The sequence below is a fragment of the Chiloscyllium punctatum genome, unplaced genomic scaffold, assembly GCF_047496795.1.
Source record: "Chiloscyllium punctatum isolate Juve2018m unplaced genomic scaffold, sChiPun1.3 scaffold_145, whole genome shotgun sequence".
Taxonomy (NCBI): domain Eukaryota; kingdom Metazoa; phylum Chordata; class Chondrichthyes; order Orectolobiformes; family Hemiscylliidae; genus Chiloscyllium; species Chiloscyllium punctatum.
Window position 1 is genome coordinate 333,516 of NW_027309879.1, and position 144,179 is coordinate 477,694.

General features: G+C 43.4%; 1 long non-coding RNA gene across 1 annotated transcript; it reads right to left on the reverse strand.

Annotated features, from left to right (window-relative positions):
* Nucleotides 1-8,467: 8,467 nt before the first annotated feature.
* Nucleotides 8,468-83,725, reverse strand: LOC140471661 (uncharacterized). The gene is made up of 5 exons (XR_011957150.1): nucleotides 83,665-83,725; nucleotides 63,655-63,791; nucleotides 59,597-59,720; nucleotides 12,447-12,558; nucleotides 8,468-8,592 (listed from the first exon to the last, which is right to left on the reverse strand). It is a non-coding gene; the product is annotated as an uncharacterized lncRNA (long non-coding RNA).
* Between the last annotated feature and the right edge of the window lie 60,454 nt (nucleotides 83,726-144,179).

Sequence of the window (144,179 nt, forward strand, 5' to 3'; positions counted from 1 at the left end):
TGACTGAAGATGTTTATAGATATAGGAAGGTTTAGGTTCTGGGGGTTATTTAGACATGGAGGCTGTGAAATCGGGATTCTTTTTTGAGAGATTGGGGTTGCAAGTTTGGTTGGAGACAGTTTCACAGATAAGGGAGCATAGCACAAACAGGACGAAGTTCCTGTGATAGGAAGGGTTCGAGTGGAGAGTGATGTTTACACAGATAGGGGTGTAAGAGGTGGAGAAGGTTATGGAGATGGGTAGGTGGATGAAGATACAGGAGGAGCTTACATTGACAGGGTGGGTGATAGTGACGGGAGGATGTTACATTGTTAATCAGTCTTGTAGGAACAGGATAGGGAGAGGCACAGGCATTGGAGTGGGATTTACAGATCGGGAGTGTTGCAGGGACCTGAGAGGATAACACAGAGAGGGATGGTGTTAGGGTCTCCACACACTGATGGTGTTTTAGGAACTGGAAGAGGTTTGGTAGATAGGGAGGGCTGTAAGAGCTGCAGGAGCTTATGGAAAGTTGAAAAGTTGGAGCAATTCACAGAGGAAGGGTTCTCTGACAGGAGTAGGTCACAGATAGTGAGGGTTGTGTGGCCGGAGAAAGTTAAAGAGATGGAGAGCTTTTGGGTCCGGAAGATATTACACTGACAGAAACAGTTGAAGAGACTGAAGCAAAAATGCATGGAGAAGGTTACACAGATAGGGAGGTGAGTAGGGACTGAAGGTGAATACACAGACATGGAGGGTTGTATTGTTAGACGGAGCTGAGAGGGATAGGGACTGGTGTAGGGATTTACACAGATAGGGAAGGTTGTGTTTTTGGAGAAGGTTACACTGATACAGACAGTGTTAGGGAGTGTTTAGTGGACTACAGAGGAGCTCAGAGAGAGTGTATTATTGGGAGTGGAGGAGATTACAGACACAGAGATGGCTGCCTGTTTGAAAAGAGCTTCTACAGATCCTCAGTGCCGTAAGGCTGGAGGGAGGTTACAATAATAACCGTTACCGACTCTTAATGACTTTTTTGATATAGAGAAAGTCTCAGAACGGGACTGTCAAAAGAAAGTATAGACAGTCCAGATGAGTTTACAGAGATATAAATGTTTTTGGGGGTTTCAGGATGGAACAGTGATTGGGAGTGATGTAACAAATGTCAACAGTTATAGGGATTGTTCTAAAAGCAGGAAGAGGTGACAGTCATAGCGATAGTGGTAAGGACTGGAGAAGCGTACATCGCCAAGGAGTGTTTTAGAGACTGTTGGAGATTACACATATCAGGAGAGTATTGGAGATGAGGCAAGGTTCAAGAGACAGGGACGGTTGACAGGACTGGACAATAACCTGAAAAGAATCTCCACAGTGTGTAACCAGGCCATTCGGCCCAACAAGTCCACAGCAACCCTCTAAAGAGCATCCTAACCAGACCCATCCCTCACCCTATCCAATAAACCCTGCATTCCTCATGGTGAACACACCTAAACCACACTTGCCTGAATACTACAGTCAATTTATGATGGCCAATCACGTATCGTGCAAATGTTGGTCTATGGCAGGAAACCAGAGCACCCAGAAGAAACCCACACAGTCAGGGGGAGAACATGCAAAGTCCACACAGACAGTCGGCAAAGCTGGAATTGAATCCAGGTTCCAGGCACAGTGAGGCTGATTATACAGAGCACTGCAGAGATTGGACTAGGTCACAAAGGTTTATTGGAGCAGGAGGAAAATATATTACGGAACAGGAGAAGTTTACATAGATGGTGTCCATGAGAAGGACTGGAGGAGGTTAACGCAATAGGGAAGGTTGTGGATTCTCTCTACAATTAAAGGTAGGGACAGTTGGGGAGACTGGATGAAGTTCGTCAGACTCAGAGTTGTACACATTGGGTGAGGTTACTGAGTTAGCAAGGATTCTACGGACTGGCTGACGTTATGAACAGATGCAGTTGAGAGTTGTTACAACAATTGAGAGGATACTTCAGGCACATGGATGGTTTTAGTGGCTGCAGGATGTTCGAGAGCTCGGAAGGCTGGTAGTGACTGGAGGTGGTCAAAGGTAAGGAATATTGTAGTGATGGGAGTTAGTCACAGAGACAGAGAAGATTAAAGAGAGAGAGAGAGGGCAAGTTTATAGATCTCGGGAGCGTTCAGGTGGCTTCAGAATGTTACACATAGGGAGGGCTGGTAGGAAACGCTGTAGGAACTGGAGGACTCTGTACAGACAGTGAGGTGAAATGGATGGTGGAAGGTGAGAGGTAATGAGGTGCTGGAGGACAGGATGGAGGAGTGCTGTGGTGACTTGAGAAGGCTACAGTGGCATCATGTGCTGGAGACGCTGGTGGAAGGTACATAGATGGGGAGGTCAGTATGGGCCGGATGTTACAGACAGAATGGGCTGTCGGTGCTAGACAAGATGACAGATATAAGGATTTTTATAGGGTTTTGGTGATATGGTCATAACACTAGGTTTGAAAGTCGTTTTGGAAAAATATAAGGATAGGGCAGAAGTGAAGAGGCCACATTTGTGGAAGCCCACTAATCGTTAGAATATCACCATCACTGGGCATTATCACGATCACGGAACAGGATCTGCCAAACACAGACTGGGAGGAACTATTTGCTGTTGGGTTCATATTCAGAAAGAGGAAGTATGTTAAAGTGATACAGGGAGAATTCAAGGCCATTGTGTTCTGCAAAGAGTGAATGACAAAGGCAGGAACTCCAGTGAATACTGGTCAAGCGATATCATAAGTTTGATAATTGAAATACAATGCGATGAAAACAGGCAAAGACCGACCAAGGAATAGAGAGTGCAAGGGGATCTTTAAAATGACGGGCAAATAATGGGCATGAAATATCCTTGGCAGATACTGTACAGGAGAGGCCACAAGGTATTTTATGAGTATAGTTGGAGCAAGAGGATTGCCAGGCAAACAGCGAGACCTGTTAGAAACCAAAGGGACACTCTGTGCATGGAGCCAGAGGAAGTAGGTGAGAACTTCAATGAATACTTCCCGTCTGTATTCACACAGGAGAAAGGCATTATAGATGGGGATTTCAGTTAAGATGGTGAGGTCATGTAAAGATCAATAAGGAGGAGGTATTAAATGTTATCACAGTCATAAAGGTGGAGAAATCCCCAGTACCCAATGAAATGTATCCCAGGCTGTTATGGGAGGTAAGGGAGGAGATTGCTGGGGCCCTGGTGGATATATTTAATACTTTGCTGGCAACAGGTGAAGCGCTGAATGACTGGAGGTTCGCTAATGTGGGTTATTTGTTCAAAAAGGGCAGCAGGGATAGGCCAGGTAATTACAGAACTGATGGTCTGACAGCAGGTGAAGGGAAATTATTGGGAACAATCGTGAGGATGAATCAACACTTCCAAAGGCAAGGATCACCTCGGCAGCGTCATCACGGATTTGGTAGAGGGAGATACTGTCTGAGGAATTCAGTTCAGTGTTTTTGAAATGGTATGTAAAAATATTGATGAGGGCAGTGCAGATGATGCGGTTTACATGGACTTGAATAAGACCTTTGACAAGGTCCCTCATGTAAGGCTGGTCCAAAAGGGAAGAGCCACTGGGATCCAAGGCATTTTGATAATTTGGATACAAAATTAGTGGATAGACTTCTTCGTGTTTGAAATGCTTTCACCATCGGGTGTACCACAGGGATCTGTGCAGCAACCATTGTTGGTTATTCTGTGGAATAATAACTCCAATGTGAAAGCTGAAGGAATCATTAGTAGGTGTGCAGATGACATGAAAGGTGAGGAGGATGGACTCAGGCTGCAGTCAGATATCAATCAGATGATAAACAGAGCACAGTAATGGCAGATGGAGTTTACTTCTGATCACTGTGAGGTAATGCACTGTGGGAAGTCTCATCAGCGAAGAATGTACATCATGAATGGTAGGTCCTCCTGGAGTACTGAGGAGCACAGCTGGGCAAGTCCCTGGATGTCTGAAGGTGTCAGCACAGGTTGACAGGGTGGGGAAGGCACCTGAACTGGGAGCAGGAGGGGGACCCACATCCTGATGGGGCGAATTGTTAGAGCTGCTTGAGAGGATATAATGTAATCTGGCAGGGTGTTGGACCTTAAACAGTGATAAGAACAGAAAGAAGATTGAGGTTGGTGCACGAATTAAAGACAGCAATTTCAGCAGAAAAGGCAGGCAAGAACATAGCAGGAAATGGGGGAGGGGGAACTGATGATTAAACTTCATTTATTTCAATACAAGGGGATTGGCAGCTAAGGAAGATGAACTCAGGGCATGGATTTGAACATGGGACTGGGATATTATAGTTATCACAGAAACACAGCTGAAGGAGGGACAGAGCTGGCAGTTCATTGTTTCAAGGTGGAGATGCTACAGGAAACATCGAAGGGGAGGCAAGAGAGGACGCGTGGTGGTGGGTTTTGATTGCATGAATCATCACAGCAGTACTTAGAGAGGATATTCCTGTGGGATCACCCAGTGAAGCTATGTTAGTGGAACAGAGAAATAAGAATGGATCATCACTCTGACACGATTGTCTTACTGACCCCGAATAATCCGTGGCAGACTGAGGAACAAATATGTCGGGAGATCTCAAATATCAACCATAATAAAAGGGCTGTTATGGTTGGGGTTTTTAAACTTTCCAAACCTAGGCTGGGACAGCCAGTGTTCAGTGTTTAAGGGAGGAATTTGGTAATTGTGTTCCAGAAAACTCCCAATCAATATGTAAATGGCCTGAAAAGAGAAAGGGGCAAAACCTGACCTCCCCTTGGGAAACAAGGTAGGGAAAGGGACTAAGGTGTGAGTAAAGCATTTTGCCAAAGGGACCACAGTTCCATTAGTTTGAAAACAGCAATGGAAAAGGACAGGGCTGGTCCACAGGTTCAAGTTATAAAATCGGGCCAGACCAATCATGATCGTAGTAGCCAGGAACTTTCAAAAGGTGACTGGGGAGTCTATTTGCAGGGAAAGGGAAGTCTGGCAAGTGAGAATATTTTAAAAGTGAGATAAATTGAGCGATCACCACCAGCATGTTCCTGTTTGTGGGCAGGTCAATGCTGACAGCATTAGGAAACACTGGCTGTCTATTGAGGGTTTGGTCAAGGAAAAGGGGGCACATGTCAGGTATAACCAGCTGGATCAAGGGAATCCCCGAGGATCACAGGGGCTATAGGAATACACTTTGGGTAGAAATCAGGAATACAGAAAGGGTACATGAAATTGCCTCAGCAGAAAATGATAAGGAGAATCCAAGAGTGATTGTATAAATATATTGAATAAAAGAATAACTCAAGACGAAATAGTGTCCCTTAAAGATCAATGAGGCCATTGATGTGTGGAACAGCAGGATATGGCTAAGAACTTAAACACATTTTGTATTCCAGAATTTACAGTGGACAAAGACTGGGGAACTCAGGGAACAAGATTAATACGTTAGACCACATTTGGAGTTCTCTGCAATTCCAGTGTCCCCACTACAGGAAGGATGTTGTGAAAGTTGAAAGTGCTCAGAAAAGATTTACAAGATGTTGCCAGGATTGTTGCTGAATAAGCTGGGGTTATTTTCCCTGGAGCATCAGAGATGAGTGGTGACCTGACAGAGGTTTATATAAACATGAGGGGTATGAATTGGGTAAACAGTCATGGTCTTTTCCCAGGGCTTGGAGAGTCCAAAACTAGAGGGCACAGGTTTAAGGTTGAAGGGGAAAGGTTTAAACAGCACTGAAGGGGCAGCTTTTTTATGCACACGGTGGTGCGTGTATGGAATGAGCTGAGAGAGAAAGTAGCAGATACTGATACTATGACAACATTTAAAAGGCATTTGGATGGGTATATGAATAATAAGGGTTAGAGGTACATGGGCCAAATGTTGGTAAATGGGATGGATTTATTCAGATCTTCTGGTCAGCATAGATGAGTTGGACCAAAGGATCTGTTTCCATGCTGCCCATCTCTATGACTTAAAAAGAGGCATATTATAGAAGAGGTGGTGCTGGAGATTTTACAACACAAAGGAATGGAAAGACCCAGGACCTGATTAACTGTATCACAGGACATTGTGCGATGCTAGGGAAGAAATTCTGGAGCCACGAGCAAAGATATTTATATCATTAACAACCATGTGTGATGTGCTGGAAAGGCTGGAGGGTGGCATAATGGGCAGTGAAGGAGGTTTTTTGAGATTACAAAGGGATCTTGATGAAATGGGTGAATGGGCTGAAAAACTGTAGATGGTATTTAATCTGAATAAATGCGAGGAAGTGCACTTGGTAAAACAAACAAGGGTAGAGCTTATACAATTAATGTTCGGACCTCAGTTAGTGTTTTAGAGCAGAGGGACCTCCGGGTTCAGGTACATAATTCTTGAAGTTTGCATCACAGGATGGATAAGACAGTGCTTGGCATGCCTGACTATTGCTCAGTCCATTGAGTGGAGGATTTGGGACGTCATGTTGAGATTGCACAGATATTGGTGAGGCCTGTTCTGCACTACTCTGTCGAGTTCTGGTCGCCCAGTTATAGGGAGGATATTATTAAGCTGCAGGGGGTTCAGAAGACATTTACCAAGACGTTGCTGAATATGAAAGACTTGAGTTCTGAAAAATGGCTGGATAGGCTGAGTCTTTATTCATTGGAGCCTGGAGTTTGAGATGTGATGTTATAAAAGTTTATTTTTTAAAAAATGAGATATAGATCGATTTAATGGTAGTTGCCTTTTCCGTAGGATGGGGGAGTCTCAAGAGGAGGGACCACATTTTTAAGGTTAGAAGAGAGATGTTCAAAAAAAGACATGGGGGCAAATTGTTACACAGAGGGTGTTTTGATTGTGGAATGAACTTCCTGAGAAAGGGGTGGACGTGGTTACAATTACAACGTTTAAAAGACAGAGATACTAAACAAATATTTTGCATCAGTTTTTACTGGGGAAAAGGAAATGGAAGATATAGAATGTAGGGAAATAGATGGTGACACCTTGCAAAATGTCCATATTACAGAGGAGCAATTGCTGGATGTCTTGAAAAGCTGAAGATGGATAAATTCCCAGGACCTGATCAGGTGTACCCTCGAACTCTGTGGGAAGCTAAAAAAGTGATTACTGGGCCTTTTGTTGAGATATTTGTATCATCGATGGTCCCACGTGAGGTGCCGGAAGACTTGGGTCAGCTAACGTGGTGCCACTGTTTACGAAGAGTGGTAAGGACAAGCCAGAGAATTATAGAGCAGTGAACCTGACGTCGCTGGTGGGCATGTTGTTGGAGGGAATCCTGAGGGACAGGATGTACATGTATTTGGAAAGGCAAGGACTGATTAGAGATAGAGATTTGTGCGTGGGAGATCATGTCTTACAAACTTCATCGAGTTTTTTGAAGAAGTATCAAAGAGGATTGAAGAGGGCTGAGCGGTAGATGTGATCTATATGGGCTTCAGTAAGGCGTTCAACAAGGTTCCCCATGGGAGACCGATTAGCAAGATTCGATCTCATGGAATACAGGGAGAACTAGCTATTTGGATACAGAACTGGCTCAAAGGTAGAAGACAGAGGGTGGTGGTGGAGGTTTGCTTATCAGACTGGAGGTCTGTGACCATTGGAGTGTCACAAGGATTGGGCCTAAGAATGGTGAATAGCCAAGGGTAAGGGAGTCCAAAACTCGAGAGTACAAACGGGACGTGGGAGAGCAAAGATTTAAAGAGGGAGCTGAGGGGCAACATTATCCACAGAGGATGGTGTACAGACTGCCAGGGGAACATGGGAGAAACAAGAACAATGACAACATGGAAAAGACATTTGGACAAGTACATGGAGGTGAGAAGGTTTGAAGAGATAAGGTCCAAACGCAGGCAAATGAGACTCATTCAGTATAGGAAACATGGAGAGCATTGATGAGTTGTACCACAGGTTCTGTTTCCGTGCTGTATCACTCTGTATCCAGTTAAAGAGGATTACAGTACCATAATAAGGCATGTTGTAGACACTGAAGCAAGTTACAGCGATAAGGATGGTAGTCTGGAATGCAGTACATTTCAAATATGTGGAGGACTATCGGGAAGGGAGGTAGTTACGGGGACAGGAACTATTATAGGAATTAAAAATTACTGAAGACACTGGTGCACAAGCCATGCCATAGGCACAGAGTTGCAGAATAGTGAGTCTTAGCACAGTGATGGAGGGAGAACACAGAACAGAAAGATCCCAGGCAGCATTCCCAAACCCCCGTCGGTGGCTTACTTGCCCCTCTGTTGTTCTGATGCTCACTAAGACAGCACAGGACTGGATTGATAACTCTGAATTCCCCATGCTGTCTCAGTGCAACATACATTAAAGTAGAGGTGGTGATTGAGTCTGGGGTGTGTCTGTACTGTACTGTGCTCCCCATCCAGCACTGTATCTATATCATGTCTTGTTAGCGATGTTTGGAGCCCTCTCATTGCTCCCTGCTCTGTGCACTCTGAGTGATCTTACCTCACTGCAGGATTTATTGAAGCCTCCACATCTCCCTGCCCTTTGTCTCTCTGGCTGACCAACCATCTTCAATGGGGTGTTGGACGAGACCCCCAGCGATTGGGAGGTCTATTGAGTCAGGAACTTCCTAAATACCTAAAGGAGACACAGAAATAGACAAAATAGAAACTTAGACTGATGCAGTGAGGGTTACACATGGAGAATGGAAATGAGCCCCACAGATATCTGGAAAATCCCACTCCATCCCTGGGTTGTGCTGTTGTGTCTCTCTGGAGTGGAGAATTCTGTTGGCTCAGGATCTGGAGTAACTGGAAGAGCGGGAGGAGCTGACAGAGGCAGCAATTAGACCCACACAGTGAGGGATACCACATGGAGAGAGACTGAGTGATATCACCAGAGTGCAGGAAGACTTCAGGATCACACAGTCATGTTGGAAGAACGGGTTTAGCTTCATGATGCCCTGGTATCAGTGCTCAGGGATGAGGAACCAGTGAGCAGGCGAAGTAATGGCCTAGTGGTATTATTGCTAGAGCATGTGTCCAAAACATCAGCTAATGTTCAGGGGAAGAGGGTTTGAATCCCACATCCGAAATGGTGGAGTTTAAAATTAATAATTTTAAAAATAGTAATTAACAATCCATCAATATATATGAAACCATTGCTGATGTACAAAAATCCAAATACTTGTCCTTTAGATAAGGATATCTACTCATCCTCACGTGGTCTACACGACATACCCACAGCAAAGTGTTTGCCTCCAATTACCCTCTGAAATGGCTGAGCAAGTTACTTAGCTCGAAGGCAGCTAGGGCTGGGCAAGAAAGGCTGGTCAGCCAGAGACACCCACATCCCATACCCGATTTAATAAATAATCCATTAGGATGGTCCCACTGGAACCGTGCTGGGAGCAGTGTCCTGGCCAATCATGTCGGTAGGTTTATGGGATAGGGCTTTAAACTGACACAGAGGATGCTGGGACAGGGTTCAGGTGAAACGAGCTTTCCAAATGCAAAGAGAAAAGGTGAAGTATGGGAGCAGCTGGGAATGTGACTGAAGACAAGCAGAAAGGAACAGGATGGGACAGAGTTTAACTACATCAGGGAATGTACATCAGGGAACAGGTCTGTGACAGGAAATTGTGGGAAAGAGTAAATTATGTTTTTTTTGGAATGGATAATGTCTCTTCAACAAGGTAGATTGATTTGTAACACAGAGATAAAAGAGATTTAGACACCAGAGAGACATGCGTACAGGGCGAACAAAAGGTGGGCATAAATATTCAATGGTTCACCACCTTGTGCAAACTCAGGCAAAATGGGCAACACTAACAATAATGGATAACAAAGGCATTACAGAGAAAGCATTTGACCTCAGATCATGAAGTAGAGTCAGTCTGAATGTAAATTCTGGCTACTACTTGCCAAGGACACAAGCAGCAGAACAGTTTTAGCCACCGAACAGCATTCCGTTGCTCATCACTGCATAAAACAGGAATTCATTGGAATTTTTTAAACAAAGGCATTGTAATAATTTTGGGAAACTTCAATATTCACATAATCTGGGACAGTCACACTGACAACAGTGATATTGGAAGAGGAGTTCAGAAAATTTGTTTTCGGTGTTTTTTTTTAAATAACAAATTGTGCAACTGGCTATGGACATAACTATCTCAGAGTGACCGTTGTGTGATCAAACTTAGTGAATGAGTAATGTCACCTGGAGAGATCCTCAGGGAAATTGTGATAAAGTGCAGTTTAAAGAAATATAAAGTTTTAAAGTGAATCACAGAAAGGATAAGCTACAACTAGAAACAAAAACAGCCAATTACATGGGTTTGAGATGAGAACTGACCATGGCAAAGAGGCGAAACAGACTGAAATATGTGCCTGTATAAGAACAGTTTGAAGGAAGTGTAAATCACTCAACAAAAGAACATTCCATTGAAACAGACAAAATCTCAGCAAGAAATTCCTACCGGCCCCTCATTCAGGACAAAATGGATCATATTAGATTATGAGGCTTAGAAGATCACCAAAAAGTACTTAAAATCCTGAAGTGAGAGAATGTTCTAGGAGTAAGTTTTAAAAGGATTGCAAAGGGTCTGCTCGCAGGAGTTGGACAATGAGAAGAAGAATTAGTGTAAGGGATTAATGTCACAAAAGGAACAGGGAGGGGTGAAGGTGCTGGAGGTGGTGAGAGTGTTATAGAGAGTGGTCAGGGCCTGAACGGTGTTACAAAGTCAGTACGGATTGCTGCAGCTGGAGGGGTTTGCAGAGGTAGGGAGGGACATATGTATTTTTATTTATTCATTCATGGGATGTGGGTATTATGGGTCTCTGCTCACAAAACTCCTTTATAATGGGATTATTGGATTTTTATTAGTACACAGCATTTGATCTACAAATATGATATGATGTTATAGAAAACCATCTCACATACAATCCAGGATTCTATCCGTTACAGCACTGATAGTCAGTGCTGTATCAGTCGGCATGGAGACCACTGTCACACACAGTTACTGTACTGCCCTTACCATAAGTACATTCAGTGTCCTGACTGCAACTATATTGACATTCCCATCACTGTCTGGTGCTTACAAAAGAATTCCTGCTAACGGTTGCTGCTGTTTGCTTATTCTCAGCTCCACTTTTGATATTCAGATCCACATGACTGTCTCATTAATACATTAACCACATTCTTCCTTCACAACATGTTGGCTTTTTGCCTAGTCTGCCTATTGGGACTAGATTGGGTTGGGATATCTGCTCAGCATGAATGGGTTGGACCGAAGGGTCGTTTTCCATGCTGTACATCTCTCTGACTCTATCCCAACAACCCTTCAGTATTCACTTCCCAGCGATGGTCATTCTGCAGCTAAATCTCCGGAATGACGGTTCCATCATATCTGTTCCCTGTCATTCCATCTGCCTTATGGCGAATACAGGGAGTCATTCCTCAGTAGTGGGAGGTTGAACAGATGGGTAGAGGTTACAGAGATAGGCAGGCTTACAGGGACTCGAGGATGTTAGACTTAAACAGAGTTACATCTGGTCAAGAATGTCAGAGGGACAAAGGGGTTTGGAGATTGGAGACATTTACAGAGATAAGGGAGCTGGATTAGATTCTGGAGATAGGGATAGGGATGGATGTAAGGAGAGGCAGGCAGTCTGAGAGGCACAGATGGGGAGTGTGTCCGGGAGAAGTGTATTGTGAATACTAACAGACATATGGAAGATTGTAGTGACTGAAGACGTTTATAGTTATAAGAAGGCTTCACGGTTCTGAAGGTTACAAAGATCGGAAGGCAATAGAGAATGCCAGGTTGCTGGGATGGAGACAGTTACACAGATGGGAAGGGCTGCACAAACTGAAAGAGGTTCTTGTGGTCGGGAGGGATATGGTGTCAGGAATGAGGGTGAAATTTAACAAGATAAAGATCAAAGAATTGGAGAAGGATAAGGAGATTACAATTTTTTCACAGCCAAGGAAGGGTTGTAGGAGCTGGAGAAGATTACATAGATAGGGACTGATGCAGAGGTTAAAGACAAATACATTGACATGGAGGGTGGTATTGGTGGGAGGAGCTCACAGAGATAGACAGGACTGTCAGGGTTTACCAGGATGAAGGAATTTAGTATCTACTGCAGAAGTTTAGGAGTTAGGGTCTTAGGGATTGGAGAACCTGAGAGAGACAGAGAGAATGGTGTGGACTAGAGGAGATTCCAGACAGAGGAAGGATTATCGGGATTGGAGGATATCACAGAGATCACGAAGACAGCATGGGCCAGGATTGATGCCTGCGATCCGCTGTGCTGTCACATTGAGGACCAGTACAGCAGAGGAGAAAGCAGGACCCTCACAAGATGGTGGGAATGAAGTCTAGAATGTTGTGGTTCCTTGCCCAGATCTGTATCTATGTCTGGTCTTCCAGGTCTGAATACAAATGTCTACTACCTCCACCCTGTGCTGTTTACTGTGAGTGATCCTACCGGCTGCAGGATTTACTGAAGGCTCCAGATCTCCCTCTCCATCTCTCTCTGGCTGACCAAGCGTCTTCAATGAGGTGATGGATGAGACAGGAGTTAGGAATATCCTGATTACCTGCATGAGACAGAAATAGACAGAATGGGAAATTAGAGTGATACAATGAGGATAACTCATGCAGAGTGGCACAGAGTCCAGCAGAGATCTCGAAAATCCCAGTCTCCATCCCTGCTGCATCTCTCTGGAGTGGACAATTCTGTTGACTCAGGATCTCAGACCATCTCTAAGAGGGAGAAATGCTGACAGAGGCAGCAAATACACCGACACATCGAGGGATACCACATGGAGAGATACTGAGTGATATCACATTACAAGACACTGCATTAACAGGGAATTGTTTGAATTTGTAACAAAGGCACTGGGATAATTGTGAGGGGATTCAACCTTCCTATCTCATCATCTCTTTGGCGGTGGGTCACAGACGAGGCTGACTCTCTCCCACTCTGGGGTGGTGTGGGTCCTGAGTTGGCTGTTCAGACCGATGTGGCCTTCCACAGACTCTGTTACACTTGAGGCAGAAGGTGGCCATGGGAAGGGGATGGGTGAGGCGCTGGTGTGGTCATGCGCTCCTTGTGCTGTTTTCTCCTGGATTCCTATTTTTCCCCACAGTAAGTCTCGAGGTGTTCGACATCTTCCCAATGCTCCTCCCCACTTCGGATGGTCTTGGCCCAGGACTTATTGGATTGGATTAAGAGATGAAAAAAAACTATCAATTCTGAAGAAGCCAACGTTTAGAAAAGTGGACTCATTTGTTAAAGAGATCGCTGGGGAGTCTCCAAGGGAGGAGTGCAGTAGGAAGAGGAAACATCAGCGTTTAATCAGATGATCAGAACAGGGAGAATTGAAGGTGCTGGAGGTGGTGAGGGTGTTACAGAGAGGGGCAAAGGCCTGAACAGTGTTACAAAGCCAGTACAGATTGCTGCAGCTAGAGCTGTTTGCAGAGGTAGGGATGGACATTTGTATTTTCAATGATTCATTCATGGCCGAAGGATGTCACCGGATGGACCAGCATACATTACCCCACTGCTAATTGCCCAGAAGCAGCTCAGAGTCAGTCATATTGGTGTCGGACTGGAGTCACATGTGAGCCAGAGCAGGCAAGAATGCCAGATGTCCCTCCCTAAAGGACATACATGAATAAGTTGATTTTTACCAGATAATCAACAATGTTTATACAGAGGCCTCACTAATGCCCTGTACAGATACACCATGACATCCCAACTCCTACTCTCAATGCTCTGCCCAATGAATGGGAACCATCCTAAACGCCTGCTTCACCAGACTGCCTACCCGTGATGCTACTTTCAAAAAACTGTGTACCTGTGTCCCTGGGTCACTGATTGACAACAGTACCCAGGGCCCAAACATTAATTGTACACGTCCAGCCTGGTCTGCTTTACCACAATACAACATCTTGCATTTCTCCACCTGTTATTCCTAACCTCACTGGTCCAGCAGTACTGTTGATCCCATTGTACTCTTCGATAACCCTCTTCAATGTACACATTATCACCAATTTCAGTCTCACTCACAAACTTGCTCAACATGACTTCTGTATAATCTACCAAACTGTTTATATAAATGATGCACAACAGTGACCCAGCACCGAACCCCATGGCACACCAGGCCTGCAGTTTGATCAGAAACCCTCTATTAACATGCTCTGTCTCGGACCGTCAATCCTGTTTTGTATCTAGTTAGTGAGCGCTCCCTGGTTGTGTGTGATCTAAACTTACTAACCAGTCTGCCATGCAGAAACTTGTCAAAGGCCTTGCTAAAGTTCATGTGACATCGTCTACTGCTCTGCTTTGATCTATCACTTGTCTACCTCCTTTCCCATGCACAAAGCCATGCTGATGATTGTTAACCTGTCCTTACCTTTCCAAAAGCATGATTATCGTTTCTCACAGAATCTCCTCCAACTACTTACCACCCCTGCATCAGTCTCACTGGTCTGTCGTGGCTGTTGATGATACAACTAGACAATAGACAATAGGTGCAGGAGTAGGCCATTCTGCCCTTCGAGCCTGCACCACCATTCAATATGATCATGGCTGATCATCCTTAATCAGTATCCTGTTCCTGCCTTATCTCCATAACCCTTGATTCCACTATCCTTGAGAGCTCTATCCAACTCTTTCTTAAATGAATCCAGAGACTGGGCCTCCACTGCCCTCTGGGGCAGAGCATTCCACACAGCCACCACTGTCTGGTTAAAGAAGTTTCTCCTCATCTCTGTCCTAAATGGTCTACCCCGTATTTTTAAGCTGTGTCATTTGGTTCAGCACTCACCCATCAGCAGAAACATGTTTCCTGACTCCAGAGCGTCCAATCCTTTAATAATCTTATATGTCTCAATCAGATCCCCTATCAGTCTTCTCAACTCAAGGGTATACAAGCCCAGTCGCTGCAGTCTTTCAGCGTAATATCTCTGGGAGGGGCCCTGCAATTTTCTCCCTCGCTTCTCACAAGGCGCTGAGATACATCTGATCATGTCCCAAGGTGTTATCTAACTTCTTGCATTTTAAGACATCCAGCACCTCCTGTTCTCCAAGGTGAATGCTTTTCAAGACATCCCTATGTATTTTCCCAAGTTCCCGAGCTTCCATGTCTTTCTCCGTAGTAAATCCTAACACAAAATATTTGTTCAGTATCTCCCCCATCAGCAGTGATTCCACACAGACAGCCTCATTGACCTTTCAGGGGCCCTATTCTATCTCGAGCTAATCTTTAGCCCTGGTTGAAACTTGTCAAAATGCTCCTGAAATTCCAAATATACCTCAACCGCAACTACCCTCTCCCACCCTTATCTATTCTGCCATTTAAGGTCACACCAAAATATAGAATCCCTTTTATAAAATCATACATCTCCCATTGTTTCTAAGCATCCAGTTATCATTTATTGTCATATCCTTTATAACACATTCCAGCACGTTCCCGACTTACTGTCAGGCTAACACCATTTGGTTTCAGACTGACTGCTCAAAGGGTTTTGGGAATCCTTGTGTATCAATCTGAAACAGGTAGCTTACAGGATCAGCAGGTCATAGAGAAGGCAAATCAAATGCTGCTATTTATTACAAAGGGAATGGAGTCTAAAAATAGGGAGGCCTTGCTAAAACGATGCAAGGTACAAGTCAGACCACACCTAGATTATAATGAACAGTATGCGTGCACTAAGGAAAGACATTCTTGTGTTGGAGGCAGACCAGGGAAGGTTCACTCGGCTGATCCTGGAGATGGCGGGATTTTCCAATGAGAAGAGGTGGAGTAGATTGCCCTTGAACCGAATGGGATTTTGAAGAATGGGAAAGAAATTGAATGAAACATCCAGGATTCTGAGGGGCTTTGACAGGGTAGATGCCGTGAAGTTAGAAACTAGAACAGTACAGCAGAGTAATAGGCCCTTCGGCCCACCATGGCTGTTCTGACCATGATGCTATTCTAAACTAATCCCATCTGCCTGACCATGGGCGATATCCCTCTATTCTCTGCCTATTCATGTTTCTGTCTAAATGCCCTTCAAATATTTGCTCTTATTGCCACCTCTCCCACCTCCTGAGCAGCTTCTACCCTCTCGGTAAAGACAACTGGTCTCATTCATCTCACTTAAAACTTCTCACTCTCACCTTAAACTGAGGCGCCCTAGTATTTGATATTTCGACATTGGAAGAAGTATTCCAACGATCCACGCCTCTCCTATATACCTGTACCAGGTCACCCTTCAGTCTCGGATATTCTCGCAAAACAATCTAACTGCGTCCAACCTCCTTACAGTAAACACATTCTCATCCAGGCAATATTCTGCCAACCCTCTGTTACACCCTCCCCAAAACCTCCACATCCTTCCTGTGGTGTGTTGATGAGAACGACACGCAACATTCCAAACATGGCCGACTGAAGTTTCATTCAGTCACAACATGACATGCAAACGTCTGTACTCAATACTGTGCCCAATGAAGATAAGCAAACCATACTTCTCCTTTACCACCACATCCTACTGTGTTGTTATCTTCAGGGAGCTACGGATTTGCATCCAAGGTCATCTGTTTATTAATGTTTCCAATTAGTCAATGAGTGTACTTCTCTCTTCCAATTGACTTCATAAATGCATCACTTCACACCTGCCCCGATGAAATTCAATTTGCCACATCTCTCTCCAGCGTTCCAGCTGATCTACATACTGCTGCAACGTTTAACACTCTTCCTCGCTATCCACAATTCCCCGAACTATCCCTAATCATTACATGTCTTTCCAAATGTCGTCTGCAAAGTACTAATCAAACTGCTGACCTTTTCATCTGAATCACAGATATAAATTACACACAGACATCGCAGCACTGATCCTTGTGAAACAGCATTGGCCACAGACGTCCAATTAGAAATTGACCACTCCAAATGCCTCTGTCCACTATCACCAAGAAAATATTGTATCCAACTTACCAACGAGCATGGATTGTGATTTGATCTGCCAGATCTCCCTTGTTATTTGGAAGCTGTCCATTCAAAATGACTCTATATTTTGATTCCTAGATTAAATTGACTGTCTCACTAATGCACTGACTGTGTCCTTTCTTCACAACAAAACGGGACCTTGTTTTTTTTTTGCTGATCCTGCCTAAATCGCTACAACCCTTCAATAATCACATTGCTGTCATGGTGATTCTGCAGTCACCCCTCCACAATAACAGTTCGATCATATCTGTTCCCTTCAGTTAATGCTGTCATTCCATCTGCCTTGTTGCAAATGCATGGCGTGTGTCACCGAGAGAGGGCCTTTGAGGGATGGTTAGAGGACACAGAGTGGGACAGATGTTTGGGGGTGTGACAATGTTGCAGGGTTAAACATAGTTACAGTTGCTACAGAATGTTCGCAGGAGAAAACATTTTGTTATTTGGAGGAAGTTATAGACATAAAGCGTCTTTGATTAGATTCCAGAGATAGGGATGGGTATCGGGTTGTGGATCGTTACATGGACTATGTTGATCAGGGCATAGAAACATTCACAGGATTCCAGGATGTCGTACATTTAACAACAGTTGTGGGATCTGGAGGATATCACAGTGATAGGGAGGATGGTATGGACTGGAGAATATTACAGGGAAAGGGTGGGTAGTATGGACTGGAGAATGTTGCAAGCACATGGAAGATGATATAAACTGGAGAATACTGCAGCAATAGAGAGGAGTATATGGACTGGAGGATGGTGCACGGGCAGGGATGAAGTTGTAGACTGGATACAGTTAGAAGGAGAGATGAATTTATGCACTGGAAGGTATGTCAGAGAGTGTGAGTGGTGTGCATGCTGCAAGATAGGACAGGGATAGGGAAGCTTGTCGTGACAGGAGGAGAGAGTGATAGAATGTCTTGTGAGAGACCAGATTCACTTATGAGCATAGGATGTGCTACAGTGAGCAGAGCCTTTTGCAGATATAAATGAGGATATAATGGCCACAAAGCAGTCACACCTATACATCGGTATATAGGAACTGAAGGAATTGAAGAGATAACACATGCTCGGAGTGTTGTATGCAGTGGAGGAGATTAACCTGATAGGGAAGCTTTTAGAGACTCAACAATGTTTAGAAATAATGGGAGTTGCAATGGTGAGAGCAGGTTTCAACAATTCGGAGGATATAGACCTGAAGGAGCTTTGACAGATAGCGATGGTACAGTAAAGGGAATTATAGTGGCTTCCCTTTCATAAGCAATCCATAAGCACTTAAAACAGCCTGTTTAACATGTGCATTATCTCTCGCCCATTCATCAGACAGCGCTGCAAATATTTCACTAGCTCTACCTACCAGCTTAGACTGTACTAGCATTACCCAGAAGACCTCGGGCCACTCTATCTGTCTATGCAATTATTCAAATGAAATACAGAGTTCCTTGATAGTCGAGTCACAGGTAGTTAGGATAGCGAAGGCGGTGCTTGGTATACATTCCTTTACTGGTCAGAGTATTGAGTACAGGAGTTGGGAGGTCATGTTGCAGCTGTAAAAGACAGTGGTTAGGCCACTTTTGGAATGCTGCATGCAACTCTGTTCTACTTCCGATCGGAAGGATTTTGTGAAACTTGAAAAGGTCCAGAAAACATTTACAAGAATGTTCCCAGGGGTGAGCGATAGGGAGAGTTTGAACAGGTGATGGTTGTTTTTCCTGGAGAGTCGGAGGCTGAGGGTGACCTTATAGAGGTTTATAAAATCAAGAGGGGCATGGATAGGGTAAAGAGACAAAGTCTTTCTCCTGGGGTGTTCGAGTCCAGAATTATAGGGCAAGGTTTAGGGTGAGAGTAGAAAGATATAAAAGATAAAAAGGGGCAACTTTTTCACGCAGAGGATAGTACATATATGGAATGAGCTGCCAGAGGAAGTTGTGGAGGCGAGTACAACTGCAACAGTTAAAAGGCATCTGGATTGGTTTAGGAAGGGTTTAGAGGGAGATGGGCCGGGTGCTAGCAGGTGGGACTACATTGGGTTGGGATATCTGGTCTGCAGAATGGGACCATGAATGGGTTGTGGAACCTGGAGGATGTTATGATGTGAACCACAGGAAATGTTTGATTGGATCTTTCAGCCAATCTTACAGATTGTACAATTGCAACATTTAAGAAGCATTTGGATGGATATATGAATAGAAAGGGTTTGGAGAGAGATAGGCCAGGTACTGGCAGGTGGGACTAGATTGGGTTGGAATATCCTGTTGGCATGGCTGGGTTGGAATGAAGGGTCTGTTTCCATGCTGACCATCTCTCTGACTGTAAGATCGGCTGAATAGTCCAATGAAAAATTACCTGTGGTTCAAATCATAATATCCTCCAGGTTCCACAAGCCATCCCCTGTCCCATCCTGCAGGTTCAATGAATCCCGGAACCTCTAGCCTTCTGCAAGTCCCACGTCCCTTCCAACATTTGTACCATCCTCCAGGTTCTGCAGCCCTTCATACCTCGTAACATGGCCCAGACTCTCCAACTCCTCCTTCCTCTGCAATGTTCCCCAGAAGGGCACTGGAGGATGGTGGCGGTTACAGAGATATGGAGGGACATCAGGATGGGAGGAGTTTGCAGACATTAGGAATATATGGACTTGAGAAGGTTTCACAGTTTATGAGTGTTGGAGGGACTGGAGGAACTTACAAAGATAGGGATAGTTTTAGATTGGAGGATTCTGTAGAAAACCTTCACGTAAATAAAAGCAGGATTCTCTGCAGCGTGCAGGAACAAAGGGACCCTGTGTCCCTCAGGTTCCCACCCAAGTTGACAGGCTGTTAAGAAGGCGGATGGTGTGTTGGCTTTCATTAGCAGGGGGATTGAATTTAAGAGATGTGAGATTTTGCTGCAGCTCTACAGAACCCCAGTTAGACGACACTTTGAATATTGTGAACAGTTCTGTTCGCTTCATTATAGGAAGGATGTGGAAGCTTTAAAGACAGTGCAGAGGAGATTGAGCAGGAAGCTGCCTGGACTGGAGGGCATGCCCATAGAAGGTAGGTTGTGGAAGTTAGGGCTTTTCTGATCACAGCGAAGGAGGAAGAATGGTGACTTGATAGAGGTGTACAAGGGAATGAGAGGCATAGATAGAGTGGATAACCAGAGACTACTTCACATGGCAAAATGGCTATCACAAGGGGACATAAGTTTCAGGTAATTGGCAGAAGGTTTAGTTTAGATATCAGAGGGATATGGGCCAAGTGCTGGCAGGTAGGACGAGATTGGGTTGGGATATCCTGTCGGCATGGACGGGACTGGTACGTTATTTACACAGAGTGTGGTGGGTGCGTGGAATGGACTGCCAGCCATGGTAGTAGATTCAGACACATTACAGACATCTAAGCAACTCTTGGATAGGCACATCAATGATAGTAATATGTAGGTTCGTTTCATCTTCAGAGTAAGATAAAAGGCAAGCACAATATTGAGGGCAGAAGGGCGTGTACTGGAATATGCTATTCCATGTTCAAAATAGCCAGGGTTATGATGGCAGCAAGAGGTTTCGGGAAGCGGGAGAGGATGCGATCTGAATGAAGTGATACAAATAGGAGGCGTTGCTCAGGTTTTATGAGGTAACAGAGACAGCAATGGTCAGATCTGGAGCAGATGACCCAGACTGCGAGAATTGTGGGGACTGGAGGGGCTTTCACAGGGAGGGAGGAGCATAGAGCCACAGGAGGTTACAGAAATCTGGAGAGCTGTCGGGCCGACAGGAGTTCATGGAGATGGGGAGGTTGGGAGGAATGGAGCAGTTTACAGGGATAAGGATGTTGGTAGGATGGGGTGTTTTACACAGGCAGGAATGTTTCAGGTGAATGGAGCTGAGTACAGAGAGAAAGTAGGTTGTACAGATTGGAAAAACAAACAGACGTATGGAGGGTAGTCGTGACTGAAGATGTTTATAGACACAGGAAGGCTTAGGTTCTGCAGGTTATTTAGATAAAGAGGGTGTGGAATCAGACAGATTCTCCAAGTGATAAAGACAGCAATTTTGGTTGGAGACAGTTTCACAGATTAGGGAGCATTAGTAACCTCCTACAGTTTGGTCAGAGTGGGAAGGGTTGTAGGGGAGGGTGATGTTTACACATGGAAGAGCTGGAGAAGATTGTGGAAATGAGTAGATGGATGGAGACACTGGAGGAGATAACATTGACAGGGTGGGTGCTGGCAATGAAAAGATATCACACAGATAGAGGGTCTGGTAGGAACTGTATTGAAAGAGTCACAGACATTGGAATGACTTCTGCAGATTGGGAGTGTTACAGGGACTGAGAGGATTGTAGGGTCTCCACAGATTGATCGTGTCTTTAAGAATATGTAGATACTGAAATCTTAAACCCAATGCATGCAGTCTTCATTTCAAGACCAGAGCCTTATTATCCCTCATCACCCAAGGATCCCTAACCCTGCCAGCTTTTCCCTTTATCCCAATGGGGCATACTGGTCCTGGATTCTTGAGATCACACTTTGGAAAGCCTCCCATTTGCCAGTTGTTCCTTTTCCTTCAAACAGACTCACCCAATCGATTAGAATCATAATATGGAGGTGCCGGTGTCAGACTGGGGGTGTACTAAGTTAAAAATCACCCGACACTCGGTTCCAGTCCAACCGGTTTATTTGAAAGCACTAGCTTTCAGAACACTGCTTCTTCATCAGGTGGTTGTGGAGCACAATCCTAAGGTACAGAATTTATAGCAACAGGATGGCAGTGACATGGAATATAATATCAAACAAATTTAGTTGAAGCCTTTCATCTGTTACAGTGATCACCAGCGCTTCCAAACCGAGTTGGATTATAGCTGGGCATTGTGCAATTTTATCTTCACGTCATTGACGCTGACCAGATCCTGCCTACTGGCCCCAAACCTGGCCCTGTTCCAGTTTTCCTCTTCAATCTGTGGACCTGCTGATCTTTTTCCATAACTATGTTAAAACGAAGACAGTTGTGGGCACTGGACCCAAAGTGCTCTATGAATGACAGTTCAGTCACTTGCCCGACCACGTTTTCTGAGGGGAGGTCCAGTGTTGCACCTGCCTGAGTAGAGTAGGGCCCTCTGCATATTGATTTAGGAACCTTCCTTGGACGCATTTAAAAAATTGCTCTCCTTACAGGTCTTTTTATACTCGAGGTGGCCCAGTCAATACAGGGAATATTAAACTCTCCAGCCTGCACTCCTCTATTATTCCTATAGTTATCTGCAATCTCTCTACACAGCTGCTCCTCTGGTATCTGTTGGGTCTACAACAGTCTACAATACCGTCCCAACAAACTGACCACCCCCTTCTTCTTTCTAACTTCTAACCATGTGGAATTTTAAATGAATATATGTTTTAAAAATTGGAATTAACAATCCATATATCAGTATTGATAAAAATCCAAACACTTGACCTTCAGAGAAAGACAACAGTTCACTCTCATGTGGTCTGCACGACATCCCCACAGCAAAGTGTTTTCCTCTCAATGACCGTGTGAAATGGGCGAGCCAGCAGCTTAGCTCAAGGGCAGCAAGGGATGGGCAATAAAGGCTGGTCAGCCAGAGACACCCACATCCCATACCTGATTTTTAAAAAAGATCCATTCAGATTGGTGCCAGCACAGTTCCAGTGGAACAATGTCCTGGCCAATCACGTTGGTAGATTTATGCAGGGAAAGGCTTCAGGTGAAAGGAGCTTTCCAAATCCAAAGAGAAAACGTGAAGCATCAGAGCAGCATGGGAATGTGACTGAAGACAACAGAAAGGAACAGGATGGGACAGAGTTTAACTAAAACTGTAGATCAGCAAATCCATTTGTGACAGGACATTGTGGGAACGAGTAAATTATGTTTTTTATTCATGGACAAAGTCTCTGCAACAAGGTAGATGGATTTGTGACACAGAGATAAAAGAGACTTAGACACCAGAGAGATGTGGTTACAGGGCGAACAAAAGGTGGAACGTAAATATTCAATGGTTCACAACCTTGTGCAAATTCAGGCAAAATGGACGACACTAACAATAATGGGTAAGAAAGGCATAACAGAGAAAGCATTTGGTCTCAGATCATGAAGTAGACTCAGTCTGAATGTAATTTCTGGTTACTACTTGCCAAGGACACAAACAGCAGAACAGTTTTAGACCACCCACCGAACAGCATTTCATGGCTCATCACTGCAATAAATAGGAATTCATTGGAATGTTTAATACAGGCACGGTGAACATTTAGTGAAACGCCAATATTCACAAAGTCTGGGACAATCACACTGACAACAGTGATATTGGAAGGGGAATTCAGAGAATTTTTTTCAGTGTTTCTTAGAATAACACATTGTGCAACTGACGAGGGATGTAACTGTCTTAGAGAGACTGTTGTGTGATAAAACATAGTGAATGAGTTATGTCACCTGGAGAGATCCTCTGGGAAATTGTGATAAAGTGCAGTTTAAAGAAATGTAAAGTTTTAAAGTGAAACACAGAAAAGACAAGCTACAACTAGAAACAAAAATAGCCAATTACATGAGTTGGAGAGGAGAACTGACCAAGATAAACAGGCTAAACAGACTGAAATATGTGCCTGTAAATGAACAGTGGAAAACATTTGAAGGAACAGTGAAAAATACTCAACAAAATGACATTCCACTGAAACAGGCAAAAACTCAGCAAGAAATCCCCACCGGTCCCTCACTCAGGACAAAATGCATCATATTAGATTATGAGACTGAGAAGATCACTACAAAGTACTTAAAATCATGAAGTGAGAGAGAGTTTTAGGAGTACGTTTTAAAGGGATTGCAATGGGGCTGCTCGCAGGAGGAGGGCAATGGGAAGGGGAATCGTTGTCAGGGTTTATTGACACGATAGGAACATGGAGAGGTGAAGGTGCTGGAGGTGGTGAGAGTGTTACAGAGAGGGGTCAGGGACTGAACGGTGTTACAAAGCCAGGACGGATTGCTGCAGCTGGAGGGGTTTACAGAGGGAGGGAGGGACATATGTATTTTTATTTATTCATTCATGGGATGTGGGTGTCACTGCCTGCACAAGGATTCTTTGACCCCATGCTAATTACCCAGAGATTGTTGGGGCACCGGTGGATATATTTAATACTTTGCTGGCCACAGGTGAACTGCTGAATGACTGGAGGATCGCTAATGTGGTTCCTTTGTTCAAGAAGGGCAGCAGGGATAGGCCAGGTAATTACAGAGCAGATAGTCTGACAGCACGGGGAGGGACATTATTGGAAATAATTGTTAGGATGAATCAATACTTGCAAAGGTAAGGATCAACTCGGTTTAATCATCACAGATTTGGCAGAGGAAGATACTGTCTGAGGGATTCAATTCATTTCAGTTTTTTTGAAATTGTGCGTAAGTATATTGATGAAGGCAGTGCAGATGATGTGGTTTACATGGACTTGAATAAGTCCTTAAACAAGATCCAACATGGAAGGCTGGTCCAAAAGGATTGGGTTCTAAGGCAAGTTGGCAAATTGGATGCAAATTTGGTGGATAGAATATTTTAACCAGCGGGTGTACCACAGGGATCTGTGCAGGAACCATTGAACATTAATAACTCGGATGTGAAAGCAGAAGGTATCATTAGTCGGTTTGCAGATGACATGAAAGGGGAGGGTGTTGTTCACAGGGAGGAGGATGGTCTCTGTCTGCTGTCCGATGTCGATTGGATGATAATCTAAGCAGAGTTTAGTTCTGATTGAAGTGAGGGAATACTCTGTGGGAAGTACGATAAGCGAAGAACAGACATAATAAACAGTAGGTCCTTGCGGAGTACTGAGGAATACAGGGACCTTGATGGACAAGTCCATAGATCCCTGAAGGTGTCAGAACAGGGAGACAGGGTGGGAAAGGCACCTCAACTGGGAGCGGGAGAGGGACCCATATCCTGGTGGGATGAATTGCTCGAGATGCTTGAGAGGATATAACCTCGTCTGGCAGGATATTGGACCTTAAACAGTCGTAAGGGCAGAAAGAAGATAGAGGCTGGTACACAAGTTAAAGACAGCAATTTCAGCAGACAAGGCAGGCAAGAACATAGCAGGGAATGGGAGAAAACTGATGATTAAATTGCATTTGTTTCAATGCAAGGGGCCAGACAGCTAAGGAAGATGAACTGAAGGCATGGATTGGAACATGGGACTGGGATATTATAGTTATTACAGAAACACAGCTGAGCGAGGGGAAGGACTGTCAGTTCATTGTTTCAAGGTGGAGATGCTACAGGAAGGGGAGGCAAGAGAGGACACGTGGTGGTGGGTTTTCATTGCATGAATCATCACAGCAGTACTTAGAGAGGATATTCCTGTGGGATCGCCCAGTGAAGCTATGTTAGTGGAACAGAGAAATAAGAATTGGTCATCACTTTGATACGATCGGACTGCTGACCCCGAATAATCTGTGGCAGACTGTGGAACAAATATGTCAGGACATCTTAAATATCAACCATAATAATAGGGCTGTTATGGTAGGGATTTTTGAACTTTCCAATCCTAGACTGGGACTGCCAGTGTTCAGTGTTTGCAAGGGAGGAATTTGGTAATTGTGTTCCAGAAAACTCCCAATCAATATGTAAATGGCCTGAAAAGAGAAAGGGGCAAAACCTGACCTCCCCTTGGGAATTAAGGTAGGGAAAGGGACTGAGATGTGAGTGGGAAAGCGTTTTGCCAAAGTGACCACAGTTCTAGTAGTTTGAAAACAGCTTTGGAAAAGGACAGGCCTGGTCCACAAGTGCAAGGTATAAAATGGAGCCTGACCAATCTTGATCGTATTAGCCAGGAACTTTCAAAATGTGATTGGTGAAGGGAATTATTTACAGGGAAAGGGAAGTTTGGCAATGAGAATATTTAAAAGTGAGATAAACTGATCGATCAGCGCCAGCATGTTCCTGTTTGTGTGCAGGTCAATGCTGACAGCATTCGGAAACACTGGCTGACTATTGAGGGTCTGGTCAAGGAAATGGGGGCAACATGTCAGGTATCGCCAGCTGGATCAAGGGAATCCCTGAGGATCACAGGGGCTGTAGGAATACACTTGCAGTAGAAAACAGGAATGGAGAAAGGCTAAATGAAATAGCCTCAGCAGAGAAGGAAAGGAGAATCCAAAAGTGATTGTATCAGTATATTAAGAGTACATAAGTAACTCAGGACAAAATAGTGTCAATTAAAGATCATGAGGCCATCGATGTTTGGAACTGCAGGATATTTGCTAAGATCGTAAACTATATTTTCACTCCAGAACTTACTGTGGAGAAAGACTGGGGAACTCAGGGAACAAGAGTAATACATTAGACCACAATTGGAGTTCTCTGCAATTCCAGTCTCTCTGCTGCAGTAAGGATGTTGTGAAACTTGAAAGTGCTCAGAAAAGATTAACAATATATTGCCCGGGTTGTTGCTGAATAATCTGGTGTTACTGTCACTGGAGAATCGGAGACTGAGGGATGACCTTACAGAGGTTTATATAAATATGAGGGGCATGGATAGGGTAAGCATTCAAGGCCTTTCCCTAGATGTTGGGGAGTCCAAAACTAGAGGGTATAAGTTTAAGGTTAGAGGTGAATGGTTTACAGAGGGACTGAAGGGACAGCTTATTCACACACATGGTGATGAGTTTATGGAATGAGCGGAGAGAGAAAGTAATGGAGACTGATACAATTACAACATTTAAAAGGTATCGGGATGGGCATCTGTATAGTAAAGGTGTAGACGTATATGGGCCAAATGCTGGAAAAGGGAATGGATTTATTTCGATCTTCTGATAAGCCTGGACGAGTTGGGAACCGAAGGGTCTGTTTCTATGCTGTATATCTCTATGACTTGAAAAGAGTGCATGCTATAAAAGAGGTGGTGCTGAAGACTTTAAAACACAAAGCTATGGCAAGTCCCAGAACCTGATTAAGTGTATCACAGGACATTGTGGGATGCTAGGGAAGAAATTGTGGAGCCCCTAGCAAAGGTATGTGTACTACTGACAGTCATGTGTGATGGGCTGTCAGGCTGGAGGGTGGCATTATGGACAGTGAAGGATGTTTTCTGAGATTACAAAGGGATCTTCATGAAGGGAGTGAATGGGCTGAAAAACTAGAGATGGAATTCAAATCTGAATAAATACGTGGTAATGCATTTTGTAAAACAAATAAGGGTAGAGCTTATACAATTAATGTTAGGGCTTCGGTTAGTGTTTTAGAGCAGAGGGACCTCCAGGTTCAGGTACATAATCCTTGAAGCTTGAGATCTGAAAAATTGCTGGATACGCTGAGTCTTTTTCCACTGGAGCCTGGAGGTTGGGACATGATGCTATAAAGGTTTATGAATAAAAATGAGGTATATAGATCAATTTAATGGTAGTTGCCTTTGCCTCAGGACGGGGGAGTCTCAAGGGGAGGGGCCACAGTTTTAAGGTTAGAGGAGAGAGATGTTCAAAAAAAAGATATGGGGCAATTTGCTACACAGAGGGTGGTTTGAGTGTGGAATGAACTTCCTGAGAAAGGGGGTGATGTGGGTTCAATTACAACGTTTAAAAGATATTTGGATAAACAGGTGAATACGGAAGGGTTGGAGTGATATGGGCCAGCAACAGGCACCTGGGAAGAGTTTAGTTTTAGATGATGGTGGGTATCAACTGAAGGGTCAGTTTCCATGCTGTATGGCTCTATGACAAGAATATGGTTTGATTCCATTATTGAAGAAAGGATCAGGGCTGGGTCCACTGATGTGCATCATCGACATAAACGATTTAGTTGAAAATATAGGAGTGATTGTGCGAATGTTTGTTGATGATCAAATGAATGGTGTAATGGGCAGTAAATACGGTTATCAAAGGGATACTGACCAACTGGGCCAGTGGACCAAGGAAGGAAAGATGGAGTTTAATTCAGGTGTTGGATTTTGTTAAGACAAACCAGGGAGGACTAACACAGTTAATGGAAGGGCTCTGGCCAGGGTTGTTGAACAGAGAGAGAGAGAGACCAGGGGGTGCAAGTTACATTGTTCCTCGGAAGTGGCATCACAGGTGGGCAGGGTGGGGAAAGCGACATTTGGCACATTTGCCGACATTGGCCAACACTTTGTTACATACGTTGGAGATATTTGTAACATTGTACTAAATATTTCCCTTGGGCAGAGGAGGCCACGAGGTGACCCTAAGAATGGTGAATAACCAAGGGTATGTGAGTCCAAAACTAGAGGGTATAACAGGAGGTGAGAGAGCAAGGATTTAAAGAGGGAGCTGAGGGGAACATTATCCACAGAGGATGGTGCATAGATGGAACAGACTGCCTCAGGCACATGGGAGAAACAAGAACAATTATAGCATGGAAAAGACATTTGGGCAGGTACATGGAGAGGAGAAGGTTTGAAGAGATAAGGGCCAAATGCAGGCAAATGAGACTCATTCAGTTTAGGTAACATGGGCAGGATTGAGGAGTTGGACCACAGGTTCTGTTTCCGTGCTGTATCACTCTGTATCCAGCTAAAGAGGATTAGTGTACCATAATAAGGCATGTTGGAGACACTGAAGCAAGTTACAGCGATAGGGATGGTAGTCTGGAATGCAGTACATTTCAAATGTTGGAGGGACTATCGGGAAGCGAGGAGGTTACAGGGACAGGGACTATTATAGGAGTTAAAAATGACTGAAGACACTGGTGCACAAGCCATGCCACAGATACAGTGTTGCAGAGTAGTGAGTCTTAGTACAGTGTAGGAGGGAGAACACAGAACAGAAAGATCGCAGGCAGCATTCACAACCTCTTGTCGGAGGCCTACTCTCCCCTCAGTTGTCCTGATGCTCACTAAGACAGCACAGGACTCGATTGATAACTATGAACTCCCAATGCTGTCTCAGTGCAACATAAGTTAAAGTAGATGTGGTGATTGAGCATGGGGTATGTGTATACTGTGCTCCCCATCCAGCACTGTATCTATGTCATGTCTTTTTAGCGATGTTTGGAGCCCTCTCATTGCTCTCTGCTCTATGCACTGTGCACTGTGAGTGATCTTACCTCACTGCAGGATTTATTGAAGGCTCCAGATTTCCCTTCCCTTTGAATATGGTTGGTCAGCCAGAGAGACAATGAGGTGATGGATGAGACACACAACAGTTGGGAAGTCTATTGAGTTAGCAACTTCCTGAGTACCTACAGGAAGAGATAGACAGAATGGGAAATTAGACTGATTCAGTGAGGGTTACACAAGGAGAATGGAAAGGAGCCCCACAGATATCTGGAAAATCCCAAACTCCATCCCTGGCCTGTGGTGTTGCGTCTCTCTGGAGTGGAGAATTCTGTTGGCTCAGGATCTAGAGTAGCTGCAAGAGTGAGAGACACTGACAGAGGCACACAGTGAGGGATACCACATGGAGAGAGACTGAGTGGTATCACCAGCGTGCTGGAAGACTTCTGGATCACACAGTCATGTTGGAAGAATGGGTTTAACTTGATGTATCAGTGCTCAGGGATGAACAACCAGTGAGCAGGTGAACTGACGGCCTAATAACATTATTGTTCGGGCATTTGTCCAAAACCTCAGCTAATGTTCAGGGGAGGCAGGTTTGATTCCCATCATAAGATATGGTGGAATTTAAAATCAATAATTTTAAAAATAGCAATTCACAATCCATAAACAAATATGAAACCATTGCTGATGTACAAAAATCACAATCCCTTAGATTAGATTCCCTACAGTGTGGAAACAGGCCTTTCGACCCAACCAGTCCACACCATCCCTCCAAAGAGTAACCCACTCAGACCCATCTCCCTCGACCTCATACACCTGACATCATGGGCAATTTAGCATGGCCAATTCACCTGACCTGCGCGTCTTTGGACTGTGGGAGGAAACCGGAGCATCCGGAGGCAATTCACACAGACACGGGGAGAATGTGCAAACTCCACAAAGTCGCCCGGGGCTGGAATCGAACCTGGGACCCTGGTGCTGTGAGGCAGGAGTGCTAATCACTGAGCCACCGCGCCGCCCACTTGTCCTTTCGACAACGAGATCTGATCATCCTCACGTGGTCTGCACGACATACCCACAGCAAAGTGTTTGCCTCTCAATTGCCCTCTGAAATGGCCGAGCAAGCTACTCAGCTCATGGGCAGCTAGGGCTGGGCAATAAAGGCTGGTCAGTCAGAGACACCCACATCCCCTCCCTGATTTATAAAAAAAATCAAAGAGGATGGTCCCACTGGAACCGGGCTGGGACCAGTTTCCTGGCCAATCATGTCAGTAGGTTTATGGACAGGGCTTTAAACTGACAGAGAGGATGCAAGGACAGGGTCCAGGTGAAAGGAGCTTTCCAAATCCAGAGAGAAAAGGTGAAGTATGGGAGCAACATGAGAATGTGTCTGAAGGCAATCAGAAAGGAACACGATGGGACAGAGTTTAACTAAAACAGTACATCAGTGAATAGGTTTGTGACAGGAAATTGTGGGAAAGACTAAATTATGATCTTTTTTGAATGGACGAAGTCTTATCAATGAGGTAGATGGATTTCTGACACTGAGATAAAAAAGATTTAGACACCAGAGAGATGTGGTTACAGGGTGAACAAAAGTTGGACATAACTATTCAATGGATCACAACCTTGCAGAAACTCAGGCAAAATGGGTAACAAAAACAATAAATGGGTAAAAAAAAAGGCATCACAGAGAAAGCATTTGGTCTCAGATCATGAAGTAGAGTCAGTCTGAATGTACATTCTGGCTACTACTTGCCAAGGACACAAGCAGCAGAACAGTTTTAGCCACCGAACAGCATTTCATTGCTCATCACTGCATTTACCAGGAACTCATTGAAATTATTTTAACAAAGGCATTGTGTTGATTTTGGAAAACTTCAATATTCGTATAGACTGGGACAATCACACGGACAGCATTGATATTGGAAGAGGAGTTCGGTTAATTTTTTTTTTCAGTGTTTCTTTGAAAAGCACATTGTGCAACTGTTAAGGGACATAACTAACGCAGAGAGACCGTGTAATGAAACTTAGTGAATGAGTAATGTCACCTGCAGAGATCCTTCGGGAAATTGTGATAAAGTGCAGTTTAAAGAAATATAAAGTTTTAAAGTGAATCACAGAAAGGACAAGCTACAACTAGAAACAAAAATAGCCAATGACATGAGTTTGAGAGGAGAACTGACCAAGGTAAACAGGCTAAACAGACTGAAATATGTGCCTGTAAATGAACAATGGAAAGCATTTGAAGGAACAGTGTAAAACACGCAACAAAAGGACACTCCATTGAAACAGTAAAAACCTCAGCAAGAAATTCCCACTGATCCCTCACTCAGGTCAAAAGGAATCATACTAGATTATGAGGCTGAGAAGATCACCAAAAAGTACTTAAAATCCTGAAGTGAGAGCGTGTTTTAGGAGTAAATGTTAATGGATTGCAATGGGTCTGCTCGCAGGAGGAGGGCTTTGGGAAGGGGAGCCATGGTCAGGGTTCATTGACACAATAGGAACTGGGAGAGGTGAAGGTGCTGGAGGTGGTGAGAGTGTTACAGAGAGTGGTCAGGGTGTTACAAAGCCAGTCTGAATTGCTGCAGCTGGAGGGGTTTGCAGAGGTAGGGAGGGACATAGGTCGTTTTATTTATTCATTCATGGGATGTGGGTGTCACTGCCTGGAACAACATTCTTTGACCCCACTGCTAATTACCCAGAGGGTAGCTCAGAGTCAGCCAAAGTGCTGTGGGTCTGGAGTCATATGTCGGCCAGACCAGGTTAGAATATTTTATGTCCTTCCCGAAAGGAGGTTAGTGAACGAGATGAGTTCTTCCTCCTGATCAACAATGTTTTAATGGTGGCCCCACCAATATCTTTTACAGCCACAACGTGACATCCCAACTCTTACTCTTAATGCTCTCCCCAATGAAGGTCACCATCCCAAATGCCTGCTTCACCAGCCTGTCTATCTGTGACACCACTTTCAAAGAACTATGTACCTGGGTCACTGGGTCTCTGATTGACAACACTACCCAGGGCCCGAACATTAACTGTACAAGTCCCACCCTGGTTTGTTTCACCAAAATGGAACACTTCACACTTCACCTTTATCTAATTAAACTCCATCTGCTATTCTTCAGCCCACTATCCCAGCAGTACTGTTCATCCTGTTATATCACAGATAACCTTCTTCACTGTCCACTTTACCACCAATTTCAGTGTCACCCAAAAAACTTACTTAACTTACTGAACAATATTCCCATCCAAACCATTTATCCAAATGACAAACACCAGGGGACCCACTCCACCGCGGGTCTCAGGTCTCCAGTCAGAAAAACAACATGTCCCCCATCACCCTCGGTCTCCTACCATCAAGCCCAATTTTCTGTCCAGTTGACTAGCTCCTCCTGAATGCCAGATCCTTTTACACTGATCTGACCGTATTACCCAGTTTACCATATGACATATAGAACAAAGAACAGTACAGAACAAGACCCTTCAGCCATGATGACATGCCAATCTTTTATCCGACCGTAAGAGAAAAAATAAAAGTGGCAGACAGAGTTGAGTTCAGATAAATGTGAGGTGGTGCATTTTGGGAAAGCAAATCTTAGCAGGACTTATACACTTAATGGTAAGGTCCTAGGGAGTGTTGCTGAACCAAGAGCCCTTGGGGTGCAGGTTCATAGCACCTTGAAAGTGGAGTCGCAGGTAGATAGGATAGTGAAGAAGGCGTTTGGTATGCTTTCCTTTATTGGTCAGAGTATTGAGTACTGGAGTTGGGAGGCCATGTTGCGAGAGTACAACACATTGGTTAGGCCACTGTTTTAATATTGCGTGCAATTTTGGTTTCCTTCCTATCGGAAAGATATTGGGAAACTTGAAAAGGTTCAGAAAAGATTTACAAGGATGTTGCCAGGGCTGGAGGATTTGAGTTATAGGGAGAGGCTGAACAGGCTGGGGCTGTTTTTCTTGGAGTGTCGGAGGCTGAGGGGTGACCTTATAGAGGTTTACAAAACTATGAGGGTCATGGATAGGGTAAATAGACAAAGTCTTTTCCCTGGGGTTGGGGAGTCCAGAACTAGAGGGCATAGGTTATCGATGATATAAAAGAGACCTAAGGGGCAACTTTTTCATGCAGAGGGTGGTATGTGTATGGAATGAGCTGCCAGTGTAAGTGGTGGAGACTGGTACAATTGCAACATTTAAGAGGTATTTGGATGGGTATATGAATAGTAGAGGCTTGGAGGGATATGGACAGGGTGCTGGCAGGTGGGACTAGATTGGGTTGGGATATCTGGTCGGCATGGACAGGTTGGACTGAAGTGTCTGTTTTCATGTTGTACAACTCTACGACTCTAACTTCCATACCCTTCATTTTATTATCATCCATGTGCCTATCCAGAAGTATATTAAATGTCCCCAATGCATCTAATTTTACTGCCACCGCTGGCAGTGCATTCCACTCAGGCACCACTCTGTATGTAACGAACCTACCTCTGAAATGTCCACTTCACCATCCACTAATCAACCAAAAATTATACCCCCTTGTAATAACTATTTGTATGAGGGTAAAACATCTCTCTCTCTATTCACTCTATCTATGACTCTTATCACCTTGTTCACCTCTGCCACGTCACCCCTCACCCTTCTTCACTCCAATGAGAGAAACCTTAGCTCCCTCAACCTTTCTTCATAAGACATGCTCTCCAGTCCAGGCAGCATTCTGGTAAATCTCCTCTTTATCCTCTTTAAAGCTTCCACATCCTTCCTGTAATGAGGGGACCAGAACTGAACACCATATTCCAAGTGGGTTCGAACTAGGGCTCTATAGAGCTGCAGCATAACCTCACCGCTTTAAAATTCAATCCCCTAACTAATGAAATCCCACACAATATATTGCTTCTTAACAAGCCAATCAGCTTGGGTGGCTACTTTGAGGGAGCCCTCTGTTCCTCCACACTGCCAAAGATCCTACCTTTAAATCTGTATTCTGCATCCAAATTCAATCTTCAAAATGAATGACTTCACACTTTTCCCAGATTGAACTCCATCTGCCATTTCTCAGCCCAGCTCTACATCCTGTCAATATCCCGCTCCAGCCGACAACAGCCCCCCACACTATCAACCACTCCACCAACCTTCGTGTCATTGGGAAACTTACTAACCCTTTTTCAATCACACATCCAAGTCATTCATAAAATCACAAAGAGCAGAGGTCCGATAACCTCTCTCTGCAGAAAACCACTGGTCACTGAGCTCCAGGATGAATGGTTTCTATCATCACCCTCTGTCTTCTGTGGGCCAGTAATCCTGTATCCAGACAGACAGGTTTCCCTGTATCCCATGCCTCCGTACTTTCTGAATGAGCCTTAAAGATGTTTTGTCACATTCTCAAAAGATTCAATAAGACTTGTAAGGCATGACCTGCCCCTTACAAAACCATGCTGACTATCTCGAATCAAACTATGGTTTTCCAAGGAATAATAAATCCTGTCTCCCAGAGTCCTCTCCAATAATCTGCACACCACAGACATAAGACTGACAGGTGTGCAATTCCCAGGATTATCCCTATTCCCTTTCCTGAACAAGGGAATAATATTTTCCTGCCTCCAATCATCTGGTCCGACTCCAGTGGACAGTGAAGCTGCAAAGGTCATCACCAGGTGCTCAGTAATCCACTCCCTCGGTTCCTGTAGTAACTTTGGACGCATCCAGTCTGGTTCAGCAACTTATCTATCCTTATCTTTTACAAAATTCTCAGCACATCCTCCTTCTTAACATCCACCTGTTCATGTACATCAGCCTGTTTCACGCTGTCCTCACAAACGACAAGACCCTTCTCAGCAGTGAATACTGAGGCATATTATTCATTAAGGACCTCCACTACTTCTGACTCCAGGCACAAGTTCCTTCCACTATCCCAGATTGACCTTATCCTCACTCTGACCATCCTCTTGTTCCTCACATAAGTGGAGAATGCCTCACGGTTTTCCTTAATCCTTCACAACAAAGCTTTTTCATGCCCCCTTCTAGTTGCCCTAAGTCCGTCTCTTGGTTCTTTCCTGGTACCTTCAGAGAATCCGACAGTGTGCAAATGGGCCATTTGGCCCAACACCTCCATACCAACCCTCCAAACAGTATCCAACCCAGCCCCATTCCCCCACCCTATTACTCTCCATTTGCTCTGACTAATGCCCCAAACCTACCCATCCCTGAACACTATGGGTAATTTCGCATGGCTAAGGCACCAAACTGGCACATCCTTGGGCTGTGGGGGGGAAACCGGAGCACCTGGAGGAAACCCACAGGGAGAATGCGCAAACACCCCACAGACAGTAGCCTGAGGCTGTAATCGAAATGGAGTCCGTGGTGCTATGAGGCAGCAGTGCTAACCACTGAGACACCGTGCCATCCAATGTAACTCTCTGGAACCCTGTCTGATCCTTGCTTCCTCAACCTTAAGTAAGCTTCCTTCTTCCTCTTGATTAGATGCTAAAGTCCATGTTGACAACTTTGATTGCTCTGCCTTCATCTATCTTTGGCCAACTCCTCGAAGAGTCAATCCAGTTTGTGAAACATGGTCTCCCACTCACAAAGCTATGCTAACCATCTCGAATCAGCCCTTGCCTTTGTAAATGTAAGGATCTCTTTTCTCTCAGAATCTCCTCCAACAACTTCCCCATCACTGGGCTCACTGGGCTGTAATTTCCTGGCTTTTCCCTGCAGTCCTTCAGTGATGGAACAGCGTTAGCCAACCTCCAGTCGTCCAACATCTCACTGTGCCTGTTGATAATATACAAATCTCTGTAAGGGTTACTGCAATCTCTTCCCTAACTTCCCACAGTATTCTAGGATCGACCTAATGAGCTCCTGAGGATTGATCTAGCTTTATTTGTTTTAAGATTCCTGCACTTTCTCTTCTCTGTTGAGGATTCTTTCCAAGACATCACTATTTATTTCCCCACATTCCCGAGCTTCCATGTCTTTCTCCACAGTAAATATTGACAAGATCATTTTGTCTAATATCTCACCCATCTCCTCTGGTTCCACACATAGGCAACCTTATTGATCTTAAGGGGCCCTATTCTCTCCCAAGTTACTCTTTAGCCCTTATTGAAACTTGCATAAAGGCTTCTGATAATTCAAATATACCATATCCCCTATACCACTTCACCCCTCCTACACCCTTACAATTCTGCCATTTATATTCACACCAACAAATTCAATCCAACAGGCTCGTTGCTGTATCAGTCGGCATGGAGACCACTGTCACACACAGTTACTGTACTGCCCTTGCCATAAGTACATTCAGTGTCCTGACTGTAACTGTATTGACATTCCCATCATTGTTTGGTGCCTACAAAAGAATTCCTGATAACGGTTGCTGCTACTTGCTTATTCTCAGCTCTACTTTTCATATTCAGATCCACATGATTGTCTCATTAATGCATTATCCTCATGCTTCCTTCATAACTTGTTGGCTTTTTGCCTAGTCTGCCTATTGGGACTAGATTGGGTTGGGATATCTGCTCAACATGGATGGGTTGGACCGAAGGGTCCGTTTCCATGCTGTACATCTCTCTGACTCTCTAACTCTATCCCAACAACCCTTCAGTATTCACTTCCCAGCGATGGTCATTCTGCAGCTAAATCTCCGGAATGACAGTTCCGTCATATCCGTTCACTGTCATTCCATCTGCCTTATGGTGAATGCAGGGAGTCATTCCTCAGTAGTGGGAGGTTGAACAGATGGGTAGAGGTTACAGAGATAGGGAGGCTTACAGGGAATCGAGGATGTTACAGTTAAACAGAGTTACATCTGGTCAAGAATGTCAGAGGGACAAAGAGTTTTGGGGATTGGAGGAATTTACAAAAATAGAAAAAGCTGGATTAGATTCTGGAGATAGGGATAGGGATGGATGTAGGGAGAGGCAGGCAGTCTGAGAGGCACAGACGGGGAGTGTTTCCGGGAGAAGTGTATTGTGAATACTGACAGACATATGGAAGATTGTAGTGACTGAAGACTTTTACAGTTAGAAGAAGGCTTCTCGGTTCTGAAGGTTACAGAGATAGGAAGGCAATGGAGAATGCCAGGTTGCTGGGTTGGAGACAGTCACACAGATGGGGAGGGTTGCACAAACAGAAAGAGGTTCCTGTGGTCGCGAGGAGTATGGTGTCGGGAATGAGGGTGAAATTTAACAAGATAAAGATCAAAGAATTGGAGAAGGATAAGGAGATTACAAATTTCTAACAGCTAAGGAAGGGTGGTAGGAGCTGGGACCGATGGAGAGGTTAAAGACAAATACATTGATATGGAGGGTGGTATTGGTAGGAGGATCTTACAGGGATAGACAGGACTGTCAGGGTTTACCGGGATGAAGGAATTTAGTATCTACTGCAGAAGTTCAGGAATTAGGGTGTTAGGGATTGGAGAACCTGAGAGAGACAGAGAGAATGGTGTGGACTGGAGGAGATTCCAGACAGAGGGAGGATTATCGGGATTGGAGGATATTACAGAGATCACGAAGACAGCATGGGTCAGGATTGATGCCTGCGATCCCCTGGGCTGTCGCATTGAGGACCAGTACAGCAGAGGTGAAAGCAGGACCCTCACAAGATGGTGGGAATGAGGCCTAGAATGTTACTGTTCATTACCCAGCTCTGTATCTATGTATCGATCTTCCAGGTCTGAATATAGAAGTCTACTACCTCCACCCTGTGCTGTTTACTGTGAGTGATCTTACCAGCTGCAGGAATTACTGAAGGCTCCAGATCTCCCTCTCCATCCCTCTCTGGCTGACCAACCAGTTTCAATGAGGTGATGGATGAGACAGGAGTTAGGAACATCCTGATGACTTGCATGAGACAGAAATAGACAGAATGGGAAATTAGACTGATGCAATGAGGATAATTCATGCAGAGTGGCAGAGTCCAGCACAGATCTCGATAATCCCATTCTCCATCCCTTGCCTGTGCTGCTGCATCTCTCTGGAATGGACGATTCTGTTGACTCAGGATCTCAGACCATCTGTAAGAGGGAGAAATGCTGACAGAGGCAGTAAATAGACCCGCACAGCGAGGGACACCACATGGAGACATACTGAGTGATAGCACATTATTAGACACTGTATTAACAGGGAATTGTTTGAATTTGTAACAAACACACTGGAATAATTGGGAGGGGATTCAACCTTCCTATCTCATCATCTCTTTGGCAGTGGCTCACAGATGAGGCTGACTCTCTCCCACTCTCAGTGGGGGTGGGGGAGTCTGGAGTTGTCTGTACAGACCGATGTGGCCTTCCACAGACTCTGTTACACTTGAAGCAGAAGGTGGACATGGAAAGGGGGTGGGTGGGGTGTTGATATGACAGCGCGCTCCTTGTGCTGTTTTCTCCTGGATTCCCGTTTTCCCCACAGAAAGTCTCGAGGTGCTCGACACCTTCCCAATGCTCCTTCCCACTTCAGACGGTCTTGGCCGATTTGATTAAGAGATGAAAAAAAACCGATCAATTCTGAAGTAACCAACATTTAGAAATGTGGACGAGTGCAGTCGGAAGAGGAAACATTGTCAGTGTTTAATCAGAGTAGCGGAACAGGGAGAATTGAAGGTGCTGGAGGTGGTGAGAGTGTTACAGAGAGGGGCAAAGGCCTGAACAACGTTACAAAGCCAGTACGGATTGCTGCAGCTAGAGCTGTTTGCAAAGGTAGGGATAGACATATGTATTTTTCATTGATTCATTCACGGCCGAAGGATGTCACCGGTTGGACCAGCATACATTGCCCTCCTGCTAAATGCCCAGAAGCAGCTCAGAGTCAGCCATATTGCTGTGGGACTGGAGTCACATGTGAGCCAGACCAGGTAAGAATGTCATATATCCCTCCCTAAAGGACAGACGTGAACTAGTTGATTTTTACCAGATAATCAACAATGCTTATACAGTGGCCTCACTAATGTCCTGTACAGATACACCATGACATCCCAACTCCTACTCTCAATGCTCTGCCCAATGAAGGGTAACCATCTCAAACACCTGCTTCACCAGCCTGTCTACCTGTGACGCTACTTTCAAAAAACTGTGTACCTGCATCCCTGGGTCACTGATTGACAACAGTACCCAGGGCCCAAACATTAATTGTACAACGCCAGCCTGGTCTGCTTTACCACAATACAACACCTTGCATTTCTCCACCTGTTATTCCTAACCTCATTGGTCCAGCAGTACTGTTGATCCCATTGTACTCTTCGATAACCCTCTTCACTGTCCACATTATCACCAATTTCAGTCTCACTCACAAGCTTGCTAACCATGGCTCCTGTATTATCATCCAAACTGTTTATATAAATGATGCACAACAGTGACCCAGCACCGAACCCCAGGGCACACCGTTGGTCACAGGCCTGCAGTTTGAGCGGTAACCCTCTATGAACATGTTCTGTCTCCTACCGTCAATCTGTTTTGTATCCAGTTGGTGAGCGCTCCCTGGTTATGTCTGATCTAAACTTACTATCCAGTCTGCCATGTAGAACCTTGTCAAAGGCCTTGCTAAAGTTCATGTGGACACCGTGTACTGCTCTGCTTTGACCTCTCACTTGTCTACCTCCACACTCAGGTTTGAGGCATGATTCCCCGTGCACAAAGCCATGCTGATGATCATTAATCTGTCCTTACCTTTCCAAATGCACAATGACCGTTTCTCTCAGAATCTCGTCCAACAACATATCACCCTGCCATCAGTCTCACTGGTCCGTAGTAGCTGTCGATGTTACAAATATCTCTGGAAGAGATTTCCTCCCTCGCTTCTCACAAGGCGCGGGGATACATCTGACCATGTCCCAAGGTTGTATCTAACTTATTGCATTTTAAGACATCCAGCACCTCCTGTTCTCCAATGTGCACTCTTTTCAACTCATCCCTATGTATTTCCTAAGTTCCCGAGCTTCCATGTCTTTCACCACAGTAAATCCTAACACAAAATATTTGTTCAGTATCTCCCCCATCAGCAGTGATTCCACACAGACAGCCTCGTTGACCTTTCAGGGGCCCTATTCTCTCACGAGCTAAGTTTTAGCCCTGGTTGAAACTTGTCAAAATGCTTCTGAAATTTCAAATATCCCTCTACCGCAACTAGCCTCCCCCAATCTTATCTATTCTGCATTTATGGTCACACCAATATATAGAATCCAACAGATTTAAAAATATTCCCCTTTTGTAAAATCATACAGCTCCCATTGTTGTAAACATCCAGTTATCATTTATTGTCATATCCTTTGAAACACATTCCAGCACGTTCCCGACTTACTGTCAGGCTAACACCGTTTGGTTTCAGATTGACTGCACAAAGGATTTTGGGAATCCTTGTGTATCAATCTGAAACAGGTAGCTTACAGGATCAGCAGGTCATCGAGAAGGCCACTTATTACAAAGGGAATGGAGTCTAAAAATAGGGGGGTCTTGCTAAAACGATGCAAGGTACAAGTCAGACCACACCTAGATTATATTGAACAGTATGCGTGCCCTAAGGAAAGACATTCTTGTGTTGGAGGCAGACCAGGAAGGTTCACTCGGCTGATCCTGAAGATGGCGGGATTTTCCAATGAGAAGAGGTGGAGTAGATTGCCCTTGAACCTATTGGGGTTTTGAAGAATGGGAAAGAAATTGAATGAAACATCCAGGATTCGGAGGGGCTTTGACAGGGTGGATGCCGTGAAGTTAGAAACTAGAACAGTACAGCAGAGTAATAGGCCCTTCGGCCCACCATGGCTGTGCTGACCATGATGCTATTCTAAACTAATCCCATCTGCCTGACCATGGGCGATATCCCTCTATTCTCTGTTTGTTCATGTTTCTGTCTAAATGCCCTTCAAATGTTTGCTCTCATTGCCACCTCTCCCACCTCCTGAGCAGCTTCTACCCTCTCGGTAAAGACAACTGGTCTCATTCATCTCACTTAAAACTTCTCACTCTCACCTTAAACTGAGGCGCCCTAGTATTTGATATTTTGACATTGGAAGAAGGATTCCAACTATCCACACTATTCACTTATTTTTTATTTCAAAAATATACTTTATTCATAAATGATTTGATGGTCTGTACATTGGATCATGCCATACATATGTCCATATTTACATACACAGATTCGACTTTATTCTTGTCCTTTACAATCCTGTGCATTTTTTCAATCTTGTATATATACATATATTTGGCTGAGGCATCAGCAGAGCCCAAAAAAACGTCTGTATGGGCCCCCTGTTCTTCTTTCGGCAGGCCGATCTTACACGGTGGTCTTTCCCCACCGCGCCTTGGCGGCAGCTGCCCCAAGCTTCAGCGCGTCCCTCAACACGTAGTCTTGGACCTTGGAATGTGCCAGTCTGCAACACTCGGTCGGGGTCAACTCCTTCAGCTGGAAGATCAACAGGTTTCGGACCGCCCAGAGAGCGTCCTTCACCGAGTTGATGATCCTCCAGGCGCAGTTAATGTTTGTCTCGGTGTGAGTCCCGGGGAACAGGCCGTAGAGCACGGAGTCCCGCGTCACGGCGCTGCTCGGGACGAACCTCGACAAGCACCACTGCATTCCTCTCACGCCTCTCATAATGCTATATACCTGTACCAGGTCACCCCTCAGTCTCTGATACTCACGCAAAACAATCCAACTGCGTCCAACCTCCTTACAGTAAACACATTCTCATCCAGGCAATATTCTGCCAACCCTCTGTTACACCCTCCCCAAAACCTCCACATCCTTCCTGTGGTGTGTCGATGAGAACGACACGGAACCTTCCAAACATGGCCGAATGAAGTTTCATTCAGTCACAACATGACATGCAAACGTCTGTACTCAATCCTGTGCCCAATAAAGGTAAGCATACCATACTCCCCCTCGACCACCACATCCTACTGTGTTGTTATTTTTAGGGAGCTATGGATTTGCTTCCAATGTCTCTTGTTTATCAATGTTTCCAACTAGTCAATGAGTGTACTTCTCTCTTCCATTTGACTTCATAAATGCATCACTTCACACCTGTCCCGATGAAATTCAATTTGCCACATCTCTGCCCAGCGTTCCAGCTGATCTGCATACTGCTGCAACCTTTAACACTCTTCCTCACTATCCACAATTCCCCAAACTATCCCTAATCATTACATGCCTTTCCAAATGTCGTCTGCAAAATTACCACTCAAACTGCTGACCTTTTCATCTGAATCACAGATATAAATTACACACAGGCATCGCAGCACTGATCCTTGTGAAACACCATTAGCCACGGAAGTCCAATCAGAATTTCACCACTCCACATACCTCTGTCCACTATCACCAAGAAAGTATTGCATCCAACTTACCAACGAGCATGGATTGTGATTTAATCTTCCAGATCCCCCTTGCTATTTGGAAGCTGTCCATTCAAAATGACTCTATATTTTGATTCCCAGATTAAATTGTCTTTCTCACTAATGCACTGACTGCGTCCTTTCTTCACAACAAAACGGGACCTTGTTTGGTTTTTTTGCTGATCCTGCCTAAATCCGTACAACCCCTCAATCATACATTGCTGTCATGATCATTCTGCAGCCACATATCCACAATAACAGTTCGATCATATCTGTTCCCTTCAGTTAATGCTGTCATTCCATCTGCCTTGTTGCAAATGCATGGCGCGTGTCACCGAGAGAGGGCCTTTGAGGGATGGTTAGAGGTCACAGAGTGGGAGAGATGTTTGGGGCGCGACAATGTTGCAGGGTTAAACATAGCTACAGTTGCTACAGAATGTTCGCAGGAGAAAACATTTTATTGTTTGGAGGAAGTTAGAGAGATAAAGCGTCTTTGATTAGATTCCAGAGATAGGGATGTGTATAGGGTTGTGGATCGTTACATGGACTATGTTGATCAGGGCATAGAAACATTCACAGGATTCCAAGATGTCGTACATTTAACAACAGTTGTGGGATCTGGAGAATATCACAGTGATGGGGAGGATGGTATGGACTGGAGAATATTACAGGGAAAGGGTGGATGGTATGGACTGGAGAATGTTGCAAGCACATGGAAGATGATATAAGATGGAGAATGCTGCAGCAATAGAGAGGAGTATATAGACTGGAGGATGTTGTACGGACAGGGATGAAGTTGTAGACTGGATACAGTTCGAAGGAGAGATGAATTTATTCACTGAAAGGTATGTCAGAGAGAGTGAGTGGTGTGCATGCTGCAAGATACGACAGGGATAGGGAAGCTTGTCGAGACTGGAGGAGACAGTGATAGAGAGTCTTGTGAGAGACCAGATTCACTTATGAGCATAGGATATGCTACAGTGAGCAGAGCCTTTTGCAGATATAAATGAGGATAGAATGGCCCCAAAGCAGGCACACCTATATATAGGAACTGAAGGAATTGAAGAGATTACACAGGCGAGGAGTGATGTATGCAGTGGAGGAGATTAACTTGATAGTGAAGCTTTTAGAGACTCAACCATGTTAAGAAATAATGGGGGTTGCAATGGTGAGAGCAGGTTTCAACAATTCGGAGGATATAGACCTGAAGGAGCTTTGACAGATAGCGACGGTACAGTAAAGGGAATTGTAGGGGCTTTCGTTTCATAAGCAATCCATAAGCACTTAAAACAGCCTGTTTGACATATGCATTATCTCTCGACCATTCATCAGACAGCGCTGCAAATATTTCACTGGCTCTGCCTACCAGCTTAGACTGAACTAGCATTACCCAGAAGACCTCGGGCCACTCTATCTGTCTATGCAATTTTTCAAATGAAATACAGAGTTCCTTGACAGTAGAGTCACAGGTAGTTAGGATAGCGAAGAAGGCGCTTGGTAAGCATTCCTTTATTGGTCAGAGTATTGAGTACAGGAGTTGGAAGGTCATGTTGCGGCTGTACAAGACAGTGGTTAGGCCACTTTTGGAATGCTGCATGCAACTCTGTTCTACTTCCGATCGGGAGGATTTTGTGAAACTTGAAAGGGTCCAGAAAGGATTTACAATAACGTTGCCAGGAATGAGCTATAGGGAGACTTTGAACAAGTGAACGTTGTTTTTCTTGGAGAGTCAGAGGCTGAGGATGACCTTATAGAGGTTTATAAAATCAAGAGGGGCATGGATAGGGTAAATAGACAAAGTCTTTCTCCTGGGGTGTGCGAGTTCAGAATTATAGGGCGAGGTTTAAGGTGAGAGTAGAAAGATATAAAAGATAAAAAGGGGCAACTTTTTCACGCAGAGGATAGTACATATATGGAATGAGCTGCCAGAGAAAGTGGTGGAGGCTAGTACAACTGCAACAGTTAAAAGGCATCTGGATGGCGATATGAATAGGAAGGGTTTAGAGGGAGATGGGCTGGGTGCTAGCAGGTGGGACTACATTGGGTTGGGATATCTGATCTGCAGGATGGGACCATGAATGGGTTGTGGAACCTGGAGGATGTTATGATTTGAACCACAGGTAAAGTTTGATTGGATCTTACAGATGTTACAATTTCAACATTTAAGAAGCATTTGGATGGATATATGAATAGAAAGGGTTTGGAGGGAGATAGGCCAGGTACTGGCAGGTGGGACTAGATTGGGTTGGAATATCCTGTTGGCATGGCTGGGTTGGAATGAAGGATGTGTTTCCATGCTGTACATCTCTATGACTGTAAGATTGGCTGAATGGTCCAATCAAAAATTACCTGTGGTTCAAATCATAATATCCTCCAGGTTCCACAAGCCATCCCCTGTCCCATCCTGCAGGTTCAATGAATCCTGGAACCTCTAGCCTTCTGCAAGTCCCACGTCCGTTCCGACATTTGTACCATCCTCCAGGTTCTGCAGCCCTCCATACCTCATAACATGGCCCAGACTCTCCAACTCCTCCTTCCTCTGCAATGTTCCCCAGAAGAGCACTGGAGGATGGTGGGGGTTACAGAGATATGGAGGGACATCAGGATGGGAGGAGTTTGCAGACATTAGGAATATATGGACTTGAGAAGGTTTCACAGTTTATGAGTGTTGGAGGGACTGGAGGAACTTACAAAGACAGGGATAGTTTTAGATTGGAGGATTCTGCAGAAAACCTTTACGTGGTTAAAGGCAGGATTCTTAGCAGCGATCAGGAACAAAGGGATCCTGTGTCCCTCAGGTTCCCACCCAAGTTGACAGGCTGTTAAGAAGGCGGATGGTGTGTTGGCTTTCATTAGCAGGGGGATTGAATTTAAGAGATGTGAGATTTTGCTGCAGCTCTACAGAACCCCAGTTAGACCACACTTTGAATATTGTGAACAGTTCTGTTCGCTTCATTATAGGAAGGATGTGGAAGCTTTAAAGACAGTGCAGAGGAGATTGAGCAGGATGCTGCCTGGACTGGAGGGCATGCCCATAGAAGGTAGGTTGTGGAAGTTAGGGCTTTTCTGATCACAGCGAAGGAGGAAGAATGGTGACTTGTTAGAGGTGTACAAGGGAATGAGAGGCATAGATAGAGTGGATAACCAGAGACTACTTCCCTTGGCGAAATGGCTATCACAAGGGGACATAAGTTTAATGTAATTGGCGGAAGGTTTAGCTTAGATATCCGAGGGATATGGGCCAAGTGCTGGCAGGTAGGACTAGATTGGGTTGGGATATCCTGTCGGCATGGAAGGGACTGGTACGTTATTTACACAGAGTGTGTTGGGTGGGTGGAATGGACTGCCAGATTCAGACACATTACAGACATCTAAGCAACTCTTGGATAGGCACATCAACGATAGTAAAATGTAAGGTATGTAGGTCTGTTTCATCTTCAGAGTAGGATAAAAGGTCAGCACAATATTGAGGGTGGAAGGGCTTGTACTGGAATGTGCTGTTCCATGTTCTAAATAGCAAGGGTTATGATGGCAGCAAGAGGTTTCGGGAAGCGGGACAGGATGCGATCTGAATGAAGTGATACAAATAGGAGGCGTTGCTAAATTTGTATGAGGTAACAGAGACAGCAATGGTCTGATCTGGGGCAGATGACCCAGACTGCGAGAATTGTGGGGACTGGAGGGGCTTTCACAGGGAGGGAGGAGCATAGAGCCACAGGAGGTTACAGAAATGTGGAGAGCTGTCGGGCCGACAGGAGTTCATGGAGATGGGGAGGTTGGGAGGAATGGAGCAGTTTACAGGGATAAGGATGTTGGTAGGATGGGGTGTTTTACACAGGCAGGAATGTTTCAGGTGAATGGAGCTGAGTACAGAGAGAAAGTAGGTTGTACAGATTGGAAAAACAAACAGACGTATGGAGGGTAGTCGTGACTGAAGATGTTTATAGACACAGGAAGGCTTAGGTTCTGCAGGTTATTTAGATAAAGGGAGTGTGGAATCAGACAGATTCTCCAAGTGATAAAGACAGCAATTTTGGTTGGAGACAGTTTCGCAGATTAGGGAGCATTAGTAACCTCCTACAGTTTGGTCAGAGTGGGAAGAGTTGTAGGGGAGGGTGATGTTTACACATGGAAGAGCTGGAGAAGATTGTGGAAATGAGTAGATGGATGGAGACACTGAAGGATCTTACATTGACAGGGTGGGTGCTGGCAATGAAAAGGTATCACAGAGATAGAGGGTCTGGTAGGAACTGTATTGAAAGAGTCACAGGCATTGGAATGACTTCTGCAGATTGGGAGTATTACAGGGACTGAGAGGATTGTAGGGTCTCCACAGATTGATCGTGTCTTTAAGAATATGTAGATACGGAAATCTTAAACCCAATGCATGCAGTCTTCATTTCAAGACCAGAGCCTTATTATCCCTCATCACCCAAGGATCCCTAACCCTGCCAGCTTTTCCCTTTACCCCAATGGGGCATTACTGGTCCTGGATTCTTCAAATCACACTTTGAAAAGCCTCCCATTTGCCAGTTGTTCCTTTTCCTTCAAACAGACTCACCCAATCGATTAGAATCATAATATGGAGGTGCCGGTGTCGGACTGGGGGTGTACTAAGTTAAAAATCACCGACACTCGGTTCTAGTCCAACCGGTTTATTTGAAAGCACTAGCTTTCAGAACACTGCTTCTTCATCAGGTGGTTGTGGAGCACAATCCTAAGGTACAGAATTTATAGCAACAGGATGGCAGTGTCATGGAATATAACATCAAACAAATTTAGTTTAAGCCTTTCATCTGTTACAGTGATCACCAGCGCTTCCAAAGCGAGTTGGATTTTAGCTGGGCATTGTGCAATTTTAAATTCACAGCATTGACGCTGGCCAGATCCTGCAGAATGGACCCAAACCTGGCCCTGTTCCAGTTTTCCTCTTCAATCTGTGGACCTGCTGATCTTTTTCCATAACTATGTTAAAACGAAGACAGTTGTGGGCACTGGACCCAAAGTGCTCTCTGAATGACACTTCAGTCACTTGCCCGACCTCGTTTTCTGAGGGGAGGTCCAGTGTTGCACCTGCCTGAGTAGAGTAGGGCCCTCTGCATATTGATTTAGGAACCTTCCTTGGACGCATTTGAAAAATTGCCCTCCGTCCAGGTCTTTTTATACTCTAGGTGGCCCAGTCAATACAGGGAATATTAAACTCTCCAGCCTGCACTCCTCTATTATTCCTATAGTTATCTACAATCTCTCTACACAGCTGCTCCTCTGGTATCTGTTGGGACTACAACAGTCTACAATACAGTCCCAACAAAGTGACCACCCCCTTCTTCTTTCTAACTTCTAACCATGTGGAATTTTAAATGAACATATGTTTCATAAATTGGAAATAACAATCCATAAATACGTATTGATAAAAATCCAAACACTTGACCTTCAGAGAAAGACAACAGTTCACTCTCATGTGGTCTGCACAACATCCCCACAGCAAAGTGTTTGCCTCTCAATGACCGTGTGAAATGGGCGAGCCAGCTGCTTAGCTCAAGGGCAGCAAGGGTTGGGCAATAAAGGCTAGTCAGACAGAGACAACCACATCCCATACCTGACTTTTTCAAAAATCCATTCAGATTGGTCCCAGCACAGTTCCAGTGGAACAATGTCCTGGCCAATCATGTTGGTAGATTTATGGACAGGGCTTTAAACTGACAGAGAGGATGCAGGGACAGGCTTCAGGTGAAAGGAGCTTTCAAATCCAAAGAGAAAACGTGAAGCATCAGAGGAGTGTGGGAATGTGACTGAAGACAACAGAAAGGAACAGGATGGGACAAAGTTTAACTGAAACTGTAGACCAGCAAATCCATTTGTGACAGGAAATTGTGGGAACGAGTAAATTATGTTTTTTATTAATGGATAAAGTCTCTGCAACAAGGTAGATGGATTTGTGACACAGAGATAAAAGGGATTTAGACACCAGAGAGATGTGGTTACAGGGCGAACAAAAGGTGGAACGTAAATATTCAACGGTTCACAACCTTGTGCAAATTCAGGCAAAATGGACGACACTAACAATAATGGGTAAGAAAGGCATTACAGAGAAAGCATTTGGTCTCAGATCATGAAGTAGACTCAGTCTGAATGTAAATTCTGGTTACTACTTGCCAAGGACACAAGCAGCAGAACAGTTTTAGACCACCCACCGAACAGCATTTCATGGCTCATCACTGCAATAAATAGGAATTCATTGGAATGTTTAATACAGGCATGGGGAACATTTAGTGAAACGTCAATATTCACAAAGTCTGGGACAATCACACTGACAACAGTGATATTGGAAGGGGAATTCAGAGAATTTTGTTCAGTGTTTCTTAGAATAACACATTGTGCAACTGACGAGGGATGTAACTGTCTCAGAGAGACTGTTGTGTGATAAAACTTAGTGAATGAGTAATGTCACCTGGAGAGATCCTCTGGGAAATTGTGATAAAGTGCAGTTTAAAGAAATGTAAAGTTTTAAAGTGAATCACAGAAAGGACAAGCTACAACTAGAAACAAAAATAGCCAATTACATGAGTTGGAGAGAAGAACTGACCAAGATAAACAGGCTAAACAGACTGAAATATGTGCCTGTAAATGAACAGTGGAAAACATTTGAAGGAACAATGTAAAATACTCAACAAAAGGACATTCCACTGAAACAGACAAAAACTCAGCAAGAAATCCCCTTTGGTCCCTCACTCAGGACAAAAGGGATCATACTAGATTATGAGGCTGAGAAGATCACCACAAAATACTTAAAATCCTGAAGTGAGAGAGAGTTTTAGAGTAAGTTTTAAAGGGATTGCAATGGGTCTGCTCGCAGGAGGGGGACAATGGGAAGGGGAATCGTTGTCAAGGTTTATTGACACGATAGGAACATGGAGAGGTGAAGGTGTTGGAGGTGGTGAGAGTGTTACAGAGAGCGGTCAGGGCCTGAACGGTGTTACAAAGCCAGTACGGATTGCTGCAGCTGGAGGGGTTTGCAGAGGTAGGGAGGGATATATGTATTTCTATTTATTCATTCATGGGATGTGGGTGTCACTGCCTGGACTAGCATTCTTTGACCCCATGCTAATTACCCAGAGATTGTTGGGGCCCTGGTGGATATATTTAATACTTTGCTGGCCACAGGTGAAGTGCTGAATGACTGGAGGATCGCTAATGTGGTTCCTTTGTTCAAGAAGGGCAGCAGGGATAGGCCAGGTAATTACAGAGCAGATAGTCTGACAGCAGGGGGAGGGAAATTATTGGAAACTACTGTGAGGATGAATCAACACTTGCAAAGGTAAGGATCAACTCGGTTTAGTCATCACGGATTTGGTAGAGGAAGATACTGTCTGAGGAATTCAGTTCAGTTTTTTTTTAAATGGTGCTTTAGTATATTGATGAAGGCAGTGCAGATGATGTGGTTTACATGGACTTGAATAAGTCCTTAAACAAGATCTAACATGGAAGGCTGGTCCAAAAGGACTGGGTTCCAAGGCAAGTTGGCAAATTGGATGCAAAATTGGTGGATAGAATACTTTCACCGGGTGTACCACAGGGAACTGTGCAGGAACCATTGAACTTTAATAACTCGGATGTGAAAGCAGAAGGTATCATTAGTCGGTTTGTAGATGACATGAAAGGGGAGGGTGTTGTTCACAGTGAGGAGGATGGTCTCTGTCTGCAGTCCGATGTCGATCGGATGATAATCTAAGCAGAGTTTAGTTCTGATTGAAGTGAGGTAATACTCTGTGGGAGGTACGATAAGCGAAGAACAGACATAATAAAAGGTAGGTCCTTGTGGAGTACTGAGGAATACAGGGACCTTGGTGGACAAGTCCATAGATCCCTGAAGGTGTCAGCACAGGGAGTCAGGGTGGGAAAGGCATCTCAACTGGGAGGGGGAGAGGGACCCATATCCTGGTGGGGTGAATTGCGAGAGCTGCTTGAGAGAATATAACCTAGTCTGGCAGGGTGTTGGACCTTAAACAGTCGTAAGGCCAGTAAGATGATTGAGGCTGGTACACAAGTTAAAGACGGCAATTTCAGCAGACAAGGCAGGCAAGAGCATAGCAGGGAATGGGGGGAAACTGATGATTAAACTGCATTTATTTCAATGCAAGAGGCCTGACAGCCAAGGAAGATGAACTCAGGGCAAGGATTGGAACATGGACCTGAGAGATTATAGTAATTACAGAAACACAGCTGAGCGAGGGGAAGGACTGTCAGTTCATTGTTTCAAGGTGGAGATGCTACAGGAAGGGGAGGCAAGAGAGGACACGTGGTGGTGGGTTTTGATTGCATGAATCATTACAGCAGTACTTAGAGAGGATATTCCTGTAGGATCGCCCAGTGAAGCTATGTTAGTGGAACAGAGAAATAAGAATGGGTCATCACTTTGATACGATCGGACTGCTGACCCCGAATAATCTGTGGCAGACTGTGGAACAAATATGTCGGGACATCTTAAATATCAACCATAATAATAGGGCTGTTATGGTAGGGTTTTTGAACTTTCCAAACCTAGACTGGGACTGCCAGTGTTCAGTGTTTGCAAGGGAGGAATTTGGTAATTGTGTTCCAGAAAACCCCCAATCAATATGTAAATAGCCTGAAAAGAGAAAGGGGCAAAACCTGACCTCCACTTGGGAATTAAGGTAGGGAAAGGGACTGAGGTGAGAGTGGGAAAGCATTTTGCCAAAGTGACCACAGTTCTAGTAGTTTGAAAACAGCTTTGGAAAAGGACAGGCCTGGTCCACAAGTGCAAGTTATAAAATGGACCCTGACCAATCTTGATTGTATTAGCCAGGAATTTTCAAAATGTGATTGGGGAAGGGAATTATTTACAGGGAAAGGGAAGTTTGGCAAGTGAGAATATTTTAAAAGTGAGATAAACTGATCGATCACCACCAGCATGTTCCTGTTTGTGTGCAGCTCAATGCTGACAGCATTCGCAAACACTGGCTGTCTATTGAGGGTCTGGTCAAGGAAAAGGGGGCACACATCAGGTATAGCCAGCTGGATCAAGGGAATCCCTGAGGATATACAGGGGCTGTTGGAATACACTTTGAGTAGAAAACAGAAATGGAGATAGGCTAAATGAAATAGCCTCAGCAGAGAAGGAAAGGGGAATTCAAAAGTGATTGTATCAGTATATGAAGAGTGTATAAGTAACTCAGGACAAAATAGTGTCCATTAAAGATCAATGAGGCCATCGATGTGTGGAACTGCAGGATATTTGCTAAGATCCTAAACAATTTTTTCATTCCAGAACTTACTGTGGAGAAAGACTGGGGAACTCAGGGAACAAGAGTGACACATTAGACCACAATTGGAGTTCTCTGCAATTCCAGTGTCTCTGCTACAGGAAGGATGTTGTGAAACTTGAAAGGGCTCAGAAAAGATTAACAAGATATTGCCCGGGTTGTTGCTGAATAAGCTGGGGTTACTGTCACTGGAGAATCGGAGACTGAGGGATGACCTTACAGAGGTTTATATAAACATGAGTGGCATGGATAGCGTAAGCATTCAAGGCCTTTTCCTAGAAGTTTGGGAGCCCAAAACTAGAGGGCATAGGTTTAAGGTTAGAGGTGAATGGTTTACAGAGGGACTGAAGGGACAGCTTCTTCACACACATGGTGATGTGTGTATGGAATGAGCTGAGAGAGAAAGTAATGGAGACTGATACAATTACAACATTTAAAAGGTATCTGGACGGGCATCTGAATAGTAAGGTTGTAGACGTATATGGGCCAAATGCTGGAAAAGGGAATGGATTTATTTCGATCTTCTGGTAAACCTGGACGAGTTGGGGACCGAAGGGTCTGTTTCTACGCTGTATATCTCTATGACTTGAAAAGAGTGCATGTTATAAAAGAGGTGGTGCTGGAGGTTTTAAAACACAAAGCTATGGCAAGTTCCAGAACCTGATTAAGTGTATCACAGGACAATGTGGGATGCTAGGGAAGAAATTGTGGAGCCCCTAGCAAAGGTATGTGTACTACTGACAGCCATGTGTGATGGGCTGGCAGGCTGGAGGGTGGCATCGTGGACAGTGAAGGATGTTTTCTGAGATTACAAAGGGATCTTGATGAAGGGAGTGAATGGGCTGAAAAACTAGAGATGGAATTCAATCTGAATAAATGCGAGGTAATGCATTTTGTACAACAAACAAGGGTAGAGCTTATACAATTAATGTTAAGGCCTCAGTTCGTGTTTTAGAGCAGAGGGCACTCCGGGTTCAGGTACATAATTCTTGAAGTTTGCATCACAGGATGGATAGGACAGTGCTTGGCATGCCTGACTATTGCTCAGTCCATTGAGTGGAGGATTTGGGACGTCATGTTGAGATTGCACAGACATTTGAGAGGCCTGTTCTGCAATACTCTGTCCAGTTCTGGTCACCCAGTTAACAGGGAGGATATCATAAAGCTGCAGGACATTCAGAAGAGATTTACCAGGACATTGTTGGGTATGGAAGGCTTGAGTTCTGAAAAAGAGCTGGATAGGCTGAGTCTTTTTTTCATTAGAGCCTGGAGGTTGAGACATGACGCTTTAAAGGTTTATGAAAAACAAATGTGGTATATCGATCAATTTAATGGTAGTTGACTTTTCCTCAGGATGGGGGAGTCTCAAGAGGAGGTTCCACATTTTTAAGGTTATAGCAGAGAGATGTTCAAAAAAAAAGATATGGGGCAATTTGCTACACAGAGGGTGGTTTGAGTGTGGAATGAACTTCCTGAGAAAGGGGGTGATGTGGGAACAATTACAACATTTAAAAGATATTTGGAAAAACAGGAGAATAGGGAAGGGTTGGAGTGATATGGGCCAGCAACAGGCAGCTAGGAAGAGTTTAGTTTTAGATGATGGTGGGTATCAACTGAAGGGTCAGTTTCCACGCTATATGGCTCTATGACAAGAATATGGTTTGATTCCATTATTGAAGAAAGGATCAGGGCTGGGTCCACTGATGTGCATCATCGACATAAACGATTTGGTTGAAAATATAGGAGTGATTGTGTGAAAGTTTGTTGATGATCAAATGAATGGTGTCGTGGGCAGTAAATACGGTTATCAAAGGGATACTGACCAACTGGGCCAGTGGACCAAGGAATGAAAGATGGAGTTTAATTCAGCTGTTGGATTTTGTTAAGACAAACCAGGGAGGACTAACACAGTTAATGGAAGGGCTCTGGGCAGGGTTGTTGAACAGAGAGAGAGAGAGAGAGAGAGAGAGAGAGAGAGAGAGAGAGAGAGAGAGAGAGAGAGAGAGAGAGAGAGAGAGAGAGAGAGAGAGAGAGACAGAAAGACCAGGGGGTGCAAGTTACATTGTTCCAGGTGGACAGGGTGGGGAAAGCGACATTTGGCACATTTGCTGACATTGGCCAGCACTTTGTTACATACATTGGAGATATTTGTAACATTGTCCTAAATATTTCCCTTGGGCAGAGGAGGCCAAGAGGTGACCCTAAGAATGGTGAATAACCAAGAGTAGGTGAGTCCAAAACTAGAGGGTATAAACAGGAGGTGAGAGAGCAAAGATTTAAGGAGGGAGCTGAGGGGGAACATTAATCACAGATGATGGTGCATAGATGGAACAGACTGCCTCAGGCATATGGGAGAAACAAGAACAATTACAGCATGGAAAAGACATTTGGTCAGGTACATGGAGAGGAGAAGGTTTGAAGAGATAAGGGCCAAATGCAGGCAAATGAGACTCATTCAGTTTCGGTAACATGGGCAGCATTGAGGGATTGGACCACAGGTTCTGTTTCCTTGCTGTATCACTCTGTATCCAGTTAAAGAGGATTAGTGTACCATAATAAGGCATGTTGGAGACACTGAAGCAAGTTACAGCGATGGGGATGCTAGTCTGGAATGCAGTACATTTCAAATATGTGGAGGGAGTATCGGGAAGGGAGGAGGTTACAGGGACAATTACTGTTATAGGAGTTAAAAATGACTAAAGACACTGGTGCACAAGCCATGCCACAGATACAGTGTTGCAGAGTAGTGAGTCTTAGTACAGTGTTGGAGGGAGAACACAGAACAGAAAGATCCCAGGCAGCATTCACAACCTCTCGTTGGAGGCCTACTCTCCCCTCAGTTGTCCTGATGCTCACTAAGACAGCACAGGACTGGATTGATAACTATGAACTCGCCATGCTGTCTCAGTGCAACATAAATTAAAGTAGATGTGGTGATTGAGCATGGGGTATGTGTATACTGTGCTCCCCATCCAGCACTGTATCTATGTCATGTCTTGTTAGCGATGTTTGGAGCCCTCTCACTGCCCTCTGCTCTGTGCACTGTGAGTGATCTGACCTCACTGCAGGATTTATTGAAGGCTCCAGATCTCCCTGCCCTTTGTCTCTCTGGCTGACCAACCATCTTCAATGCGGTGATGGATGAGACACACAGCAGTTGGGAAGTCTATTGAGTTAGCAACTTACTGAGTACCTACAGGAAGAGATGGACAGAATGGGAGGGTTACACAAGGAGAATGGAAATGAGCCCCACAGAAAATCCCAAACTCCATCCCTGGCCTGTGCTGTTGTGTCTCTCTGGAGTGGAGAATTCTGTTAGCTCAGGATCTGGAGTAGCTGCAATAGTGAGAGACGCTGACAGAGGCAGCAATTAGACCCACACAGGGAGGGATACCACACGGAGAGAGACTGAGTGATATCACTGGAGTGCTGGAAGACTTCTGGATCACACAGTCATGTTGGAAGAATGGGTTTAGCTTCGTGTGTCAGTGCTCAGGGATGAGCAACCAGTGAGCAGGTGAAATGATGGCCCAGTAACATTATTGTTCGGGCATTTATCCAAAACCTCAGCTAATGTTCAGGGGAGGCAGGTTTGAATCCCATCATAAGATATGGTGGAATTTAAAAATCAATAATTTTAAAAATAGCAATTAACAATCCATCAACAAATATGAAACCATTGCTGATGTACAAAAATCACAATCCCTGAGATTAGATTCCCTACAGTGTGGAAACAGGCCTTTCGACCCAACCAGTCCACGCCATCCCTCCAAAGAGTAACCCACTCATACCCATCTCCCTCGACCTCATACACCTGACATCATGGGCAATGTAGCATGGCCAATTCACCTGACCTGCACGGCTTTGGACTGTGGGAGGAAACCGGAGCATCCGGAGGCAATTCACGTAGACACGGGGAGAATGTGCAAATTCCACATAGTCGCCCGCGGCTGGAATCGAACCTGGGACCCTGGTGTTGTGAGGCAGGAGTGCTAATCACTGAGCCAGCGTGCTGCCCACTTGTCCTTTCGAAAACGAGATCTGATCATCCTCACTTGGTCTGCACGACATACCCACAGCAAAGTGTTTACCTCTCAATTGCCCTCCGAAATGGCCAAGCAAGCTACTCAGCTCACGGGCAGCTCGGGCTGGGCAATAAAGGCTGGTCAGCCAGAGACACCCACATCCCATACCTGATTTATAAAAAAATCCAATAGGATGGTCCCACTGGAACCGTGCTGGGACCAGTGTCCTGGCCATTCATGTCAGTAGGTTTATTGACAGGTCTTTAAACTGACAGAGAGGATGCAGGGACAGGGTCCAGGTGAAAGGAGCTTTCCAAATCCAAAGAGAAAAGGTGAAGCATTGGAACAGTATGGGGATGTGGCTGAAGACAATCAGACAGGAACAGGATGGGACAGATTTTAACGAAAACTGTACATCAGTGAATAGGTTTGTGACAGGAAATTGTGGAAAAGAGTCAATTATGTTTTTTTTGAATGGACGAAGTTTTATCAATAAGGTAGATGGATTTGTGACACTGAGATAAAAGAGGTTTAGACAACAGAGAGACATGGTTACAGGGTGAACAAAAGGTGGACATAAATATTCAATGGATCACAATCTTGCGGAAACTCAGGCAAAATGGGTTACACGAAGAAAGGCAGTACAGAGAAAGCATTTGGTCTCAGATCATGAAGTAGAGTCAGTCTGAATGTAAATTCTGGCTATCACTTGCCAAGGACACAAGGAGCAGAACAGTTTTAGCCACCAAACAGCATTCCTTTGCTCATCACTGCATTAAACAGGAACTCATTGGAATTTTTTAAACAAACACATTGTGATAATTTTGGGAAAAATCAATATTCACAAAATGTGGGACAGTCACACTGGCAAGAGTGATATTGGAAGAGGAGTTCAGAGAATTAGTTTTCAGTGTTTCTTTGAATCACAAATTGTACAACTAGCTAGGGACGTAACTATCTCAGAGCGACCATTGTGTGATGAAACTTCGTGAATGAGTAATGTCACCTGGAGAGATCCTCTGCAAAATTGTGATAAAGTGCAGTTTAAAGAAATATAAAGTTTTAAAGTGAATCACAGAAAGGACAAGCTACAACTAGAAACAAAAATAACCAATTACATGAGTTTGAGATGAGAACTGACCAAGGTAAAGAGGCTAAACAGACTGAAATATGTGCCTGTCAATGAACAGTGGAAAACATTTGAAGGAGCAGTGTAAAATACTCAACAAAAGGACATTCCACTGAAACAGACAAATCCTCAGCAAGAAATCCCCATTGGTCCCTCACTCAAGTAAAAAGGATCATATTAGATTATCGGGCTTGGAGGATCACCAAAAAGTACTTAAAATCCTGAAGTGAGAGAATGTTTTAGGAGTGAGTTTTAAAGGGATTGCAAAGGGTCTGCTCGCAGGAGGAGGTCAGATGGAAGAGGGAATAACCGTCAAGGTTTTATGTCCCAAAAGGAACTGGGAGAGCTGAAGGTGCTGGAGGAGGTGAGAGTGTTACAGAGATTGGTCATGGTCTGAACGGTGTTACAAAGCCAGTACAGATTGCTGCAGCTGGAGGGGTTTGCAGAGGTAGGGAGGGACATATGTATTTTTATTTATTCATTCATGGGATGAGGATGTCACTGATTGGACCAACATTCTTTGCCCCACTGCCCATTAACCAGAGTAGAGCACAGAGTCAGCCATATTGCTGTGGGTCTGGTGTCACGTGCAGGCCAGACCAGGTTGGAATGTCAGATGGTCTTCTCTAAAGGACGTAAGTGAACCAGGGATAGCATTACAGCTGTGCTGAGGGATAATATTCCCAGAAATACATCCAGGGAAGTTATTTGGGTGGATCTGAGAAATAAGAAAGGGATGATCACCTTATTAGGATTGTATTACAGACGCCCCAATAATCAAAGGGAAATTGCCAAACAAACTTGTAAGGAGATCTCAGCTATCTGTAAGAATAATAGGGTAGTTATGGTAGGGGATTTTAACTTTCCAAACATTGACTGGGACTGCCATAGTGTTAAAGGTTAAGAAGGAGAGGAATTTATTAAGTGTGTACAAGACAATTTTCTGATTCAGTATGTGCATGTACCTACTAGAGAAGGTGCAAAACTTCACCTACTGTTCGGAAATAAGGCAGGGCAGGAGAGTGAGTTGTCAGTGGGGGAGCACTTTGGGGACAGCGACCATAATTATATTTGTTTTAAAATAGTGATGGAAAAGGATAGACCAGATCTAAAAGTTGATGTTCTAAATTGGAGAAAGGCCAATTTTGACGGTATTTGACAAGAACTTTTGAAAGCTGATTGGAGGCAGATGTTCGCAGGTAAAGGGACGGCTGGAAAATGGGAATCCTTCAGAAATGAGATAACAAGAGTCCAGAGAAAGTATATTCCTGTCAGGGTGAAAGGGAAGGCTGGTAAGTATTGGGAATTCTGGATGACTAAAGAAATTGAGTGTTTGGTTCAGAAAAAGAAGGAAGCATATGTCAGATATAGACAGAATAAATCGAGTGAATACTTAGAAGAGTATAAAGGAAGTAGGAGTGTACTTAAGAGGGAAATCAGGAGGGCAAAACGCGGACATGAGATAGGTCTGACAAATAGAATTAAGGAGAATGCAAAGGGTTTTTACAAATATATTAAGGGAAATAGGGTAACTAGGGAGAGAATAGGGCCCCACAAAGATCAGCAAGGCGGCTTTTGTGTGGGCCGCAGAAAATGGGGGAGATATTAAATGAATATTTTGCATCAGTATTTACTGTGGAAAAGGATATGGAAGATATAGACTGTAGGGCAACAGATGGTGACATCTTGCAAAACGTCCAGAGTACAGAGGAGGAAGTGCTGGATGTCTTGAAACAGTTAAAGGTGGATAAATTCCCAGGACCTGATCAGGTGTACCCTAGAACTCTATGGGAAGCTAGAGAAGTGATTGCTTGGCCTCTTGCTGAGATATTTGTATCATCGATAGTCACAGGTGAGATGCCGGAAGACTGGAGTTGGGCAAACGTGGTGCCACTGTTTAAGAAGGGTGGTAAAGACAAGCCAGGGAACTATAGACCGGTCAGCCTGAACTCACTGGTGGGCAAGTTGTTGGAGGGAATCCTGATGGACAAGATGCACATGTATTTGTAAAGGCAAGGACTGATTAGGAATAGTCGACATGGCTTTGTGCGTGGGAAATCATGTCTCACAAACTTGATTGAGTTTTTTGAAGAAGTAACAAAGAGGATTGAGGAGGGCAGAGTGATAGATGTGATCTATATGGACTTCAGAGGGGCATTCAACAAGGTTCCCCATGGGAGACTGATTAGCAAGGTTAGAACTCATGGAATACAGGGAGAACTAGCCATTTGGATACAGAACTGGCTCAAAGGTAAAAGACAGAGAGTGGTGGTGGAGGGTTGTTTTTCAGACTGGAGGCCTATGACCAGTGCAGTGCCACAAGAGTCGGTGCTGGGCCCTCTACTTTTTGTCATTTTCATAAATGATTTGGATGTGAGCATAAGAGGAACAGTTAGTAAGTTTACAGATGACACCAAAATTGGAGGTGTAGTGGACAGCGAAGAGGGTTACAACAGGATCTGGACCAGATGGGCCAATGGGCTATCTGGCAGATGGAGTTTAATTCAGATAAATGTGATGTGCTGCATTTTGGGAAAGCAAATCTTAGCAGGACTTATACACGTAATGGTAAGGTCCTCGGGAGTGTTGCTGACCAAAGAGACTTTGGAGTGCAAGTTCATAGCTCCGTGAAAGTAGAGTCATAGGTAGGTAGGACAGTGAAGGCTGTATTTGATATGCTTTCCTTTATTGGTCAGAGTATTCCGTATAGGAGATGGGAGGTCATATTGTGGCTGTACAGGACATTGGTTTGGCCACTGTTGGAATATTTTGTGCAATTCCGGACGCTCCCAATTTTCTCATGATCCTTGCCCAGCATTGTTCCTACATCATGCCCTCAGGGTCTGAATTACAGTCCACTAACTCCTCCCTGTGCTGTTTACTGTGAGTGATCTTACCGGCTGCAGGATTTACTGAAGGCTCCAGATCTCACTCTCCATCTCTCTGGCTGACCAACTGTCTTCAATGTGGTGATGGACGAGACAGGAATTGGGAATTCTGCTGCGTCCGGGCCATCGGGACCTACAGGAGACAGAGAAGTAGATAGAATGGGAAATTAGACTAATACAATGAAGGTTACACATGAAGAATTGCACTGAGTCCCACAGAGATCTGGAAATTCCCAGTCTCCATCCCTGGCCTGTACAGTTGCTTCCCTCTGGAGTGGAGAATGCTGTTGGCTTAGGATCTGGAGTAGCTGCAAGAGAGAGAGACACTGACAGAGGCAGCAATTAGACCCACACAGTGAGGGATACCACATGGAGAGAGACAGTGATATCAGCAGAGTGCAGGAATGTATCAGGATCACACAATGGTATTATCAGAAGTGGTTCTGACCAGTGAGCACTGCTACCAGTACTCAGGGAGGACTGAGCTATTTTATTGGGATAGGCTCCTCTGGTACCAGGATTATGCAGTGTGCTATAAAGGGACACAGATGAGGAGGGGGACAGGTCTGAGGTGAATGGAAATTCCCAAGTCCAAAGAGAAAGGTTGAAATATTGGAACACCGTGGAGATGTGGATGAAGACCAAAAGAAAGAAACAGTCAGGGACTGAATTTAATTTAAAACGACATTGTCAAACAGATTTGTGACTGGAAATTATTGGTTAAAATAAAGTAAATGCCAGTTCCACCCCTCACAATTCCTCATACACCACAAGTGACATCACTTCCGCCCCTCACATCATCGCTGATGTCACACACTCAGTGACATCCACGCCCCCACCCCCCCCTCAACTGCCGTGTTTGCCACCACTTCGGCCCCCACCAACGCCACCCATCTGCATTCTGCTGACACCACCCCCAGGTCCCACCGTCACCATCCCTGCCCCCAGAACCCTGAGGGGAACACCACCCCTGCTCATGACTCCATCCCCATCCCCCCTAACACCACACCCACTCCAGTTACAGGCTCCGTCGCCTCCCCCAGCTCCACACCTACGCCTGGTCCCAGCTCCCAGTCCTGCCGAGTTTTCACCACTCCCCCTGACCTCCCCCTCACTGAGGACGAATGATCAGTCCTCAGCAAAGGCCTCACCTTTATCCTCCTCCGTCCCCACATCAATGAATTTAATACACGCCGTGACATCGAACACTTCTTCCACCACCTCCACCTCAGAGCTTACTTTTACAATGAAGACTCCCGCCTATTTTCTGAGGACCCCTTTGCCGGCCTCCAATACACTCCATCCACCTGGACACCCCGCGCTGGCCTATTACCTGCCTTCGATTTCTTCATTTCCAACTTCCACCGAGACATTACCCACCTCAACCTATCTCCCCCCTCCCCCCACTCCAACCTCTCACCCTCACAACGTACAGCCCTCCACTTCCTCTGCTCCAATACCGACCTCACCATCAAACCAGCAGATAAAGGGGGTGCAGTGGGAGTCTGGTGCACTGACCTCGACACCGCTGAAGCCATGATGCCAACTCAAAGACACCTCCTCCTACCACCCCCTCGACCATGACCCACCTCCCATCACCAAACCATCATCTCCCAGAGCAGACAGAACCTCATCACCTCAGGAGGAGATCTCCCACCCACAGCTTCCACCCTCATTGTCCGGGATCCCCCACTGTCCGGTTCTACCTCCTTCCCAAGATCCACAAGCCTGACCACCCTGACCGACCCATTGTCTCAGCATGCTTCTACCCCACCGAACTCATGTCTGCCTACCTCGACATTGTCCTATCCCCCAGTCCAGGAACTACCCACATTCATTCGAGACACCACTCACACCCTCCACTCCTCCAAGACTTCCGTTTCCCTGGCCTTCAACGCCTCATCTTCATAATGGATATCCAATTCCTCTACACCTCCATCCACCATGACCAGGACCTCCAAGCCCTCCGGTTCTTCATCTCCCGACGTCGACAACAGAACCTTTCCACCGACACTCGCATGCATTTGGCTGAATTTGTCCTCACCCTTAACAATTTTTCCTTCAAATCCTCCCACTTCCTCCAGACCAAAGTGGTAGCCATGGGCACCCGTATGGGTCCCAGCGATGCCTGTCTCTTTGTTAGCTCCGTAGAACAGTCCATCTTCCGTAGTTACACCGGCACCACTCCCCACGTCTTCCTCCACGACATTGATGACGGCATTGGCACCACCTCGTGCTCCCTCGAGGAGTTTGAGCAATTCATCAACTTCACCAACACATTCCACCCTGACCTTAAATTTACCTGGACCATCACTGACACCTCCCTCCCCTTCCTGGACCTCTCAATCCCCATTAATGACAACCGACTTGACACCGACATTTTTTACAAACCTGCCGTCTCCCACAGCTACCTAGATTACACCTCTTCCGACCCTACCGCCTGCAAAATTCCCAACCCCTATTCCCAATTCCTCCGCCTCCACCGTACCTGCTCCCAGATGGGCCAGTTCCACCACAGAACACACCAGATAGCCTCCTTCTTTAGAGATTGGAATTTCCCTTCCCACGTGGTAAAAGATGCCCTCCAACGCATCTCGTCCACATCCTGCACCTCCGCCTTCAGACCCCACCCCTCCAACCGTAACAAGGACAGAACCCCCCTGGTGCTCACATTCCACCCGACCAACCTTCGCATGAACCAAATTATCCGCCGCCATTTCCGCCACCTCCAAACGGACCCCACCACCAGGGATATATTTCACTCCCCACTCCTCTCCACTTTCCGCAAAGACCATTCCCTCTGTGACTACCTGGTCAGTTCCATGCCCCCCAAAAACCCACCCTCCCTTCCTGGCACCTTCCCCTGCCACTGCAGGAATTGCAAAACCTACGCCCACACGTCTCCCCTCACCACCATCCAAGGCTCCAAAGGAGCCTTCCACATCCAAAGTTTTACCTGCACATCCACCAATATCATTTATTGTATCCGTTGCTCCTGATGCGGTCTCGTCTACATTGGGGAGACTGGACACCTCCGAGCAGAGCACTTTAGGGAACATCTCTGGTACACCCGCACCAAGCAACCCCACTGCCCTGTGACCCAACATTTCAACTCCCCCTTCCACTCTGCCAAGGACATGCAGGTCCTGGGCTTCCTCCACCGCCACTCCCTCACCACCCAACGCCTGGAGGAAGAACGCCTCACCTTCCATCTCGGAACACTTCAACCCCAGGGCATCAATGTGGACTTCACCAGTTTCCTCATTTCCCCTTCCCCCATCTCACCCCACCTCCAGCCTTCCAGCTCAGCCCCGCCCCCATGACCTGTCCTAATGGCCTATCTCCCTTCCCACCTATCCATTCCACCCTCCTCTCTGACCTATCACCCCCATCCCCACCCCCATTCACCCATTGTACTCTTTGCTACCTTCCCCCATCCTCCACTCTGACCTATCACCTTCTTTCCCACCCCATTCACCTACTGTACTCTATGCTACTTTCTCCCCATCCCCACCCCCCTCTCTTATTTATCTCCCCACTCTGCAGGCTCCCGGCCTCTGTTCCTGATGAAGGGCTTTTGCCTGAAACATCGATTTTCCTGCTCCTCGGATGCTGCCTGACCTGCCGTGCTTTTCCAGCACCACTCTAATCTAGACTCTGGTTTCCAGCATCTGCAGTCCTTGTGTTTACATTATTGGAGGAGGAGACTACCGAGATAAGGCATGTTGTAGACACTGAAGCAAGTTACAGCGATGGGGATGGTAATCTGGAATGCAGCACAATTCAAATATGTGGAGGGACTATCGGGAAAGGAGGAGGTTACAGCGATAGGATCTGTTACCGGATTAAAAATTATTGAAGACACTGGGCCACAAGACATGCCATAGATACACTGTTGCAGAGAAGTGAGTTTTAATATAACAGAACTTACAGTGGGATGGTGATTGAGCCTGGGGTGTGTGTGTGTACACTGCTCCCCTCCAGCACTGTATCTATGTCATGTTGTGTTAACAGATGTTTGGAGCCCTCTCATTGTTCTTTGCTCTGTGCACTGTGGGTGACCTTACCTCACTACTGGATTTATTGAAGGCTCCAGATCTCCTTTCCCTTTGTCTCTCTCTGGCAGACCAACTGTGTTCAATGAGGTGAGGGACGACCCACCCAGCAGCTGGGAAGGCTATTGATTCAGGAGTTTCCTCAGTACCTACAGGAGACAGAGAAATAGACAGAATGGGAAATTAAACAGATGCAGTGAAGGTTACACATGGAGAATGGCACAGAGTCCCACAGAGATCTGGAAAATGGAGCGATATTAAGTAATAGTCCCAGATTGCTGGAAGATGTCAGGATCACACAATTGTGTCGGAAGAATGGGTTTAGCTTCATGATGCCCTGGTATCAGTGCTCAGGGATGAGCACCCAGTGAGCAGGTGAAGTAATGGCCTAGTGGTATTATTGCGAGAGAATGGATCCAAAACCTCAGCTAATGTTCAGGGGAGGCAGGATTGAATCCCACCATCTGAAAAGGTGACATTTGAAATCAATAATTTTAAAAATAATAATTAACAATCCACAAATAAGTATGAAACCATTACTGATGTAGAACAAATCCAAACACTTGTCCTTTAGAGAAGGACATCTGCCCATCCTCACGTGGTCTGCACGACATCCCCACAGCAAAGGGTTTGCCTCTCAATTACCCTCTGAAATGGCCGAGCAAGTTACTCAGTTCAAGGGCAGCTAAGGCTGGGCAAGAAAGGCTGGTCAGCCAGAGACTCACACATCCCATACCTGATTTTAAAAAAATCTATTAGGATGGTCCCCCTGGAACCGTGCTGGGAGCAGTGTCCTGGCCAATCATGTCGGTAGGTTTATGGACAGGACATTAAACTGACAGAGAGGATGCAGGTGAAAGGAGCTTTCCAAATCCAAAGGGAAAAGGTGAAGCAATGGAACAGCATGGGAATGTGGCTGAAGACAAGCAGAAAGGAACAGGATGGGACAGAGTTTAACTAAAACTGTACATCAGCAAATAGATTTGTGAAAGAATATTGTGGAAGAGAGTAGATTACGTTTTTTTTTGAATGGACAACGTTGCTGCAATAAGGTCGATGGATTTGTGACACAGAGATAAAAGAGATTTAGACACCATGGAGACATGGATACAGGGTGAACAAAAATATTCAGTGGTTCGTAATCTTGTGAAAACTCAGGCAAAATGGGTAACGCTAACAATAATGGATACCAAAGGCATTACAGAGAAATCATTTGGCCGCAGATCATGAAGTAGAGTCAGTCTGAATGTACATTCTGGCTCCGACTTGCCAAGGACACAAGCAGCAGAACAGTTTTAGCCACCAAACAGCATTTCATTGCTCATCACTGCATTAAACAGGAACTCATTGGAATTTTTTAACAAAGGTATTATGATCATTTTGGAAATCTTCAATATTTGTATAATCTGGGACAATCACACGGTCAACATTGATATTGGAAGGAGTTCGGTTAATTTTTTTTTAGTGTTTCTTTGAAAAACACATTGTGCAACTTTTAAGGGACATAACTATCGCAGAGCGACTGTGTAATGAAACTTAGTGAATGAGTAATGTCACCTGGAGAGATCCTCTGGGAAATTGCGATAAAGTGCAGTTTAAAGAAATATAAAGTTTTAAAGTGAATCACAGAAAGGACAAGCTACAATTAAAAACAAAAATAGCCAATGACATGAGTTGGAGAGGAGAACTGAACAAGGTAAACAGGCTAAATAGACTGAAGTATGTGCCTGTAAATGAACAGTGGAAAACATTTGAAGGGACAGTGCAAAATACTCAACAAAAGGACATTCCATTGAAACAGTAAAAACCTCAGCAAGAAATTCCTCACTCAGGACAAAAGGGATCATACGAGATTATGAGGCTGAGAAGATCACCAAAAAGTACTTAAAATCCTGAAGTGAGAGTGTGTTTTAGGAGTAAATGTTAATGGATTGCAGTGGGTCTGCTCGCAGGAGGGGGGCTGTGGGAAGGGGAGCCACGGTCAGGGTTTAGTGACACAATAGGAACAGGGAGAGGTGAAGGTGCTGGCGGTGGTGAGAGTGTCACAGAGAGTGGTCAGGGTGTTACAAAGCCAGTACGAATTGCTGCGGCTGGAGGTGTTTGCAGAGGGAGGTAGGGACATATGTATTTTTATTTATTCATTCATGGGATGTAGGTGTCACTGCCTGGAACAACGTTCTTTGACCCCTCTGCTAATTACCCAGAGGGCAGCTCAGAGTCAGCCATATTGCTGCGGGTCTGGAGTCACATGTCGGCCAGACCAGGTTAGAATATTTGATGTCCTTCCCTAAAGGAGGTTAGTGAACTAGATGAGTTCTTCCTCCTGATCAACAATGTTTTTATGGTGGCCCCACCAATATCTTTTACAGATACAACATGACATCCCGACTCTTACTCCTAATGCTCTCCCCAATGAAGGTAACCATCCCAAACGCCTGCTTCACCAGCCTGTCTACCTGTGACACCACATTCAAAGAACTGTGTACCTGGGTCAATGGGTCACTGACTGATAACACTACCCAGGGCCCGAACATTAACTGTACAAGTCCCGCCCTGGTTTGTTTCACCAAAATGGAACACCTCACGTTTATCTAATTAAACTCCATCTGCTATTCTTCAGCCCACTATCCCAGCAGTACTGTTCATCCTGTTGTATCATAGATAACCTTCTTCACTGTCCACTTTCCCACCAATTTCAGTGTCACCCAAAACAATTACTTACCAGGAAACCCATATTCCCATCCAAATCATTTATCCAAATGACAAACAACAGGGGACCCACTCCACCGCTGGTCACATGTCTCCAGTCAGAAAAACAACATGTCTCCCACCACCCTCTGTCTACAACCATCAAGTAAATTTTGTATCCAGTTCACTCGATCCTCCTGAATGCCATATCCTTTTACACTGATCTGAGCTTATTACCCAGTTTACCAGACAGAACACAGAACACAGAACACAGAACAGTACAGCCCAAGACCCTTCGGCCATGATTTCATGCCAACCTTTTATCCAACTGTAAGATCAAAGTAACTACATACCCTTCATTTTACTATTATCCATGTATCTGTCCAAGAGTCTATTAAATGTCCCAGATGTCTCTAATTTTACTACCACCATTGGCAGTCCATCCGACCACCTACCATTCTCTATCCTCTTATCCATCCTCCATTCACCTTAAATTTACACCCCCTTGTAATAGCCATTTATGCCATAGGAGGAAAAGTCTCTGACTATTCACTCACTCTGTGCCTCTCATCACCTTGTTCACCTCCACAAAGTCGCCCCGCCCCCTTCTCCAATGAAAAAAGCCTTAGCCCCCTCAACCTTTCTTCGTAAGAACTGCCCTCCATTACAGGCAGCATCTTGGTAAATCTCCTGTGTACACTCTCTAAAACCTGCACAGCCTTCCTGTAAACAGGGGACCAGAACTGAACACAATATTCCAAGTGTGGTCTCACCAGGACGCTATAAAGATGTAGTAAAACCTCACGGCTTTTACAGTCAATCCCCTTCTAAGGGGAGCCAACACAACATATGCCTTTTTAACAACCCTACCAACGTGCGTGGCGATTTTGAGGGATCTATGGACACAGACCCCATGATCTCTGTTCCTCCACACTGCCAAGTATTCTGCCTTTCACCCTGTATTCTGGATTCAAATTCGACTTTCCAGAATGAATCAATTCACTCTTTTCCAGTTTGGACTCCATCTGCCACTTCCAGCCCAGCTCTGCGTCCTGTCAATGTCCCATTGCAATCTCCAACAGCCCTCCACATTCCCCACCACTCCACCGACCTCCGTGTGATTGGCAAACTTACTAATCCACTCTCCAACATCCACATCCAAGTCATTTACAAAAATCACAGAGAGCAGAGTCCCACAGCCGATTGTTACAGAACCCCACTGGTCACTGAGCTCCAGGCTCAATACTGTCCATCTGCTGTCCCCTCTGTCTTCTCTGGGTCATCCAATCCTGTATCCAGACAGACAGATTTCCCTGTATCCCAATTTTCCTTCTTTTCTGAATGAGCCATCAACGTATTCTGCCATATCCTCAAAGAATTCAATAAGGTTTGTGAGGCATGACCTGACCACTCACAAACCCATACTGACTGTGGCTAATTTAACTATGGTTTTCCAAGTAGTCATAAATCCTGTCTTTAGAGTCCTCGCTAATAATCTGCACACCACAGACATTCAACCAAATAAGTAATTTCCAGAATTCTACCTCCGTAACATGGCTCGGACTTTACAAATCTTCCGTCCTCTGCCATGTTCCCCAGAAGGGTACTGGAGGGTGGTGGGGGTTACAGAGATAGAGAGGAATATCAGGACAGGAGGATTTTGCAGACAGTAGGAGGGTTGCAGTGCCAAAAGGAGGCTTCAATAATTGTGAGGTCTCATGGTGATGAAGGCATTTGAGGAGGGAGGATAGTAGAGAAATGAGAGTTTTCACAGTTTAGGTGTTTTGTTAGGGCTGTAAGAGGTTACTGAGTTGGGGAGGGTGTAAGCACTGGTGGATATTACATAAACATGTGGTTTTGGTTGCAATGCAGGAAGAGGATTCAGGAAGCTGGAGAGTATGGGGTCTGAACGAGGTTACACAAATGGGAAGAATTGTCAGGAGTGCAGGTGTTTACAGAGACAGCAATGGTCTGATCTGGAGCAGACGACCCAGACTGGGAGGGATGTGGGGACTGGACGTGATTTCACAGGGAGGGAGGACCATAGACCCACAGGAGGTTACAGAAATGTGGAGGGCTGTAGGGCTGACAGGGGTTCATGGAGATGGGAATGTTGGGAGGGATGGAGAAGTTTACAGGGATAAGGATGTTTGTAGGCCAGGGCTAGATCACAGACAGGGACTGTTTTAGGGAGCTGAGCAGATTACAGAGAAAAAGAGGTTTGTATCGACTGGAAGAACAAACTGAGATATGCAGGGGAGTCGTGACTGAGGATGTTTATAGACATAGGAAGGCTTAGGTTCTGGGGGTTATGGAGACTGTGGAACCTGGATTTCTTTTGAGAGACTGGGATAACAATTTTGGTCATAAACAGTTTCACAGATAAGGGAGGATAGCACAAACAGGAGGAAGTTGTAGAGGAGGGTGACGTTTAAATAGATAGTGGTGTAAGAGCTGGACAAGGTTATGGAGATGGGTAAATGGTGGAGACACAGGAGGAGCTTACATTGACATGGGGGTGATAGTGACAGGAGGGTGTTAAATAGACAGTGGGTTTTGTAGGGACTGGATTGGGAGAGGCACAGGCATGGAGTGAGTTCGACAGATCAGGATTACTGCAGAGACCTGAGAGGATTACACTGATAGGGATGGTGGTCGGGTCTCCACAGACTGTTGGTGTTTAGGGACTGGAAGAGATTTGGTAGATAGGGAGGGATGTAAGAGCTGCAGGAGCTTATGGAGAGTTGAAGAGTTGGAGCAGTTTGCAGAGGTAGGTTTCTCAAACAGGAGTAGGTTATAGGTAGTGAGGTGTGTGTGGTCTGAGTAAGTCAAAAAGAGGAGAGTTTTCACGTCAGGAAGAGGTTACACTGACAGGGACAGTTGAAGAGACTGAAGCAAAAATGCATGGAGAAGGTTACACAGATAGGGAGGTGAGTAGGGACTGAAGGTGAATACACAGACATGGAGGGTTGTATTGTTAGACGGAGCTGAGAGGGATAGGGACTGGTGTAGGGATTTACACAGATAGGGAAGGTTGTGTTTTTGGAGAAGGTTATACTGATACAGACAGTGTTAGGGAGTGTTTAGTGGACTACAGAGGAGCTCAGAGAGAATGTATTATGGGGAGTGGAGGAGATTACAGACACAGAGATGGCTGTCAGGTTGAAAAGACCTTCTACTGATCCTCAGTGCTGTAAGGCTGGAGGGAGATTATAACAGTGAGTGTTGCCCAGACTTAATTACTTCACTGAAATAGAGCAGGTCTCAGCATGTAACTGTCAAATGGAAGTTGAGACAGTCCAGATGAGTTTTCAGAAATACAAATGTTTATGGGAGTTTCAAGAGGGAACAATGATTGGGAGTGCTGTACCGAATGGGAATAGTGATAGGGAGGGTTCTAAAAGCAGGAAGAGGTGACAGATATAATCGATCTTTGAAAGGACTGGAGAAGGTTACATAGGCAAGGAGTGTTTTAGAGTCTGGAGGAGATTACAGTGTTAAGGAGAATATTGGGGATAAGGCAAGGTGTAAGAGATGGGGATGGTTGACAGGGCTGGACAATAACCTGAATAGAATCGCCATCATGTGCAACCAGGCCATTCGGCCCAACCAGTCCATTCCAAAACTCTGAAGAGCATCCTACCCAGACCCACCCCTCTACCTATACATTAAACCCTGCATTTCTCGTGGTGAACTTACTTAAACCACACATTCCTGAATACCACAGTCAATTTATGATGGCCAATTCACTGATGGTGCACATTTTGGACACACACACACACACAGCAAGGGAGCGACACGCAAACACACACAGTGAGGGAGATACCCGCAGACACACAGCGAGGGAAGGACATACACACGCAAATCGAGGGAGGGACACGCACACACGCAGCGAGGGTGGAACATGCACACACACAGCGAGGGAGGGACACGCTCACACATACAGCGAGGGAGGGACACACACACACTACACAGTATTGAACATCCTCAGGCCACACAAGTACTCACACACAATATTCAACATTCTCAGCGGACAGGATTATTCCCACATAGCATTGACTCGCATACAGACACAGGATTAATGAACAAAATGTCTTGACCATTTGCAGGTCACAGGATTATTCCCACACAGTATTTACCATTCTCAGGCCACAGGATTATTCACACACAGTATTGACCATTCTCAGGCAAAGATTATTCACACACAGTATTGATGATTCACAGATCACAGAATTATTCACACCCAGTATTGACCATTCTCAAACCACAGGATTATTCACACACAGTATTGTCCATCCACAGGACACAGTATTATTTGCAATCAGTATTGACCATGCACAGGCCAGAGATTATTAACACATAGTATTGACCATCCACAGCCCACAGGTTTATGATCACACAGCATTGAACATTCACTGGCCATATTATTATTCACACACAGTATTGTCCATCCTTCGCCAAAGGACTATTCAGACACAGTCTTGACAATTCACAGGCCACAGGATTATTCACACAGTGTATTTAACATCCTCAGGCCGCAGGATTATTCATACAGTGTATTTACCATTCACAGTTCAAAGGATTATTCACATACAGTATTGACCATTCTTTGGCCAAGGGTTATTCACACACTATATTGACAATCCTCCGTCCACAGGATTACTCTCACACAGTATTGACCGTTCACAGTTCACAGCATTTTTCAACACAGTATTGACCATCCTCAGACCACACGAGTTTTCACACACATCATTGATTATCTTCAGGCCACAGGATTACTCCCACACAGAATTGACCATCCACAGGCCACTGGATTATTAACAAACAGTATTGACCATCCACAGGCCACATTATCATTCACACACAGTATTGACAATCATTAGGCAAATGGTTAATCACACACAGTATTCAGCATTCACAGTGCACAGGAATATTCACACACTATATAGACCATCCTCAGTCCACAGGATTACTCACACGCAGTATGGATCATCCTAAAACCATAGGATTCTTCACACACGGTATTGACCATTTACAGTCCACAGCATTATTCATACACAGCATTGACCATTCACAGGTTAGAGGATTATTCACACACAGTATTCTACATCCTGAGGCCTCAGGATTATTCAAACACAGTACTGAGGATGGTCAGTCGACAGGATTACTCACACACAGTACTGATGATTCAGAGGCCAGAGCATTATGCATACATGGTATTGACAATTCACTGTCCAAAGGATTATTCACACACAATATTGACCGTCCTCTGTCCACAGGAGTTTTCACACACAGATTATGACCACACTCAGGCCACAGTATAATTCACACATAGTATTGATAATCCTTAGGCCACAGGATCATTCGCACACTGTCTTGCCCAACCACAGGCCACAGAATTATTCACACACAATATTCAACATTCTCAGCCAACAGGATTATTCACACACAGCATTGACTAGCTTATGGCCACAGGATGAATGAACACACTGTCTTGACCATTTACAGGTCAGAGGATTATTCCCACGCAGTATTGACCATTCTCAGGCCATAGGATTATTCGCAAACAGTATTGAACATCCTCGGGGCACAGGATTATTCCCACACAGTATTTTCCATTCGCAGTCAACTGGATTATTCCCACCCTGTTTTGACCATCCTCTTGCAACAGGACTTTTCACACACAGTATTGAACATCCTCAGGCCACAGGATTATTCACACACATTATTGACCTTTCTCAGCCCAGAGGATTATGCACACACTGTATTCAACATCCTCAAGCCACAGGATTATTCTGACACACTATTGACCATGCTCAGGCCACAGGATCATTCACACATAGTATTGATCATACTCAGGCCAAGGTATAGTCACACACAATAATGACCATTCACATGCCAGAGTAATATTCACACACAGTATTGACCAACCTTAGGCCACAGGAGTATTCACACACAATATTCAATATTCTCAGCCCAGGATTATTCACAAAGTATAGACCAGCCTACGGCCACAGGATTAATGCACACACTGTCTTGATCATTTACAGGTCACAGGATTATTACCACGCAGTTTTATCCATCCTCAGGCCACGGGGTATTCACAAAGTATTGAACATCATCAGGCCACAGGATTATTCCCACACAGTATTGACCATCCTCCGTCCACAGGATTACTCACACACAGTATTGATCATCCTCAGGTCAAGGGTTATTCACACACAGTATTGACCATTCACAGACCACAGGATTATTCACACACAGTATCGACCATCCTAAGGACATTAGATCATTCACACACTGTATTGACCAACCTGAGGCCACAGGATTGATGAACATATTCTCTTTACCAATTAACAGGTCACAGGACTATTCCCACACAGTATTGAACATCCTCAAGCCACAGGATTATTCTGACACAGTATTGACCATTCACAGCCACATGATTGTTCACACATAGTATTGATCACGCTCATGCCAAGGATTAGTCACACACAGTATTGACCATTCACAGGCCAGAGGATTACCACACACAGTATTGATCATGATCAGGCCACAGTATCATTCACACACTGTATTGACAAACCTCAGGCCACAGGAGTACATACACAAAATATTCAATATTCTCAGCCAGCAGGATTATTCACACAGAGTATTGACCAGCATATGGACACAGGATTAACAAACACACTGTCTTGACCATTCACAGGGCACATGATTATTCCCACACAGTATTGACTATCCTCAAGCCACGGGATTGTTCACACACAGTATTGACCATCGTCAGGCCATAGGATTATTCACACACAGTGAAGACCATCTTCCGGCCACAGGATTGTTCCCACACAGTATTGTCCAACCTTAGGACACAGGATTATTCGCACACTTTATTGACCATTCTCAGGCAACAATATTTTTCACACACTGTATTCACCATCCTCAGGCCACTGGATTATTCCCGCACAGTATTGACCAGCATCAGGCCGGAGGATTATTCAACACAGTATTGATCATCCTCTGGCCACAGAACTATTTACACAGTGTTGGCAGTACACAGGTCACAGGATTACTCATACAGTATTCACAATCTTCAGTCCACTGGATTATTCTCACACAGTAGTGACTATTAGGCCAAAAGGTTATTCCAACACAGTATTGGCCATTCTCAATCCACATGATTATTCGCACACAGCATTGACTACCCTCAGACCACTGGATTATTAACACACAATATTGACCATCCACGGCTCACAGGATGATTATCACACAGCATTGACAATCCACAGTCCACATTATTATTCACACACAGTATTGCCTATCCTTATGCAAAGACTTATTTACAGTATTTACAATTCACAGGCCACAGGATTAATGACACACAGTATTGACAGGTCTCAGTCCACAGGATTACTCACACATGGTATTGAGCATACACACGGTACTGAACATTCACAGCGCACAGGATTATTCACACAATGCATTGACCATGCACAGTCCAATGGATTATTCCCACACAGTATCAACCATCCTCCGTCCACAGGATTGCTCATACACAGTATATACCATCCTAAAACCATAGGATTATTCACACAGAGTAATGACCATTCACAGTCCACAGCAATATGTACGCACACCATTGACCATTCATGGGGCACAGGATTATTCACACCCAGTATTGAACAACCTCAGGCAACAGGATTAATTACATACAGTTCTGACCATCCTCAGGCCACAGGATTGTTCACACATAGTATTGACTATCCTCAGGCCAAGAGTATTTTTTTTTACACACTGTATTACCATTCACACTGCAGAGGATTATTCACACACAGAATTGACCATCCTCATACCACAGGATCATTCATTCACTGTACTGACCAACCTCAGGCTACAGGAGTATTCACACACAGTATTCAACATTCTCAACCAACAGGATTATTTTCACACAGTATTGACCAGCATAGGCTAGGCTATACACAGTATAGGCTACAGCATTAATGAACACGCTGTATTGACCATTTACAGGTCACAGGATTGTTCACACACAGTATTGACCATCCTCAATCCACAGGATTGTTCACACACAGTATTGACAAACCTCAGACCACAGGATTATACACACACAGTATTGAACATCCTCAGGCCACAGGAGTATACGCACACATTATTGACCGGCCTCAGGCCTCAAGATTAATCACACACAGTATTAAACAACCTCAGGCCAGAATAATATTCACACACAGTACACAGTACACAATTCCTACACAGTATTGTCCATCCTCAGGCCAAAGGATTTTTCACACACATTATTGATCATCCTCAGGCCACAGGATTATTTTTACACAATATTGACAGTACACAGGCCACAGGATTATTCACACACAGTGTTGACCATTCACAGGCCAATGTCTTATTCACACACAGTATTGTTCATCCTCAGACCAAAGGCTTATTTACAAACAATATTAACCATGCACAGGCCACAGGATTACTCACACATAGTATTGACCATTCACAGGCTACAGGATTATTATCACACTGCATTGACCATCCACAGGCCACAGGATTATTCACACACAGGATTACCCATCCTTTGGCAAAGAGTTAGTCACACACAGTATTGACCATCCTCGGGCTGCAGGATTATTCACACTGTGCATTGACCATTTACAGTCCAAAGGATTATTCACACACAGTATGAACCATCCTTAGGCCAATGGTTATTCACACACAGTATTAACAATTCACAGGCCATAGGGTTATTTACATACAGTATTGACTGCCCTCAGGCCACAGGATTTCTCACACTCTGTGTTGAGTATTCACAGTGCACAGGATTAGTCACACATAGTACTGAATAATCTCAGGCAACAGGATTAATTACACAAAGTTTGGACCATCCTCAGGCCAAGGGTTATTCACACACAGTATTGACCATTCACAGGCCAAAGGATCATTCACAAACTGTATTGACCAATCTCAAGCCAAAGGGGTATTCACACACAATATTCAACATTCTGACCCACACGATTATGCACACACTTTATTGACCAGCATGTGGCCACAGGATTATTCCAACGCAATATTGACCATCCTCTGGCGACAGGATTATTCACATACCATATTGTCCATCCACATGCCAAGGGTTATTCACACAGAGTACTGGCCACACAAAGTGAGAGCGTTAGAGGTGCTCGGAGGATAAAACAGAGATGTGGAGTGTTGTTGTGACTGGAAAAGGGTCTGAAAAGGATTTTACAGTGACAGGGTGGACCGTAGTTATTGTGAAAAACTACAGAAATAGTGAATATTGTACTGAGTGCAGGATGAGATTATTGAGATTCGGCATGTTATCAAGACTACAGCAATTTACAAATATGAAGAATCATCAGTGTTGGAGTAGGGATCAAATTAATAGTGGGATTGTGGGCAGGGTTAAGGTTCCAGAAATAAGAACTTTTCTGGGAATTACAAACATTCATGGCCCTGGCACAGATAAGTTGGACCGAAAGGTATGTTTCCTTAATGTATGACTTCATCCCATGACAAAAGTCAACATGATCGGGGGAAGTATGGAATAGAAAGATCATGGATTCAAAACCATCTCCTTGGGGGAGGCCTGCTTTCCCCACTTTTGTACTGATCCTCACTATGACAGCACAGGCCTGGATTGATAACTGTCAACTTCCCATATTGACATTGGAAGACTCAATACAGCAGAGAAGAAAGTAAACAAGAGAGTGGGGATTGAGCCTGGGACCATCACACTCTGTGTTCACCCTTCAACTCTGTACCTATGTCATGTCCTTCATACCAAAGATCGATCGCTGAAATGCTCTCTGCTCTGTTCACTGTGAGTGGTCCTATCTCGCTGCAGGATTTCTTGAAGGCTCCAGGTCTCCCTTCCCTCTGAATGAAATGTATCCCAATCTGCTTTGGGAGGTAAGGGAGGAGATTGCTGGGGCCCTGGTGGATATATTTAATACATTGCTGACCACGGATGAAATGCCGAATGACTGGAGGATAGCAAATGTGGTTCCTTTGTTCAAGAAGGGCAGCAGGGATAGGCCAGGAAATGACAGAGCAGATAGGTCACCCCATTAGAGGAACGATGTGTAAGATTTGGAAAGGGTTCAGTGGAGATTTACTCGTATGTTACCTGGTATGGAGGGAATGTGATAAGAGGAACTTGAAGCAGTTTTTGTTTGAGTGAAGACGTTTGAGATGAATGAATTGAGATATTAAGATAATCAGAAAGTGAAATGGATTGGACAGTGAGAGCCTTTTCCCTCAGATGGCAATACCAAGCATGAGATGGGATAGCTTTAAATTGAGGGGTGAAAGATATATGACAGATGTCAGAGATAGTTTCTTTACTCAGAGTAGTAGGGGCATGGAACAAACTGCCTGCAACAGGTGTAGATCTGCTAACCTTAAGGGCATTTAAACGGTCATTGGATAGTCACATGGACAAGAATGGAATAGTGTTGGCTACTTGGGCTTCACATTGGTTCCACAGGTTGGCGCAACATCGAGAGCTAAAGGGCCTGTACTGTGCTGCCATGTTCTATGTTCTAGAGGGAATAAATATAAGGTGAGAGGGAAAGACTTAAAAGGGATTGGAGGAGAACATTTTTCACACAGAGGATGGTGCAGGTGGTCGAGAAAAGTACAATAACAACATGTAAAAAAGATTTGCGCAGAAACATGGAGAGGAGAAGGTTTGAAGGGATTTGGGTCAAATGCAGGGAAACACGACTCGGTCAGGGACTCTGGTTAACATGGACGAGTTGGATCGAAGGAACTATTTTCGTGCTGCATGACTGGAGACAACCGAGATAAGGCATGTTGTAGACACTGAAGCAAGTTACAGTGATAAGGATAGTAATCTGGAATGCAGTACGTTTCAAATACGTGGAGTGACTATAGGGATAGGAGGAGGTTACAGGGATACGAACTGTTATTGGAGTTAAAAATTATTGAAGACACCAGTCCTCAAGACATGCCATAGGTGCAGTGTTGGAGTGTAGCAAGTTTTAGTACAACAGAACTTAAAGTAGGGGTGGGGATTGTGCGTGGGGTGGGCCTGTAATGTATTCCCCCTCCAGATCTGTATCGATGTCATGTCTTGTTAACAGAGGTTTGGAGCCTTCTCATTCCTCTCTTCTCAGTTATCGAAACTGGATGAAGTTATCAATACCGAGGGTTGAAGAATTAGTAAGGACTCTTCAGACTAGCCAAGGTTACTGGTAGAGAGAGCTGTTGGGACTGGAAGAGGTGACAGTCCTCAATAGGATGGTACACATTCACGGATGATTTTAGTGACTGCAGGATTTTACAGAGTTAAGAAGGCTAGTATTGATGGGAGGAGGTCACAGAGATAGATAAGATTGCAGAGATTGGCCAAGGTTACAGATCTGGGGAACGGTCATGTGGCTTCATAATGTTACACAAAGGGAGGATGGGCAGGAATGGCTGTGAGAGCTGGAGGGGTTTATACAAATAAGGAGGTTTATAGGGATGGTAGAAGGTTTATGGGAGTGAGGTGCTGTAGGATAGGATGGAGGAGTGCTGTGTGGACTGGAGAAGTTTGCAGTGATATCATATGATGGAAAGGCTTGAGGAAGGTACAAGCTTTTGGTAACGGCTGGAGGATATTAAAGAGACAGGGTGGGCTGTAGGTACTGAACATTTTGACAGAGATAAGGATAAGGTAGTGTTTGGGGATAATGACCATAATTCTGTACGTTTTGAAGTCATGATGGAAAGAGCTAAGGATCACGCAGAAGTTGTGTCCCCAAATTTGGGGAAGGCTACTTATCATTTCATTATCACTATAACTGATCATTATTACTAGCATTAGACAGGATTTGAAAAAATATAGACTCAGAGGAACTATTTGCAGTCGAGCCTACAATTGGAAAGAGGGAGTATTTTCAAGTGATACAGTGAGAATTCAGGGCCAGCGTGTACCATGAACAGTGAATGACAAAGGCACCAAGTTCAGCGAATACTGACCAAGTGATATTGTGAGTTTGGTAAAGAAAATACAGTGCAATCAAACCAGGTGAAGCCCTTCAACAACTATAGAGAGTGCAAGGGGGTCCTTAAAAATGAGGAGCACTCAATGGCCATGAAACCTCCTTGGCAGACACTAGTTTGGAAAAGCTACAAGATATTTTATGACGAGAGTCAGAGTAAGAAGATTCCCAGCTAAAGAGTGCGGCCTGTTGGAAACCAAAGGGACGATCTGCTCATGGAGCCAGAGGAAGGAGCTGAGGTCTTCAATGTATGCTTCCCATCTGTATTCACACAGGAGAAAGACACTGTAGCCGGGGATTTCAGTCGGGATGGTGAGACTCGAGAACATGTTAAGATCAATAAGGAGGTATTAAATGCTTTCAGAGGCATAAAGGGGGAGACATTCCCAGTGCCCAATGAAATGTATTGCAGGCTGCAGTGGGAGGTAAGGAAGGAGATTGCTGGGGCCCTTTTGGATCTCTTTAATACTTTGCTGGCCACAGGGATATTGGGTAAAAATTGGGAAAAATTCTGAGGGACAAGATGTATCAACATTGAAAATGAAGGAACAGATTCAGGACAGATTTTGTAAAGGAAAATCCTGTCTGATGAATTCAATTGAGTTTTTTTGAAAAGTTATCTAAAAATATTTATGAGAGCAGTGCAGATGATGTGGTTATCATGGCGTTCGGTAAGACCATAAGACATAGGAGTGGAAGTAAGGCCATTCGGCCCATCGAGTCCACTCCGCCATTCAATCATGGCTGATGCGCATTTCAGCTCCACTTACCAGCATTCTCCCCGTAGCCCTTAATTCCTCTAGACAACAAGAACCTATCAATCTCGGCCTTGAAGACATTTAGCGTCCCGGCTTCCACTGCACTCTGTGGCAATGAATTCCACAGGCCCACCACTCTCTGGCTGAAGAAATGTCTCCGCATTTCTGTTCTGAAATGACCCCCTCTAATTCTAAGGCTGTGTCCACGGGTCCTAGTCTCCTCGCCTAACAGAAACAATTTCCTAGCATCCACCTTTTCAAAGCCATGTATTATTTTGTACGTCTCTATTAGATCTCCCCTTAATCTTCTAAACTCCAACGAATACAATCCCAGTATCCTCAGCCGTTCCTCATATGCTAGACCTGTCATTCCAGGGATCATCCGTGTGAATCTCCGCTGGACACGTTCCAGTGCCAGTATGTCCTTCCTGAGGTGTGGGGACCAAAACTGGACACAGTACTCCAAATGGGGCCTAACCAGAGCTTTATTAAGTTTTAGTAGTACATCTCTGCTTTTATATTCCAACCCTCTTGAGATAAGAGACAACATTGCATTCGCTTTGACAAGGTCTCAGTCAATATGTAAATGGCCCAACTGGAGAAAGGAGCGAAACCTGACCTCCCCTTGGGAAACAAGGTAGGGAATAGGACTGAGGTGTTAGTGAGGGAGCACTTGGGCAAAGTGACCGCAATTCTATTAGTTTGAAAATAGTTTTGCTGAAAAACAGACCTGATCCAAAAGTTAAAGTTATAAAATGTGGCAAGACAAATCTTGATAGTATTAGACATGAACTTTTTTTTCAAGTTGATTAGAGAATCTATTTGCAGGTAAAGGGAATTCTGACAATTGGGAATATTTTAAATGTGAGATAAAAGGACCGTTCAGCACCAGCATGTTCCTGTTTATGTGCAGCTCAATGCTGACAGCTTTCGGAATCACTGGCTGTCGACTGAGACTCTGCTCAAGGAAAAGGGGGCACATGTCAGGTATAGCCAGCTGGATCAAGGGAATCCCTGAGGAGCATAGGGGCTGTAGGAATACTCTTTGGAATGAAGTCAGGAATGCAGAAAGGGGACATGAAATAACTTTGGCACATAAAGTTAAGGAGAATCCAAAGTGTATTAAGAGCAAAAGAAGAGCTAGGGACAAAACCAGTATTCTTAATGATCAACAAATCCAACGACGTGTGAAACTACAAGATCCTAAACAAATATTTCACTTTACAACTTACTGTGGATAAGGTCTGGGGTGCTCAGTGTTTGGCCTGACCACTATTGGAATATTGTGTGCAATTCTGGCCTCAATGCCATCGGAAGGATGTTGTGGAACTTGAAAAGGTTCAGAAGAAATGAATAAGGATATTACCAGGGTTGGAGGGTTTACACTACAGAGAAAAGCTGAAGAGACTGGGATAATTTATACTTTAACGTGGGACGCTGAGGAGTTATCTTATAAAGGTTTCTTAAAATCATGATAAGCATGGATAGGGTCAATAGATAAAGACTTTTCTCCGGTCGTGGTGGGGGGGGGTGAGTCCAACCCTACAAGGCATAGCTTTAAGGTGAGAGGGGAAGATTTAGAAGGGCCCAAAGGGACAGCTGTTTCCTGCAAAGGTTGGTATATATATATATATATATATATATATATATGATATAAACTGCCAGAAGAAATGGTGGAGGCTGACAGAAATATATTTTGCAGGCATCTGGATGTGTATATAAATAGCAGGATTTTAGAGGGATATTGACAAAGTTCTGGCAAATGGGTTTGAAAAACGTCATGGAGGAGTTGGACCAAAGGGTCAGTTTCCATGCTGTACATCTCAATGACTCCATGTCTTGAAATGAGTCCACATTATAGAAGAGGCGGTGTTGGAAGTTTTAAAACATAGAGGTAGATAAATCCCCAAGACCTGATCAAGTGTATCTCAGAACATTGTGGGAAGCTGGGGAAGAAATTGTAGGGGCCTGAGCAGTGATATTTGTGGCATTCTGGGCAGTGATGGAGGTTTTCTGAGTTTACAAAGGGATCTTGATGAAATGCGTGAATGGCTGAAAAACTGCAGACGGAGTTCAATTCGGGTAAATGTGAGGTAATGCATTTAGGTTCCAACAAACAAGGGTCGAGCTTTCACAATTAATGGTAGGGTCTTCAGTAGTGTTGTACACCTTGGGGTTCAGGTACGTAGTTCTTTGAAGCTTGCCACAAGGAGAGACAGGATGGTTATAAATGGTACTTGCCTTCATTGCTCAGTCATTCCAGTTGAGGAGTTTGGGAAGTCGTGTGTAGATTGTACAGGAAATTGGTAAGGCCTGTTCTGGAATACTCTGCCCAGTTATAGGAAGGATATTAAGCTGGTGAGGGTTCAGATCACATTTACCAGGATGGTGATGGGTATAAAAGGTTTCAGTTATAAAGGAAGGTTGTATAGTCTGGGACATTTTTCACTTGAGCCTAGAGATTGAGAGGTGAGCGTATAGAAGTCTATAAAATAATGAGGGGTATAGATAGAGTTAACGTGACTTGTCTTTTCCCAACAGCAGATCATTTTAGAACTAGGGGCTACATTTCTTAAGGTTAGAAGGGAGAGATTTAAAATCAGAAAACATAAGGAGCAAACTGTTAGAGTGTGTTTTGTGTGTGGAATGAAATTCCCAAGGAAAGGGTGACTGTGTGTACAATTACAATGCTTTAAATATTAGTACAGGAATAGGAAAAGTTTGAAGGGATGTGATCCAGGAAGAGGCAGGAGGGACGAGGTTAGTTTAAGATTATGGTCGGTATCAACCGAACAGTCAGTTTCTGTGCTGTATGACTGTCTGACTATGAAAATAATTTTGTGCCCTATTTAAGAAAGACTGCAAGGGGAAGCCAAGGAACTGCAGACTGAGGAGACAGAAATCAAGGATGGGTAAGGTGTTGGAGATAAATTCTGAGAGTACGAGTTACATGCATTTGGAAAGACAGGACTGATTGCAGACAGTTAGAGTGGCTTTCTGCGCAGGAAAACATGTCTCACAAACTTGCCTGAGTTTGTTGAAGATGTGACCAAGAAAATAGATGGAAGCAGAGCAATAGACATTGTTTCTGGGTTCAGCAAGGCCTTTGACAGGGTTGAGCAGGCTTCATGGGTTAGTAAGATTCGGTCACATGCGTTCAGGGAGAGCGACCCAACTGGAGACACAATGAGTTTGATAGGAGGAGGTAGAGGGTTGATGTTCAGACTGGAGGCCTTAGACCAGCAGTGACCAGCAGGATTGGTGCTGGGGCCACTGATGTGCCTCATTTATATAGAGGATCTGGGTAAAAATATAGGAGTCACTGTTTGTATGTTTGCGGATACCAAAATTAGTGGAAGACCGGGCAGGGAATATAGTTATTGAAGGGGATGGTAATCAACTGGGCCAGTGGGACAAGGAACGAAAGATGGAATTTAATTCATGTGTTGGATTTAGTTAAGACAAACCAGGGAGGACTAACACAGGTAAAGTTCGGGCCCTGGACAGTGTTGTCGAACAGAGAGAGACCAAGGGGTGCAGTTACACTGTTTTGGAATGGAATCACAGGGGGACAGGGTGGGGAAAGCAGCATTTGGCACACTTGTGTTCATTGGTCAGAGCACTGAGTACATGAGTTGGAGATATTTGTAACATTGTCGTCAATATTTCTCCTGGGCAAAGGAGGCCACGGGGTGACCTTATAAAGGTTTATGAAAGCATGTAGAGCCTCAGTAAGGTGAAAAGCCAAGGGTAGGTGAGTCCAAAGCTAGAGGCATAAACGAGAGGTGAGAGAGCAAGGATTTAAAGAGAGAGCTGAGGGGCAACATTTTCCACAGAGGATGGTGCATAGACAGAATGGACAGCCAGAGGAAATGGTAAAAACAAGTACAATTACAACATGGAAAAGATACTTGGGCAGGTACATGGAGAGGAGAAGATTGGAAGTGGTATGGGCCAAACACAGGCAAATGCAACTCATTCTGTTTAGGAAACCTCGGCCGAAGAGTCATGCCGCACAGAAACAGACCCAATGTCTCCAATTGTTGGAGGAGGAGACTATCGAGACAAGGCATGTTGTAGAGACTGAAGCAAGTTACAGCGATACGGATGGTCATCTGGACTGGAGGTTTCAAATATGTGAAATAATTGGTGAGAGGGGAGGAGATGACAGAGATAGGAACTGTTATAGGAGTTAGAATGATTGAAGACACTGTTCCACAAGATGACCCATAGATACAATGTTGGAGAGGGAATAGAGAACAGAAAGATCCCAGGCAGCATTACCACTTACTCATGTGAGGCCTGCATTCCCTTCTGTTATCCTGGTGCTCACCAAGACAGCACACATCTGGATTGAAAACTGGGAACTCCCGATGCTGTCTCAGTGCAACAAAACTTAAAGTAGGGGTGGTGATTGAGCCTGGGTTGTGCCTGTACTGTGCTCCCCCTCCAGCACTATGTCTATGTCATGTCTTGTTAGCTGATGTTTGGAGCCCTCTCATTGCTCTCTGCTCTGTGCATTTGACTGATCTTACCTGGCAGCAGGATTTATTAAAGGCTCCCAACCTCCCTGACCTTCGTCCCTCTGACTGACCGATCATCTTCCCAACCAGCAGTTGGCAAGCCTATTGAGTCAGGAACTCCCTGGGTACCTATATAGACACATAAATAATCAGAATGGGAAATTAGACTGATGCTGTGAGGGTTACACATGTAGAATGGCAGTGAGCCCACAGAGATCTGGAAAATTCCAGTCACCATTCCTCGCCTGTGCTGAATCATCTCTCTGGAGTGGAGAATTCTGTTGGCTCAGGATCTGGAGTAGCTGCAAGAGTGAGAGACACTGACAGAGGCAGCAATTAGACCCACACAGTGAGGGATCACACATGGAGAAATACTGGCTGATATCATCAAAGTTAAGGATCAAATAATTGTGTGGGAAGAAAGGGTTTTGATTCATGTTGCACTGCGATATACAACCTGTAAGCAGGCGATGTGATACCGAGTGGCATTATTGTGTGACAATTTATGCAGAAACTCAGCAAGTGTTCTCTGGACATAGGTTCATATCCCACCATTGCAAATGATTGAATGTGAAATAAATGCTTCAAAAACTATGTAATTAAAAACCTGTAAGTGAGTATTAAACAATTGCTGATGTTAAGAAAAATCCATCGGGTGTATTCCTGTCTTTAGTGAAGTAATCTAAGGTGGGACTGGGATATCACAGGTATTACAGAAACACAGCTGAGGGAGGGACAGGACAGGCAGCTCAATGTTCCAGGGGACAGATGCTGCAGGAAGGACAGAAGGGGAGCTGAGAGAGGAGGAGAGCTGCTGGTTCTGATGGGGTGAAACATCCCAGCAGGACTGAGAGAGGATATTCCTGCAGGATCGCCCAGTGACGCTGTGTTCGTGGGATTAATCAAGAACAATGGGGCTTCCCTTTCCTCTGATTGTTCTACAGACCCCGAGAGCCCCGCCCTCCTGCTCCTTGACCTTCTCAAGATGGCGGCCCTCAGGCCCGCGCTCCCTCTTCCCTCAAACAAATGGCGGCCGTGACCCTGGGCCCCTTCCCTGATCAGAGACCGCCGCCTCCTTACCCAGGCCTGGAGGGTCTTTTCCGAGTTATTTTTAACCTGTATCCAGGAATTGTGAAATCTCTTCGCTCCTTTTTCCCAGCGAGGCTCCCTCACACCGGCTCTGAGCGCGACTCTCTGAAGCCGATCGCAGCCGCTGCCGGAGAAATCAGCTCCATGTCGCTCTCTCTGTGTGTCCTGATCAATGTGACACTGCGCATGCTCCACATAGAAACCAAACCGCGCGTGCGTCTGAGATTATCGGTGAGTTTATAGAGAATATTCATATCTGCACAGGATCATGGGTAAAATATTCGTCATTAACATTTGCTCTGTCGAGTTACAGTCATTGAGATCATTAGTACGCAAATAGATTGTTTGGTCCAACTTAACCATACTAGCCAGGTATGTAAATTACCAATCGTTCTGGGAGTTTGAAAATAAGTTTCTTCCTCGAGTTGTGTAAACCTACCTGTGAATTATTCACGCCGACCTATGAATTATTCCCAACTCGTCCCCCTACACGAGTGCAAAATCACCCATGTGTTTATCTAAGGATTGTTTAAATCTCCCTAATGCACGTTATCAGATTTACATCTCAACTATTTCTTAAAAATCTCACATTGATTCATGGGAGAGGCTTAATGCTCCACTTTGTGGTGAGAATGATCAATGTGAGAATGTGGTGAGCGTTCACTACCGAGAATGCTTTGGCCCCGCTCCTCACTCACTGTGGTTAGACGACCGGCCGCTGCTCGGTCCTCCTGTTCCGCCCCTTCCTCACAATTGCGGAGTTGATTCAGGCGCGACTCAGCAGGCTAAGGGACAAGGGAAGTTAGAGTCGATGCCTTGTGATGTGGTGAAAATATCCCGAATTTTGGATCGAGATGCCTGAGTTCATTTCACAGCTTGTGCAGTTGTGTGTAATAACCACTTTATTAAGAAAAAACAAGGGAAGGCAGGAATAGAGTAAAAACAATAGAACATGCAAACAATGTGGTGGGGCTCTTAATGCTCTGGTGATTATAGCCTTTACCATGTGTTTCAGGGCCCCAGTACAGACTGTGCCACTCCTCTTTGTGCACAGCCAGACACCGAAGTGATGTGGTGGGGTACAGATTCTGGATTAGTGGTGCTGGAAGAGCACAGCAGTTCAGGCACCATCCGAGGAGCAGTAAAATCGACGTTTCGGGCACAAGCCCTTCATCAGGAATAAAGGCAGAGAGTCTGAAGCGTGGAGAGATAAGCTAGAGGACGGTGGGGTTGGGGAGAATGTAGCATAGAGTACAATAGGTGAGTGGGGGAGGGGATGAAGGTGATAGGTCGGGAGCAGTCGGAGGATGGAGCGGATAGGTGGAAAAGAAGATAGGCAGGTAGGACAAGTCAGAACAAGTCACTGGGACAGTGCTGAGCTGGAAGTTTGGAACTGGGATGAGGTGGGGGAAGGGGTAATGAGGAAACAGTTGAAAGTTGCACTCGCGTTGAAGTGTTGCAAGGCGGAAGATGAGGCATTCTTCCTCCAGGTGTCCGGTGGTGAGGGAGCGGCGGTGAAGGAGGCCAGGACCTCCATGTCCTCGGCAGAGTGGGAGGGAGAGTTGAAATATTGGGCCTCAGGGCAGTGTGGTTGATTGGTGTAGGTGTTCCGGAAATGTTCCCTAAAGCGCTCTGCTCGGAGATGTCCAGTCTCCCCAATGTAGAGGAGACCGCATTGGGAGCAACGGATACAATAAATGATATTACTGGATGTGCAGGTAAAACTTTGATGGAATTGGAAGGCTCCTTTAGTGCCTTCTATAGAGGTGAGGGAAGTGGTGTGGTCGCAGGTTTTACAATTCCTGCGGTGGCAGGGGAAGGTGCCAGAATGGAAGGGTGGGTTGTGGGGGGGCGTGGACCTGACCAGGTAGTCATGAAGGGAACGGTCTTTGCGGAAGTCAGAAAGGGGTGGGGAGGGAAATATATCCCTGGTGGTGGAGTCTGTTTGGAGGTGGCAGAAATGTCGGCGGATAGTGGGGTGGAAGGTGAACACCAGGGGCGTTCTGTCCTTGTTACATTTGGAGGGGTGGGGTCTGAGTGCGGAGGTGCGGGTTGTGGACGAGATGCATTGGAGGGTATCTTTAATCACGTGGGAAGGGAAATTGTGGTCACTAAAGAAGGAGGCCACCTGGTGTGTTCTGTGGTGGAACGTTTCCTTCTGGGAGCAGATATGGCAGAGCCGGAGGAATTGGGAATACGGGATGGCATTTTTGCAAGAGGTAGAGTGGGAAGAGGTGTAATCCAGGGAGCTGTGGGAGTCGGTGGGTTTGTAAAAAATATCAGTGTCAAGTCGATCATCATTAATGGAGATGGAGAGGTCCAGGAAGGGGATGGTGGTGTCAAAGATGGTCCAGGTAAATTTAAGGTCAGGGTGAAATGTGTTGGTGAAGTTGATGAATTGCTCAACCTCCTCGCGGGAGCATGAGGTGGCACCAATGCGGTCATCAATGTAGTGGAGGAAGAGGTGGGGAGTGGTGCTGGTGTAATTACAGAAGAACAACTGTTCTACGTAGCCAACAAAGAGACAGGCATAGCTGGGGCCCATACGTGTGCCCATGGTTACCCCTTTGGTCTGGAGGAAGTGGGAGGATTCAAAGGAGAAATTGTTAAGGGTGAGGACCAGTTCGGCCAAAGGAATGAGAGTGTCGGTGGGGACGTCAGGAGAGGAAAAAACAGAGGGCTTGGAGGCCCTGGTCATGGCGGATGGAGATGTAGAGGGATTGAATATCCATGGTGAAGATAAGGCGTTAGGGGCCGGGAAACTGAAGTCTTGGAGGAGATGGAGGGAGTAGGTGGTGTCTCTAATGTATGTGGGGACTTCCTGGACTGGGGGGATAGGACAGTGTCATGGTAGGTAGAGATGAGTTCAGTGGGGCAGGAGCATGTTGAGACAATGGGTCGGCCAGGGTGGTCAGGCTTGTGGATCTTGGGAAAGAGGTGGAACCGGGCAGTGCGGGGTTCCCAGACTGTGAGGTTGGAAGCTGTGGGTGGGAGATCTCCTGAGGTGATAAGGTTCTGTATGGTCTGGGAGATGATGGTTTGGTGATGGGGGTGGGGTCATGGTCGAGGGGGCAGGAGGAAGAGGTGTCCTTGAGTTGGCATTTGGCTTCAGCGGTGTAAAGGTTAGTGTGTCAGGCTAACACTGCACCCCCTTTATCTGCTGGCGAAATGGTGAAGTTGGGATTGGAGCCAAAGGATTGGAGTGCTGCGCGTTGTGAGGGTGAGAGGTTGGAGTGGGGGAGGGAGGTAGACAGGTTGAGGCAGTTAATGTCCCGGCGGCGATTGGAAATGAAGAGGTAGAGGGCAGGTAATCGGCCAGCACGGGGTGTCCAGGTGGATGCAGTGTGTTGGAGGTGGGCAAAGGGGTCCTCGGAAGGTGGGCAGGAGTCCTGATTGTGAAAGTAAGCTCGGAGATTGGGGCAACAGAAGAATTGTTCGACGTCACGGCGTGTATTAAATTCATTGATGCATGGACGGCAGGGGATGAAGGTGAGGTCTTTGCTGAGAACTGATCATTCGTCCTCAGTGAGGGGAAGGTCTGGAGGGATGGTGAAAACTCGGCAGGGCTGGGATCTGGTGTGGGTGTGGAGCTGGGAGTGGGGGCGGAGCCTGTAACTGGAGTGGTAGGAATGGAGTCATGAGCAGGGTTCCACCCCCATTCCCCCCACGCTGACGTCATCATCCTCGGAAAAATACCTCCATTGTCTACCTTTCTAATCCTCTGATCATCTTGTATATCTCTATCAAATCCCCTCTAGCCTTATTCTTGCCAATGAGAAGAGTTTCAAGTCTCTCAGCCTTTCCTCACAAGACCTTCTCTGCAGACCAGGCAATGTCCTGGTAAATCTCCTCTGCACCTTTTCCAATTTTCCCAGATCTTTCCGGAAATATGGGCACCAGGACTGAACACAATATTCTAAGTGTGGCTGCACCAGCATTTTGTATAGTTGCAGTATGGTATTTCAACTTCGGAAATCAATCCCTCCATGAATGAAACCTAACACACCGTTTGCTGCCTTAACAGCACTATCAACCTAAGTAGCAACTTTCAGGGATCTATGTACATGGACTCAAAGATCCCTCTGCACACCACAGTACCAAGATTTTTTCCATTGACCCAGTATTCAGCCTTCCTGTTATTCTTCTCAAAGTGCATCACCTCACATTTAGTTGCATTGAACTCTATTTGCCACCTCTCAGCCCAATTCTGCAGTTTATCCAAGTCCCTTTGCAACCTGTAACATTCTTCCACACTGTCCACTACGACACTGACTTTAGTGTCGTCTGCAAATTTCCTAATCCATTCACCTATACCTGCAGTGGTCCCAAAACAGATCCTGGTGGCACATGACTAGTAACTGGACTCATCACGTTCGCCTCATACACGGAAGGTCCCAGTTTGAAACTGGGGAGAAACTGCTTTGTTCTTCAACTGCAGCCTTTTACATGGACAAGAATGGAGCTTTCTTGCTTGCTTTCCCACCTGCAAACCTGCCTTCGAATTTGCTTGAACAAATCTGCTCTCGTAGTGAGGCTTGTTTCTATGCCTCTGCATTTTCTCCAACAGCGTACCATGTGGAACCTTGTCAAAGGCTTTAATTTTGTCCATGTGTACCACGTCAAATGTCCTACCCTCAACTACAAGCTTAGTGACCTTCTCAAAAAACTCAATGAAGTTTGTGAGACATGACCTGCCCTTGACAAAACCAAGTTGACTATCTGAAATCAAATTGATGTTTGCCAGATGATTTTAAATCTTATCTCTTATACTCCTTTCCTAACACTTTCCTACAACAGAAGTAAGGCTCACTGGTCTATAATTACCTGGATCATCTCTACTGCCCTTCTTGAACAAGGACACAACAGTTGCAATCTTCCAGTGCTCTGGTACCAAATCTGCAGACAATGACAACTCAAATATCCAAGCCAAAGGCTATGCTACCTTCTCCCTAGTTTCCCAGAGAATCCTCGGATAAATCCCATCCAGCCCAGGGGACTTGTCTATTTTCACTCCTTCCAGCATTGTTAACACGTGTTCGTAACTAACCTTGATAATTTCTAGTCTAATATCTCACACCTCATTCTCCTCCTCTACAATATTCTCCTTTTCCTGAGTGAAAACCAATGAGAAATGTTCATTTAGCATCTCTCCGATCTCCACAGGGTCAACACTCATCTTCCCATTCTATCTGTGATTGGCCCTATTCCTACCCTAATCATCTTTTTATTCCTCACATACCCATAGAAAGCTTTAGGGTTCTCCTTTATTCTATTTGTTAAAGACTGCTCGTGTCCTCTCTTTGCTCTTTTTAACTCTCTCTTTAAATCCTTCTCAGCTGATCTGTAATTCTCCATCGCCTCATCTGAACCATCTTGCCTCATCAACACCTAAGCCTCCTTCTTCTTCGTAACAAGAGATGCAGTTTCTGCAGTAAACCAAGGTTCCTTTACCTTATCACTTCCTCCTGCCTGATAGGGACATACCTATCAAGGACACGTAATATCTGTTCCTTAAACCAGCTCCACATTTCCATTTTCTGAATTTCCTGCATTTTGCTACCCCATTCTGTGCATCTAATTCTTGCCTAATAGCATTATAATTGCCCTTGCCCCATCAATAACTCTTGAACTGTGGCATGTATTTATTCCTTTCCATCGCTAAACTAAACTTAACTGAATTATGTTCACTCTTTCCAAAGTGCTCACCTACAACTAAATCAAACACCTAGTATGGTTCATTACCAAGGACCGGATCCAATGTGGCCTCCCCTCTTGTCGGCCCTTCAACATACTGTGTCAGGAAACCCTCCTGTACACATTAGATAAAAACCGATTCATCCAACGTATTAGAGTTAGAGCATTTCCAGTCAATTTTGGGGAAGTTAAAGTCCCCCATAATGACCACCCTGATACTTTCACTCCTATCCAGAATAATTTTGCTAATCCTCTCTTTCACCTCCCTGGAACTCTGCAGAGGCCTGTATAAAAAAAAAACTCCAAGCAATGTGACCTCTCCTCTTCTGTTTCTAACCTCAGCCCACACTACCTCAGGAGACTAGTCCTCATCAAGAGTTCTCTCAGCCACCATAATACTCTCCACGACTAACGTGACATGCATGCAACCATTGCAGTGCTTCAAACTCCATGAGGCAGCCATATTCTCTGACAGACAGACTCAGTCTGGAACCTCCTCTGTCCTTAAGACCTTATGCACAGCCTGTGCTCCTCCATTTCCCCTTTGCACGTTCCCTTTCCAATCCATCCCACCTGCATCACTCCACGAATGGTGCTGTCAAGGGCAGAAGTCTGTGGAATACCCTCCCTAACCTTCTCTATCCTCCTTTAAGATGTATTTTAAAATCATTCTCTTTAATCAATATTTTGATCATCCATGAAAAACCTTGGAGTTTTGCCATTGTAAAAGATTTCATTCAATGCAAGTAGTTGTTGTTAATGCTGTACATTAGGAGAAACTGGAATGATGCATTCAAAATTCCAACAAGAAAGTCACTGACAGATGTCGTGTGCAGGCCACCAAATAATAACATCACACTGGGATGGGCAATAAACAAAGAAATAACTATTGCCGGTAAAAATGGTACAGCTATTATCATGGGTGATTTTAATCTACATGTAGTTTGGTCAAACCAGCTCAGTCAGGGTAGCCTTGAGTTTATTAAGTGTATCCATGATAGTTTTCTTGAACAGTTTGAAATAGAACTGACAAGGGAGCAATCTATCCAGCATCTGGCCCCGTGCAAAGAGACAGGAATAATTAATGACCTCAGAGTTAGAGATCCTCTTGAAAGAAGTGATCACTGTATGGTTGAATTTAGAATACATATGGAGAATGTGAAGATAAAATCTAATACCTGGGTCCTGTGCTTAACACAGGGAACTACAATAGAATAAGGGAGAACCTGGATAAAGTAGACTGGAAACAAAGATGTTATGGTGGGACAGTTGATGAGCAGTGGAAGATTTTCATAGGCAATTTACAAAGTGCTCAACAATGGCATATTCCAGTGAAAAGGAAGGACTATAAGAAAAGGCATACTCTGTGATGTGTATCTAAGGAAAGCGATCAAATTCAAAGAGAAGGCATGCAAAGTGGCCAAAAACAGCTTGAAACTAGAACTGGGAAAACTTTAAAGGTCAACAGAAAGCCACAGAAGAGCTATAAAGAAACGTAAGATAGAACATGAGAAAAATAAACTAGCACAGACCATAAAGACAGATAGCAAAATTTTATACTGAATGAGAAAAGAGTGGCTAAAGTAAATGTTGGTCCTTTGGAAAAGGAGAAGGAGCATTTAATTATGGGATATCACAGTGGAGGAAACTAATATCTTGCCAATAATGAGCAAAGAGACAAAGATAGGTAAGGATTTGGAAACCATCATTATTACAGAACAGCTAGTGTTGGACTGTTAGAGTTAATTGAGCTAATGACAGAAAAGTCTTCTGACCCTGATGGAATGCAAACCAGGGTACTAAAGGAGATGCCAGGAGAAATAGCAAATACACTGGCAGTAATTTTCCAAAATTCACTGGACTCTGTGGCAGTCCCAGCAGATTGGAAAGCAGCAACAGTGATGCCACTATTTTAAAAAGGAGGTGGACAAAAGGTGGGGAATTATACACAAGTTAGCTTATTCTCTGTAGTGGGAAAGATGCTTGGGTCGATTATTAAGGAAGAAATAGCAGGGAATCTTGATAGAAATTGTCCCATTAGACAGACAGAGCATGGGTTCATGTAGGGCAGGTCTTGCTTCACAAATCTGTTGGAATTCTATGAAGACATTTCGAGCAAGGTGAACAACAGGGATCCAGTGGATGCGGTGTACCCGGATTTCCAAAAGGCCTGCAACAAGAGGCTGTTGCATAATATAAAGGTGCATGGCGTTAGGAGTAGAGTATTAGCATGAATAGAAGATTGGTTGACTAATTGGAAGCAAAGTGTGGGGATAAATTAGTACTATTCTGGCTGGCAATCAGTGACTCATCGTGTGCCTCAGGGATCAGTGTTGGGACTGCGACTATATGGAATTGATACAGATGATTTGGAGTTGGCGACCATATGTAGTGTGTCAAAGTTTGCATATGACACTAAGATGAGTAGCAGAACAAAGTGTATGGAGAACTGTGAAACTTTGCAGAGGAACATAAATACATTGATTGAGTGGGCAATGGTCTGGCATTTGGAATAGAATGTTCATAAATGTAAAGTCCTACTGTTTGGTTGGAGAAACATTAAAAAGAGATTATTACTTGAATTTTAAAAAGTTGCATCATTTGCTATGCAGGGGCACCTGAGTATCCTTGTGCATGAAGGTTGGTTACCATGTACAACAATCAATTCAGAAAGCAAACGGAATTTTAGCCTTCATTGCTGAAGGGATCGTGTTTCAAAGCAGAGGTTATGTTCCAGCTGTATTGGGTGCTGGTGAGGCCACACCTGGAGTACTGCATGCAGTTCTTGTCTCCTTACTTGCTCAAGGATGTACCAGCACTAGAGGGGGTGCCGATGAGGTTAACTAGGTTGATTTCGGAGTTGAGGGGTTTGGCTTAACAGAGACTGAGTAGATTGGGATTATATTCATTGGAAATCAGAAGAATGGGAAACATATAAAATAATAAATGGAATGTATAAAACAGAAGGAGAGAGAGTGTTTCCACTGGCAGACATAGCCAGGACAAGAGAGCATCACTGCAAGATTAGAGGCAGCAAATTTAGGACTGAATTGAGAAGAACTTCTTGATCTCTATGGAATTCATTGCCCAGGGAAGTAGTTGATGCTAGTTCATTAAACGTTTTTAAAGCGAAGATAACTTTTTAAAAAAAGAAATAACTAATTAATTAAGGGATATGGTGAGAACGTTGGTAAATGGTTATGCGTCCACAAAATGATCAGCCATGATCTTATTGAATGGCAGAGCAAGCTTAAAGGGCAGGATAGCCTTCTCCTGTTCCGAGTTCTTTTGTTGTTATATTTTGCATTCCTCCCACACTCTTGACTTTCAGGTGCTGGTGTTAGATTAGGATGGACAAAATTAAAATTCACAGAACACCAGGTTATAGTCCAACAGGTTTATTTGGAAGGACTAGCTTTGCAGCTTCTTCATCAGGTGGTTGTGTGATTTTCAACTTTGTGTCTCACTCTTGTAACTGATAAACAGCAACAAAAGCCGTGAAGCAGTGCGCATGCTCCAGGCAACAATGGGCCCTGGTAGTTGATGTCAGCAGAAGACCAATGGAAAGGCAGGGGCAGAGCTGGAGGACCTGGCGGGGCATTTGGTCCTCCGACCAATCAGAGTAAATGAGGGACGGGACTAGACTATACCACGTGATCATCCTCACGGTGGGCGCGGATGTGCGGGTCGTGTGGATGGAGAGCTGTTGGTAAGGAAAGAAATAAACAGCAGGAAGTGGGAGGGAAATGGTATTGGTATGGGCTGAGAGGTTTTACAAACATTTGGTGCACATCGGAAAATACAAATTTGAATCTTACAGTCCTGTTTTTGCAGTAAACTGGAAAATAGCATCATTGTGTGATCACCGCCATCTTTATTCGGGGCAAAGATTCACTGGACACGTGCGCGGCCGCCAGCTTTGCCAGGGGCAAAGTTCAGTGGTGTGGATGTTGTGAGAAACAAAGCCCACTCACTTCAATAATTTCAGTCCGAGACAAGATCTGAATCAGTAGTGTCATTTATTTTACACTTGCAAGTGGGTGTGATGTCCCTTTCTCAAGGCAAGGGACATACACACACTAAATTCAATTCATACATAACATTTATATGATTTGATGTCTATTGTTTTACACTGCTCCCTCCCCTGTTTACATCGTCCACTTCCCTAAGACTGGCCCCCATTACCCCTGTTTACCTCTTGCCTTATCCGGCCTTGTCTGTGATAAAATGCTTATTTCTGGTCTCACAAGGCTGTTTGACCTTACCCTGTTATAGGTCATTGTTAGGCATATTCTTTCTTCATCATTATCTACCCCCTTCATCTGTGCCTTTCCCGAGGCCGTTCTGATCCCTATGACCCTTTTAATTGGGGTTTGTTCCTGTGTTTTTGTAAAAGTGGGAAGCACATGTTTATACCTACTGTTTGTACAGGCGTATCTAGCTTAACTTCATCCCCTCACAACATCTTATCTACTTGCCCATAATGTCTACCTTCTGACATACAGTTTTAGCTAATACAAAAACAATTATATATTTCCTCCACATCGTTTCCATTCTTGTTGACCCAGCACTTGGCTAAAACAATTACCCACTGGTGTGAGTTCACCTCCTTTGTAAAATGGAATTGCAGAAGTAACACTAATCCTACTGATATCCCACAATTCCCCCTCTTTCTTTTAATTACCATTTGTTATCTTCTGCAAATATTTTATTTTTAAGCATCGCTCCCGAAATTCGCAAGCATCATCCCAGAGATTTCATCCATCTTGGTCTCACTCATCCCCTCATTATTTAGTCGATAAAGTCCTTCAGCCTGATTCCCTTTTAGGGGCATCTGTTTCATTAAGGCTGTTTCAATCAACCTTTGGGTGAGCCCTCGTATACAGGGTATGATCATTTTTATTAATTGTTACCCACCAAAAGAGAGCTGGCACAAAGCCTGCTGCAATCTGGTTACGAGCCTTAAATTCATCCGGTACTCCCCTAGGGACTCCTACCGAATCAAGATAAATCCTGTCATCGAAAGAAGTGTCTAACAGTAATCTCTTACCCCTTCCCTTTTTCCCTCCTTTGTTTTCCTTCTCAAATGCCAGGGTAAATGGAATTGCCAATTGTACAATTGCACATATCCCTCTCCAATCTGGAGATAGCGTGGGTCTCAATATTTTGCCTCCACAGATCCGCTCGGGGAACCTTTAATGCTGAGTAGTGCCCTCCCTTCTCCGTTTCGGTGACATTCTTAATCTCTGTACATAGTTTCAGCTCCCCCAAATCTTTCGACTGACTTGTACCTCGTCTACACACACGATGTGTGATTTCCAACTGCGGCAGAAAACAGGGGGGGAACTTTTACATCTTTCTTCTCCAAGGGAGGGAACATCAGAGATAGGGAGGTACAATTCCTATCATTCCATGCAGTCTCATCCTGATACAGGGCTATCATACATTTCATGCCCTTCCTGTCTCCCTTCCACCCGAGCGGAAAGGAAACCACCTGGGCCACTGGCCGACCGGAGGCACATGCATAGCAATTGCTTTTGTTCAGACTTTTTACAGTATACTTTACCCATTCAACCCAGGCATTTGCATCCCCGTACCCAGTTTCTATTTCAATGGTCTGTTTCAAGTCCTTTACCTCTATAAATTTTACTACTTTAGGATCATCGGGAGGGGTGAAAGATTGTATCTTATTACCCAGTAGTTCTACCCGTTTTCCCTGTCCTACACTAATTCGGAAACAACAGCCCAAGAAATCCTTCCCATTTGCTTTCATTTCTATCCCAAATGTTTCATTTAATTGTATCTCATAGGTGGCCCCACCCAGGATTGTTTCGTGCCATGTGGTTTTCCTTATTGTTAGGTATATTGGGTTACACTTTTTATCAGGGCAATCGCGAGCTGGTCGGAAGGGGGTCTGGTGTACTGTGACGAGACCATTATACCAAGTACCGTCCCCAAGGCCATCCCCATAGGACTTAAGATGTATCTCAGAGCTGCGATACTGTCTCTGATTATCTACGTCCCCACAATTTACTAAGCTACATACATCAGCATCTATTACTTGTGGATTATCAGACTTGGGGACCGTTAATAATACATATGAAAATGATATTTGACAAAATCCCAATACTAAAAGGGCTAGCATCATATCTCTAGCAGCATTCCCAGTATTCTAACCATCATGCTGAATATACAATCTTACAGAAATAATCCCGCGCTCACATCGCCACTGTATAATCAGTTACTCAAAGTCTCTTTAGCCTGAGTTTCAGCGAATCTTGCGTTGATTCGGCTGTCCAGACTTCTTCCTCAACTGGAGGGTCCACTGGCTCTTTGATCCGAGTGTAGTGAGTCCAGCCTTTCTCCGCTGTCCTTATCGCTGTTTCAGGGGTCAAAAGAGCCTGGTACGGCCCTTCCCAGTCCGGCTGTAATTTAGTCTCTGTCCATGATTTTACTAAGATCCAATCGCCCGGCTGGATGGGATGAACGGTGAATTCAAGGGGTGGAGTCTGTGCCAATAAACCCTGTTTCCTTAGGAAAGACAAAGAGGAGGACAAACCCAGTATGTACTTCTTTAAAAACAAATCTTTAGTTTCGGGAATTGGCAATTCTCCATTCGTTCCCAAGTAAGGTAATCCAAATAAGATTTCATAGGGGGATAGTCCCAAATCTTTCCTTGGGGCTGTTCGTACTCGCAAGAGAGCTATAGGTAAACATTTGATCCAAGGGAGTCTGGTTCCTATTATCAATTTAGAGAGCTATCGTTTGAGTGTTTGGTTCATTCTCTCAACCCTTCCCGATAATGGCGGGTGCCATTGAGTATGGAACTCCCAGGAAATTCCCAACCCTTTCATTACCCCCTGTAACACTTTAGAAGTAAAGTCAGTTCCTTGGTCGGAATCAATATGGTTCACGAGCCCATATCGGGGAATTATGTGCTCCAATATTGTTTTAGACACTCCACTTGCAGTGGCGGTAGCTAGGGGGTATGCCTCAACCCAACCAGATAAATGATCTACTATGACCAACATATATTTTAGTCTGCCTACCCTGGGGAGTTCAGTATAATCTACTTGTATACTCTGGAAAGGTCTCAGTCCTGGGTCTCTTCCTCCCGGGGTCTGTTTTCTCAAGACTTTCTTGTTTACCTTTTTGCATATGATACATCCCTCACATATTTGTTTAGCAATTGTATATATTCCTTTACATCCATATTCCCTAAGAACTAAATCACACATTGCTTGTACTCCCCAATGGCTGCCTTGGTGTAGGACGGCCATAATCTCTCGCATCATCATTTTGTTTAACATTTCCCTTCCATCAGGTAACCTCAATGCCCGTCTGCTGTTTTTACAGCTCCTAAATCTCTCAATTCATTTTCTTCGCTTTCAGTAAATATAGGAGCTTCCCGAGGACCTGGAACAGTAGGTATTAGGGAATGAATCACCACTTCTTGTGGGTTCAGGGCTGCTTCCTTAGCCACCTCATCGGCTAATCTATTCCCCCTAACTTCTAGTTCATTTCCTTTCTGATGACCATTTACATGCACTACTGCTATTTCTCGGGGAAGTAATAGGGACTCCAAGACCCGTTTAATCAATTCTTCATGTACTAATCCCTTCCCCCACCTCTGGGTTAATACTCCCAAAACCACTCCCTTATCCACGGTAGCAAAGAGGTGGAAAGGTTTATCTAGGGAAGGTAGGGCTAACACAGGGGCATGGATCAAATCTCTTTTGAGTTTCTCAACTAGTTCTTTTTCCTCATCATCCCAACTTAGACATTTGGGTTCCCCCCTCTAATAGTTTGAGATATAATTTCTTAGTCTCCAGTGCATAGGAATCAATCCACAATCTGCAATAACCCGTTAGACCTAAAAATTTGCGTAACTCCCTTTTAGTGCTGGGCAGTGGCATTCCCACTATTTTCTCTATCCGTTCCGGGCTTATCTTTCGCTTTCCCTCACTAACTAAATGTCCCAAGTATTTCACTTCTTGCTCCACATATTGTAGTTGGTTTTTAGATACCCGCAGTCCCTGCTGGCCCAGGAAATTCAATAATTTGTTAGTGGCTTCTACTACTCTTTCTCTTCTTTTTCCTGTTACTAAGAGGTCGTCTACATACTGCAACAGGGTAGTCCCCTTGGGGCTGCTAAATTTCTCCAATACTTGTTCTAACATCTGTCCAAATAAATTCGGGGATTCCGTAAACCCCTGGGGAAGCACAGTCCATCGGTATTGCTATTGCTGTCCTGTCTTAGGGTCTTCCCACTCAAAGGCAAACAAATTCCTACCTTCCTCTGCCAAGGGACAAGCCCAAAAGGCATCCTTTAAATCTCTCACACTAAACCATTTGTGGTCATGAGGGATCTTACTTAATAACGTAGAGGGGTTTGGCACCCTGGGTGCCTGATCTGTACTGTTCGATTTAATGTTCTCAAATCCTGCATCAATCGATAATTTCCATCGGATTTCCGCACTGGTAGTATTGGGGTATTATAAGGAGACATACATGGCTCCAACAATCCATCTCTAATCAATCCTTCAATTACTGGCTGCAGTCCTCGTTTACCTTCAATGGAAATGGGATATTGTTGCTCACAGACAACATCCCCTTTCCTTTTTAAATTTATTTCAAGGGGGGGGGGATCTGTAGTTTTCCACAATTCCCTTCCCTAGCCCATACAATAGGGTCTATCTCTCTCTCCATATCCTCTGTCAACATTGCCATTTGGACAACTAATTCTTTTTCCTGAATTCCAATCTCCAGTCCTAAGAGGATAATTAAATCTCTCCCTAGTAAGTTACTTCCTATATCAGGGATATACAACAATTCCCCTTTGACCCTATCCTTAGGACCTTCTATCATCATAGGTTCAAATACTGGAACAGTAAATCCCTCCCCTTTAACCCCTGAAACAGTAATTGACCATGTCGACATTTCTACTTTCTTTGGTTTAAAATTCAGTGATGACCGTGCTGCCCCCGTATCTACTAGGAAGACTACCTCTTCCTTATAGGGTCCCACCTTCAGGTTTATCAAGGGTTCCTGGTGGGCCCCCGAGGGCAGGAACCCCTGACACCCCTATTCTTCATCAAAATTCATAAGCGGAATTGCCCTCTCTTCCCTTTTCAGAGCCGGACATTCCCGCTTAAAATGCCCTATCTTTCCGCAATAATAACATCCCGCCTGTGGAGTCTTCCAGCTCTGCCCCGTCGCTCGAACCCTCTATCAAATACTCCCCCTTGTCCTCTCTCTCTCTCCCTCTCCCTCTCCCCCTTGTCCTCTCTCTCTCTCTCTCTCCCTTTCCCCCTTCCTCTCTGTCCTACATGCTGCCACCCACCCTCCAGTTGCTCACTATCGGTTCCATTCTTTTCTGAACTACCTCATCAACCGTAGCTACCATCATTTTCACCTTCTGTTTTTGTCTCTCATCCTCTCTCTTTACAAACACTTTCTGTGCCTCTCTTAACAATTCATCTAATGGCTTTTCACTCCACCCTTCTATCTTCTGTATCTTTCTCTGTATGTCTGGCCATGCCTTTGTCACAAAATGTACTTTCAAAAGACCCTGTGCCACTGGGTCCTCAGGGTTCATTCCAGAATATTTCCGCATTGAGTCTCTTAATCTTTGCAAGAAAGCTGAGGGAGTCTCATCTTTCTCCTGTCTAACTTCAAAGGCTTTAGTCAAATTCTGTGACTTCGGAACTGCCTCTTTTATTCCTTTTAGAATCAGGTCTTTCAATTCCCTCATTTCTTCTCTATGCTCCGGATTTTGATTTTCCCACTGGGGGTCTCTGAGGGGAAACTTCACCTCTCCCTGTCCAGCATCTCCATCTCCAATCGGATGTTCCCTGTCCCATATTTTAATGGCTGCTCCCCATATAAGTCCCCTTTCTTCCCCAGTAAATAGTATATTCAAAATAGACATTAACTCAGCCCAGGTATACAGACTGGGCCCCAAAAATTGATCAGTTTGTTCAGACAACCCTACCAGATCCTCAACCAGGACCTTCATTTCTTTTTTAAATATTCTGACCTCCCCACTGCTGAGGGGGACACTTACAAACCCAATCTTTGTCCCCTATTGGTACCTCCCGAAGGGGATAAGTCATTACGTTCTTCCCCTTTTTCTTTTTTTTTTAAAGAAATATTGCAATATTTCTAGCTCCCCATAACTTCAAACACCAATTCATCAATTCATGCTTGACTAACTTTAAAGCCTGTTCCAAACTTGTAAATATATTTATATATTTACGTACATTTATTCAGTATTTAATATTCAAAATGTCAAATGCATACAGTTCTCAATTTTGAAATCCACTGTAATCACCCAGTTTTAGTCCCTTAATTTAAATCCAAAATTAGTTTTCTTAAGTAGTCCTGACCAATCATTGCTCAATTACAATACTATAGGTCTTGAAATAATCAGAGCTGCCTTAAAATTATTTGTCTATTCCAGTTTAAAGAAAAAAACTTCTAATGCATGAACAATGGCCGAATCCAAGGTCACAGATATTAACCATAGGATCTTGTTTTTACTACAATCTAATGTTGAACTGAAACTTCAACTGTCCTCCATAAATCGCTTTCATGTAAAGATAGAAGAGATTAGTTAGAAACTGATAGTAAGGCAGTCATGACCTGTAAGAAGAACAGGAGTTATCATTCTTTTTTTCATAATCTCTATAGAATCCTTAACCTTTAAAGAAATCATGTTAAGTTTCCATAATAAGAATCAGATTCAAAACAGTCCCGGAACTCAAGCTCCAGGGACTAAAGCGCAAACATTCAATCACCAACAAACAAATGTGCATTCAAACCAAATCACAAAGGGTTAAACTTTCTACCAGCTGTACAGCTCTCTTCATTCTCTCTCTCTCTCTCTCTCTCTCTCTCTCTCTCTCACTCATCGACAAATAAATTCAGATATTTACAAACCCAGTCTTTGTCCGACCTGAATTTTGGCCAAAAGAGGCGGGACGAAGAATGGATTCCTTAGTCCATATGCATCTTTTTCCCCTGTACAAGTATTATTTTGCCAATTCCACAACATCCTCCCCAAAGAACTTTCTGGAGGTATGTTGTAAGGGACCCCGCCTCCAATTCCATTGCTTTTTCCTCCTTTTGTTTTTCCCGGAGGCTTTTTCCTTACCCACGGCACAACCCATATTGAGTTCCTTCGTTAGTCCCTTATTAACTACTAAAACTCAATCCCGGCCACCAAGGCAATACTTAAAAGTCAGGTTTCTTACCTTGGTCTGTGCACAGAGTTGCCTGGCCCCTTTGTGCCGTATTGTCTATCGAGCTCCTATCACTGTCTGATTCAGATGTCTCTCTTGTGGGATTCGTACCAGTCGCCCAAGGGAGCAGACCAAACCAGGACACGAGACCGCTCCTCAATGGGGAACGGGACGCGTCTTCCCAGTGTCCAAGGCCAGCCACTCCCCCCGGTGATGGAAGAAAATCCCGGACGAGCCCCCACTTGTGAGAAACAAAGCCCACTCACTTCAATAATTTCAGTCCGAGACAAGATCTGAATCAATAGTGTCATTTATTTTACACTTGCAAGTGGGTGTGATGTCCCTTTCTCAAGGCAAGGGACATACACACACTAAATTCAATTCATACATAACATTTATATGATTTGATGTCTATTGTTTTACACTGCTCCCTCCCCTGCTTACATCGTCCACTTCCCTAAGACCGGCCCCCATTACCCCTGTTTACCTCTTGCCTTATCCGGCCTTGTCTGTGATAAAATGCTTATTTCTGGTCTCACAAGGCTGTTTGACCTTACCCTGTTATAGGTCATTGTTAGGCATATCCCTTCTTCATCATTATCTACCCCCTTCATCTGTGCCTTTCCCGAGGCCGTTCTGATCCCTATGACCCTTTTAATTGGGGTTTGTTCCTGTGTTTTTGTAAAAGTGGGAAGCACATGTTTATACCTACTGTTTGTACAGGCGTATCTAGCTTAACTTCATCCCCTCACAACATCTTATCTACTTGCCCATAATGTCTACCTTCTGACATACAGTTTTAGCTAATACAAAAACAATTATATATTTCCTCCACATCGTTTCCATTCTTGTTGACCCAGCACTTGGCTAAAACAATTACCCACTGGTGTGAGTTCACCTCCTTTGTAAAATGGAATTGCAAAAGTAACACTAATCCTACTGATATCCCACAATGTGCAGCCCTCCCTGGTAGAGATTCATAGGGCAGGATTTACCCAGAGCACATTCAAACCCAGAGATATGGATGTTTTCTTTTCTGGATTTGTTTCTTCATCCATTTAAATGATTTGGATGTGAATAGAGCCGGTACGGTTTGTAAGTTTGCAGATGACACCAAAATTGGAGGTATTGTGGACAGTGATAAAGGTTGTCTCAGAATACAATGGGATATTGATCAGATGGGCCAATGGGCTGCGGAGTGGCGAATAGGGTTAAATTTAGATAAATGTGAGGTGCTGCACTTTAGAAAAGCAAATCAGAGCAGGACTCACACTGAATTGTAAGATCTTGGAGAGTCTTGCTGAACAAAGAGACCTTGGAGTGCATGTTCATAGTTCCTTGAAAGTAGAGTCACAGGTAGATAGGATAGTGAAGAAATTGTTTGGAATTCTTCCTTCGTTGGTCAGAGCATCGAGTAAAGGAGCTGTACAGGGCATTGGTTAGGTCACTTGTTACATTGTGTGCAATTCTGGTCTCCCTCTTATCAGAAAGAGGCACTTAAACGTGGAAGGTTTGAGAATTATTTTTTAAGGATGTTGCCAGGGTTGGAGGATTTGAGTTGCAGGGAGAGGGATAATAGGCTGGGGCCATTTTCCCTGGAGTGTCATAGGCTGAGGTGTGATGTTGAAGAGGATTATAAAATTGTGAGGGGCATGGATAGTGTAAATAGACTAGGTGTTTACCCTGGGTTGGTGGAGCCCAGAACTAGAGGAGAGAGGTTTAGGGTGAGAGGGGAAAATTCAAAAGGAGCCTAAAGGGCAACCAAAATTGTGACATTTAAAAGGCATTTGAATAGCAAGGGTTCAGAAGGATGACGGTCAAGTGCTGGCAAATGGGAATAGTTTAGGTTAGAATATCTGGTTTGCATAGATGGGTTGGACTGAAGAGTCTGTTTTTGTGCTAGACATCTCTGACTGTGGGATCATAAAAGTGAACACTGCTCTGATTCACCTCTGGGCTTCTTGATGTCCACTTGTTCGTTATCCAGCTTCCTCAGTCTCACATGAGTGTATTTTTGCCATGTTTAGTATTTTACCACGACGTTCACAGACCTTTTTGTAAATGAATTGTCCACTGCTGCCCGACTCCTGACCATACGCTGCTCCATTATCAGGTTATTTTTTCCACAATATCTTTGACAGTCAAGAATTCTTTTTTTCCAATAGTGAGTGGATTTTTCTTCCATTTCTGACAGTCAAATTCTGCACCATTTTTATTCCCTATAATTCATATTGCACTCCCTGAAACATCATGTGTATTTCACCTTCCACAGATACCAGTGATCATTGCCAAAGCCCTGTTGCCTGTGGAGAGGGTGATGTTTGACTTCCTTGTACAGCTGCAGTTTGAATGGTGAAGGCGTTCCCACAATGTGGTTGGGTAAGAGACATTACAGATTATTCACTCAGCAATAGTGAGACGTAGAAGATATCTGTACAAATCCACATGTTTTTAATTTCACAAAAATATTGAGAACTTTTGACATAAGGCCACAGCTGGAGAATATTATGTCCAGTGACCAAACCCATTGCCAAATCAGCAATTTTTCAGGAATGCCTTAAAGGAAGAAAACAGATCTTAAAGGGTGGGAATTGCAGACCATGTTGCCTTGGAATCTATAGAAACAGTGACACTGCTGAACTCAAAAATAAACACATCATTGGGAGACTAAACTAAAATGAGTTATTCAGATATGAAAGGGTGTGTGGTGCAGGAAGACAGGAATGATTACAGCCAGGAATTAAGTCAAGGGTGTGAAAGTAAATTGTTGTTGCTGATAAATGGGAACCTTTTGATGGATCAGCAAGTTCTGGTACAAGTGAGCACTTGGGCGGTAGAGTTTTCAATGTTCTGGAGATTAAAAGGAGGATGATTGTGGGATACTGGCCAGGAGTGGGTTTAGATAATGAAATCTAGAGTCAACAAAATGAATGAATGAGAGTTTCAGCAAATGAGCTGAGACTGTGGTGAGGTCAGGTGATATCATTGAAGTCGAAATAGTGGTCTTGGAGTGCAACTGGGCTATCACCCTCACCTCACCTCTGGAATTCAGCTGTTTGTCAGTTTGTGAATCAAGTCTGTAACAAGACTAGGATCTGAGTGGCCCTGGCAGAACCCAAACTGGGTGTCACAGAAGGTTATTGCTGAGCAGCTGCTTGACAGCACTGTTGATGACACCTTCCATCACTTCACTGCTGAGCGAGTGTCCACTGATGGAGGGAAATTGGCTGGGTTGGCTCTGTCCTGCGTTTTTGTGTTGAAGATCCCTGGGAAATGTTCCACAATGTCAGTAGGTGCCAGTGCTGGAATTGTCTTGGTGGGCAGCAATTTCTGGAGCACAGCCATCAGTCTTATTGCCACAATGCTGGCAGGGCCGACAGCCTTTACACTACTTCTCCATTTCTTGATCTGATTTGAAATAAGTTTTCAACCAAGTTGATTCACGTCTGTGATGTCAGGGACCAATGTAGAAGGCTCATCCACTTGGCACTGCTGGCTGAAGATTGCTGCAAATGCTGTTGTCTTGTCTGTTATATGGATGTGTGAGACTCCTCCATCCGTAAGGGTGGGGATACCTGTGATGCTTCCTGCAGTGAGTTGTTTAATTGTCCATCACCATTCCTGACTAGGTGTGGCAGAACTACAGAGCTCAGATCTGATCCATTGGTTGTTGGATCACATAGTTCTATTTGGTGTTGCTTGCGCTGTTTGGCATGTAGGTTGGGTAGCTTCACCAGGTTGGCACCACATTTTTAGGTATGCCTGGTATTGCTCCTGGCATGCCCTGCGGAACTCTCCATTGAACTAGGGTTGATCCCCTGGCTTGCTGTTAATGGTTGAGTGGGGAATATACCAGGCCATGAGATTTCAGATTGGGCTGGAGTACAGTTCTGTTGCTGTTGTTGGCCCACAGTGAGACAGAAGGGTCAAGAGGGCTGATTGTGTGGTTGTATTTTCCAGTGCGTTAGTAGATGTAATGTGGTCCATCCAGTTTCATTCCTTTGTTGAGACTGTGCAGTGATTAATACAATGAGTGATTTGGTTGGCCACTGTCAGGAATGCAACTTTTAAAAAAAAGGTTTTGTGATTTACACATGAAAGAAGTGAAACTATCATGGTATTCGAACAGATAAAAGACTCAACAGACAATCAAGGTATTTTTCAATGGATAATTTCAGTTACATCACACTAAATGTTTGCTATAAATTCTGTGCCTTAGAATTGTGCCCTCCACAATCACCTGATGAAGGAGCGGTGCTCCGAAAGCTAGTGTGCTTCCAGTTAAACCTGTTGGACTATAACCTGGTGTTGTGTGATTCTTAACTTAGAATATTACAGCACTACTAACAGGTCAGCATGTAAACAGGCTCAGTCCAGTTAATCAATACATTTGGAAGGATTTCCTCCAAGTTTGATGACACAATATTCGTCAAAACCGTCAACTTCAACCTGCGATGTTGTTATTAACAAAAGCTTCAGGCTGACACAAATCTCCCTCCCCCACTGCAATGTGGTAACTGGGACATTTGTGGACTGTGATCTCAAAGGAATGGAGCAAACACAATTCTGACAGATTAGTTCTCAGAGATGAGTAGCAAGTTTGAGACAAGGCAGGTGGTATGCCTTCTTGCACTTAGCTTAATTTCATTTCTTATTTACAGTCGTGTTTTGCAAAGTATAAAGAACCGGTTTGTTTTCCATGGTTGGGGACTTTTATTCTAGTTGATCACAGTTGCTGCCTCTCGCTCCCCAAGTCAAATCATAGGATCAATAACAAAACAATAAACTGCAGGTGCTGGAGATCTGAACCCCAGAAACAAAGTGCTGGAGAACCTCAGCAGTTCTGAGGGCATTGGTGGAGAGAAAAATAATGTTACATTTCAATTTCAGTGACTCTTCATCTGAACGGACAAATGGTCATGAGACTTGGAGCTTCCAATGTTTAATTCCCCTCAGAGATGCTGCTGGACCTGCGGTTCTCCAGTACTGTGCTTTCTATAGTGAACTTTATTTACAAAACAGATCGGAAAAATACTAATCTCCAAAAGTGAAAGGTTCATTGCAAACATGAGCATAGTTTCCACACTTGAGTTACACAGACACGTCTCAGTTTAAAAACACGATTTAACTCAAAATAATATTCCATCTCAAAATTAACCAAGTTACACCAGTAATAAAGCTCATCCACCCAATGAGGCACTTCAGCACAACATCCTGCAGTGTTGCACACAGCCACCTTTACCAGAGAATGATCACATGTCACAAAATTGAAGGCCAAGAGCATGTCTCTTCAAAAGAGCTGAAGTCGAAGTCAAACTCAATTTTTGGAAGGATTTTTATTAAACCTGATTGAACATTTAAAACTCAGAGCATAATCGTTGCTTTTTTAAACAAAGTGTGTAGGAAACATCCCACATCTTGCAAAAGGTTCAGTTCGGTCTGATACACAGAGACAAAGGTCAAGCAAACATCACACTTTCCATTCACTTCTACAAAGGGCTGACATCACATTTCTTCAGGATTTAAAGTATTTTATAAATTGTTTGTAAAATTATTTGTCACGTTAAAGAACTGGACAATAAATGTCATTGTATGCAATAAGAGTGAAGCCTGTGACAGCAGATTTAGCTTTGGAGGGCAGTGTGTGTGCTTTCTAACTTCTGGGAGCACTTTGGGAGACTGCTCCCAGATGGTGGTAGTGAGCATATCTGGAATGCACTGTTTAGATTTAGGAATCTATGGGAGACAATCTGTGGTTCCAATAGTACTTGGCTTGTGTTGTTGGTGGACAGTAAGCAATTCATAAAGTTACTTATGTATTGTTGTGGACTCCCGGAATGGTATTCAAATCTGCCAGGTTGCCTTCAATAGTGTGAATGCATCTATTGTAAATATTTGGAATATTCCAGAACTGCCCAGGGCTTGGCAAATTCAGGGGGGGACAAAAAATCACATGGAGTAATTTGAAATTAAGAATCCAAGAGGACTTAACCACTGAAGTATTCAATTCAAATAGTTAAATGGAGTGCTCACATTTAAAATACCTGTTATCCATAGGAATGGATGGACTGACAGAATTGGGATCAAATTCCTGGCTGGGAAGTGTGAAATGTGCTTTGATAAAGTAACCTGCATTTACCGACAATAATTTGACAAGCTCGGAAATTTAACAAAACAATTCGAGCTTCATTGCTGCTCCAGTCGGGTCACAAGCTCTGTGAAAAAAAAATAACAATGTTCAGGTTTATTGCATACACTCTGAAACACATGTTCCTACTACAGATCCTGCAAGTTTCCCCAATGAGCATAGTCCATCCAAATGATGTTGCTAACTTTGGCCAACTCATTTCTTTCCGAGCCTCTATAACCTGAAGACTGACCAGAAGCAATTACTCCACATATGTGGGAACATTACCGACGAGGATTTTTTTAATTTCAGAATTGACTTCCATATATTCAGTGCCCAGAAAAGATAAAAAGCTTGTTACCTTTTATGGAGCAATGATTTAGTGGGAGTAAAACACTAACCATTTCTTGCTTAACAATCAAACTACGTCAATTTTAAAAATGAACACTTCTCAACAGTTCACTAGATCCTAATGAAATATTTTGTGCGAAACAAATCACATGATACATAGTTAGTCAGATAATAAAACAAGTTTGTTCATTGAAGAACCCAGAGGAAAAGGTAATGATATAATGTGAGTTTGATATACTTCAATCATCATTTCACGTGCATTCTCTGCATAAATTCTCCTTTTCCTCCTCGAAGTATTCAACTTCTTGAATAATTGAGAGAATGAAGTCACAGTTGTACAACACAAAATCAGACCCTTCAGTCCAACTTGCCCATGCTGACCATTTATCCAAAATTAATCTAGTCCCATTTGCCAGCATTTGCTCCATATCCATCTTAAACCCTTTCTACTGATTCAGTTTATTTTACTTTATCAGCACTTGAAATACTGACATTTTTTTTTCTCCCAACATTGGTTAAAGAAATTATAAGTTCATTCATCCAAGTTAATTTTGTAATCTTTCACAAAGAAAAAAGTGAGAACAACATATAGCTCAGTGCAAAACAAAATACTGCAGCTGTGCAATATCTGGGACCACTCTAAAGGTGAGGCACTGATACTGCAAAAGTTTGTCAGAATGGTTTCAAAGACTGACAATAATGTCTTCGCCTTCCCATAGTTAAGGTAAATGTGAGATATCTGAATTTCATGAATTGGTTCCTATTGCACTTTGATCAACAAAAAATATTCTTGGTTTAAACTTCTCAAAGGAGAAAGTGACGACCAAAGAAGCTGGATGTCAGAGTCGAAAAGTGTCATGCTGGAAAAGCACAGCAAGTCAGGCAGCATCCCAGAAGCAGGAGAGTTGATGCTTCAGGCTAAAGCTCTTCATCAGGAATCACAGGCTTCAGAAAAATAACTGGCATAGACTTATGCCAATACATATGTAGAAAGGTCAGATTAGAGACTAATTTCAGATTTGGTACCATTCAGTGCAACATTTCAGTATGATATTTACATATGTACCTAAAAGAGAAGTTGTCTAAAATTACAAGCTGTAGGATGATTATAGGATTGAACCTGGAAATAAAGCTGGTGACCCAGAATGGCAAAGTGAAGTCCCATCAGTATCGCCCTGGGCAGTGCCAAGTAAGAATTTGAGAGCAGAGTTGCCACTTTGGTGTAACCTGCAGTCTGGCCAAATTGCAGCAAAAATCTGTTCAATTTTATCTGCAAACTATTGAATGCAAAATCCTCCTTGCACAATAATGAGGCAGCATTTTGGGATGCCATTTTTAAAATATATTATTTTCAAAGTTACTCACCATTAAGAGTGATCACTTGGTGCTGTCTGCATAACATAATACGAAAAGGAATTAACAGAAAGAAACATTATAACCCAAATTCAGAGTCACTAATTCATTGATATTGCATGGGTCCAGCATTTAGAAGTAATCAATTTTTAAAAATAAATACAGATACGTTTACTAAGTATATTGGAGCACAGTCAAGTTTCTTACTGAACAGTGACAGGATTGGACAGAGTCCACATGGATTTAAGAGGGGAATCATACTTAGCAAATCTACTGAAAGAATCTACAGAGTCGAATATTAAAGTAAGAAATTGCAGGATATTTAGAAAAGCTTATCATTAAACATGGTAGACTGGGTTTTGTGAAAGAGAAACTATATTTGACAAATTTATGACAGTTCATTGAGGAGATAACAAGCAGGGTGATAAAGGGCAATCCAATTATGTTCTGTATTTGGATTTTAAAAATGCAAATGATAAGGTGCTACATAAAAGTTAATTGCACAATTTAGGAGCTCATGGTATCGGGGTAATGTATTAGCATGGACTGAGGATTGGTTAACTACACTGGCTGTTGCTGAGTCCTCACTTGGAGTACTGTATACAGTGTTCGCTCCCATATTTAATAAAGGATAAACTAACATCGGAGACCATTCAAAAAAGATTCACGTAGTTGCTTTGAGGGTAAAAGGGTTGACCTGTCAAGAATAGATAAGCAGGGGTGATCTAATGGAAACAAGATTCTGAGGAGCTTGATAGAGTAGATGTTGACTAGATCTTCTCGCACCAGTGAAGTCTCAAACCAGGGGACATTACATAAGGGAACATTCATTTTAGAAGAAGTAAAGAATTTTTTTCTCTCAGTGAATGGCTCGAATTTTCTCGCCCAAACAATTGTGAAAGTTAAATGTGGGAGGGGAATAGTTGGGTTACTCTTTGGAGGGTTGTTCTGGCTTGTTGGGTTGAAGGGCCTGTTTCCACATAGTAGGGAATCTGTGATTCTGTCTCAAATTATTTTAAAAGAGGGCAGATAGATTTTTGAAGTATTGAGCAGTTGAGGGCTATGCGGATCAAGCATAAAAGAGGTGTTGAGGTCTGGATTGGCCAAGCCATGATCTCATAGAATGGGGGACAAGCTGAAGGCGATGAATGCCCGACTCCTGCTCTGATTCCTTGAGGCTCCGTTTCATGTTTGTTTTTGTTTCCAAAGAAGAGCGTGATACAATGTGCTAAAGATCTCAAAATGGTGTGTTTATGTACTGATTTAGATTGATTCATCAATCACAGCTATACAGTCATGAGTAGGAAGGGAATTCCCTCCATGAATAAAGGAAATCTACTGCAGAGCTCTCACAAAGGGAATTCTTACCCTCAGTAAACTCTCCCATCCCATTACCCAACATATCAGCAAAAGCAGGCCGCACTGCGCATGCTCTAGCCAACAAAGTGACCCGCGGATGACTGATGTCAGCACCGGACCAATGAAAGGACGGTGGGCGGATCTGGAGGACCGAGCGGGATGTTGGTCCTCCAGCCAATCAAAGTAAATGAAGGGCGGAGCTAAACTAAACCATGTGATCACCCTCGTGCGCGGCGCCGAGTCGCCGTAATGAATGCTCGGGAAGTTATGGAGAGAAAGGATACGGTAAGGAAAGAAATAAACAGGGAAACGGGAGAAAAACTGTGTTGCTATGAGCGGAGAGGTTATACAAACAAATTGTGCACGTCGGAAAACACAAATTTGAACGTCCCAGTCCCGTGTTTGCAGTAAATTAGGAATGGCCTCAGCGCGGCTGCAGACCTGAGTAAGCGCCGCCATCTTTATTCGGGACAAAGATTCACTGGACACGTGCGCGGCCGCCATCTTTGTAGGGGGCAAGGTGCAGCCAGGCGCATGTGCAGCCTTTCTCTATTATAGAGTCATTGTGATCATAACAGCCAATACTGCTCTGATTCACCTCTGGGCTCCCTCATAACCACTTTGTCAATATATAGCTTCCTCAGTCTCGAACCATGGGTGTATTTTTGGTCTGTTTACTACTGTATTATTACTTTTATAGACCCTTTGTAAATGAGTTTTTCACTGCGGCCCAGCCCCTGACCATGTACTGCTCTATTATCAGATTACTTTTTTCATGAATATTTATGACAGTCAAGAATTCTTTTTTCCAACAAGCAAGTGTATTTTCCTTCCATTTCTGACGATCAAATTCTGTACCATTTTCATTCCCTGTAATCCATTTTGCACTCCCTGAAACATCAACTGTGTTCCTCCTTCCACAGATACCAGTGATTAATGCCAAAGCCCTGTTGACTGTGGAGAGGGTGATGTTTGACTTTCTTGTACAGCTGCAGTTTGTGTGGTGAAGGTGCTCCTACAATGTGGTTGGGTAAGTGGCATTATAGATTATTCATTCAGCAACAGTGATAATTTGAAAATAATGTCCAAATCAACAACAGTTTGTATTTTTATTATCATGCTTATAATTTCTCAAAAATACTATTGAGAGTTTTAGACATAAGGCCAGAGATGGAGATATTAGGTCAGGTGACCAAAAGCATTGCCAAAAAGCAGGTTTTGAGGGATGTCTTAAAGGTGGAAAGCAGACCTGTGAGGTTTCGGCTGCGAATTTCAGACCAAGCTGCTGCAGCAACTGTCGAAACAGCCACACAGGTGAAGTAATGAATTAACAAATGGTTGGGAGTCTCGAAGAAAATGGGTTGTCGAGGTCTCAGTGTGTGTGGTGCAGGGAGCCAGGGATTATCACAGCCAGGAATTAAATCAAGTGAGAGAACTTTAAATTGAGGGATATTGGCCAGGTGCTGGCAGGTGAGACTAGATTGGGTTGGGTTATCTGGTCAGCATGGACGGGTTGGACCGAAGGATCTGTTTCCTTGCTGTACATCTCTATGGCTGTATGTTGATTATAATTAGGAGCCTTTTGATGAAACAACAAGCAGAGATTTAGACTTTCTTGAGATTACAGGGAGGATGAATGTGGCAAGCTGGCCCTGAGTGTGTTTGGAAAATGAAGTCTGGAGATAACACAAGGTGGATGAAAGTGTATGAGCTGAGACAAGGGTGGAATCAGCGAGAAATAGTGGTCTTGGAGTGGGACTGAGTTATCACACTCACCTCACCTCGCCTCTGGGATTCAGTTAGTTGCCAGATTGTGAATCAGGGCGGTAACACAATCGGGAGCTGACTGGCCCTGGTGGAGCCTAAAATGAGGGTCGCTGATCTGACTGTTGCTGAGCATCTGCTGCTTGGTAGCCCTGTTGATGAATACTTCCATCACTTTACTGCTAATCGAGTGTGGACTGATAGATGGAAATTGCCTGGGTTGGATTGCCCTGTGTTTTTGTGTTGAACATCCCTGGGCAATGTTCCACATTGTCGGTCGATGCCAGTGATGGAGCGGTACTTGGCTTGGTGGGTGGCAAGTTCTGGAGCACAAGATATCAGTATTATTGCCAGAATATTGGCAGGGCCCATAGCCTTTGCACGACTTAACAGTTTCTTGATGTTATTCAAACTCAACCGAACTGGTTTAAAACTCACATCTGTGATGTTGGAAACCACTGGAGAAGGCTGAGATGGATCATCCCACTTTGCACTTCTGGCTGCAGATTGCTGCAAATGCTGTCATCTTTTCTCGTGCATGGGTGTGTGAGGCCCCTTCATCAGTAAGGGTGGGGATATCTGTGATGCTTCCTGCAGTGAGTTGTTTAATTGTCCATCACCGTTCACAACTGGGTGTGGCAGAACTGCAGAGCTCCGATCTGCTCCATTGGATGTAGGATCACTTAGCTCTGTTGCTTGCTGCTGATGTTGTTTGATATGCAGATAGTCCTCTTTGGTCGTTTCACCCAGTTAGCACTTCATTTTTACGTCTGCCTGGTGCTGCTCATGGCACGCCCTCCTTTACTGTCCATTGTGATGGGTGAGTGCGGGATGTACAAACCCATGAGATTACAGATTGTGCTGGAGAACAGTTCTGCTGCTGCTGATGTCCCACAGTGCCTCAGAGATACCCAGTTTGAGATCCTACATCTCTTCAAAGTCTGTCCCATTTAGAACGGTGATAGTGTCACTCAACACGATGGAGGTTTTTCTTAACTTTAAGACAAGACTTTGTCTCCAAAAGGAATGTGAGATGGTCGCTCGTACTGATACTGTCATGGACAGATGGATCTGCAGCTGGTCAATTCAGAACAATGAGATCAAGTATGTTTTTCCCGCTTGTTGGTTCCCTCACCACCCGCTGCAGACTCAGTTGAGCAGCTATACCCTTTAGGACCTGGCCAGCTCAGTCAGTAACTCTATTGTAGAGCTAGTCTCGATTGTGGACATTGAAATCCTGTACCCAGAGTGCATTTGACACCATTTTATTGCCTCGGTGCTTCCTCCAAATGTTATTCAACATGAAGGAGGAGTGATTCATCAGCCAAGGGAGGACGGGACGTGGTAATCAGCAGTAGCCATAAGACTTCCTGGTCTCCGGAGCCAATGCTGTGTACTCCCAGGGCAAATCCTCCCTGTCTGTACACCACTGTGCCACCACCTCTGCCTGGTCTGTCCTGCTGGTGGGACAGGACATATCCAGAGATTTCAGGAGAAGGTGAAGACTGCAGATGCTGGAGATCAGAGTCAAGAGTCTGGGACTGGAAAAACACAGCAGGTCAGGCTGATGAAGGGCTTAGTCTCGAAACATCGATTCTCCTTCTCCTCGGATGCTCCCTGACTGTTGTGCTTTTCCAGCACCACACTCTCGATATCTAGGGATGGTGATGGTGGTGTCTGGTCATTGTTTGTAAGGGATGATTCCGTGGGTATGACTATGTCAGGCTGTTCCTTGACTAGTCTGTGAGACAGCTCTGCACATTTTGGCACCAAAAACCATATGTTATTGAGGAGGACGTTGCACCATCGAGAGGGCTGATTCTGTGGTTGTAATTTCTGGTGCCTTGTTCGTTGCCAACTGTTCCATCCAGTTTCATTCCTGTGTTGAGACTTTGCAGTGATCAGTACAGTGAGTAGCTGGCTGGGCCGCTGTCAGGTTGGCAGGATTTTTTTTGCCATTGACAGTGGTTTCATGGAGATCAGCAGATTCCTAATACGTTTTTTTTTCTTGAATTCAGATTCTGGGTAAAAGCTAAATACATCAGGTTTGTTCATTCATTTTAAATATCACTAACCCTGGTTTTGTTTCTTTATAAAACACTGTCCATCATCCTGTCTCCTCCATCCTCCCCTCCAACAACGAGTGAGGAGCACATGGAGTTTCTCTGTCACTAAGACTGAGATGATCCGATCTGCTGTTTCTCTCCCTCCCACTAGCCCACTGAGCCAAACTGCCTCACGTGGTGTTTTTGTCCTAAACCTACATCTTTCTCCAGTGTCTTATCAAGCCTTATCAGAGCTCACCTTGACCCTTTACTCTAATCTCACGAAACTCACTTTCCAACTCTCTTTCCTCCACTGCCGCCTCATCACTCCCCCTCGCCAATTCATGGACATTGTTCCTTGTTCTGTCTGTTGGTCTCTTTTTGGTTATGTCCTTCTCTCCCATTCTGTGAAAAACTACTATTTGACCTCACGGTTGTTGGAAAATCTTGCTCCATCTCCACTCTCCTTTTCCTTTCTGAATTCCTTGCATTTGGTGTCCCTCAACGATCTATCCTTGGTCTCTCCTGTATCTCACGTACATAGTGCCAGGAGGTGATATCATCCAAACACACTGTGTTAGGTTTGACATGTACACTGACGATGCCCAGCTCTCCCTCCCCATCATCCCTCTCCATTACTCCACTGTTACTCAGTTATCAAACTGCTTAGCACATTCCCACTACTCGATTAGCTGCAATTTCAGCCAATGAAACATTGTCACGGTTAAACCCATTGCCTTATCTTTACCTTTCTGCTGAGCCCCTCCCTCCCACTGGGAACTCTCTGAAGAAGAACGACACTCTTCACAATATTGCTGTTATATCTGACCCCAAGGTGACCTTCTGATCAGACATCCACAAAATCACAACACCAGGAAATCCAATCTCTTAAACGTTGCTTTTCTCCACCTCACCCCAGCTCCATTGCTACTGAAACCCCTTACCCGCGTCTGTTCCCTTATACTTGAATCCAAAACAGAACCCTTAATTCCGTGACTCAGAATCTGGTTTCAGACTCCCTTCTCAGTATTTACCCTCAGACACATCCTCTCAGTATTTATCCTGTCAAACCCCTTAAGAATCCCATCTGTCTCAATGAGATCACCTCTCTTTCTCCAAAATCCAGTGAGTAGAGTTCCAAACTTTTCAGCCTTTATCTAAAAGGTAATCCCTCCAAACCAGGGATCATCTCATTGAATCTTCCCTGAAATGCCTCCAATAAAGTGACACATTTTCTTCTCTAAAGGGACCAAAACTGCTCTCATTACTGCAGATATGGTGGTCTCACCAGCACTTCCACACGTTAGTCTCAGGTATATACTCCAAACTCTAATAATGAAAACCTTTGAAACAAAACATTCGATTCCCCTTCCTGATTCCCTGTTGTAACTGTGTGGTAGCTTTCTGTGTTTCCTGAACAATTACCCCTGGTCCCTTTGTGATGCAGCTTTCTACAGTTTCCACCATTTAAATAGTAGTTTGTTCTTTTATTTTCTCCTCCAAAATGAGCAATTTCCCATTTTTCCCAAGTTACACCCCATCTGGCAACTTGTTGCCTCCTTCTCCTGTGCATCTCTCTCTTTTCATAATCCTCTTAGACCTTTACAGTTATGCCTTTTCTAGGAGATATCACCCCCCCTCCCATTCTTCCAAGCATTTACTGGGAGCACTGGGCAGTGGGAAGCAGGCAGAGTTGCTATCTTTTTAGGGATACACTTTGGAGTGATTGAGAGGATCTTCCTACCCATTGGTCAGGATGGAGACAACTTGCCCATCGTTAGGCATTAGCCTTTCACACCCATGTCTTATTGATGAGGCAAAGCGGCAGCGCGGAATGAAAGAAAAGAAAGGAATTCTTGTTCCCCATATCTCACTGACGCTTGGATCATTTTCTCCAATGTGTCAAAGAACTGCTGTGTTCAGTCACATGAGATCTCAAGTTGGAATCTCCTAGAAACCCACAGATTTCCCTCTGTTTTGACTGCTGATGTCGTCAAGGGTAATATGTACAGTAATTCTGGGCCACAAGGAGGGGATGGTGTGAGTTTCTAACTTGAACTGACAGTGATAGATTTTATAAACTTGTATTACAGGATATTACAGGTGGACATTCAGATGGTAATCTCAGTAAATATTCTGCTAAACTCTAATTGAATTACTCAGTATATCAGGATCTGGATATTCGCATTGTGTGTGTGAGTATTGTGTTCCAGACCAATCCCATTTGCTGCCTAAAAATTCTCCTTTGAATCATCGCATTCTCTCAAAAGGTCTCCCCAAACCTTCAATGTGTCATGTAATCCTTTTATGATGACCTGATGAGTGTAAGGTGTATTATTCGAATGTGTAATTTTTGTATAAGGATTTCTCAGAGAGGGAGCAGAATATTCTTAAAGGGGAGAATAGCCATTTTGAGGGGAGGCTGTTGTTTATTGGTATCAATGACATAGGAATAGAAGAGTTCACATTATTGGATCATTGGAATCTCTTGTGGGGTAGAATTGCCCTCCATCAGAAGGATGGATTGTACTGGCACTGGAAGGGAACAGTTGCTAGTGCTATTCAGGAGGCATTAAACCAGTGAAGGAATGTGGGTAAACCCAGAGAGCGAGTGAGGCAAAAGCTCAGTCTGACGCTGGTACAGTTCAGATGTCAAACAGTCAAGGCAGACAAGGGCACGGCACAGAATGAGCAGTTACACTGCATTTATTTCAATGCAGGAGGCCCGATAGGTCGGGCAGAGGAGCTCAGGGTATGGTCTGGAACATGGCACTGGGGTATTATAGCAATTATAGAGGCATGACTTAATGATGGATAGGACCAGCAGCTTAATGTTCCACTGTATAGATACTATAGCAAAGATAGAAAGGGGGCAACAGAGCAGGGGGAGTGGTATTTTTGATTAGGGCTAACATTACAGCTGGGCTTCAAGAGGGTATTCCTGGGAGTACATCCAGGCAGGTTATACAGGTGGAACTGAGAAATAAGAAAGGGATGATCTCCTTATTGGGATGGTAATGTTGACCCCCTTCCCCAATAGTCAGCAGGGAGTTGAAAAGCAAATTTACTGAGAGATCACTTATCTGTAAGAACAGTATGGTTATGTACAAGACTTGACCTTCTTTGTTATTCATTCACAGGATGAGGGTGTCACTGGCTGGGCCCAAAGGGCAGTAAAGAGTCAACTACATTGCTGTGGGTCTGGAGTCACATGTAGGCCAGACCAGGTAAGGATGGCAGATTTCTTCCCTGAAGGATATTCGCGAATCTGATGAGGATTCTTTTCGCAATAATCAACAATGGATTCATGGTCTTCAATGGATTCTTAATTCCACATTTTTATTGAATTTACATTCCACTGTCTGCCATGACGGGACCCAAACCCTGGGCCCCAGAACGTTATCTGGGTGTCTGGATTATCCATCTAGTGATAATCTCACTAGGCCATTTGGCAGGGTGAGTGACTGAGGTATCCGTGGGGCAGCACATCAGCACCAAAGATCCCATGGTCTCTGTGGAAGATAGAAAGGGTTGGGGAGGGAGCTATATCCCTGGTGGTGGGGTCTGACTGTAGGTAGCAGACATAGCAGAGGTTAATGGAGATTAGTGGGTGGCAGGTGAGGACCGGGAGATTATATTCTTATTGTGGTTGGAGGGGTGGGGGGGAAGGTGAAGGTACAGGAAGTGGAGGATATGCGTTGAAGTGCATTGTTGAGCAGATATTGCAGAGGCGGAGGAATTGGGAGTACAGGTTCACATTTTGACAGGAATATACTTGAGGGTAATCAGGAGAGCAAAAAGGGGACTTGAAATGTCTCTAGGAAATATTTTAAGGAGAATCCAAAGAGATTCTACATATACATTAAGGATAAAATAATAACCAGACAGAGAATAGGACCCCTTAAAGATCAACAAGGCCATCTATGGAACAACAGGAGGCGGGAGAAATACTCTGCTATTCTATTCTAGAGAGTTTGGAGAAATAAACAGTGATAACTTGAAAAGTGTCTATATTACAGAGGAGGAACTACTGGATGTCTTAAACAGTAGCAAGGTGGATAAATCCCTGGGACCTGATCAGGTGTATCCCAGAAATTTGTGGAAAGCTAGGAAGGTGTTGGCAGTGCCCCTCCCTGAGGTATTTATATTATTGTTTGTGAAAGGTGAGGTGCTGGAAGATGGGTGCCATTATTTAAAAAAGGTGGTAAGGAAAGGCCAGGGAACAAGAGAACAGTCAACCTAACGTCAGTGGTAGGTAAGTTGTTGGAAGGGATTCTGAGGGACAGGATTTACAGGCATTTGGAAAGACGAGGATTGATTAGGGCTAGTTAACATGGCTTTGTGTGTGGGAAATTCTCTCTCTCTAACTTGATTGAGTTTTTTTTGAAAATGTGACAAAGATGATTGATAACGCAGATTGTGGACGTTGTCTATGTGGACACTGAATGATGTTCCACAAAGCAGACTGGTTAGCAAAGTTAGATAACATGAAATGTTGGGAGAACTAGCCATTTGGGTACAAAACTGGCTTGAAGGTAGGAGGCAGAGGGTGGTGATGGAGGCTTGCTTTGCAGACTGGAGGCCTATGAGCAGCAGTGTGCTGCAGGAATGGATATTGGGCCCTTAAATAAATGACTTGGATGTGAATATATGAGATATGGTCAGTGGGTTTACAGAAGACACCAAAATTGGAGGTGTAGTGGACAATGAAGAAGGTTAGTTCAGAATGCCAGATGAGTCACTGGAGTGAGGAATGGCAGACTGGCTTCAATTTAGACAAATGTAAGCTGTTGGATTTTTGGAAAGGCAAATCAGAGCAGGACTTATACACTTAATGGTAAAGTCCTTGGGAATGTTGCTGGACATAGAGACCATGGAGTGCAGGTTCATTGTTCCTTGAAAGTAGAGTTGAAGGTAGGCAGACTAGTGAAGGTGGTGTTTGGTATGCTTATATTTATTGGTCAATACATTGAGTACAGAAGCTGGGACATCAAATTGTGGCTGGACAGGACATTGATTAAACCATTTCAGGAATTAAGTTTTGAGTTCGAAATTCCCTGTTCTGGAAAGGAAGTTGTGAATCTTAAAAGAGTTCAGACAAGATTTACAAAGACTTTGCTAGGGTTGGAGGATTTGGGCTACAGGGAGAGGCTGAATAGGCCAGGGTTAATTTCCCTGGAGAGTCAAAGACTGAGAGGTGACTTCATGGAGATTTATAAAATCATAAGGGGCATGGATAAGGTGAGCAGCCAGGGTCTTTTCCCCCCAGTTAGGTGGGTTCAAAATAAGATCACATGGGCTAAAGTTGAGAGGGCAAGGATTTATAATGGATCTTAGGGGCAAAGTTTTCAAGCTGTGTGTGGTGTATGTGTGGAATGAGCTGCCAGATGGAGTGGAGGCTGATACAATTACAACATTTGAAAGGCATCCGATTGGGTACATGAATAGGAAGAGTTTCCAATGATACGGACCAATAGCTGGCAATTGGGGCTCCATTTGTTGAAGATTCCTAGTTGTCATGGACAAATTGGACCAAAGGTCTGTTTCTGTGCTGTACATCTCTATGACACTAATAAATGAAAATACGATGTGTTCCTCTTTTGTGGAGAGCTCGCAGAAGCACAGATAATTGTCCTTGGAGCTGAGAAGGTTAAGCAGTCATTTTGACCAGGTGCAAATTTGTTTCTAGGATATCTAATCTGCAGAGAGAGGGGAATTGTTAACAATGTCACAATGTTAGTAACTATTTTCAGGTAATTGGCAAATAATGTGAATATGTGAACATTATTTTATTCAGTAAGTTCTGAGTATCTGGAACAGTCTGAATGGCAGCTTGACACAGACTCAGCAGTTATTCATAAAAAGTAAAATTCTAAATCTGTTTAAGGGAAGATGTGGGGGGCTATGGGCAAATGGGAAGGGAATTGGGACAGATTTGCAGCATCTTCATAGGGAGAGGGTACATCCCAAATGGGCTGAAAAGCCCCAGCCCCTGTGCTCTGTGATACTGCCCCATTGACTGTGAATGTTGAAGCTCATCCCAGGGCAGAGAGAGGGAGGATCCCACCACTCACCTCACAATGGGCCCCGATGACTGATGTCAGCGCAGGCCAATAGGGGGCAGAGGGCAGTACCAGAGGACCCGGTCGTACCAGTTTGTCCTCCAACCAATCGGAGTGAATGAGGGCATCCTCAAGGCTGGAACTAAAGAAAGGCACATACCGCAGAGATCTGAGAAACTGGAGGACATGAGATAGGGAGCGTTCTGTGGCTGGTGAGGAATTATATAAATAAGGAAGAATTGTGAGGCTGGATGAGGTGACAGTGATCGGGAGAGTTGAGGATGGAGGAATTTAGAGTTAGTAAGGATTAGAGTCCTAATGTTATACAGCAAGGAAACAGGCCCTGTGGTCCAACCAGTCCATGCCGACCATAATTCCAAACTGACCTAATTGTACCTGCCTCTGCTTGGTCCACATCCATCCCAATATTTCCTAGTTATGTACTTATCTGAATGTCTTTTAAATATTGTAATTGTATTCACAGCTACCACTTCCTCTGGAAGTTCATTTCACACATATAATTTTTTTTTTAAAACCCTAATGTCTTTTCTCAAATCTTTTTAACTTCTTCTCAAAATGAATGCACCCGAGTTTTGAATCTCCCTCTCCCCCAGCTCTTCACCTTATCTACACTCTTTCTGATTTTGTAAACCTCTAATAAGGTCACCCCTCAACCTTGTGCATGCCAGTGAAAAAAATTCCCAGCATATCCAGCCTCTCCTTAGAACACAATCCCTCCATTCATGGCAACATCCTGGTAAATCTCTTCTGAACCTGCTCCAATTTAATAACATCCTTCCTATAACAGCACAACCTGAACTGGACAGAGTATTCCAGAAGAGGCCTCCCCAACGTCCTGTACATCCTCAACATATCGTCCCAACTCCTGGACTCAAAGGTCTGAACAATGAAGGTAAGTGTGCTAAGCACCTTCTTAACCACCCTGTCTACATGTAACACACACTTCAAAGATTTGAAGCCCTCGGTCTCTTTGTTCCCATATCACTACTCAAGGCCCTACTTTTATTGAGTGTAAGTCCTACCCTCGTTTGTTTTGTCAGGATGTAATATTTTGCATTTATTCCAATCCAAAAAAATTTGAGTATAAAGGCAGTAGGAGTAAAATTAAGAGGGGAATCAGGAGGCAAAAAGGGGGCGTGAGATAGCTTTGGCAAATAAGGTTAAGGATAATCCAAAGGGCTTTTGTAAATACATGAGGAACAAAAGGCTAACTAGGGAGAAAATAGAGACCCTCAAAGATCAGCAAGACAGCCATTGTGTGGAGCTGCAGGTGATGGGCGAGATGGGAAACAAGTATTTTGCATCAGTGTTTACTGTGAAGAAGTACATGGGAGATATAGAATGTGGGGAAATAAATGGTGACATCTTGAAAAATGTCCATATTACAGAGGAGGAGGAGGAGGTGCTCAATGAGTGGCTAAGGAGCTGGTGCAGGGGAAAAGGATTCACGTTTTTTGGATCATTGTGACCTCCTCCGGAGTAGAGTTGACCTGCATAAGAAGAATGGTTTGTACCTGAATTGGAAGGTGTCTAATATCTAGGCAGGGAGACTTGCTGGTGAAACTCGGGAGGCATTAAACCAGTGAGGGAGTGGGTGTAAACCCAAGAAGATAGTGAGGAAAGAGATATGTCTGAGGCTGGTACAGTTCAGAAGTCAAATAGTCAAGGCTGGCAAGGGCAAGGCACAGAATGAAGTCGGACTGAGCAGTTGCACTGCATTTACTTCAATAGAAGAGGCCTGACAGGGAAGGCAGATGAGCTCAGGGTATGGTTTTGAACATGGCACTGGGATATTTTAGCAATTACAGAGGCATCACTCAGGGATGGATAGGACTGGCAGCTTAATGTTCCAGGGTATAGATACTATAGGGAGAATAGAAAGGGGGACAAGAGAGGAGGGGAGTGGCATTTTTGATTCGGGATAGTATTATGTTTTTGCTTAGGGAAGATATTCCTGGGAGTACGCCCAGTGAAGTTACTTAGGTGGAACTGGGAAATAAGAAAGGGATATTCATCTTATTGGGATTTCCTGCAAGGATTTCGTCCGGGTGCTCTGGTTTTCTCCCACAGTCCAAAGATGTGCAGGTTGGGTTGATTATCCAGGCTGAATTGCCCACAGTGTTCAGGGATGTACAGGTTGGGTGGATTGTCCAGGTTGAATTGCCCACAGTGTTCAGGGATGTGTAGGTTGGCTGGCCCTGGGAAATGCAATGTTATAGGGGGAGGTTAGGAGGCTCTCGAGGTCACTATCAATGTGATGGGCTGAATGACCTGCTTCCACACTGTTGGGAGTCTCTGATAATTCTACTAGTTTTAAAATAGTTACAGAAAATAATATACCAGATCTAAAAGTTAAGGTTCTGAATTGGACAAAGGCCAATTTTGATGGCACAAGGCAAGAACTTTCATCTAGCCCCTCACGCCTGCTCTGCCATTCAATAAGATCAGGGCTGATCTTTTCATGGCCTCAGCTCCACATTCCTGATCTCTCACTATAACCCTTAATTCCTTTCCTGTTCACAAATCTACATTTTGCCTTAAAGGCATTCAAGTTGATAACGTCAAATGATGCACTCGGCAGGGAATTCCACAGATGCACAACCTTTTAGCTGAAGAAGCTCCTCCTGAACTCCGTCCTAAATCTGTTCTCCCTTATTTTGAGTTAATGCTCTGTAGTTTGACCCGCCCCCAGTGGAAATAGCCTCCCTGATTCTGTCTTATCTACTCCCTTCATAATTTTATTGTTTCCTCTCCAACCTCCCATTCTTCTAAATTACAATGATTATAGAACCAGTTTTCTCAATCTCTCCACAAACACCAACCCTCAACTCCCAACTCAAACTAGTGAACCACCTCTTTACTCCCTCCAGTGTCAGTACATCCTTCCTGAAGTAAGGAGACCAAACCTGTACACAGTACTCCAGGTGTGGCCTCCCCAGCACCCTGTACAGCTGCAGCATAACCATCCCTCTAGCAATGAAGGACAATATTCCCTTCACTGCCATAATTACCTGCTGCACCTGCAAACCAACTTCCTGTGATTCATGCACAAGGACACCCAGCTCCCTCTGTACAGCAGCATGGTGCACGTTTTCGCCATTTCATCATCAGTTTGCTGTTAGTCTGACCAAAATGGATGACCTCACATATCCCAACATTGAACTCCATCTGCCAGATCCTTACCCACTCACTGAACTGATCTGTATTCCTGTGCAGACTGACAGTGGCCTCTGCAGACATTGCTCTACCTCATCTTTGTATCAAATATGAACTCTGACACCGTACACTTGGTCCTCAACTCCAAAACATTTGTGTAAATTGCAAACAGTTGTCGTGCCAACATTAATCCAAACACCCGTTTATTCCCATTCTTTATTTTTTGTTGGTTAACCGATCCAGTATCAATGATAATACATTACCCACAATGCCATGCATTTTTACCTTATTCAGCAGCCTTTTGTTAGCAACGTATCGGATACCTTCTGGAAATCCATGTACACCACATCCACAGAGTCCACCTTGTCCAACGTACTCGTCGTATCCTCAAATAATTCCATTAAATGCGTTAAACGTGACCTGCCTTTCATGAATCCATGCTGTGTCTGCTCAATGAGACAATTTCTACCCAGATATCTCACCACTACTTCCTTGAGAGATTCAAGCATTTTCCCCACTACAGAAGTTAAGCTAACGGGTCCTTTTTGAAAAATAGTAACACCACATTTGCAGCTTCCAGTCTGTCAAAACCATCCCAGAATCCAACAAATGGTAGGGAATTATCACGAGGTCTATTTGTTACTCTTCCCCCCCCCCCCCCCCCCATCTCCTTTAGTCCCTGGGATGCATCCCATCAGAGCCTGGATACACATCTACCTTTAGGCTGTTATCTTTCCCATCATTTCCTCTTTACTGAGAATGATTGCTTCTGTCTCCTCATCTGCCATTGCCTCCATAGGCCTGCGACAATGAGAGTACACAGACAGTATGTTCCTGTTAAGGCCAAGGCTGGTAGGTGTAAAGAATGCTGCCTGACGAAAGATATTGTGGGCCTGGTCAAGAAAATGAAGGAGGCATATGGCAGGTACAGAGAGCTGTGTTTGTGTGAATCCCTAGAGGAGTATAGGGGCAGTAGGAGTATACTCGAGGTAAACCAGGAGGGCAAAAAGGGGACATGAGATAGCTTTAGGAAATAGGTTTAAGGAGAATCCAGAGTGATTGTACAAATACACTAAGGACAAACGAGTAACCAGGCAGAGAATAGGTACCCACAAAAATCATCAAGGCTGTCTGTGGAACAGCAGGAGGTGAGAGCGATTCTGTATGAGCGGAGAGGTTTTACAAACAAAATGTGCACGTCGGAAAACACAAATTTGAACGTCCCAGTCTCGTGTTTTCAGTAAAAGGGGAATTGCCTCAGTGTGGCTGCAGGCATGAGTGCGCGCCGCCATCTTTATTCGGGGCAAGAATTCTCTGGACACATGTGGAGCCACCAGCTTTGTAGGGGGCAAGGTGCAGCCAGGCGCATGTGCAGCCTTTCTCTGGTACAGAGTCATTGGGCAGGATTTACACAGAGCACATTCAAACTCCGAGAAATGGATGTTTATTTCTGGATTTTTTTCGTCATTCATTTAAATAATTTGGTATCGTAAATGGGTTTACAGGTCATACAAAATTGGAGGGGTGTGGATAATGAAGAAGGTTACCTCAGATTACAATAAGATATTGATCAGATGGGGTTTAATTGAGGTAAATGTGATGTGCTGCATTTTGGAAAAGCAAATCAGGGCAGGACTTGTACACTGAATGACAAGGCCCTGGAGATGTTTATGGAACAAAGAGACCTTGGACTGCAGGTTCATAGTCCTTGCAAGTCAAGTTGCAGGCAGATAGGATGATGAAGAAGGTGTTCAGTATATTTTCTTTTATTGGTTTGAGCATTGAATATAGGATGTGGGAGGTCATGTTGCTGTACAGGACATTCTTTAGGCCACTTTTGGAATATTGTGTGCAATTCTGGCCTGCCTCCTATCAGAAGGGTGCTGTGAAACTTGAAAGGTTTCAAAAAAGACTTACAAGGATGTTGTTCGGGTTGGAGGATCTGAGTTGTAGGGTGAGGCATAAAGGTGCTCCGGTGTTAGAATCATGAAAGTGTTGGCCCCTTAACAGCGCATCAATGAATATTCATGGGCTATGCATATACCTACATGAACACAGGCCACTCACAATATGAACACCTATCTCCCACTCTTTGCCTACATTCCTTGTCTATGTGCCCTTTCCTGCTTCCCTTGTAACATTGTGGGTCTGATTACCCTCCCTGTACTGCAGCTATTCCCCTGTGTTTCTGTGTTTGCCTCAGCTCTCATGGCCCAATTCAGAATGTGGTTAGAATTATCTCCCACTGAGAGTCCCATGTTTATAATTACAGTTAAATAGGGTCCCATGTCATCTTTTAAATACATCAAACCGATTTCATCATCGCAGGTTGGGGTTTGGTAATCCCCCGTGGTCCTTACATACATCAGGCTTCCTTTCTGTATGATCCTCGATATCACCCTTTTGTCTCTGAGTCACCAAAGTTATTTTAGCCCATTCAGCCTGTCCCCTCCCCAGTGTGTCCCTGTAATATCTGTAAATGCCTGGAGCCACTGATCGGCTGTGCATTGGGGGAACCGACTCTCACCCTCACCCTCTTATTGCAGGGACAGATTCTGCTGTACACGTCAGGGCATCTTGGGCCGAGGGAGGGTCCGTACATCATTTTCGGTGAGACTGTGTACCTCTACTAATTCATCCATATTGTCCCAATAAGGCCCATTATTACCAATTCTCTATCAGGCTGGGTGTTCATTCACCAACATCTGTCGTTCAGCTGGATAAACGGTTCAGGTTTCGTTTCTGTCAGTTCCCCTTGTTGCTCCCAACTGTCTGTCCAAGTTTGAGCTTTGATGCACAGTGGAGCCATAGACAGGGCCTTCTGGGTCTTATAGGGCGGTGGGTCATCCCACCCATTGCCGTCCCTCTGTCCATACGTGGCTGCTTCACCATCTAACCCGTTCCAGTCAGTGTCACCATCCTCTCTGCCTTCTGAGGAGAGCGGGGCACTAGGTACCTCCCCCACTGTAACTACCACCTGGCCCTTTGGCTTTAAGGCCTCACGTCTGAGAGCCACCACCTTCACTTGTTCCTGTTTCCCATAATAATGTAACACATCCTGTCATTCCTGGAATAAAACAGAGAAAAATGTAAATTTGGTTTGACTTGGAATATTAATAATTTGACATTCACTTTGACATATCTATAGAGGTGAGAATTGTACTGTGATTATTTAAGTGAATTTAACATGATCATACAATGAATATAACTCTGATAATCAACGACAATGAATGAACTGAATAATATGTGATTATTTGTACCAGTTCTTGCATTGAAAATTCAATTTTATTTTAATGCTTGTCACCCATTACACCGTGGGCATTGTTATTAGGGAATAAAGTAATGGAAGGATATCAGAGAAAATAAATAGACTTTAATTTTAGCTTCACTGCAATAATGAACCAAAACAATATTTGGAAATATGGTTAAACTACATAACAAAGTTTCCAGTGTCATTATTGACATGAAAACTATTTTAGTTTGCAAGTTGTTTTGCTCTAAGAATAATTGGAAATGAATTGTGATTATGAATTGACCATTTAAAATATATTTTGAAGAGAATAGTCAGATATATTTTTTGGAGGAAACTTAGGAAAGGAAATAAATATGTATGCATTGGTATTAATAGTTTTAAAATGTTTGGAAGTTGACTAGAATTATTTGATCGAGAGAGGCTGCATGATTATTAAGACTAATTCACCTTTTTCATTTCATTGTTGGTTTCCCTAGAATCTGTTGTGGTCTAAACTCCTGTTGTGTGCAATGGACTGTCACTAATAGCTTAATTAACCTGCGAGTCTCAGATCAGGTTTCCTTTGTCTGTAAGTCAGTCTGTAAGTGCGGGACACACCTGCTTTTCTGAAGGGAAACAGAGACTCTTTTCAAAGGAAATAAGTGGCAGTTCTCACTGAGAATGATTTCTACCACACACCATAAGCAGGGAAGTGTTTTTCTGAAGAATTTCATTATCTATCTACAAACTGATGGTGTGTTTGTCATATACCTGTGTTTGTCAGTTTGTGGAGGATTCAGCACCTTTGTTTTGAGCTAGTTTTATACAAGTAGTTGGTTCATTCTGTCTTTGCCAAGAAAGTTGTTTACTTTCCCCTTTTACTGTGATTCTGCAGGTTAGAATATTCTGAGAGTCAGTAATATTCAATAACTGAACATTGAATGATTTTAACTCTAACAGAGCAGTCGCCTTGTTTTCAGCTAATTATTCACTTTCCATTTCCTGGTTGTGTTGAATGTTACAGAAACAGGCTCTGAGCAATGTTTCCATTCACTTGTGTTGGAATCACTGACAGCCACGTGGTCAGTCAGTTTCAGGCTGATGGATCAGTTTCTCTGTCCTATTAGATGGTGGTCACTTGCTCAGTTTCTGATGGCTCACCTCAGTGTCAGTCCATCATCTGCTGAAACCCTGCATCCAGCATTTGTTCCCTCTCACAGTGACTACTCCAATACAGTCCCAGCTTGTCTCCCACATTCACCTCCATATACTCATGATCACCTCAGATTCTACTGTCTGTATCCTTATAGCAAGTCACGTAAGACATCTACCTCCATTTTAACCTCATCTACATTATGTTCAGAAATATGATTTCAAAATTTGGTTCACTGCTTTTAAACCTACCCATGCCTTCACCCTGTCCTCCCAGTGTAGTACCACACCTCCCTGAGGTAGCTGCCCTTATCCAATTCCAGCTGCATGAGAGTTTCTTGTTTTCATCTCCTCCCTGTTGGTGGCTTTAGTTTCAGCTGCTTTGAACCTAAACTTGGTAATTCTCTTCCCCCAATCCCTTCAACTCTCCTCCATTCTATCAGCACTCCTTTATTTAATCCAGTTTGATCAAGGTTTTGGTTTCCACCCGTAAAACTGTCCCTTTGTAGCTCGGTAACAGCCTCGTGTTATCATTGCTGAACTGTTAATCCAGAGACCCAGCAAATATTCTGGGGACCCTGATTCAAATCGCATTACAGCAAATGTGGACTTTGAATTTAATAATCATCTAAAATTATGGGTCTGTTGATGACCATGAAACTATTATTGATTGTCAGGAGAAACCCATCTGTGTCACTGATGTCCTTCAGGGAAGGAATCTGCCATCCTTACCTGGACTGGCCTACATGTGACTCCTGATCCACAGCAATATTGTTGACTCTTAACTGCTCTCTGGATAATAAATGTTGCCCTAGCCAGTGGCGCCTATACCTAGTGAATGAACTTTAAACAAAGCTCTCAGTCCTGGGATCATGTGAGAAAGAAGCAGAAGGTGACCATTATGCCCCTCGAGCCAGCTCCACCATTCAAGAAGACCAAGCCTGATCTGTACGTGATTTTTATTCCATCTTGCCCCAATGCACCTTAACACAAATCTATCAACCGGTGTCTTAAAAATACTCAGTGAATCCATCTTCTGGGGCAGAGAGTTCCAAAGTTGCACAGCCTTCTGAGAGGAAACAAATTTCATTATCTCTGTCCTGAAAGGGTGAAGCCAATTTTAAAGCAGTTCCCTCTAGTTCAGGAATGACCCACAAGAGGAAATATCCCTTCCACATCCACCTTATCAAACCATTCAGGATCTTATATACTTCAGTCATGTCACCCCTCACTCCAACTGAAACAAAACCAGCCTGTCCAACTGACCCACATTTTATTTCTGTCATGCCGGTATGAGTGGGGTTGAAATATTGTCTTATGTTTATTATGCAGTGAATGTGTTGCTTCACTGTGTGGGTTTCAAGAATCAACATGAGCCATACTAGCTTTCCTGTCTCACTGTATTACGTATAGCTTACGTCACTGTAGTGTTTCCATGCCTCCCTACGTTGTCGAATGAAAAGGAAGGAGAGATAGATTGAGAGAAGTTGTTTGAAAATTTGTTGTCGCCAAAAAAAATTTGGTCTTTTTGTAGAGATTGCATTATAATTGAAATAACCAGTTCGTTAAATATTACTGACAAAATAGTACCAACAATTTACCAATGACTGAGGCCAGGATTAATAGCCAGTTATTTCCCTTCTTTTTCCTGACTCCCTTCTTGTGGTTGGGGGATATATTAACAATGTTCCTGTCCTCTGGGACAGTCCCTGACTCCAGTGATACCGGAAAGCTCACAATTAAAGCCTCCACTATCCCTTCAGCTATCACCTTCTGGGGCGTGGTCCATCTCTCCAGGTAATAGATCTATTTTCAAATTTTTCAATTTTTTTAGCATTTTCTCCTTGGTGACTCTTAAATGCTCTCTGGGTAATACATTTTGCCCTAGCCAGTGGCACCTACATCTAGTGAATGAATTTTAAACAAAGCTGTCAGTCCTGGGATCATGTGAGAAAGAAGAAGAAGGTGACCATTCGACCCCTCGAGCCTGCTCCACCATTCAATAAGACCAAGCCTGATCTGTTCGTGATTTATATTCCACACTCATCTCTGTTCCACCGCCACACGCCCCACCCCCACCCCCGCCCCCCCGACTGTCCCTGAAATTTTGGGATAGTATTTGTGTCTTCCACCATGAAGACTGATGCAAAGTACTTATTTAGTTCCTTATCCATTTCTTTGTTCCCCAATTCTATTCTTCCAGCCTCAATTTCCAGCAGCACAATGTCCATTTTCGCCTCTCTTTTGAACTTTATGTAACTAAAGAAACTCCGGCAATCATGTTTTTAATATTACACACTCGCTTTCTCTCATGCTTAATCTTCTTTCTCCTTATGTTTTTTCTTCATTGTTCTCCATTGTTCTTTTTTGGCTTCCCATTTCACTGACATCCCACTGCCCTTTGCCATGTGATATGTTGCTTGTATGCTTTCCCTAACTTCCCGAGTCAGCCATGGTTGCCTCACCCTCCCTGATCCATGCTGCTTTTTCCTCGGGATGAATTTTTACTGTGTCACCCGGACACTCACAAGTCATTGCCTTGACAATAATTGCATAATAATTTAAATTAGTTTTGCTAACAGGTATATTGTGGTTCATATATCAATTTAATTTATTGACTCTTAGGACAAATAGTATAACCTTTTCTTTTTTCAGAATTCTAACAACAATTATTAAGTCATCAGCATTACAATAATTACACAAAGCTTTAACTTATTCTGGCTAACAATTACAGTGAATTTCAGATTTGAAAATAATCTAGTGTTCCCTTGTACTAATACAGTAATATAAAAATCCATTTTCTTTCAGATCATCACACATACAATAGAATCAATGATTTCTGATACAACACTCGTTGTAAAAATCTGACTTTTTACTCATTAAGAGTCATCGAGTCATAGAGGCATACAACATGGAAACAGACCCTTCACTCCAACCCATCCATGCCGACCACATTTCCCAACACAATCTAATCCCACCATATCCCTCCAAACTCTTCCTATTCATATACCAATCCAAATGCCTCTTAAATGTTACAATTGTACCAGCCTTCACCACTTCCTCTGGCAGCTCATTCTATACACTTACGACCCTCTGTGTGAAAAAGTTGCCCTGTAGGTCTCTTTTATATCTTCCCATCTCAACCTAAACCTACCATCTTTAGTTCTAGACTCCCCGACCCCAGAGAAAAGACTTTGCCTATTTACCCTATCCATGCCCCTCAAACTTTTGTAAATCTCTATATGCTCACGCCTCAGCCTCCAATGCTCCAGGGAAAACAGCCCCAGACTGTTCATCCTCTCCCTGTAGTTCAAATCCTCCAACCCCGGCAACATCCTTGTAAATCTTTTCTGAACCCTTTCAAGTTTCACAACTTCTTACCGGTAGGTAGGAGGCCAGAATTGCACGAAATATTCCAACAGTGGCCTAACCACTGTCCTGTACAGCCCAAAACATGACCTTCTGACTTCTGTACTCAATATTCTGACCAATAAAGGAAAGCATACCAAACGCCGCCTTCACTATCCTATCTACCTGCAACTTCACTTTCAAGGAGCTATGAACCTGCACTCCAAGGTCTCTTTGTTCAGCAACACTCCCAAGGACCTTACCACTAAGTGTATAAGTCCTGCTAAGATTTGTTTTCCCAAAATGCAGCACCTCGCATTTATCTGAATTAAACTCCATCTGCCACTTCTCAGCCTATTGGTCCATCTGGTCCAGATCCTGTTGTAATGTGAGGTAGCCCTCCTTGCTCTCCAGTACACCTCCAATTTTGGTGTCATCTGCAAACTTACTAACTATACCTCTTATGCTCGCATCCAAGTCATTTATATAAATGTCAAAGTGTAGAGGACCCATCACCGATCCTTGTGGCACTCCACTGGTCACAGACATCCAGTCTGAAAAACAACCCTCCACCACCACCCTCTGTCTTCTACCTTTGAGCCAGTTCTGTATCCAAATGGCTAGTTCTCCCCATATTCCGTGAGATCTAACCTTACTAATCAGTCTCCCATGGGAAGAACGCCTTACTGAAGTCCATATAAATCACATCTACTGCTCTGCCAAAATCAAGCCTCTTTGTTACTTCCTCAAAAAACTCAAGCAAGTTTGTGAGATATGATTTCCCACGCACAAAGCCATGATGACTATCCATAATCAGTGCTTGGCTTTCCAAACACATGTACGTCCGGTCTCTCAGGATTTGTTCCAACAACTTGCCCACCACCGAGGTCAGGCTCACTGGTCTATTGTTCCCTGGCTTGTCCTTACTGCCCTTCTTGCCCTAACGTTGGCACCACATTAGCCAAAGTCCAGTCTTCCGGCGCCTCACCTGTGACTATCGATGATACAAATATCTCAGCAAGAGGCCCAACAATCACTTCTCTAGTTTCCCGCAGAGTTCTTGGGTATACATGATCAGGTCCTGGGGATTTATCCACCTTTACCCATTTCAAGACATCCAGGGTTTCCTTCTCTGTAATCTGGACATTGTGCAAGATATCACCATCTATTTCCCGACAGTCTATATCCCTTCCATATCCTTTTCCACATTAAATACTGGTGCAAAATACTCATTTAGTATCTCCCCCATTTTCTGCGGCTCCCCACAAAGGCCGCCATTTGAATGACCTCGGTAACTTCAAATTTATTAATTTTGAAAACCTTAATTACTTTTCCCTGCAATAATTCCTGTTTATGTCCACACATAGCTCAGTCAAATAGCAAGGTGAGATTTATCAATATTCTAATGTTCGCTAATAGAGCTTTGAAAATCTATTTGTTGCTAATATGTAATAACTGTTCAGTTCAGTACATAGAACATCGAACAGTACAACACAGTACAGGACATTTGGTCCATGTGCTAACCTTTTATCCTCTTCTAAGATCAAACTAACCTATATTCCCTTCATTTTGCTATCATTCATGTACGTAGCCATGAGTTACTTAGATACACTTACTGTATCTGACTCTACTACCACTGCTGGGAGTACATTCCGCACACTCATCACTCTGTAATAGGAACCTACCTCTGACATCTCCACTAAGCATGCCTCCATTCACCTTGAAATTATGCCCTCTTATGATAGTCATTTCCACCTGGGAAAAAGAGTCTCTGGTTGTTCACTCTATCTAAGCCTCTCATCACTCTATCTAAGCCTGTCTGTCAAGTTGCCTCTCATCCTTCTTTGCTCCAATGAGAAAAGCCCTAGCTCCTTCAACCTTTCATCAGAAGACGTGCCCTCTACTTCAGGCAGGGTCCTGTTAAACCTCCTCTGCACCCTCTCAAACGCTTCCACACCCTTCTTGCAATGAGGTGACCAGAACTGAACACAATATTCCAAGTATGATTGAATCAGGGCTTTATAAACCTCCATCATAACCTCGCAGGTCTTAAATGCTTCCCCCACTAATGAAATCCAAAACACCATGTGCCTTCTTACCTACCCTGTCACCTTGGGTGGCAACTTTGAGGGATCTATGGACATGGACTCCAAGATCCCTCTGTTCCTCCACACTGCCAAAAATCCTACATTTCACTCAATAGTCTGCATTCAAATTCAAAATTCGAAAATGAATCTCTTCACACTTTTCCAGGTTGAACTCAATCTCTTACTTCTCAGCTCAGATCAATGTCAATGTCCCGTTGAAATCTTGAAACACAGTTTAAAAGACAAATCAAATGAGTCATAGATGAATGTTCGCTACAAATAAACCAATGGAAGGTTCGTAGAATTCAGGAAGAGCTGACCTATTTGAATGATTAAACAAATCCTTCTAGAAAACACAGTAACTAAATCTTTCTTACAATTCAGTAATCCTGCAACTAGATTATACTTCTCAGTTTACATATCTTAATGAATATCTAATTAATGTCTGTGTAAACTGCTGGAAAATGTTTAATCATTTCATTTGTTAAAACGCCACCGTTAATTATCACATCGCTATCACAATAAGTGAACTCTATTTTAATTATTGACTGAGGTCAAGTGACCTGTGGCCCGAAATTGAATGTTTGAAATTCACCGACAGCTACAGAAATCTGATCGAAAAGAAACCTGCTCAAATGAAATCAAACAGAGCCAGCATCATTCAGCTCCAGAAAAGAGGTCACAAAAGTTCCGGGGATCCAGTGACAACCAGCCTGAGAGTTGTGTATTGGAGAGGTTGAACCAGATTTTCTGGCATCTTGGCTTCCAGCCAGTTCCTGATAATAACACGCCTCTCATGGGAAGGAAAACAGTGAAGGATGTTTGTACCAACCCACTGGATGGATCGAATACAGCTCATGATCATCCTCAAAATTTTGTCACAAGATTATTAATCATTTGCCAAATCATGCAAAATAGCCCAATGCTACTGAAATCAAATTACTCTTAATCACTGCACCTAAAACCAAACAATGGTCTTCAAGGTCACCTAATCACTGTTCACTGAATATCTCTTTGTAATAATCTTATTTTTCCCAGGATGAATAACCACAACAAACATCACCATAACACCCCATCCAAAGATATGCAATAGGCACCTTCTTATAATTTACACACATCTTTCTCTGACCAATAATCACCCTTCATCATTAATAGATGAGCAAGCTAATACTGACATTTATTGAGATGAAGAAATTCCTGAATATTACTAAGGTTTGTGATAGGTTTCTCGACTATTCGTCACAGCAAAAGTGTAATTATGGCTCACTGTATTTGTAGCTGCAAGCATTTGCGCATAACCGATTATACATTTTTTCAGAGAAATTTTGAAAATAATTGTGCGACAAATACTGTTGCCTATTTTTTGCTGTGATACCCACATTCCTTATCTATTTATTCTCTTCCCAACTCTGACTCAAATTTGTAAATATTGATGATATGAAAAATTCCATGAAATTATTTTTCTTTTTGGGAAGAAATGTAAAGCAAGAAATTCTTGAATAACTGAGAATTATGAATGACAAAACAATGATGATTAATAATCACTGAATGTCTAATATGTTTTTTGTCAATCCACCAAAAAAGCAATTTAATCTTCAAGTCTCTGATCTCAATAAAAAGTCTAATCAACATTAGAGCAAAATAATTTTAAAATATCGAATCATTTAATTTTCCAGAGTACTAAAATTAATTGTAAATTCATTGTCACTCCATTAACCAGACGGTAATTCAGTTAAATCTTTGTGACAAGCATCGTGAGATTCCCATTTTAGTTTAATATGTTATTTCTTACAATGAAAAATGTAGTCATTCTATCCAGGTTAAAACATCCACAAACCAACCAATGAAACAACCAAGCATTCATAGTAAATATGTTATCTCTTCTTGATGTGAAAACACAAAGTAATCATGGAATTAATATGAAACCTTAAGTCATGTCAGATTGCTATTCTACCCTAATAATTACTGTTCATGTCTACACTTTACACAGTTGCACAGTAAAATCAGATTTCTCACCAATTTAATGTTTGACATTAACTGTTTTTCAGACTAATTGTTGCTTATATCCAATATTTAATAATAGTTCAATCCAGTACATTCATCCCAAAGTGTAGTATCATGTTTCCATACATTGACTTGTGTAAACACATTGAACTGTACAGTTTTGCAATCATAGCAAATGCTGATTTTAATTGTAATAGTGCAATGCTAGCTGATTTTTAGTTCAATAATGGAATTCGTGTTGATGTTTATTTTAATCCTGTTTCATTTGCTTTGATTATATTTCAATTCCATACGAACATGCATTTTAATTTAAATGATCACACTAAAAGCTACATTGTGTTTCTTGCTAAAAAATTTTTTAAAGTTCCCATACCACTTTGTTTTGTGAGAAATGAAGTTACCTACATCTCTTGTTCAGGTCAACAAACACAATAACTTTTGAATTCTTGAAAGTTGTACCCTTTTTTTTTAAAAAAAGGAAAGTATCTTTTAGCTGATATATCACGTCAAGAGATTTTTTGCTTTTTCAGATCATGTGCCCTGCAGAAGTGTTTTTATGTTCAATTTGTTACAACAAACAGCTGCTTTGGAACTGTTGATTTTGTTTTCATTTTTATTACAACATTACTTATTAATGTTCAATCATCACAAAATCATGCAAATTCCTTTTTCTATCAAAGGTCATTGACTGTATCTTGTGGTCACTCAGATATTCACTTTCTTTACCTATAATTTTCTTCCTAATTCAGATACTAATGGTTGAACATTGATCAGGATAAAATTACATAAATTAAAAATACATGTTTCTACAATTAATTGAATTGAATGAAATGCATTACTGTATTTTTTTTGCGAGAAATGAAGTTACCTACATCTCTTGTTCAGGTCAACAAACACAATAACTTTTGAATTGTATTGTCTGCATTTTTCATCAAAAATAAATTATTTTCAATAATTACTGAATGTCTCATTTATTGTTCCCAGTCCATCAATCTCGCGACTATATTTCAGTTTTCAGTTTACTGAACATAATGAACGTCTAATCAACATCAGAGCAAAGTGTTTTTAAAATATTGAATCGATTTATTTGTTCAGATTACAGCATTTATTTTGAATTCATTAGCCTTATAATAATTGCAGAATAATTTGTTTGTGTTTCTAACGTGATCCATATTTTAATTTAATGTATTGTTTAATTTAATCCACTGTAACAATATTGTTGTTTTCAGGTCAACTATCCCACAATGGAACCAGTGATTTTGCATCCAACATATTTTGAAAGTATCTGACTTTTACTGATTTGAATGATCGCATTAATCTCAGCCTTAGAAATTCAGGGAACTGCAATTGCATTTCAAAGCAATAATTCCTGTTCATGTCTACACATTGCACAGTCACATAGCAAAATTAAATTGCTCCTTCTTCTAAATGCGTAGATAGATTTTCAAAATTCTAATATCTAATAATTGTTCACTTCAGTAAGGGGTATAAATGTGCAATAATGGCTCAGTGCAAGAACTGTTGTGAAGATATTGCAGTGTACAATCTCACAATCATTGTAAAGATCAATTTTTACTTTAACCATGGAAACATAGTTGAATTGATTTAATTATATTTCACTTCAATGTTCACATTCATTGTGTTTTTAATCACAATAAGAGTGAACTATTTTACATGACAAAATTTAAATTCATTCCTTTTTTTTCTGTACACAGAACAGAATTAACACCCGCTCGTTCTCTCCTTTACCAATCACAGTCAACTTTAATTGTAGAATGGTAGATTGACACAGCACAGAAAAAGCCCATTCAGCCCAACTTGGCATGCTGGCCAGGTTTCCTAAATGAAACTCGTCCCATTTTCCTGTGTTTGTTCCATACCCCTCTGGGTTTCTATCCATGTAACTGTCCAAAAGTCTTTTAGATGTTGTAATTGTACCAGCCGCTGCCCCTTCCTCTCACAGCTCAACCCATATGTGCCAAACATATTGTACGAATAAAATTGCCCGTCTGATCCTTCTTCGATCTTTCCCCTCTCAATTTAAATATTACTTACACTGTAGAATCTTTAATACTGCAAAGTTGAGAGGTATTTAGAAGCAGCATAATCCCATTTATATTTTAATTATTGACCTAAAGCCAATAAATTGCAGATATTGTGGTCATAGCAATGAACAACAGATACAAGTTGAGGAAATGTTGGATTGAAAAGCAATTCAATAGACACCTAGATATGTTCTAACCAACTCACAGAGGTGCTTTGACACATCTCTGTTGAAGGTGGGAATTGAACCCATGCCTCCTGGTGTATTAGTACAGACATTACCAGAGCGCTCAATAATGTTCCCATGCAGGGTGTGCAGGACTATAATCATATACTTACTATGGTTACTCAATGGGAAACTGCTCAAATATTTATTGTGATAATTGGACTAGGATTGTATTAGACAGTTCAGTGTGTAATGGACCAATTAAAATAATTAGTAATTTCTAATAATGATGGAATGAAGCGACATTGTTCTCAAGGAAATAAAAATGTCATGATAGTCAAATAATTCAATATGTTTGAAACAATTATTCATATACAGAAATGAAAATTAAACTGTTTTATAACGCATATGAATTGGAAATAAAGAATTAGTCATTCAATGTGTCTACTCAGATAAAGACAGCTTCCCTCATTTTTGCAAAATTGTGATTTCTAAGAATTCAAGTTTTACTGTAATAGAACAAACATCTTGGGTGTAGGTTTGCTCGCTGATCTGTAGGTTTGATATCCAGACGTTTCATTACCTGCCTAGGTAACATCATCAGTGTAATAAAAAACATTTGGACTGGGACAGCACATCTATCCTGGGATAGGCTAAGCAAAGACATGCCAGAGAATTCCTAGAGGCCTGACACACCAACCACAACGCCATAAACAAGCACATAGATCTAGATGCCATCTATCAACCCCACAGAAAACGAACAGGAAATGACATCACCACAAAACCCAGGAACCCCATCCAGGAGAAAGATATAAATAGAAAGCAGGAGACAACAGCTTCGCTTCACTTGAAGGTCGCCACTGATGATGTTACCTAGGCAGGTAATGAAACATCTGGATATCAAACCTACAGCTCAGCGAGCAAACCTACACCCTAAACCTCAACCTGAGCTACAAACCTTCACAAACCTTGCGAGAACAAACATTTGTTAATTCTGTTTTGCGTACAGATGAAATACATGAAATTGAAATGATATTTAACATGAAAACAGTTAGCTCTTATTGTAATAATCAGAAAACAGAAATGTTGGCATTGAAATGAAAAACAATCAAGACAAGAATGCAAAAAACGGTGGATACTGGAAATCAGAAACAAAATCAGAAATTGCTGGAAAATAGCTCAGCAGATCTGGCAGCATTTGTGAAGAGAAATCAGAGTTAATGCTTTGGGTCCAGTGACCCATCTTCAGAATGCATTTTTGCTCACAGCCAGTTCAATCCAACTAAGGTTCCACACTTCAAATTATTTTTGGTAAGATTAAGAGATTGTGGAGTGCAATAAGTTTTGCATCAGTTGATGTACTGAGCCATAATTCCTCATCTAAAGCTGGAGATATTAGATTTCAACAATAATTACTGGTTTGAAAATTGTGATAATTAGTTTTAAAGTGGCTGATAGCAAATTTAAGAATGATGAGAAAACCCTTATTGCAATGTAATTGTGCAATATGTTGGAAGGATCTGAAATATTTATGTGAAAAATAGTTAGCCACTTCTTAATTGATAAGGGTGATTAATATTCCTTCCATTAATATGAGAATTCAAATGAATGAAAACGAGATAGTTATTATGAGTTTTGGATGAGAAACCATTGGTGGATTGCAGGTCTGTTGACCTGAAAAGAAAGTTAATATTTCATTATGATACTGGCACTAAGAAATAATGGATTAAACTGAAATGTGAATCGCATGGTGCTCATTACTAAGATTAAAATGCATTATGGTGTGGTAATTGAAATGGCAATAAACTAACAATTAATGTTAGAACTCAACACTTAAAATGATTCAATATTTTCAAAGCTTTTTTTTACTAGGTATTCATTAAGATCAGTAAACTGAGAATTAAAATATTGGATTAATTTAAAAACAAAATTTACACCTTTAGAGATTATTCATCAGCATTGTTCTGTCATTGAAAAACTGCATGTATTCAATAATTCTGCATTTCCTTCATTTTCCATCTTTTTTTCCAAAGGGATCTGTACTGAAACTTTTCCGTTTGTGATACAAATGTAAATAAGTGACATGGATTAAAATCTAATTGAGTGAGTTAATAGGTTTGCAGGCATTACAAAGTTCAGTGGAGTTGTGGATAATGTAGAAGGTTGTCAAGGAATGCTGCAGGATAAAAGATAAATTGCAGATATGGGCAGAGAAATTCAAGGTGAAGTTTAATCCATATAAGTGTGAGGTGTTTCACTTTGGGAGATCTAATACTAAGGAAAAGTACATAATGGCAGGACCCTGAACAGCTTTGTTGTTCAAAGTGATCTTGGCGTTCAAGACCATGGCTCCCTGAAAATGACCATGCAAGTAGATAGGGTGGTAAGGAAGGCAAATGGCATGCTTGTCTTTATTGGTCAGGGAACTGGTTACAAGAGTCAGGAAGTCATGTTGTAACCAAAGTCATTTTATAAGACTTTGTTTAAGGCATACTTAAACGATTGTATTCATTTCTGTTCGCCACATTACAAGACGGGTATGGAGACTTTGGAGAAGGTACAGAGAGCAGTTGCCAGGATGCTGTCTGGATTTGGAGAGGCGAGAAAAACTCATTCTGCTTTTTTGTGGAGTGGCAGAGGCTGGGGGAAGACTTTATGTAAGTCTATACAATCATGAGATACATAGATAGGTTTGACACTCTGAATGTTTTTGCCAGAGTTGAAACGTCAAAACTTATGTGACTTGCGTTTAAGGTTAGGGGAGACAGTTCAAGGAGCAATTTTTGTTTTACACAGGAGGGGGGGGTTAGGTGTTTGGAATGAACTTCCAGAGATGGTGGCGGAGGCAGATGCATTAAGGCTCTTTAATGTTCATTTAGATAATTTGGGAGAATATGGACCAAGGGTCGGCAGATGCGGTGAGTTTCTTTTGCATTATGTTCAGCACAACGTTATGGGCCAAATGACCTATTCCTGTGCTGCACAGATCATTGAGAGAAAACTAATGTCTCACTCTTCTGACATTTAATCTAATCAATATTAATCCCTGGTGTCAGAAATAGAAATAAAGTAAGTAGAGAATGAACTTGACTATAATCAAAAGATATAGTCAATGACATTTACAGAGGTAATTTTTTTTTATATTTGTTCTGAATTGTCAGATTAATAACTTTGGTGGAGATGTATTGAAATGTTTACCGTTACAGATGTGCTGAGCCAAAATTACCCTTTTGTATACTGAAGATTGAACTAGAAACATGTTAGAAAACTTGGAAATATTCAGTAAGGTGAGATTCGCATCACAGTTTAATCCATTATTTCTTAGTGCCGATACTGCAATAAACAAAACCGTTCAGGTCTACACCAAAAAGCATTGCTTTTCCACCCAATGCTCATTGGAAATATTTGAATGCTAATCATTTCTACAATCAAAGTAATCACAAACTGATCAATTATGAGATATCTAATGGCATTTCGCCAATAATTACTGTTTATTTCGACACATTGCTCATTCAAATAACAATGTGAGATTTCTCAATAATATTCAGTTCACTGAGAGTATAATAATAATTTTGTTATTGCTAATATCTAACCATTGCCTAATCCAAATGTTGTATGAAATTGGAATTATGGCTCAGTACATCAACTGATGGAAATAAATTGCAGTGTTCACTCTCCCAATTATTGTGAATATCAATGTGTATTTTAATTTGGTTTGATTATATTGTTCTTCAACGCCAAGATTTATTGTATTTCTGTTCACAGTAAGATTTAAATACTTTAAAGCTAAAAAAAATTTCAAATTTGTGACATTTTGTGTAAACAAAAAAAAAGGATTTTACAGGTGTTTGCTCTTTCCTTTATCAATCAGAGTGAATATGGAATTGTTGGAAATTGTACGTTTGTGGAAGGAGGGGAAGTTCTCTGCAGCTGAATAGTCACAGTGAATAACATTTTCTTCAGATTCCGTCCTACTGCTAAATGTTCTAATTACCTTTCTATTATAAGAAAAAAACACTTTAAACATTTACAGCAGTTGTATTTATATGAATTTACAATAAGTGCATGATGTGTCTATTTATCTTTCTCTCAATTATCATAATATTAATTTTTAAGTAAGAGCATATGTGATTAGTTCCATCATTATTGTGAATTGCCATTTTATTCTCAGTCCATTACACAGAAACAGTCTAATTAATTCCCAGCACAATTATCAGAATGAACACTGGTTCGTTTGCATTTGAGTAAAAACAATCGATTATATTCCCACCCTTCCTTGGTGGGAAGATAATGAAAGGCAGTTGTGGAGCTCTGGTCGTGTCTCTCTCCTACGAGACTCAGAGGTGTGAGTTCATCTTTAACAGAGATGCATCAGAGCACCTTAGAATGGAGATTAGAATATAACTAAGCGGAGTTTGCATTGCTTTTAAATCCAGTTTTGGATCTGCTTCTGTCTGTTGTTCTTTCTAGTAATCACACAATCTGCAATCTTTTATCTGCAGGTTACTAATAAAAGTATGTGTAACATTGCATTGTCTCTAAATTTTAAGTTTGAGGACTTTGTCGTTTTCAAAATTTAATGTATCTAAAAATGAAATTCATTTGTTTTTAAAATCAAAATACCTTGCTCCATCCAAATATTATGCATATGGTGGACAACAGAATTTTAATTCCAATCAGATCATGAATGCCCAAATATTGTTTATTCTGTGAACTTAATTCTGCAGAAAAGATTCAATAAACATTTAGCATATCAGTATTGTATATTTGAACACCTCACATATACTTATCCTTATTCTCTAGTCCAAGCAAGATGAAAAAAACTTAGACTTTCACTCCTCATTTTCTTCTCATTTTCTTCCTAGTTCTGATACAAATGTCGAAATAAATTACGATAATAAAAGTTTAGGAATAATAAGAGTGTTCTTTGCAAGAACGATATGTACATGTTCACGGTCGTCGAATTACTGTTGAGTAGAATATTTTACATAAGGGCCTTATTGTGACGAGCCAATGCTTTTTGTGACTTTTTTTTGTGTCTGGTGTTTTTGTGACTCGTGTTTTTGTGTTCAAGTTAGTAAATATCTAAACGTCAAACCTTCAAAACCATTGAGGGACAAAGAAATGATGAGAGCAGAATCGCTAACACTCCGAAAACCTGTTTTACAAAATATTTGGAAAGGCCCATTTGGTGACATACAAGGAATAAATTTCACAAGTATAGAAATAGCCTGTGGCGAGGTAAAGTTGTAGGGGTAGGGTGGAGTCGGTTGGAAGCCGCGGGGAAACAATGTCTCAGTTGGTCGACTTTAAAAGTATAGAAATTTCGTGAACATGCACAGCTGAATAAGATTTTGTTTCAAATACCCTGGATTTGGAAAGATTTGGCATATTATGCCACCTGAAACATTGCAAATGGAACTCAGTGGATTTTTTTATTGTAAAGGAAAGATATTACATAATGAACAGTAAGTGATCTGTTACTTGGAGATCGACTTCCTGCTTTAATCACGTGGCTAAAAGATGTGATCACCATGATGTTTGGTCCATTTAATGATCATTGAACTGCTAAAGCACGAGCAACAAAACTGTTGGTTTTTCTTTTGGACTTTAATCGTCTTTTTTTCTAAGCAGTATTTTCTTTCAGCTGAAATAAATTCGGAACAAATTTGCATCTATCATTAATCGTTCCAATGAGATAAATCCAATTCACTTGCGATTATTACAATGAACAGTGTGACTTTCAGTTTAATTAATAAAATGAAACGAACAAAACAGCGCTTCTTGCGATTTAACCCAATTCAGTTAAGCCATATGAGAACGGCTATTGAACCACAACATTGCCTTTATATCCCTCTCCATGGCTACTTCTTCACGTGAGAGAGAACGTGACTGAAGAAATTATGAGTCAAGGCAAGATGTGGGTGTGAATATGACGGGAAATTCTTGTTCGCTGTTTCATTTTGACACAGTTCTGTTTCTGAATGAATCAATGACAGATGTTCATTCCGACGAGCATGGCTACTTCTTGGATTTTGCTGTGATTGTAATTCTGGTGAAAGCAGAAACACAATGGTGTGGATTCGATTTAGCTCTAGACATTTCTTATCCACGACTTTCACCACATGTAACCTTGATGAGGTCACATGTCACCCCTTTCCAAAACATACTGAGGAGACTGAGAGATGACGGTGGTGGGTTATTATACTACCGTGCTCTGCATTCACGGGT